General features: G+C 40.7%; 8 protein-coding genes across 13 annotated transcripts in view; 5 read left to right on the plus strand and 3 right to left on the minus strand.

Moving 5' to 3' along the window:
- The first annotated feature begins 38812 nt into the window (after positions 1-38812).
- On the plus strand, positions 38813-41645 carry nr2c2ap (nuclear receptor 2C2-associated protein). 2 transcript variants are annotated; one of them, XM_088349174.1, is made up of 4 exons: positions 38813-39091; positions 39173-39278; positions 39887-40014; positions 40095-40233. In XM_088349174.1, exons 1-3 carry the CDS (start codon positions 38948-38950, stop codon positions 39988-39990), a joined length of 354 nt encoding a protein of 117 aa, XP_088205300.1. In that variant the 5' UTR covers positions 38813-38947; the 3' UTR covers positions 39991-40014; positions 40095-40233. The 2 variants fall into 2 exon arrangements, with proteins under 2 accessions (XP_088205300.1, XP_088205299.1); XM_088349173.1 differs by having other exon boundaries at positions 38823-39091; positions 39887-39954; positions 40093-41645.
- Positions 41646-44454: 2809 nt separating this feature from the next.
- Positions 44455-55174, plus strand: borcs8 (BLOC-1 related complex subunit 8). 2 transcript variants are annotated; one of them, XM_088349176.1, is made up of 5 exons: positions 44455-44610; positions 44746-44858; positions 47235-47299; positions 47385-47495; positions 54644-55174. In XM_088349176.1, the coding sequence occupies exons 1-5, from the start codon at positions 44574-44576 to the stop codon at positions 54705-54707; spliced, it is 390 nt and encodes a 129-aa protein (XP_088205302.1). In that variant the 5' UTR covers positions 44455-44573; the 3' UTR covers positions 54708-55174. The 2 variants fall into 2 exon arrangements, with proteins under 2 accessions (XP_088205302.1, XP_088205301.1); XM_088349175.1 differs by lacking the exon at positions 54644-55174 and adding an exon at positions 47629-47715.
- On the minus strand, positions 51342-59019 carry tmem221 (transmembrane protein 221). Its single transcript, XM_088349177.1, has 3 exons — positions 58706-59019; positions 55760-55845; positions 51342-52022 (listed from the first exon to the last, which is right to left on the minus strand). The coding sequence occupies exons 1-3, from the start codon at positions 58996-58998 to the stop codon at positions 51484-51486; spliced, it is 918 nt and encodes a 305-aa protein (XP_088205303.1). The 5' UTR covers positions 58999-59019; the 3' UTR covers positions 51342-51483.
- On the plus strand, positions 58625-88581 carry mef2b (myocyte enhancer factor 2b). 4 transcript variants are annotated; one of them, XM_088349169.1, is made up of 12 exons: positions 58625-58842; positions 62200-62271; positions 62349-62391; positions 65087-65205; positions 65285-65310; positions 75580-75638; positions 77796-77999; positions 78085-78207; positions 80785-80938; positions 83383-83622; positions 83697-83808; positions 86226-88581. In XM_088349169.1, the coding sequence occupies exons 6-12, from the start codon at positions 75585-75587 to the stop codon at positions 86512-86514; spliced, it is 1176 nt and encodes a 391-aa protein (XP_088205295.1). In that variant the 5' UTR covers positions 58625-58842; positions 62200-62271; positions 62349-62391; positions 65087-65205; positions 65285-65310; positions 75580-75584; the 3' UTR covers positions 86515-88581. The 4 variants fall into 4 exon arrangements, with proteins under 4 accessions (XP_088205295.1, XP_088205294.1, XP_088205298.1 ...); XM_088349168.1 differs by having other exon boundaries at positions 65087-65310; XM_088349172.1 differs by having other exon boundaries at positions 65087-65310; positions 83386-83622.
- Positions 88582-92647: 4066 nt separating this feature from the next.
- mrpl54 (mitochondrial ribosomal protein L54) lies at positions 92648-95750 on the minus strand. Its single transcript, XM_088349690.1, has 3 exons — positions 95570-95750; positions 95331-95484; positions 92648-92859 (listed from the first exon to the last, which is right to left on the minus strand). The coding sequence occupies exons 1-3, from the start codon at positions 95664-95666 to the stop codon at positions 92727-92729; spliced, it is 384 nt and encodes a 127-aa protein (XP_088205816.1). The 5' UTR covers positions 95667-95750; the 3' UTR covers positions 92648-92726.
- A 1870-nt stretch (positions 95751-97620) lies between these two features.
- On the plus strand, positions 97621-102376 carry fam32a (family with sequence similarity 32 member A). Its single transcript, XM_088349573.1, has 4 exons — positions 97621-97757; positions 100473-100617; positions 102076-102129; positions 102240-102376. Exons 1-4 carry the CDS (start codon positions 97684-97686, stop codon positions 102306-102308), a joined length of 342 nt encoding a protein of 113 aa, XP_088205699.1. The 5' UTR covers positions 97621-97683; the 3' UTR covers positions 102309-102376.
- A 3289-nt stretch (positions 102377-105665) lies between these two features.
- fh (fumarate hydratase) lies at positions 105666-112314 on the minus strand. Its single transcript, XM_088350222.1, has 3 exons — positions 111831-112314; positions 108574-108771; positions 105666-106654 (listed from the first exon to the last, which is right to left on the minus strand). The coding sequence occupies exons 1-3, from the start codon at positions 112248-112250 to the stop codon at positions 105785-105787; spliced, it is 1488 nt and encodes a 495-aa protein (XP_088206348.1). The 5' UTR covers positions 112251-112314; the 3' UTR covers positions 105666-105784.
- Positions 112315-119570: 7256 nt separating this feature from the next.
- Positions 119571-142800, plus strand: part of hdgfl2 (HDGF like 2) — a 26996-nt gene continuing 3766 nt past the window's right edge. Inside the window, exons 1-13 of the mRNA XM_088349306.1 lie at positions 119571-119849; positions 124172-124248; positions 127108-127249; positions 127509-127697; positions 130627-130746; positions 130821-130895; positions 134162-134348; positions 134422-134509; positions 136139-136427; positions 137287-137411; positions 138598-138665; positions 138744-138814; positions 142316-142417. Coding sequence (XP_088205432.1) covers positions 119778-119849; positions 124172-124248; positions 127108-127249; positions 127509-127697; positions 130627-130746; positions 130821-130895; positions 134162-134348; positions 134422-134509; positions 136139-136427; positions 137287-137411; positions 138598-138665; positions 138744-138814; positions 142316-142417 — 1605 coding nt within the window. The 5' untranslated portion in view covers positions 119571-119777. The remainder of the gene's footprint in view (positions 119850-124171; positions 124249-127107; positions 127250-127508; positions 127698-130626; positions 130747-130820; positions 130896-134161; positions 134349-134421; positions 134510-136138; positions 136428-137286; positions 137412-138597; positions 138666-138743; positions 138815-142315; positions 142418-142800) is intronic.

A 142800-nucleotide genomic window follows, 5' to 3' on the forward strand; every position in this document is an offset into this window, starting at 1 on the left:
AACACAGTTACTAACTCAGTTACCTTTGGGAATAAGTAGTGAGTAACTATAATGAATTCATTTTTTAAAGTAGCATGCCCAACACTGCCAGTCAAAGAGAATAAATGCCCAAATTCACATCCTTGGCCCTGAGTCTTAACTCCCCCAGTCTTGTGATATCACTGTTATCATTGTCAAAATACTGTCATTCTCCATTTTTTAGATACCTTTTTTGGGGATAATTTCTTAACATAATGGGTTTTCAGGCAAACATTGTCCATGCTCCTACGTGGACTTTCAAAGAAGACTGTGCTAACTAATTAGCCACTGATGGATGGATTAACTGCAATGGTTTAGGCAAGCAAATTAAGAAAGTGCGGGGGAGAGACAGATGATGAGGAAATTATTAAGTGAGATATCACCCGTTGGAATATGGCCGTCGGTAATGTGACAAATACATGCTTAAAAAGTGAAAGAACAAGATAAGAATGAATTATGGTGAAGGCATTTTATGGTAAAGCATCAAACATGACAAGAAAAGCAACGTAGAGCATGTAAAGTTAAGTCATGTTTATTTGGGACACCCTTAATCACAAGGAGTCTCAAAGGACTGCACAGACTATTGCAAACTACAGACTATAATGACACCATCCCCTGATCTAAATGTTTTATTGTATTGTATTGTATTTATTTATTCAGCCAGTATAAACCATAAACATTTTTGAAACTGCTGTGAACATTGACAAATGTCACATCACACAGAGTGACTCAGTTAAAAATTTAGGTGTCATATTTGACCCTGATCTATCCTTTGAAACGCATGTAAAGAAAATGACTAGAACCGCTTTCTTCCATCTTCGTAACATTGCTAAAATCCGTTCTATGCTGTCTCAGTCGGATGCGGAAATTATAATTCATGCGTTTGTTACCTCCCGTCTCGATTACTGTAATGCACTACTCTCCGGTCTCCCGAAGTCCAGAATCAAGTCTCTTCAGCTGGTACAAAATGCCGCAGCGAGGCTTTTAACTAGGACAAAAAAGTACGATAACATCACACCGATTTTGGCTAACCTGCATTGGCTCCCAGTTAGCCTTAGATGTGATTTCAAGGTTCTCTTAGTATTATACAAAATCATACATGGACTTGCTCCCTCTTATCTTTCAGATCTGATTTCCCCCTATGTCCCGGCCCGAAGCCTACGTTCTGAGAGTGCCGGTCTTCTGGTGATCCCAAGAGCCAAGAAGAAATCAGTAGATTCGAAAATGCTCTCTCTCTCTCTCTCTCTCTTCCAACCCTTTCTCTCTCTTTCACTCTCTGTGTCTTTTAACCTCTTTTGCTCTAACTTCCTTTTTTTCCTTTTCTCGCTTTCTCTCTTCATACCCTTTGCGCTTTCTTTTCTCTTTTTTCTCTTTTCTCTTTCTCTCTTCATACCCTTTCCACTTTCTTTTCTCTTCTCTTCTCTCCTTCTGTCTTTCTATTTCTCTTTGGATTTCTTTCTTCCTCTCCCTTTCTTTCCCCTCTCTCACAGCTTTTTATCTCTTTCGTTTCTCACGCTCTCTCCCTCTCTCTATTTCTTTGTCCCGCCCTCTCTCCTTTTCCCTCCCTCTTTCTCTTATTTCTTTATCTCTCTTTTTTTTTTATTTCTCTTTAATCGACTAGTTCGGCCCCAAACAGAATTTTTGTTCTATGGTGTGGCCCCCGAGTTCAAATGAGTTTGACACCCCTGCTCTAATCTATCTTGAGTTCAACACAAATGAATGACTTCAGGGTGGACGAAAAATCGAATGATTTTGATTAACTGGCTGTTGTGAAAATTTGCTGAATCGTGAAATTGGGGGAGATGGTCCTGATGAAAATATTTTCGTGAGCAAAAAAATTAGACGCAAGCGTTAAAAATAATTTTGCCTTTTTTGACAAACCCTGAATTTTATATTACAATCAGTTCTTGATTAAACTTTTTGAGAGGATTATGGAATGGAACTTTTTTGTTTGTTTTCTTGATGAAAACAGGGACAGGGACATACAGAAACGGACAAAGAACCAGAAAAAGACAGAGATAGAGATGTAGAGAGAAACAGACAGACTGAAATAAGCAGAAAAAGACAGAAAGAGAGATGTAGACAGACAGATGGATGGACGGACAGACATATTTGTAGAGAGACACAGACAGACACTGAAGTTACACAAACAGAGATAGACACAGAGAAACAGGGACAGGCATAGACGGACTGGGACATGGACAGACACAGACAAACATGGGCCAGATAGGGACACATTCAGTCAAAGACACGGGCAGACAGACAAAGAGTCAAACCGAGATAAACACATACAGACAGAGAGAAACAGAGACAGACAGAAACACACAGAGACACAGAATCAGACAGCGACAGACCGAGACAAAGACAGACAAAGGCAGATAGAGACAGACATACAGACACAGATTTTAATACAGTATGTAATGTATAGTAGAGATATATAATACGTTTTTTTTATTTAAAAAACAAACAAATTTATGAATAACAATTCCAAAAATGTCAGGACCAGAATGAAGGCTTGCCTATCGGGAGCTGTGGTTCGCAGACGGACTGACAATAGGTGACAGGAAGACAGGGATTTAAAAAGTGATCATGACAAAAAAATGCGCCTCTCACCCAGCCCAAAGTGACTTTCTTATTAAAAACTATGAAGATCTTTGGCATTTGGAACACTGTTGGTCACCCATAGAACTTTTCTACCCATCCAAAAGTAGCAAATTGGAGAAGAACAAAGGCCGAATCGGTGAAAGGGATTCGTTTTGCCGTCAGCATCCCGCCAACAATTCGGTCTTCCCTCTCTCTACACCAGGGGTGTCAAACTCATTTGAACTCGGGGGCCGGACTTGTAGATTAAAGAGAAAGAAAAAGAGATGAAGAAATAAGAGAAAGGGGGAGGGAAAAGGAGACAGGGCGGGACAAAGAAAGAACAAGGGAGAGAGGGAGAGAGCGTGAGAAACAAAAGATAAAAAGTCGTGAGAGAGGGGGGAAAGAAAGGGAGAGGAAGAAAGAAATCCAAAGAGAAACAGAAAGACAGCAGACAAGAAAGAAGGCAAGAAAGAAAGAAGGCAAGAAAGAAGGCAAGAAAGAAGGCAAGAAAGAAAGAAAGAAGGCAAGAAAGAAAGAAAGAGACAGAGTGAGAGAAAAGGGTTTGAAAAGAAAGAAAGAAAGAGAGAGAGACACAGAGAGTGAAAGAGACAGAGACAGAGTGGGAGAAAGAGAAAAAAGAGAGAGACACAGAGAGTGAAAGAGACAGAGTGGAAGAAAAGGGGTAGAAAAAAAGAAAGGAGGAAAAAGAAAGAGAGAGAGAGGAAGAGAGAAAGAGAGAGAGAGAAAGAGACAGAATGGGAGAAAAGGGGTGGACAAGAAAGGAAGAAAGAGAGAGACACAGAGAGTGAAAGAGACAGAGACAGAGTGGGAAAAAAGGGGTGGACAAGAAAGGAAGAAAGAGAGAGACACAGAGAGTGAAAGAGACAGAGAGGGAAAAAAGGGGTGGAAAAGAAAGAAAGAGAGAGAGTGAAAGAGACAGAGACAGAGTGGGAGAAAAGGGGTGGAAAAGAAAGAAAAAAGAGAGAGAGACACAGAGAGTGAAAGAGACAGAGCCAGAGTGGAAGAAAAGGGGTGGAAAAGAAAGAGAAAGAGAAAGAGAAAGAGAGAAAGGAACAGAGACAGAGTGGGAGAAAAGGGGTGGAAAAGGAAGAAAGGAGGAAAGGAAGAAAGAGAAAGAGAAAGAGAAAGAAAATTAAATACCAGTACAGTGTCTTTGTTCGAGGCACCTGGCTTTGGCAACATCAAGTGGACATATTTCAACCCGCAGCTTGTTTTTCTCCTGCGCTTCTCTGAGTGTTGTCTCGCGGGCCGGATTCAATCCCTTAGCGGGCCTGATCTGGCCCGCGGCCCGCCCGCTTGACACCCACTCTTCATTTGTGACTTACACCACCAATGGCGCTGGCGCAGGAATGAGGGCAGAAAAGTGATGAGAGAAGGAGGCATTATGGGATGTCTGCAGCCGCCATTAATGCACTTAATGCACTGCGAAAAGCAGAAAAAAGGACTTTGATGGATGGACGGCGCCTCCGTTACCTTCTTTTTCTTTTTTCTCGGTAAAATGGGCTCAGGCTATTGTCGTTAGGATTCTGTCAGCGGGAGATGACAGCTTAGCTCACAGGTGTCGAGCAGGCGGCCCGCGGGCCAGATCAGGCCCGCTAAGGGATTGAATCCGGCCAGCGAGACGACACTCAGAGAAGCGCAAGAGAAAAACGAGCTGCGGGTTGAATGATGTCAACGTGATGTTGCCAAAGCCAGGTTCCTCTCACAAAGACACTGTACTTGTATTTATTTCTATCTCTCTCTCTTTTCCACCCCCTTTCTCCTGTTCTGTGTCTTTCACTCTCTGTGTCTCGCTTTTTCCCTTTCTCTCCCTCTGTCTTTTTAACTTCTTTTTTTCCTTTTACTCTCTTTTCTCTTTGTGCTTTCTTTTCTCTCCTTCTGTCTTTCTATTTCTCTTTGAATTTCTTTCTTCCTCTCCCTTTCTTTTCCCCCTCTCTCATGACTTTTTATCTTTTATTTCTCTCTCTTTCTCTTCTCCACCCATTTCTCCCATTCTCCGTTTCTTTCACTCTCTGTGTTTCTCCGTTTCCCTTTCTTTGTTGCTCTTTGTGTCTTTCTCTCTCTCTCTCTCTCTCTGTCTTTTTAACTTATTTTGCTCTAACTTTTTTTCCTTTTTCTCTCTTTCTCTCTTCCTGTCCAAAACTTGTCATCACGTTACATTTTGCGGAGTTTCCGGCAATGCAAAAAATTGTTTCACTTTTGAATGAATTGACTGATGTATTATTGCAAAAATTGTAGGGCCGACAAACGTTGTTTGTTTTTACAACAATTCTTTCACAAGATATCCATTTCTTTTTATTTCCTGGTATATTTTGTCGCATAATATTAACATTTTTGGGGGCTTATTGAGTCGGTTGTAAGATACAGAACTGTACTTAATCACATTTTTTAGCCGAAGAACAATGTTGGCGAAAAGATTCACTTGATATCATTGGAAATTATTTGAATGCAACACAAACTTTTTCTTCTTTTCCGTGTTTTTTTCTACTTTTTAAAAAATTCCTTTAAAAAAAATCTCATTGTGTTTATTTTTTCCGAGCTGTTACTTTTTTCCTACGTTTCTTTCTTTTTTTTCTGGCTTTTTTCTAAATTTTTCCTTCTTTTTTCTCTTCCTTTTTGTTTTTTTTCTCAGCTTTTCACTACTTTTTCATTTTAGTATTTTTTTCTTTTTTGTTCTATTCCCCCCTTCTCTTGAGTCATGTTGTGCATCATTTTACATCATATTTGGTCATGTTGGGATGAAAGAAGCAAAAACAACCCGAAGAGCCGGTTCCTTTTCATGAGCCGAGCCGAAGAAGCCAGTTCTCGACCAACTCTACTAACTTTACTCAACTTCGTTCTACTCTGACTCGACTTCAAAATACCGCATTTAGGAAACAACGTCAGGGGAAGAACCCGTGCATTTTTACCTTCATGCACTGTAACTTTGACTTGAGTCGCTTCTTAATTAGTCATTTTGAGCCCTGATTTTTGTGCGCCGGCTAGATTTTCTTGTGCGCACAGAATGTTTAGAGAGCTTAGAGGGAACACAGAAGTATTTTCTATTTCAAACCATCCTCTGCTACTCTCACTCGGGTTTCCTGCGAGTCTTCCTTTAGCACATTTTTATATATTTCATATTTGCTCCTTTTTTATGAATCTTTCCGCGTCTCGAGGTTCTCTTCAGACGAACCGTCCTAATCTCACAGCAGATCACAGCGTCGTCCGCAAACATCATAGTCCTCCGAGACTCTTGTCTGACCTCATCTGTCAATCTGTCCATCAGTAGAGCAAACAAAAAGCGGCTCAGAGGATGTCTATCATGCCATCTCACCCTCATCTCGTCTGAATTGAATTTGAACTGGAATGCATTCCGAGTTACTGGAATGGGGTGTTCAAGTCAGGTCATTTTTATTTGTATAGCCCTTAATCACAAAGAGTCTCAAAGGGCTTCACAGGTTATTACACAGACTATTTTTTTCAGACTATTATCACACCATCCCCTGATCTGGAAACAACATGAGGGCAAGGAAAAACTGAAAAACCCCAACATGAGGAAAATGAAGAAACCTTGAGAAGGGATTACCAGACAGGAAAGGATATTGCAATCACAAATAATACAGAGATATTGTCCAAGAAAAGTATAGGTTATTCATATGCTATAGATCATTGTTTCTCTTAGGTGGGTTAGGACCCAAAAGATGGTCGTGGAATTTTGCCATGCTGTTTTGTATCTTCTCGTTCAGTCAATCGGCGCTGGGCCACAGGGTTGGGTAGGATTACTTTAACTTGATTACTTTCAATTACTTTTGGATTACTCCAATACCAGAAGAAAAGAGGTCGACAACAGGTATCAGACAGGAGACAGGGCAGGATATAGTCGGAGAGTACAAAAGTTTGCCTAGCTGGGAGCATAGGTTCACAGACGATCTTACGGGTGCTTTTCGGAAGACGGGAGTTTAAAAAGAGTCCAACAGCCAATCAGGGTTTGTGGCTACTTTAACTGGATTACTTTCAATTACTTTTGGATGACTCCAATACAAAATATGCTAATAAAAGGCAAAAGAAACCAAATATGAATAAAATGATGACTCACAACACGTGGTAAGCTTTCTCTCCTGGCTTTGATCTCTTTGATCTCCGGCCAAACTAACATCAAATGCCACAGAAACAAAATGAAAATCAATCCAGCTTGCCAACATCATTTTTGCCGTTCCATGTATTCCGTTACTCCCCAAGCCTGCACAAAATGTAGTCATTTTATTCATATTTAGTTTATTTCGTCTTTTATTAGCATATTTGCTATTGGAGTAATCCAAAAGTAATGGAAAGTAATCAAGTTAAAGTAACCCTACCCAACCCTGACGCTGGCCCAATTGTCTTTGAGAGAACTACATCTCAATTCATTGTGATTTTGTTTGTCTTATTTCCTTTTTCTGCTGACAGTAATAGGTCATGATGAAGTTAGTGATAAGGGGAAGCAAAGGAGAAAAACGGTGACATTGATCATGTCCGAGAATTTAACAATGGTGAAGCACAAAAATGGTGTAGAAGCACTGCTAGAAGGTAGAGTAAATGGTTTAAAAATGTTATATTTTGAGATTCTCCTACCTTGGCTGTAGACCTCTGAAGTTCATCCAGAGTGATCATGGGCCTCTTGGCTGCATCTCTGATTACTTTTCTCCTGTATGATCTGAAAGATTAGGTGGACGGCCCGATCTTGGTAGATTTCCAGTGGTCTGATACTCCTTTCATTTCAATATTATTGCTTGTACAGTGCTCTTTGGGATATTTAAAGCTCGGGAATTCCAAATCCAGCTTTAAACTTCTCCACAACAGTATCTCGGACCTGCCTGGTGTGTTCCTCGTTCTTGCGCTTGAAACAGACCTCTGAGACGATCACAGTGCAGGTGCATTTAAACAGAGACTTGATTACACACAGGTGGATTCTATTTATCATCGTGAGTCATTTAGATCACCATTGAATCATTCAGAGATCCTCACTGAACTTCTGGACAGAGTTTGCTGCACTGAAAGTAAAGGGGCTGAATCATTTTGCACGCCCAATTTTTCGTTTTTTAATTGTTAAAAAAGTTTAGAATATCCAATAAAGTGTGTTCCACTTCATGATGGTGTCCCACTTATTGTTGATGCTTCACAAGAAATTAGTTTTATATCGTGATGTTTGAAGTCTGAAATGTGGCAAAAGGTCACAAAGTTTAAAGGGGCCCAATAGTTTCGCAAGCCACAGAAATAAGACATACTTGGCTCAACAAAATCAATTATGTGCATTTACACATGGCTACGAAGGTCAAAATCCGACAAAAGAAAAAAAAACTAAATTCCAAAACTACATTAACCTTCTTTCAAATTAATATGTGGAATTTTTTAAATTTACCTTTAAATATGGACTGTACCAATGTAAATGTCAAGACCAGAACAGAGACAGGACCCACTTGCGTTGCGTTTCTAACAAGTTTTTATTGGAAGGAAGAGAAAGGGCTGCGCCCACAATCCAGTGTTCGCTGGACACGCGAAGCAAGTCGCTCTGGTAATCAGATTGCGGGTCGGTAGCCGGGACAGGAGAGCAAAAACATGGTCGGGGTCAGAGGCTAGTAGTAAGCCAGAAAAGCCAAAAAGACTTAGTCGGGGACAAAAAGAGGTCGGAAGCCAGGACAGGAGAGCAGACGTGGTCAGGATCAAAAACGGGTCGAAGCCGGGGACAGACGGGATCAAAAAACGGGACAGGTGGGAGTCAGGGTCGAAAAAGGCTTGCCTAGTGTTCACTGAGGTTCGCAGATGGACTGACAAAAGGGGACAGACCGGACTGGGTTCAAATACTGATCAGGAGCCAATCAGAACCCGCGGCAGTTGGCGCCAAAAGAGCGGGCACAGCTGAGTCAAATCATGATAGTATATTCAAATTACCTTTGTAAATTATATTTTAGACTCTAATGTAACTGTACCACCAACAGCCTGCTAGGAGGCATATAATTAAGCAAAATACCATTGAAGTCTATGGGTTGCCATGGACTATTATTGGGGATTGCAGTACCACCCGTGTCTTGCCAGGGGCCGTATAATTTAGGGGAAAAAGATATGTTTTACCTTAAGTTGGAAAGACCAGATCCACCATAACTTGAAAAAAACTCATATTTTCATGATTGACAAAATGAAGACACCTGGGGCAATCGTTTGGCACGCAGGAGCGCTCTCTGATTGGCTGGCGCTCTCCTCTTAAGCTGTCAGTGCCCAGAGGAGAGTGTCAGACTGTACTTGTGTCTCTCTGTGTGTTTTGCCAGATTACCAGTACCAAAGACTTCTCCTGCTTGATTCCTGCCTGCCTTCTGTTTTGATCTGTTTCTGCCCCACGTTTGCGACCTGCTCTCTCCTGTCCTGGCCATAGACCTGCCCGCTAAGCTGTACCGATTTTGCCTACCTGTCACGGAACTGCCATTCCGTCCGAAGCGGCTGATGATTGACAAATGTCCAAAGCAAGCTCTGACAACACATTCCAATAAAGATTCCTTTAAAACAAACGCAATTGGGTCCAAGATTCCGTCCTGGTTCATGACACATATATCGATAAATTAAATCAAATTGAGCAGCTATCAAGGAAAAACTGGGTAATTTGGCTTCGATAAACAGGAATAAGAGATGGAATAAACTGTAAATCAGGGACCACCAACCTTTTTGAAGCTAAAAGATACATTTTTGTTACTGATTAATGTGGAATTTGAGAAAAGTTTCCAAAAACTTACTTCCATGTTACTAATACCGTAAATTCCGGACTATAAGCCGCTACTTTTTTCCCTAACTTTCAACCCTGCGGCTTATTCAGTGATGCGGCCAATTTATGTCATTTTTTTAACGGCCGCTAGCGGCGCTCGAGTGTTGCTACCATTAACTGCCCTGTCAAAGCTATATTATTATTATTAAAGTTTTGAAAACTCTCTCGGTGTACCGTCTTTCTTTGTAAATATGTGTTAAGCATGTATAATATGTATTTGCAACTGTATATTTTTGTAATGTATTTATTTTAGACACTTATTCTGATAAGTTTTGCACGGGTGAATGAAAAAGGAGGGGCGGAACAAACGCAGGGTGCCGAGTTTAAGTAGGGACCGCTAAAGGTGAGGGACAGACAAGGAAAGAAGAGGGGGTAAAAAGTTGGTTAAGGGACAAGGAGTTGCGTGAGGAAATGTGTTCATCTGATATATTTTTCCCACCCTTACCTTTGGAAATATACACTTTTTTCCTTGGATTACTTTCAACGGGACCCGGACTCTGCAGGTCTGCATCAAACCTTAAGTATCGGTATTATTTTCCGTTCATTTTGCCGGCTGTGATTTTTGGACGATGGACTTTAATGAAGGACATTTGGTTTGAATCGCGGGACTTGAAGTCGGGTTTGGGTTAATTTTGTGTTTGTGTTACATGTTTAAATGTGGGCGCATGCGGCTTATATACAGGTGCGGCTTGTCTCATCTCATCTCATTAGCCGTACCGCTTATCCTCATTAGGGTCGCGGGGGGCTGGAGCCCATCCCAGCCATCTCCGGGCAGTGGGCAGGGGACACCCTGAACTGGTTGCCAGCCAATCGCAGAAAATACGGTAGTTCACGAGATTTCTCGTCCTCGGGAGTCAACCTCCGTGCTGAGATTTTTTTTTTTTAAATGCGAACAATGCAGCATCAAAAATACACCACTGCTTTGAAATGGTTAAGTCCTTCTGATGCCTAGCGCCGCTCTTGCCCCACTGCCACTGCCTGCTCCTTTTTTGCTCGGCTAGTGTCACTTGCAACAGTCTGTGAAGGCTTAAGTGTCTAACAGTGAAAGTATGTTAAAAAATGCAGACAACTCACTCGCTCATTCACACCTAGGGACAATTTGGACCGGCCAATTCACCTGAAATGCATGTTTTTGGAACGTGGGAGGAAACCCACGCAAGCACGGGGAGAACATACAAACTCCGCACAGGAAGTTTGGAGCTGGATTTGAACCCACGACAGGTTCCCATGACATGAACTGTGCCGCACAAGCGCTAACCACTGCGCGGCTTGTGTATGTACAAAATCGGTTTTCCTCTTAAAATGTGGTGGGTGCGGCTTATAATCAGGTGCGCTCTATAGTCCGGAATTTACGGTATGTTGTCACCGTATTGTAATTATTACTGCTGTAAACATTGATACTTTTCACAATATATCTTAGCATATAGCTCATAGTATTTACAATTTCCTTCAATATCATGTATGGAAGAATTAGGTAATAAATGGCTTTAGATTTATTTATCACCGTAAATGATTGGACCCAATACAGGAATTGCAACTCGGGGGGGGGGGGCTTTCAAACCTCATTCCTCTTGAGTCCAAGGAAAATTCCCAGTTGTCTGGAATGCGGCGTAATTGCGAGGATAATGAATGATTGGGTTCATTAGAAACTCCTTTTTCCGGCTTGGTTATGTTTATAGCAAGTTTGATGTTCTGGAGGAAAACGAATGAGCTCCCCGAAGAAAGCAGAAAGCCAAGAGAGACTTCTTCCTCCCCTGCGAGTCTTGACATTTATTCTCCAATGACATCATTAGAGTGGGAAAAGCTGGAGGCGACCATATGGACGCCGCGGCTGCTCACTTTTGCCCATCATTTGAATAAAGCGAAGTCTGTGTTGACAGAGTTTGTGTGCGTACTATAAACAGGGTTCCTACGCCATTTTCTTTCCAAATTCAAGCACTTTTCAAGCACTTTCAAGGCCATTTTTTTATATTTTTTCCAGTACCTTCTGTTAAGGAAAAAGACTATATTACAAATAATAATTTCCTTTGTATTGTCATTCTTTGTAACAATGTACACAGAACGAAATGTCGATACACCTGACCCGTTGTAGCGAGCCGATGCAGCCGCAGCCAACAGAGGGCGCCGCCATTTTACCAATTAGGTATGACTCAGCCGAGGCGCGAACCAGCGACCTCCCAGTCTCAAAGCGGGCACACTACCATCTAGGCTACTGAGCTGGTAAATGTGGCGTTTACCAAATTGTTCGAATTACCGTAAGTTCCGGACTATAGAGCGCACCTGATTATAAGCCGCACCCACCACATTTTAAGAGGAAAACCGATTTTGTACTTACACAAGCCGCACCTGTATATAAGCCGCACGCGCCCACTTTAAAAAATGGAACACGAACACAAAATTAACCCAGACCCGACTTTAAGTAACTGAATATCCTTCATTAAAGTATACAGTCCAGGAATCACAGCCAGCAAAATGAACGGAAAATGATACCGGTACTTAAGGCTTGATGTGGACCGGCAGAGTCCGGGTCCCGTTGAACGTAATCCAAAGAAAAAGGTGTATATTTCCAAAGGTAAGGGTGGGAAAAATATATACCCACTATTGTCCGCCGTGTCCACAAACACTCACCTTTACCGGTCCCCACTTCCCGTCAGCCCGCGTTTGTTACGCCCCTTTTTTTTCCTTCGCCCGTCCAAAACATATCAGATTAAGTGTCCAAAATAAATACAAATAAATACGTTACAAAAATGTACAGTTGCAAATACATATATACATGGTTACACATATTTACAAAGAAAGACGGTACACCGAGAGAGTTTTCAAAGCTTTAATAATAATAATATAACTTTCATCCCAAACCGTGACTGTGACAGGTAGCAACACGCTACTAGCAACACGCTCGCAACACAGTAAACGGGTCTGTTAAAAAAACATGCCGTACTTGTAAAAATCAGGGTAAACCGTCCTCATCTTCCTCCTTAGAACTGAAGCCATCAAAGGCGTCTTCCTCAGTGTCGGAAAGAAACAGTGTCATATAGACGTCGTCCTACGCTCCCATCCACTCCTGATTCTGTGCCCTCCTCTCCGTCACGCATCAGAGCGGCTTTTCGGAACCCGTTGGTGATGGTGGATTTTTTTTATGCTGCCCCACGCTGTCAAGATCCACTGGCAGACTTGCGAAATAGTTGCCTTTCGCATGCGGACAGTTTTAGTGAAAGATTTCTCGCCGCTAGTCAAGCCAAGAAGTTGCAGTCTTCCTCGGCGCATATATTCCGCCGGTCTAAATCTTACGCAGCAGTGTTAAACGTTTGGGGAAAAGTAGCGGCTTATAGTCCAGAATTTACGGTAGTTATCTGACTCTATTAACCAAACACAAACTTTATTCTCCTAACAATGCGTTCTTTTTTCTTGATTTTTGGGAAACATATTGACAAGAGACAGGGTTTTGCACACGGGACGGATTTATTTTCTTAATTCATTATTAAGTGAATTCCATCAAATTTAGTCAAGCTATTGTCGAATTAGTCTAATTAGTCTTGTCGAGCCCCCCTATCTTTTCGTCCCTGCTCCTGTCTGTCTGTCTTGTCTCTTCCGTGTTCCGTCCTTTTGACACGTCGGGGCATCGGCCCCTCCCATGGGGCGTGCTGACTCCTCCCCTAGGGCGGGCCAGGTGCCAACGTTACCTCCTCCTCGCTGAAAGACGCCACCATGTCTGAAGGACTCACAACAAGAAAGCTTATCAGAAACCTCATCTCCTTTTCCCGCGTCACCCCTTGTCCTCATTCTCGTTTTTATGTAAACATAATTCTTGTCTAGGCCACACTGACCCCAAGCCCTGAATCCCTGTGAAAAATCCCCACTGCATTCAGCAAAATTTCATTTGTATTATATTAAATCCCTTATAGTCAATTAAATAAAATAAAAAATCCTTCACTTCAAAGGAAGAAATCCAGCACCAATCACAAAGTTGCTAGCTTGCTGCTAGCACATAATTTGTGCTATTTTAAGCTGTTCCAGCTATTATCTTTGATATTTTTGTGTCAATAGGCTGTTATAAACTGACATGAATTCTGCCATTCTACTTCAACAATGAATGCACAGCTTGGCTACGTCACACTTTTTTCAAACACGGTTAGGTGTTGGGTAATAATTGAGTCCAATACCGATGCACACCAGCGCTCACTTTTCGTCACCTACAGGAAGTGACCAGACTCCTCGCTAGTGTAAGAAAGATTTGAAACCCCAAAGTGTTCGTTTGTAATCAAACGATTATTGATTTGCATTTGTGTTTCATGATTCATGCCAGTGAAATTTCACCTATCAATCAATCAGTCAGTCAATTGGAAAACTTTATTTTGAAAAGCATCAACAGGAAACTTGGACCGGTGACAGGACACACCTCCGGTGACTGATGAACCCATCGCCATTTAAAAGCCGAGGTGGGAACGTCTGCCCTCTCTCTTTCTTCACGCCTGCATCCAGGACAGAGACCCAGAGGGGACCCTGGCTGACCATTGCCCCCTTGGACAATGGGACAAAGAAGGCCAAAAGCCCCTCGGCAAAATAGCCACACGAGGCCAGTACGTGTTTCCTTACCTCCTTGGTTTTTGTCGTAGGGCTTTCGGTGAGATGATTTTGTCTCGCTAAAAGGTAACACTAGAAAAGGTTTCTGCAACATTTTTGGTGCTGTGTAATATTATCCTTCTGACATGCATTAAAATAAATCCCAATCATTGAAATGAGTTGATTATCTTAATATCAGGCTTATTGATCTGTACTTTCAGCCACTACAAAATCCCCCCTTCTCCTCTTTCACACAGAGAGTTTTCATGTCAACAATGTTCTGTGATTTTTTATTTTGTTTTCCTTGCCATGTAAACAAATTGTAGTCTGTTTAGAAACAAACCACATTGTATTATTTATCAGTGTGCGTATACTTTACCTTGGAAGTGTTGCGAGTAAAACGACCACTGAAGTGTGGGAGGGATAAAAAAATATTGGCTAACCATAGAAGGAAATTCAGGCAAAGACTTGTTTTGTATTTTTACAACTGCAGATGGAGAAGGACCGTCTCGCTGGCCACGCTCCTTCCGGCTTTCCCCAGCCTGCCTTTGTGTTTTATTGAAAACAAGAAGACATGGAAGAGTAGTGGTATGTTGTGACAAAAGGCGAAGGACAAAAGATAAAAGATCGAAGATCACCTGCCTCCCCCTGGAAAGTTACCAACACCTTCAAACAAAGACGGGGGAACTAAGAGACGCCAAAAGGGAACATCCAACTGATTAGAAATACACACCTGAAGCAAAAACGTTTAAGCCTACTTTACAGGAAACGATCAATCATTATCAATATCAATGAAATGCAAATCGATAACTAATCCGGCCGGGTACTTTTGTCTTAACTACTCGCCGAACTACAAATAAGACCTTGGAGACTGCGTATTCTCTTCTAACTATTTACTGGATGACAGGAAGATCGAAAACACAGATGTCGAGCCTTTTTCAGCACGACACGGAAGTATCTAAGATAGTTCCTACTCTTGGTGGTGGCGCGACACGGCCTTTTCCCTGTCCCTATGTAAGACTCAAAGGTCGTAACTGGTTCTAACTGATAATGTGTGCAAGACTGCTTTTAGATAGGAATACTCCAAAGCAAGGAAGGTCACAGCAACCTAGCGGGTCAGCTCAAGTCTTCTATCTAATATCTGAAACACCTATTTTAACAGTACTTCAAAGAGTACAATGCCAAATAAGACAAATCTAAAACTAACGCTATTGGATCCGAGAGTGCGTTTTGGTTCATGACAACCTGCCTCCCCCTGGAAAGTTACCAACACCTTCAAACAAAGACGGGGGGACTAAGAGATACTAAAAGGGAACATCAAACTGATTAGAAATACACACCTGGAGCAAATACGTTTAAGCCTACTTTACAGGAAACGATCAATCATTATCAATATCAACGAAATGCAAATCGATAACTAATCCGCCCGGGTTCTTTTGTCTTAACTACTCGCCGTACTACAAATAAGACCTTGGAGACTGCATATTCTCCTTTAACTATTTACTAAATGACAGACAGATCGAAAACGGGTCAGCTCAAGTCTTCTATCTAATATCTGAAACGCCTAATTCAACAGTACTGCAAAGAGTACAATGCCAAATAAGCCAAATCTAAAACTATATATACATGCCTGCTTTCTCGAGATATTTCTTTTAGTGTGCGCGTGCTCACCTCCAAACTCAATTACCGGCAAAGTTGCGCAGGAGTGTTTGCAATCCAAGTAATACATCAATGTCGCGCTGCAGCCATATCTACTAGTAGAATATGATTTTTTCATGTTCACTTCAAATAAGTTCCCAGCCAGGTAAAATGAAAACAAACTGCTCTCCCTGCTAGCCACGGCCCATTTAACAAGTGCTGAATGGGAACACTGATTGAAAAAAAAGGAGAGAGAAATACTGGGGCGGAATGCTCAACTGGGGAGAAGAAAAAAGTGCTCTCAGGATAGTTTACCAAAACTTGCGTTCATTTGTCATTCATAAAGTTGATCCTGTTCGGATTACGGGAAGAGGAAGTATATTTAAATACTATCCCTGCTTTGGAGTACACCTGCCTCCAATCCTGCTTCCCTGTTTTGTTTAGTTCTGTTGATAACAGAAATCTGACGCAGGACGGCAGGCATTGTTTGGAGAAGTTGTTTTGATAAGCGCTCTGCTGTTATGAGTTTTTCAGACATCGGGACGCTCTTGTCAGGCAGGATGTAATGAAAACTGAGATCACTTGCACTCGTTTCTTGGTTTTTATTGGAAGGAAGGAATGACAAGACGTGAATCTTCGATCCGTTGTTTGACGGATTGTCGAGACTTGACAGGCGGGTGAAGGCTTGGCGGGAATGGTTGCGGACAGGCGTAGTCGTCGTGTTGTTGGTTGGGGCTGGACAAGAAGATCGTAGCGTGGGACGGAAGCAGGTCGAGTTTACCGGGACTGGAGAGAAGATCGTAGCGTGGGACGGAAGCAGGTCTGATCGGAGGCAGGCAGGCAGAAACAGGTAAACAAGACGGCACAGGTAATCGGGAGAGTCATACGGGGTACAGAAGTAATCCTCCGAGGAAGAGGTCTCCGCGTAGCATGCTTAAAAAGGGAACATAAACCAATCAGGAAGCGCATTCCAGCGCGCCAGATGATTACCCCAGGTGGCTCCACTTGGGTAATCATGACAGCTCTTCTCCGAGATGGTGGGGCCACCTGGGGGCTTTTCTGGCATGCCCATTGGAGGACACACCAGTGTCACAATCACCTTGGTCTGGAACACCTGTGCTCAGGATTTGGCACCAACAGCCAGGACAGCTGATTGGCGCACCCTGTCCATTTAAATCCTCAGCTTCCGGAAACAAGCTGTCTGATTGTACTATGCTACCTGTTGCCATCTGCTCAGAAAGCCCGTACCTCCGACTCTTTGCCTGCCTCCTGTTTTTCTACTTGATCTCCGTTGCCGACCCGTTTCCGAATTTGCCTACGACCTGCCCTGCCCGTCTGATTCCTGATCACATTCCCGAACACGACGATGACGCCTGTCCGCGACCATTCCCGCCAAGCCTTCGCCCGCCTGTCAAGCTTCATCAATCCGTCAAACAACGGAGATAAGAATCACGCCTTGTCATTCCTTCCTTCCAATAAAAACCAAGAAACGAGTGCAAGCGATCTCAGTTTTCCTTCCGTCCCGCCTGACAACCAGCTTGCGGAAAAAACATGGGCCGAAGGAAGGCTTGACAGAGACTCAAGCGACACTAATTTGGCTAAATCTGCCATATATTCGATGGAGTTCACTTAGTTAAATTATTTAAGAAATGAAATCTGCCCCCGTGTGGAAATGCCGGTCTCTTGTCCATCTGTGCGGAGTTTGTATGTTCTCCCCGTGCTTGCGTGGGTTTCCTCCGGGCACTCCGGTTTCCTCCCACATTCCAAAGACATGCATTTCAGGTGGATTGTCCCTAGGTGTGAATGAGCGAGCGAGTTGTCTGCCCCTGTGTGCCCTGCGATTGGCTGGCAACCAGTTCAGGGTGTCCCTTGCCCACCGCCCGATGATTGCTGGGATAGGCTCCAGCACCCCCGCGACCCTACTGGGGATAAGCGATGCAGCTAATGAGATGAGATGAGATGAATATCGGTCTCCAGTTTCGTTCCCGTCTAGTTTGTCCTGTTTAATTTCGATATCCGGTTTTGATATCAATCCCGTCTGTCCGGTATCGACCACATCTGTCCGATATCTGCTCGTGCAATTGGTGTCGATCTCGTCGGCCTCTGGCTTCCTATCATTCCACGCCAGGGTGCTGCCTTATGTCTTCCGCCCGATAATCGCCGAATCACTGCCGTTTGGGTTAACATCCATCACTGCCCCGTCTCATCTCATCTCATCAGCCGTACCGCTTATCCTCATTAGGGTCGCGGGGGGGCTGGAGCCCATCCCAGCCATCTCCGGACAGTGGGCAGGGGACACCCTGAACTGGTTGCCAGCCAATCGCAGGGCACACAGGGACAGACAACTCATTCGCTCATTCACACCTAGGGACAATTTGGACCGGCCAATTCACCTGAAATGCATGTTTTTGGAACGTGGGAGGAAACCCACGCAAGCACGGGGAGAACATACAAACTCCGCACAGGAAGTCTGAAGCTGGATTTGAACCCACGACAGGTTCCCATGACATGAACTGTGCCGCACAAGCGCTAACCACTGCGCCGCCGTGCTGCATCATCACTGCCCCATTTCCCGTAAAATAAAAGCTCGTGTGAGAAACGTCACGCATTTGGGTTCTCCTCCTGTTTTTTTTCCACATCACAACCCTGTTTACGATTTACCCTGCTCCTCCATGCTACAAATGTAGCATGCATGTAAGCATCGATGCATAAACAACATACTCTTTAGCAGCGGGGCAAACACTTCACACCAGGTCATTATATAAAAAGGAAAATCCGCTAAATGGGGTGAAACATACTGCGAAGAGAGCCCCCGTGCACGTATGTGATTAAAACAATGTTGATTTGACACAAAGTGCCGAGAGCGTGTCTGGAGTTAACAAGGCGGCAGACACGGACAACCCCCACTATAGTACCGGACTACAAAGACCGTGACGGTCCCCCTGTGAATTATAAATGTGGCTCTGCCATTTTCGTCCATCTCTTTGCTTTTCACTTTTTTTTTTTCTTCATCCCCAAACTCAATCCCTCGTGGCTTTTTCCTTCTTTTCGCATGATTTGGGTTTGCCAGCCTTCCCGAGGCTTTGTCTCGTTTTCTTATCGTGTCTGTCTCCTCGTGTTAGATTCTACTGTGATCTGTTAGTGAAGTGCAGGGCCGAGTCTTCACGGGGCCCTAAACAAAATCAGATTTAGGGACCCTCTATTATTTCATATCAGATCAAAAAATTGCCACCAAAAGTGCTGTATAAAAACAGTCAGCATACAAGACAGTTAAATACCAACCTCCAGTATCCAATATCGATCCCGCCTGTCTCGTACTCTCCGGTATCTTGCTCCCGTCTCCAGTATCCGGTATCGATCCCGTCTGTCTCCTCCTGTCCGGTGTCTTGCTCCAGTATCCGATATCGATCTCGTCTGTCTCCTCCTGCCCGGTATCTTGCTCCAGTCTCCAGTATCCGATATCAATATCCACTATTTCCTCCAGTCCGGTATCTTGCTCCAGTCTCCAGTATCTGATATCAATATCCTCTATCTCCTCCTGTCCGGTATCTTGCTCCAGTCTCAAGTATCCGATATCGATCTCGTCTGTCTCCTCCCGTCCAGTATCTTGCTCCAGTCTCCAGTATCTGATATCAATATCCTCTATCTCCTCCTGTCCGGTATCTTGTTCCAGTCTCAAGTATCCGATATCGATCTGGTCTGTCTCCTCCTGTCCGGTATCTTGCTCCAGTTTCCAGTATCCGATGTCAATCTTGTCTGACTCCTCGTGTCTGGTATCTTGCTCCAATCTCCAGTATCCGATATCGATTTCGTCTGTCTCCTCCTGTCCAGTATCTTGCTCCAGTCTCCAGTATCCGATATCGATCCAGCCTGTCTCGTCCTGTCTGGTATCTTGCTGCAGTATCCGGTATCGATCCCGTCTGTCTCGTCCTGTCTGGTATCATGCTCCAGTATCCGGTATCGATCCCATCTGTCCCGTCTGGTATCTTCCATTTGTCCTGTATCGATCACATCTGTTCCGTCCGGCCTTGATGTCGTCTGCCTCTGACTTCTCCTTTGTCTCACTTCTTCCGCCAATGGCTGGCGTTTGTGTTCCCGCGCATGACTGCCCCATCCATCCATTATCTGCACCGCTTATCCTCAGTAGGGTCGCGGGGGGTGCTGGAGCCCATCCCAGCCATCTCCGGGCAGTGGGCAGGGGACACCCTGAACTGGTTGCCAGCCAGTCGCAGGGCACACAGGGACAGACAATTCGCTCGCTCATTCACACCTAGGGACAATTTCGACCGGCCAATTAACCTGACATGCGTGATTTTGGAATGTGGGAGGAAACCGGAGTGCCCGGAGGAAACCCACACAAACACAGGGAGAACATGCAAACTCCGCACAGGAAGGTTGGTATCTGGATTTGAACCCTTGACCTCAGAACTATACCGCACACGTGATAACCACTGCGCCGCCATGCTGCCCCATGACTGCCCCGTTCCTGTAAAATAAAGCTTGTGTGAAAACGTTACGCGTCCGGGTCCACTGTTTGACATGACTGTTTTGACATTTGGATAAGGTATTAGAGTTTTTTACGTATTCGCAGATGTAAAGATTATATTTCTATGTATTTTTTGTTTATTGTCAAGCTAATGTCATAATTGCCCTATTTGGAACACCTGCGGCAGCTTGATTGGCGCCAACAGCCCGGACAAGCTGATTGGTGGCCACACTCTTCTTAAGCCCCGGACTTCAGTCCAAACCTTGTCAGATCGTTGCGAGCTGTTGTTTTTCACTCAGTGAGCGTTCCCGTCCGACTTTGTCCCTGTTAAAACCTGTTTCCCGCCTGATTCCCGTTTTTCGACCCGTTTCCGAACCCGACTACGCCTGTTTTGCCTGCCGCCTGCCCACGACTACTATTACGAACTCGACATCGCCTCTGATCTCCAGCCCCGGTCAAACGACGAGCCATTCCCGCCTGGCTTCTTCCGACACGGAAGTGTCACCCCCGCCTTGCTCGATCCCGCTCTCTGCCAGTCTTCGGATCAAGCGATCAAGCAAGCCTTACTCCCACTCTCTTTCAATAAAATCTGAGAAACGCATGAAATTGAGTCCTGTGTCCGTTCTGGTCTGTGACAGCTAATTGAAATTTTTTTATTGTTTTATATTATAAAATATTCTGATGTAGGGCAGCACGGCGGCGCAGTGGTTAGCGCGTGTGCGGCACAGTTCTGAGGTCGTGGGAACCTCCTGTGTGGGTTCAAATCCAGCTACCGGCCGTACTGTGCGGAGTTTGTATGTTCTCCCCGTGCTTGTGTGGGTTTCCTCCCACATTCCAAAAACATGCATTTCAGGTGAATTGGCCGGTCCAAATTGTCCCTAAGTGTGACTGAGCGAGTGAGTCGTCTGTCCCCGTGTGCCCTGCGATTGGCTGGCAACCAGTTCGGGGTGTCCCCTGCCCACTGCCCGATGACGGCTGGGATGGGCTCCAGCACCCCCGCGACCCTACTGAGGATAAGCGGTGTAGCTAATGAGATGAGATGAATATTCCGATGTGTTATATCCGTCCGATACTTCAATTTGGAAATGCAAAATGTCCGTAAGAAATCCAATTCCTCGATTGATCGACAGACCCGGATTCTGCAACCTGCCCCTGTTTGAATCGGGAGGCGTTGTTGGGGTTTGTCAATCGCGGGGAACACAAAGAAGCCCCAGGCCCCATTTCCAAAAGGCAAATTGTCATTCCGAGCAGCGTTGCACCTGACTGCCGGAGTTCATCTCCCGCGCCTTGTTCTCAAGAGAGGGGGAGGGGGACGCTCCGCATCAGAAGCCCCCATGAAACGAAATGACAGGGAAATAGGATTGAAATGGAAAATCCACCCTGTTATGATTGTAATCCGAACCGGCCACTCCATATAGAATTAAACCTGAGATTCTGCAATATACTGTACGGGAGAGTCCCGGGATACCGCACGAATCTATTTTGTTGTAATCTCATTTTAACATATTCTGTACTTTTGGGCAGCACGGCGACGCAGTGGTTAGCGCGTGTGCGGCACAGTTCTGAAGTCATGAGATCGAACCTCCTGTGTGGAGTTTGCATGTTCTCCCCGTGCTTGCGTGGGTTTCCTCCAGGCACTCCGGTTTCCTCCCACATTCCAAAAACATGCATGTCAGGTGAATTAGCCGGTCCGAATTGTCCCAAGGTGTGACTGAGCGAGCGAGTTGTCTGTCCCTGTGTGCCCTGCGATTGGCTGGCAACCAGTTCAGGGTGTCCCCTGCCCACTGCCCGATGATACCTGGGATGGGCTCCAGCACCCTACTGAGGATAAGCGGTGCAGATAATGGATGGATGGATGGATGGATTCCAAACCCCGCAGTATCCAGTGTTCATTTTAGCTGTGAAAAGTGATGGGTCCCGGGGACTCGCATGCTCAAAAATCTATGGGTCCAAATCAATGTTCCCTCTAATTTTCCTTAGGGGTCTGAGCGTTCACACAAAGTCGATGAGCAACGCTTGAAACAACAGTGAGCACCCATAATCCCAAGTGTGGCAAGATAATTCATTATCAAACATGTCCAAAACTGGACATCAAGTGACATTTTGCTGAGTTTCCGGCAATGCAAAATGATTTTTCTCTTTTGAATGAATTGACTCATGTACTATTGCAAAGGTTGTACGGCCTACAAACGTCGTTTGTTCTTACAATTCTTTCACAAGATATCCATTTCTTTTTATTTCCTGATATATTTTGTCGCATAATGTTAACATTTTTGGGGGCTTATTGAGTCGGTTGTAAGATACAGAACTGTACTTAATCACATTTTTGAGTGGAAGTACAAAGTTGGCAACAAGATTCACTTGATATCATTGGAAATGATTCGAATGCAACACAAACTTTTTCTTCTTTTTTCCGTGTTTTTTTTTCTACTTTTTTTTTTAATTCCTTTTAAAAAAAAATCTCATTGTGTTTATTTTTTCCGAGCTGTTACTTTTTTCTTTTTGTTCTCTATTTACTTTTTTCCTACATTTCTTTCTTTTCTTTTTTTTTTTCTGGCTTTTTTTTCTAAATTATTCCTTCTTTTTTCCCTTTCCTTTTGTTTCTTTTTTCTTAGCTTTTCACTACTTTTTCATGTTGGTATTTTTTTCTTTTTTGTTCTATTCCCCCCTTCCTTTAAGTCATGTTGTGCATGATTTTACATAATATTTGGTCATGTTGGGATGAAAGAAGCAAAAACAACCCGTATGAGGGGGTGAGGGACAGACACAGATGGCCGGATCCAACTAGATGTTTGATCTTACTGTACACGCGGTCCAGTGTTTTTTCCCTAATTGCTCAGTCCACGTATTGAATGAATTTTGTTTCTGTCGCATTTGATGTTAGTTTTGCCGAAGATCAAAGAGATCAAAGCCAGGAGAGAAAGCTTACCACGTGTTGTGAGTCATCATTTTATTCATTTTTTTTTGGTTAGCATATTTGGTATTGGAGTCATCCAAAAGTCATTGAAAGTAATCCAGTTAAAGTAACCCTACCCAACCCTGCATGCAATGAATGTTATCAGTAGATTTTTAATAAACTTAAATTAAAAGTGTTGTTTTGTTATATATTCTGATGATCAATGCTTCATACTTTGCAACAACGGATTTTTTTTGCGATTCGTCGTCTTATTGTGTTTCAAGTTGTGAAAAATGGGGCAGAAACTGCTTTTACATAACAGAAGCTCATTATAATATTTCCTTGTTTTACAGTAAGGGAAATAAATCCCTTAAGTTGATTTTTTTTCCTCGGCTACTTCTCTAAGAGCATCCCTCATTTGGCCTCACGGTGCTATCATGTGCAGCTCCCGGCCTTCAAGAAGCAGACCAATTACTCCACTGTCGACGCAGATTAAAGAGGCAGCGTATCTGAGAGCTCACCACACCCGGTGTGCGGTCCGTCAAGAACGCCCGGACGGAAAACAAGGAACCTGACACTCGAGTACATCCGTCAGCTCCATTTGACCCTATCGACGGCGAGAGCCGACATAAAAGCCGGCTTCTTTTTTTAATTGTCTGAAAGCGTCGAGTTGCCGCCTGTCCAAATACAACAGGTGAAAATGAATCCACTGCGTACCTGTCAACCTGAGCGTTCACACAAAGTCGGTGAGCAACGCTTGAAACAACAGTGAGCAACCATAATCCCAAGTGTGGCAAGATAATGAATCATCAAACATGTCCAAAACATCAAGTTACATTTTGCGGAGTTTCCGGCAATGCAAAATGATTTTTCTCTTTTGAATGAATTGACTCATGTACTATTGCAAAGGTTCTACGGCCTACAAACGTCGTTTGTTCTTACAATTCTTTCACTTTTTATTTCCTGATATATTTTGTCACATAATAATAACATTTTTGGGGGCTTATTGAGTCGGTTGCAAGATACACAACTGTATTTGATCACATTTTTGAGTGGAAGTACAATGTTGGCAACAAGATTCACTTGATATCATTGGAAATGATTTGAATGCAGCACAAACTTTTTCTTCTTTTTTCCGTGTTTTTTTCCAACTTTTTTAAAAATTCTTTTAAAAAAAATCTCATTGTGTTTATTTTTTCCAAGCTGTTAATTTGTTCTTTTTTTTCTCTTTTTACTTTTTTCCAACATTTCTTTTTTTTCTTTTTTTCTGGCTTTTTTCTAGATTTTTCCTTCTTTTTTCTCTTCCTTTTGTTTCTTTTTTTCTCAGCTTTTCACTACTTTTTCATTTTGGTATTTTTTTCTTTATTGTTCTATTCCCCCCTTCTCTTGAGTCATTTTGTGCATCATTTTACATAATATTTGGTCATGTTGGGATGAAAGAAGCAAAAACAACCTGAAGAGCCGTTTAGGACCAGAAAGAGCCGGTTCCTTTTAGTGAGCCGAACCGAAGAAGCCGGTTCTCGACTAACTCTACTACTAACCAATAGTACATGAGTCAATTCATTCAAAAGAGAAAAATAATTTTGCATTGCCGGAAACTCAGCAAAATGTATCTTGATGTCAAGTTTTGGACATGTTTGATAATGACTTAGTTGCCAGACTTGGGATTGCCGTTGCTCACTGTTGTTTCAAGCGTTGCTCACCGAAAGAAGCAAAAACCAACCTGAAGAGCCGTTTAGGACCCGAAAGAGCCGGTTCCTTTTAGTGAGCCGAACCGAAGAAGCCGGTTCCCCGACTAACTCTACTAACTTTACTCAACTTCGTTCTCCTTCGACTCGACTTCAAAATACCGCATTTAGGACACAACGTCAGGGGAACCCGTGTATTTTGACCTTCATGCACTGTAACTTTGACTTGAGTCGCTTCTTAATTAGTAATTTTGAGCCCTGATTTTTGTGCGCTGGCTAGATTTTCTTGAGCGCAGAGAATGTGCAAGCAGTGCGCAATTGAACACTGATTGTGATTCCCCTTATAAAGCGCTTATAAGCCTAACAAACACGACTCCATTACGTACCTGTCAATAGTTTGTATGTTGAATTTATTCGTAAGTTGCTTCAGTGCCATATTTTGTATGTTTAAAGATTATACAAGTATGTTTAAAACTTGTATAAGTAACCTGTATTGTTTTGTACTCAAAAATAAACATTTCATCAAATAATATGCTCTATAAAGATAAATAGAGTTAAGTTTGACTTACTCTTGGAAGATGCGCTTCAAGAGTTAGGCGACTTCCCCCTCCGTGGTAAAAAGCGGCCGAAAAAAAGCGTTCCGACATTTTCTCAACCGCATCAAGCTTTCTTATTCCACTTTCATTTCAAAAGAAACGGCTCACCTCTTCTTTACACTTCACACCAACCATATCGAAGGGGTGCACAAGATATTAAAAAATGAAGTTTTTAGCGCGCTAGAGATACAATATAGTATGTTTACACAGGAACTGGGACTGGGACAGGAAGAGGAACCCAATTTTTTTCTTCAGGGTGAATGCTGGGTGAGCTCTCACAGCGCCACACTCCGGTAGAGGCTGAAAGACACACTACAGTAATGTCCTGTACTCGGAAAAAGGTGCACAATACAAAATCTAACTTACAGCAATGTCCGGATATTTTCGAGACCCCGAAAACAATGTTCGTATCGACCGTTTCTCGTAAGTCGAATGGTCGTAATTAGGGAGAGCGTCTGTACTGAATTTGAAACTCCTTTACGCGCTGCCGCCATCTCCTGGCGTGTGTTATCATTGCAGCTTCAGTCCCCTCGTTCATGATACGCATGCAAGTATGTGCATTTCTTAGATGTGCTTGAACAAACTCTTCTTTTTTTATTTTTCTCGGGATTTGGGTTGGCCCTTGGACTGAGACCTTTTCTTACTTTCACCATTTCCATGCTACACTAACAAATAGACCATTGCTAGTCCACAATGATGTTTTCATGTCAGAAAATCATTTCACGGAAGAATGACTCCGACTGTCAATCAAAGCTGGTGGGCTAGGCCTCTGCTTGATCCCTAAAATCAATTTATTTTCCTGGACATCACTCATGTCTGTCCTTTAGCTCCACCTCCTGTGGTCTGATTGACAGAATTATTGTCGGCCCGCCTCCTGTGGTTTGATTGACAGCAGGATGGATACTACCAGCATCTTACAACAGCATTCTGTCATCAATAGGGCATTGTGGACAAGGACGTTTTGAAATAAAATAGACTTTTTAAAGCAATGGTGTGAATTGCTTAGCACATCTTCGTCGTCAAAAAGATTTCATTTAGAAAAAAGGGTTTTTTTGAATCATAAAAAGAGAGGGAAAGAGAAAGACAAAAAGAGAGAGAGAGAAATAGAAAAACAAAAACAAAAACAAAGACAAAGACAAAAACAAAGACAAAGACAGAAACAAAGACAAAAACAGAGACAAAAACAAAGACAAAAACAAAGACAGAAACAAAGACAAAAACAAAGACAAAAACAAAGACAAAAACAAAGAGAAAGAGAAAGAGAAAGACAAAGAGAAAGACAAACACAAACACAAAAAGAAAGAGAAAGACAAAGAAAGAAAGAACAGAGAGATATAAGTAGAGAAAGAAATGGGTAGAAGTGAAAAAGAAAGAGAGATAGATAGAAAGAGAGAAGGAAAAGGGTGGAAGACGAAAGGACAGAAAGAGAGATAATCTCGAGAAATAGACAGGAAAATAGAGAAAGAAATAGACGAAAAAAGAAAGGGAGAGGAAGAAAGAGTGAGAGAGAAAAGAAAGAAAGGGACAGTGAAAGGGAGAAAAAGACAAGAAGCGACTCCTTGTGATTAAGGGCTGTACAATAAACATGACTAGACTAGAAGAGAGAGAGGGGGGGGGAGTGAGAGAGAGAGAGCAAGAGAGAGAGACAGAGAGAGAGACAGAGAGAGAGGGGGAAAGAGTGAGAGAGAGAGAGAGAGCAAGAGAGAGAGAGCAAGAGAGAGAGAGCAAGAGAGAGAGAGCAAGAGAGAGAGAGAGAGAGCGAGGGGGGGAACGAGTGAGAGAGAGAGAGCAAGAGAGAGAGACAGAGAGAGAGAGAGAGAGAGGGAAAGAGTGAGAGAGAGAGGGAAAGAGTGAGAGAGAGAGAGAGAGAGGGAAAGAGTGAGAGAGAGAGAGAGAGAGAGAGAGAGAGAGAGAGAGAGAGAGAGAGAGAAAAGAAGAAAGGGACAGTGAAAGGGAGAAAAAGACAAGAAGCGACTCCTTGTGATTAAGGGCTGTACAATAAACATGACTAGACTAGAAGAGAGAGAGAGAGAGGGGGGGGTGAGGAGAGAGAGAGCAAGAGAGAGAGACAGAGAGAGAGACAGAGAGAGAGAGGGAAAGAGTGAGAGAGAGAGAGAGAGCAAGAGAGAGAGAGCAAGAGAGAGAGAGCAAGAGAGAGAGAGCAAAGAGCGAGAGAGAGAGAGAGAGAGAGAGAGAGGAGAGAGAGAGATGAGAAGAGATGAGAGAGAGAGAGAGAGAAGAGAGAGAGAGAGACGAGAGAGAGAGAAAAGAAAGAAAGGGACAGTGAAAGGGAGAAAAAGACAAGAAGAGACTCCTTGTGATTAAGGCTGTACAAATAAACATGACTTGACTAGAAGAAGGAGAGAGAGAGAGAAAGAGAGAGAGAGAGAGAGAGAGAGAGAGAGAGAAACGGAGAGAGTTAAAGGGACTGAGAGAGAAAGAGAGAAGGAAACAAAGAGAAAGAGAGAAAGATAGAAAAAAAGAGAGAGGGAGAGAGAAAAATACAGCTGCTTTGTGAGTGGCGGCCCGGCTTTGGCGACATCCAGTGGACGTATTTCAAACTGCAAGTCAGTTTTCCCTCCTGCTTCTCACAGCGTTGTCTTGCAGGCCGGATAAAAACTCTCGGCGGGCCTCATCCGACCCGCGGGTTGCATTTTTGACACACTACCTTATCTCCTGTTAGTCCTTTATTTAACATGGCACTTTCGAATTTCCGTTTCGAGAACTTTGACAAATCGTGCCGTCGAATTGTCATTTTGTATGTTTTAATACCTGAGTCTAATTTGCGCTTCTGTCAATAGAGATTTAGAAGTCAAAAGGGATGTGCTGCAATAGAAGCTGTGTCAGAAATTCAGTTTTTAGGGGTCATAATCAGTGTTCCCTCTAAGCTGCACCCCTCGCGCATTCTCGGCGCACAAGAAAATCTAGCCAGCGCACAAAATCAGGGCTCAAAATTACCGTATTTTCCGCACTGTAAGGCGCACCGGGTTATAGGGCGCATCCCGAAAAAAATCGTTTTTGGTCCTATATATTCGACATACATAAGGTGCACCGGATACACCAGCTCAGTAGCCTAGATGGTAAGGCGCCCGCTTTGAGACTGGGAGGTCAGTGGTTCGCGCCCCGGCCGAGTCATTCCTAAGACTTAAAAAGTGGTCGGCGGCGCCCTCTGTTGGCTGCGGCTGCATCGGCTCGCTACAACGGGTCAGGTGCAATCGACATTTCGTTCTGTGTACATTGTTACACAGAATGACAATACAAGGAAATTATTATTATTATTATTATTATTATTATAAGGCGCTACAATGAGGGAACGTCGACAAAACAGTCAGATAGTTCAGTCCAACTTATTACCCCCTTAACATTCCCAAGCTTGCAAATACGTGTCGAGAACACGTGCGGATGCGGTGTCCGTACGATGTCACTCAAATGCATCGTTCCATCATTCGGAAGGTTCAAGTCTTGGGATTCAAGAAATGCCAACCATTCCTTACTTTCTATTTTCTTTTTCGCTCGCAACTTTACTGTGCATATGACAATAAACACTTGGAATTGAGTTGAATTAAAATAGACACTCCATTCCATCCATTATCTGCACCGCTTATCACAGAAACATCGAGTTCAGTCTGAAACAAGATACAGGGATAATATAAAACCCGGAGTAGCTCACCGAAGTCGTTGTGTCATAATAATGTGCAGGCAATGTCCTCTTATATCCGTGAGGTTAGTATATCCAGGAGAATACAATATTTACAAATACAGAATAGAAAAAAATGCTTTCTGTGTGCCGTCAGCCACATGCTATACGCATTCATCTTTTTCGGCCAATTGCAGGCTTTGTTTCGCCGTTTAAGCCAATGGCAGCCTGTAAATGATAAAAAGGATCCGCTCCTTGACCTCCGAATAACTTTAGCCAATAGTGATCGATTCAAATGATGATTGACACATCGGTTAGCCAATGAAACACCGTTAAATAAATCCCAGCATACACCGCAGACGACTTGGCGTTCGGGGGAAAATCGAGTCGGCGGTTGCAAGTTAGTTGTAAAACTTTGCAATTTTAAAATTGATCCATAAATAAGGCGCACTATATTATAAGGCGCATGGTCAGCTTTTGAAAAAAATAAAGGCTTTTAGGTGCGCCTTATAGTGCAGAAAATACGGTAATAATTAAGAAGCGACTTAAGTCAAAGTTACAGTGCATGAAGGTAAAAAATACACGGGTTCCCCTGACGTTGTGTCCTAAATGCGGTATTTTGAAGTCGAGTCGAAGTAGAACAAAGTTGAGTAAAGTTAGTAGAGTTTGTCGAGAACCGGCCTCACTAAAAGGAACCGGCTCTTTCGGGTCCTAAACGGCTCTTCAGGTTGTTTTCTTCTTTCCTCCCAACATGACCAAATATGATGTCAAATGATGCACAAAATGACTTAAAGGAAGGGGGGAATAGAACAAAAAAGAAAAAAATACCAAAATGAAAAAGTAATGAAAAGCTGAGAAAAAAAAGAAACAAAAGGAAGAGAAAAAAAGAAGGAACAATTTAGAAAAAAGCCAGAAAAAAAGAAAGAAAGAAATGTAGGAAAAAAGTAAATATTATATTAGACACAAGAGGAGAAGATTTGTCAAATGTATTTAATAGGGAAGATGAAGGGGTAGGGAATATAAGCATCTGCTTCTGACTACCCCTTTTCGAAAATGTTATGTAACATTATTTTGTTGCTGACTCGTTTTTGTCCTGTTTTTAGTTTAATGTTCGTATATATTCATTCATTCAAGTTCCTGTTGGGAAACATCTGCCCCTTTAAATACTAAATGCTCACCTGTTAGATACTAATACGCGGTAGGTAACATCTGCCCGGTGCAGCTGCTCATGGACAATGGCAAAAGAAGGATAAATTAAGGCTTTTAATTCCACGTTTGGCTAAACGGGTTATTGATGACACAACTAGTGACTTTAACTACCTGCCTCACAACGAATCACTCTAAAACAGGGGTGTCAAACTCATTTTAACTCGGGGGGGCCACACGATAGGACATACGTCCTCTCTGGGGCAGGACTAGTAGATTAGAGAGAAGGTAAAAGAGAGGGAAAGATATAAGAGAAAGAGAGGGAGGGAAAAAGATAGAGGGTGGGACAAAGAAAGAGAGAGATAAGAGAGATAGAGAAGGTGAGAAACAAAAAAGATAAAAAGAGAATCCGTGAGAGAGGGGGAAAGAAAGGGAGAGGAAGAAAGAAATCCAAAGAGAACTAGAAAGACAGAAGGAGAGAAAAGGAGAAAAGAAAGCGCGAAGGGTAGGAAGAGAGAAAGAGAAAAGAGAGAAAAGGAAGTTAGAGCAAAAGAAGTTAAAAAGACACAGAGAAAGAGACAAAGAGCAACAGAGGAAGAGAAAAAGAGAGACACAGAGAGTGAAAGAGACAGAGACAGAGAGCAAAAGAAGTTAAAAAGACACAGAGAAAGAGACAAAGAGCAACAGAGGAAGAGAAAAAGAGAGACACAGAGAGTGAAAGAGACAGAGACAGAGAATGGGAGACAAGGGGTGGGAGAGAGAGAGAGAGAGAGAGAGAGAGAGAGAGAGAGAGAAAGAGACAGAGAAAGAGAGAGAGAGAGAGAGAGAGACAGAGAGAGAGAAGAGAGAGAGACAGAGAGACAGAGAGAGACAGAGAGAGACAGAGAGAGAGAGAGAGAGAGAAGAGAGGAGAGAGAGAGAGAGAGAGAGAGAGGAGAGAGAGAGATGAGAGAGAGAGAGAGAGGAGAGAGAGAGAGAGAGAGAGAGGAGAGAGAGAAATACAATTACAGTGTCTTTGTTCGAGGCACCTGGGTTTGGCAACATCAAGTTGACATATTTCAACATGCAGCTTGTTTTTCTCTTGCACTTCTCTGAGTGTTGTCTCGTGGGCCGGATTCAATCCCTTAGCGGGCCTGATCTGGCCCGCAGGCCGCCTGATTGACACCTGTGCTCTAAAACGTAAAACTGCCAAACTAACATCGCCGTTTATCTCACGGATAATTAATTTTAAATGAAGATATCCAGGTGATGAGAGAAATCATACAATCATGAATATATACATGCAATGACACATTTCAATTTTACAACACAATAAATTATCAGGATCAGGATCCGGCTCGGCTCACTAGAAGGAACCGGCACTTTTGGGTCCTAAACGGCTCTTCAGGTCGTTTTTGCTTCTTTCATCCCTATATTACCAAATATGACGTAAAATTATGCACAAAATGACTTAAAGGAAGAGGGAATAGAAGAAAAAAGAAAAAAATACCAACATGAAAAAGTAGTGAAACGCTGAGAAAAAAAAGAAACAAAAGGAAGAGAAATAAAAGAAGGAAAAATTCAGAAAAAAAGCCAGAAAAAAAGAAAAGAATGAAACAAAGGAAAAAAGTAAATAGAGAACAAAAAGAAAAAAAGCAACAGCTCGGAAAAAAATAAACACAATGAGATTTTCTTAAAGGAATTTAAAAAAAATAATAGGAAAAAAAGCAGGGAAAAAGAAGAAAAAGTTGGTGTTGCATTCAAATCATTTCCAATTCAATCAAGTCAATGTTGTTGCCAACATTGTACTTCCACTTAAAAATGTGATTAAATACAGTTCTGTATCGTGCAAATAAGCCCCAAGACAAAAGATACCAGGAAAAAAAAATGAAAATCTCGTGAAAGAATTGTAAAAACAAATGACGTTTGTAGGCCGTACAACTTTTGCAATCGTACATGAGTCAATTCATTCAAAAGAGAAAAATCATTTTGCATTGCCGGAAACTCAGCAAAATGTAGCGTGATGTCGAGTTTTGGACATGTTTGATCATGATTTAGTTGCCACACTTGGGATTGCCGTTGCTCACTGTTGTTTCAAGCGTTGATCACCGACTGCCAAACAACATATAATTGATCACAAAATCTTTCAGGTTGGCTTCTTTTTCTTTTGGTTTGAACAAATGTATTGACACTAATAACAGAAAACAATGTGCGGCACAGTTCATGTCATGGGAACCTGTCGTGGGTTCAAATCCAGCTCCAGACTTCCTGTGCGGAGTTTGTATGTTCTCCCCGTGTTGCGTGGGTTTCCTCCGGGCACTCCGGTTTCCTCCCACGTTCCAAAAACATGCATTTCAGGTGAATTGGCCGGTCTAAATTGTCCCTAGGTGTGAATGAGCGAGAGAGTGAGTTGTCTGTCCCCGTGTGCCCTGCGATTGGCTGGCAACCAGTTCAGGGTGTCCCCTGCCCACTGCCTGGAGATGGCTGGGATGGGCTCCAGCCCCCCGCGACCCTAATGAGGATAAGCGGTACGGCTAATGAGATGAGAAATGAGAATCTTGACAATCTCAACAGCAATTAAGCACATTCACGATATTATATTTCAATATGACGTTTAACAGCAAACACAATGTGAGGTTTGAACGACCCTTCTCGAAAACCTTAATAAATGAAAAATAATAATAACAATAAAAACTCTGTTTGACCCACACAACACCCCCCCCCCCCCCCTCCCGGATGACAACAAAGTCAGTTAGTTCTTTGTTCCTTTGTGTCTTTGTTTCCTTATCCCTCACTGTAAATGTGGAACTGGAGTCGTCCAATTTCGTTGTCACAGCATATCCCATAATAATAATAATAATAATAATTTCCTTGTATTGTCATTCTGTGTAACAATGTACACAGAACGAAATGTCGATTGCACCTGACCCGTTGTAGCGAGCCGATGCAGCCGCAGCCAACAGAGGGCGCCGCCGACCACTTTTTAAGTCTTAGGAATGACTCGGCCGGGGCGCGAACCACCGACCTCCATGTTGTAACAATGACAATAAAGGCATATTCTATTCTATTCTATTCTAATAGCAACCAAGCATATTCACAATTTCGTTATATAACATCTTTGTTAGTGTCAATAGATCCGTCCAGGCCAAAGTCGATTGTTTTTGGTCTGAACAAATCCACCGACGCCAACAGCAGCAAAACAAACACGACAATCTCAACAGCCATCAAGCATATTCACAATTTTCGTTATATCTGACAATAGGACGTGACGATATGACGTTTTAACATTTTTTCCTGACATTTTCAACATCAATTAAACAATTTCAGAGTTATTATCTTTTAACAAGGTAGCACGCTTTCCCACGAATCAAAACCCCTCCCCCACGACGAGCGAATACATTACAAGCGATTGTGCTTCGCAATAAAGGCGGCGGTGCGTATTGAGCAAACGTGCTGCTTTTTAATGATTGAATTCAAGAATCGCGCTCAAACTGGAGCGGAAAATTTCAACATGGAGCTGAGCAAAAGCGAGAAAAAAAAACATCCCGTGGTAATTTCTGCAACAGCCTGGCAGATGCGCTTCCCTTTTTTTTCCCTCGCTTCTCTCGGTTTCCTGCTTTTCCCGCTCCGTGATTGGCTCATTTACAACCATCGGGATGCATGGCGTCCCTCTAATTCTCCCGCACTTTAGAGCATATGCCATCTGTGTCTTTAGGCCTCTCCGCTCGTTTTTAATCATTAGACAGATTGCCGAAATCGAATTTAAATATGTGTAGTTGCGTTCCAAACAGCAATCCTGAAAGTGAACATGTTTTTAATGGTCTTTTGTACTGCTTTTTAGAACATTGCTGGAATCAGTAAATGTGGTGTGTGAGGGGATGCTAATTATGACGGCAAAGGGTTTGGTTAACCCCTTGACGGCGGGACGTCAGACTGTAAAGACGTGTCTTCACTATGTCACCAGCAGGGTTGGGTAGGGTTACTTTAACTGGATTACTTTCAGTGACTTTTGGATGACTCCAAGACCAAATATGCTAATAAAAGACAAAAAAAAACGAAATAGGAATAAAATGACTGAATTTTGTGCAGGCTTGGGGAGTAACGGAACACATGGAACGGCAAAAATGATGTTGGCAAGCTGTTTGGATTTATTTTCGGAGTTCAAAGAGATCAAAGCCAGGAGAGAAAGCTTACCACGTGTTGTGAGTCACTATTTTATTCATCTCATCTCATCAGCCGTACCGCTTATCCTCATTAGGGTCGCGGGGGGGCTGGAGCCCATCCCAGCCATCTCCGGGCAGTGGGCAGGGGACACCCTGAACTGGTTGCCAGCCAATCGCAGGGCACACAGGGACAGACAACTCATTTGCTCATTCACACCTAAGGACAATTTGGACCGGCCAATTCACCTGAAATGCATTTTATTCATATTTACAGTAAATTCTGGACTATAAGCCGCTACTTTTTTCCCTAACTTTGAACCCTGCGGCTTATTCAGTGATGCGGCCAATTTATGTCATTTTTCTAAGGGCCGCTAGCGGCGCTCGAGTGTTGCTACCATTAACTGCCCTGTCAAAGCTATATTCTTATTATTAAAGCTTTGAAAACTCTCTCGGTGTACCGTCTTTCTTTGTAAATATGTGTAACCCATGTATAATGTGTATTTGCAACTGTATTTTTTTGTAATGTATTTATTTGTATTTATTTTAGACACTTATTCCGAAGAAGAGGGGGTAAAAAGTTGGTTAAAGAAAAAGGAGTTGCGTGAGTAAATGTTTTCATCTGATATATTTTTCCCACCCTTACCTTTGGAAATATACACTTTTTTCCTTGGATTACTTTCAACGGGACCCGGACTCTGCAGGGGTGCATCAAACCTTAAGTACCGGTATCATTTTCCGTTCATTTCGCCGGCTGTGATTTTTGGACTGTGGACTTTAATGAAGGACATTTAGTTTCAATCGCGGGACTTGAAGTCGGGTTTGGGTTAATGTTGTGTTTGTGTTACATTTTTATACAGGTGCGGCTTGTGTATGTACAAAATCGTTTTTTTCCTCTTAAAATGTGGTGGGTGCGGTTTATAATCAGGTGCGCGCTATAGTCCGGAATTTACGGGTAGTTTTTTTTTTTTAAAGTAACCCTACCCAACCCTGCAAATGCTAAATCTATCGCACCATGCTCATCCTGGAAGGGGGATTACCACTTGTGAAGCCCCTTTTCAAGGTTTCTTATTTTCCTCGTGCTGAGGTTTCTTATTTTTCCTCGCCCACATGTTGGTTTCAGATCAGGGGATGTTGTCATTGTAAACTGTGCAGTGTTTTGAGACATATTGTGATTAAGTGCTATACAACTAAATGTGACTTGACTATTATATATTTTACTTCACACAGTTATAGCACGGGGCTCTCTTCTTATAGCTGAAACTGTCAGGACCAGAACATGAAACAGGACCCAATTGCGTAATGTTTACCACAAGTTTTAATGAAGGACAGAGGAAGGGCTGCGCCCACGATCCGGTGTTTACTGGACGCGGGATACAAGTCGCTCTCGGACTCAGACTGTGATCCGCACACGGAAGTGGATCTTCCGTAGCGAGCGGTGTCAGGGACGAAAAACTGGTCGGGAGCCGGGACTGGGAGAGCAAAGCGTGGTCGGGTCGAAAACGAGTCGTAATCCAGGACGGGACAGTAGACGTAGCCGGGATCAAAAATGGGTCGTAAACCGGGACGGGAGATCAGACTCGGTCGGGATCAAAACAGGTCGTAGCCGGAGACAAACGGGAGCAAAAATGGGACAGGCAGGAGTCAGGGTCGAAAAAGGCTTGCCTTGTCCAAACAGAGGTTTGCAGACGGACCGACAACAAGGGATTGACAGGACTGGGTTTGAATAGGAACAGGGAGCCAATCAGAGCCCGCAGCAGTTGTCGCCAAATGAGCGGGTGCAGGTGATTCATGACAGAAACGGTTGCCTGGCAACCAACAAAGTCTTAATTTCCTCTTTTAAAAAAAGAAAAAGAAGAAACGATTGTATCGAGAGGGGTGCGAATGCAAGCTGATCTCGGGAATTATTCCGGCCGTAAAGACAAACCTGAGCTGGCTGAAGCAAGGGGATGTATTAATGCAAGCTCATCACGAGGCAACATTTAATTAATAAGTAAGATGGCAGCCTCCCACACACTAGTGCGCACATAGCACTAATGACATTAGTGCTGCTCTAAATCAAACAGAATGCTTGACTACTTGACACGGAAGCAAAAATATAGTCTTATATCGGCTGCTTTATTATAACAGTGTTCTGGTTTGCCCGCGTCCCTGCGTCCTGGACGCATTATTTTTGCTGGGGACGCATTGTGTCAAATCAACATGCGTCCCCGGGACGCATCTTTTTCGACACAAAATTGTCATTATTACCCGAGATCATTTTTTTTAAACAAAGATTTACCGCACTCCAAACTTTTCGTCAGGCGGATCCGCCATTGTTGTTTTGGTCTCGCGGTTCGAGTTTCCGACTGCACGCCGATCTCGGCCAACGAGATCTCGTTGCTTCGAGATGACGTCATTGTTGTGATGGTTGTCGTCGAGGGGAGGTGAAGGGTAAGTATGCCTCCGAAAAAACTGTAAGTATCAGGTGAAAATCAACACAAAATTGGTCATTTCTTCAGTGTCGGTAATAAGTCGAAACATAATGCAGAAAGTGATAACAACGGCAATAATTCCGGCACTGAAAAGCCGCGGAGGATTTCTTAGGAAGATCGCGGAGGCAAGGAAAACACATGTGTTGAAGCGAAGGATTCGACGAAAAAAAATAAACAAGAATACTAGCAAGAAAATGACTTTTTTTGCCAAAATTATATTCCAGGTGACGCTATGAGGAGGATGATAATGGATTGGACCTTGAGAAGGCATCATAAAGGTGGCGGGACAGCAAACCACAAAGAATATATGAACTGAAAAATCTGAAGTGATAACTGCTTTGTAGTACCAATTAACTGTGTCATGTCCTGCATGGTCGCCATGACACCCAGCTGGTCCCGCCCCTTGGCACCGGCTGACACAGATTGACTTAATTGCGTGTGGGATTCTTAAGGGCTCGTTTTGGGACTGCCCGTTGCCATACCATTGTTTTGTCTGACTCGAGGAAAAACCTGTTCATGCCCGTTTGTTCTGAGTTACTGCCTTTCTTTCTTGAAGACCTGTTTGTGCCCGTTTGTTCTGGGTGATTGCCTGTAAGCCTGTTTTTGTTTTGTCTTTGGTCCCTGCGTGTTGGACAACTTTTATTTTCTAAATAAAAGTGACTGATCGTCTACACAAAAATGAGTTCACCCTTCCTGCCTCTCGGTCCGCTCCCTGACAAACTGTGATGATTAAAACTGCATGAATATATAGACTGATATTTCAGCCATATCATTTTGTATAATGCACAATATTTTTGTGAACTAAAAAATCTTTTTTGTTCTTTTTCTCTTCTCTCATTCTTTTTCATTATTTATTTCCCTTCACCTCTCTATGTTTGTCTCTCTCTCTCACTTTTTTCTACTTTTCTTACATTCTCTTTATTTTCTGTCTCTTGTTTTCTCAATTTCTCTCTCTCCTTCTCACTCTTGCTTTTTCTATTTATCTGTCTTCCTCTCTCTTCTTTTTTACTCTCCATCTTTCTCCTCCTTCCTCTCACTCTCTACCTTTATTCTTTTCTCTCTTTTTTCTCATTCTCTTTCTCCCTGTTTATCACAGTCACTCTTTTCCTGTCTTTCTCTCTTTCTTTCATTCTTTTTATTTCTTTCTTTCTTTATATCTCTCTCCTCCAGCTCAGTAGCCTAGATGGTAAGGCGCCCGCTTTGAGACTGGGAGGTCGGTGGTTCGCGCCCCGGCCGAGTCATTCCTAAGACTTAAAAAGTGGTCGGCGGCGCCCTCTGTTGGCTGCGGCTGCATCGGCTCGCTACAACGGGTCAGGTGCAATCGACATTTCGTTCTGTGTACATTGTTACACAGAATGACAATACAAGGAAATTATTATTATTATTATTATTATTATTATTTTCTCTCTCTCTCTCTCTTTTTCCCTGTTTCTATCTTTGTCTCTCTTTTTTGTCTCTCTCCTATTTTTCCTCTCTTTCTTCCTCAATTGTGCTCCTTCTATTTCTCTTTCCCGTTTTATTCCCCACTTTCTATCTATTGTGTTCTCTTTATTGTACTCTATTTCTCTCCTCCTCCTTATTTGTCTCTCTTCACTTCTCTCTCTTTCTCCCATGTTCTCTCTCTTTCTCTCTTTATCTCTCTCTCTCTCTCTCTTTACTACTCTTTGTTTTTCCTATTTCTTTCTTTCCCTTTAATCAAATAGTCTTCCCCCCGTAAGATTTTTTGTAGCATGTGGCACCCAGCTAAAATGAGTATGGCACCCTTGCAACATAGTGGCAAATAATACACACTGTCTCTTTAAGAAAAATATTGAAATTACATCAGTACGTGTTTTGAGAAAGTACGGAGTAGAAAAAAACTGTAGTTTTCACTATAGTAAAAGTCAGGTCGTTAAATACTCAAGGAGAAGTACTTATACTACAGAAATATAAAGTAACACAACCGTCATAACATGATTCATTTCCCGATTGGTTCAAACGCTTCAAGTTTCTATTTTATTTTTTAGTGTTTTCCCCCATCTTCAATCGTCCAAACAAGTAAACTTATTAACTGATTTTATTGACGTTATTTGATTATTTTTAAAACAAGAAACGCGAGTTTTTACCTGGTTTTAGGTGGCGCGTGACACCCATCTAGCGGAAGGTAGTAGTAACGGCTGTGACTGTCGTAAAATGGAGGCGAGGGTGATGGGGTGTAGCGACACTGCATTGCTTTACGGCAACGCGTGCCACAACAAACATGGCTGCTACGTTAATATGCCCCGATACACAATACAGGTGAGAAGATTCGAATATGTTTGTAAAGCGTGATAAAGGGAACATAATTGAAATCGGGTTTGTTTATAGGGTGAGCTCAGTTCTTAACAAGGATGTGATACAGTTTGGGAAGAAGTTTATGTTTGACGGCAACGAGGAAACATGCTGGAACTCCGATCAGGCAAGCGTCCTTCTGGATCTCTGTTGGTCATATTTCTTAATCAGTTCAGTAGAAGTTTGTTTACATTTTGTTTTCTTTCAGGGGAACTGTCAGTGGTTGATTTTAGATTTCCCACAGTCGGTGAGAGTGTCTGAGGTTAAAATTCAGTTCCAGGGAGGCTTTTCGGCCAAAACATGCAAACTATTAGGTAAATAGTCATTTTTAAGATTGGATTGTAATATAAATGAATTTTGTTCTTTTCTAATTATTGTCTGAATTATTGTTCCTTTATTTTTGGTTTATGCATCCCCAGGGTTGGGTAGGGTTACTTTAACTGGATTACTTTCAATTACTTTTGGATTACTCCAATAGCAAATATGCTAATAAAAGACAAAAGAAACTAAATATAAATAAAATTATGACTCACAACACGTGGTAAGCTTTCTCTCCTGGCTTTGATCTCCGGAAAAACTAACATAAAATGCGACAGAAACAAAATGAAAAAAAATCCAAACAGCTTGCCAACTACATTTTTGCCGTTCCATGTATTTCGTTACTCCCCAAGCCTGCACAAAATGGAGTCATTTTATTCATATTTAGTTTCTTTTGTCTTTTATTAGCATATTATGGTATTGGAGTAATCTAAAAGTAATTGAAAGTAATCCAGTTAAAGTAACCCTACCCAACCCTGTGCATCACAAACGGATGGCATGGGGATAATGCAAACTGATTTTTCAATTTGTATTTTACACCCACGCTGACTGAAATTGTTTACGTCACGTTTGTCCCAACCCGTTTTCCTCTTTTCTGCTGCAGGTTCTTCACGAGATGGGGATTTCAAAGTGATCAGTCATTTTTATCCTGAGGATACCAACTGTCTTCAGATATCCTCCCAGACTGTGCACAGCGTTACTATATAAAGCACTCCATAATATTGTTCCTGAGTACGTCTGTTATCACGATTGATTTACTGGTTTCATGTCGAAAATCTAAACATCGCCTTGCCTTAACTGCACACCCACAGCTTTCCCATCAAGGAGGCGGCAACCGTGCAAAGAGTCAAAATAACATTTGAGAACAGCGCTGACTTTTTCGGGAGGATTATTGTTTATACTTTGGACCTCATAGGAGAGAAAGCAACTTGAACCAGACCTTGATTATACAAATATATGCACTGTATATACTTGAAATATGCAAGGGATGAGAGATTCTGGATGTCCGTGCTGCCACTGCAAAAATGGATGAATGATGCTTTTTGTCACCATGAGGAGCATTTATGAACTATGTAACTGGCAAATTCACTTTCAGAAGGACATGACATTTGAGGTTTCCTGATAACAATTCAGATGTACCGTACCTCCAATCCACTTACAGCTAATTAAGGTATTATTCGTGGCTAGCTGTATGTTTCCAGGTAGTATGAACAACATCTATGCTTCATCCAATTTAGTCATTTGCTGTCTATTCAAACCATCTCATCGAAGTCTGTTTTTGTCTAATACCAGTGTCTGAAACACATGAGAAAAGGTTAGCGGACACCAGGGCAGACAACTCTGAAAAGTTGCCTGCCCAAGCCATAATATTGCCTGCCCCATTTTTCACAACTTGAAACACAATAAGATGACTCATCGCAAAAAAAAAACATTGTTGCAAAGTATTAGGGATTGATAATCAGAAGATAAATACAGACCAACACTTCAAAATTAGGTTTATTATGAAATTTACTTATCACATTCATTGCATGCATATGATATCGCTGTTTTCCATCAGTATGTACCTGTATTGACTCATCTTCATTCATGCAGTGTTTGCGTTGCGTCATCTGCTACAAGCCACGTGAACTCCTCTTTCCACGATGCTCTTAAAGTACGTTAACGTTTTGTAGCGTCATCAATTTTGTTAGCTTCTTTTGAATCTTTCTTCTGGGGCTAAGGTTTTGGCTAGATTCCTAACCACTTCTCCATTTTTCTTGTGTTCTCTGTCTACTTTGGAAAATGATGTGCAAATGCACAACATTATTACGCTCGGGAAAGTCCAGAAGCACAAAGTTATTCGATGCAGGCTTCTTATTGGCTGCCGAGTATGTAAATTGCCAAACAAACTGAAATCCCGAAATTTCCAAACCGAACAAAGATTTTGAAATCGGAATAAAGCAAACGTTTTTCTTGAAAAAGTTGTCGGCCACCCGGGCGGAGACATTTTGTAAGTTGTACGCCCGACGTAAAAGATGCATGCCCCGGGCGTCTGGGCAGACGTTATTTTAGACACTGCTCCTACTGTCAACTGGATATGTGATAACTGTGCCTATATCCAAATCTACCATCTTCGTGGACTTTGCCTTGCAATAATCCCTGAAATACAGTTCAAATTGTTATAAATGGGTATTCTGAGACCCCCAAAACCTGTCATGGCATGACGTGTAAATTCTGTGAAAAAAAAAAGTATTTCTATTTCATTGGTATGCTGGCCTAAACAGTCTCCGAATAGGGTGCTCAAACACCATTTGATCTAAAAAACACATTAAAATGTTATAACTGTCTCAAAAACATCATCTAAGCATGTTATCTAGGTGAAAGACCCAGATTACTGTTTTTATATGCGAGGGCCACAGCCAGGGCCAACGCAATGTAGCCAGAATTGGATTCTATGTTGAAGTCTGCCCCTTTGGTTACAAAAAAAAACAAAATAATGATCAATTCGTACATAAAATCGGCACATTTATCAAAAACAGAAACAAATGTCAAGCGTGAAAAAGTTTTTTACGTGTGACCTTCTTGAATTGTGTATATCCATGGGGAAAATGTTTTGAGAATGGGTAGGTTTTTGTGCAGACGAAAAGTCGAACCGCGAGACCAAAACAACAATGGCGGATCTGCCTGACGAAAAGTTTGGAGTGCAGAAAATCTTTGTTTAAAAAAAGTATCGGGTAATAATGACAATTTTGTGTCAAAAACGTTGCGTCCCGGGGCACACATTGATTTGAGACGGTGCGTCCCCAGCAAAAATGATGCGTCTAGGTCGCAGGGACGCGGGCAAACGAGAACACTGACATGATATCAGAACAGCTCCTCAATGAAGTCCAAAAATCCTCCAAAACTGGCCAGCATCAACATAGTTTTGCGGTCCCTTGCCTTTATTCTTAGGTCGCGCGAACCTAGCACATGAATCACAGAAGCCCCAGTGAGTGATTGTCCGGATAAGATGACTTTTTCCTGTCTCCATGACCTTTTACAAGAGCAGGTCCACTACTGTTTTCTCTCCAAATGCCACCGCCCACATAAGAGTAGTAAAGCCTCGTTCGTCCTGTTTGCTCAGCAGTGAGACGTCTGCAAAATAAGCCCATTTTAGGACTAAGGCTAAAAGCCGATGATTTAGTGAGTTACTGCCGACAAGCAGGGTTGGGTAGGGTTACTTTAACTTGATTACTTTCAATTACTTTTGGATTACTCCTATACCAAATATGCTAATAAAAGACAAAAGAAACTAAATATGAATAAAATGATGACTCACAACACGTGGTAAGCTTTCTCTCCTGGCTTTGATCTCCGGCAAAACTAACATAAAATGTGACAGAAACAAAATGAAAATAAATCCAAACAGCTTGCCAACATCATTTTTGCCGTTCCATGTATTCCGTTACTCCCCAAGCCTGCACAAAATTTAGTCATTTTATTCATATTTAGTTTATTTTGTCTTTTATTAGCATATTTGGTATCGGAGTCATCCAAAAGTAATTGAAAGTAATCAAGTTAAAGTAACCCTACCCAACCCTGCCTACAAGCCTTTTTCTAAAACACTTTTTCCCTCAATTATTGAGAAAGGGGGAATTCCTATAGAATTCGGTCTGTAAACTGACTTTTTTCCCAAGCTTTCAACCCTGCGGCTTATGCAATGATGTGGCTGATTATGCATTTTATTCTAACGGCCAGCAGGGGCGGCAGAACAGTCAAGTTAAAGTGAGACAGGTGGAATAGATGGGCCGAGGAAGACGCGAGTTTAATGTAACTTTGTGCACGAATAAAAATAGCATGAACAAACCCTCCTCATGGAAATCGAAAGGGGAGAGCTAACTTCCGTGTCGGGAATCGTTTTCCGAGTCTGTTTATTTATAAACAGAAAGTGTTGAAAAAAACGGCCGACAAGAAGCAACGTCCAATGAGGCAGAAATGTTTTAGGCGGATTTTTTTTTATCTGTTCGTATTATTGTGCGTTTTTAGTTGGATTCTCTGGATTGTCCTTTTTTATTGTTTTTTTTCCGTTGCAAACGAAGCAGGCGGTTTGATGTGACTGTGCGCATGCGTCTGCCGCTTCGGATTTCATGTAGTAGTTATGTAGTAAAAGGAAGTCCGTCTCTTTTTAGAGAAACGGCTTTTTCAGCTCAACTCATTAAAGAGAGCCGGCTCTCTAACTGCTCACCTGCTTTGATGCATTATATTACGAATGATTATGTTGTATAAAGAAGTTGAGAAAAAAAGGAAGTATAAATGGAGAAACTGAAAAAAGACAGGTCTGTGGTTATCCCTTTAATCAGTATATTACCAACAATAATTTAATGCAGAAAATGAATTCATAATTTGAATAAGAAAATGTATTATTCTACTTAATTATATTTGAATGTATTTTGTCCTTCTACGGTGAACGTCCGAGCGACTTCATTTTTTAACCTTTTTTATAATAAACCTCATTCATGTCGAGCAACTCCGTGTCTCACAACAAAATGTTCATTAACAATATATATGATATAACGAAACACATGTACAATATAACATGTTAAACGACATAAATAAACACGTTTGGAATAAAAAATATGGTGTAAGATTATTTTGCATTTTGTAAGGGAAAATACAACATTTTGTAAGGTCATGGAGCTCTGGAGCTTGACAAGTATGAGATAATCAGGGTTGGGTAGGGTTACTCTAACTTGATTACTTTCAATTACTTTTGGATTACTCCAATACCAAATATGCTAATAAAAGACAAAAGAAACTAAATATGAATAAAATGATGACTCACAACACGTGGCAAGCTTTCTCTCCTGGCTTTGATCTCCGGCAAAACTAACATAAAATGCAACAGAAACGAAATGAAAATAAATCCAAACAGCTTGCCAACATCATTTTTGCCGTTCCAGGTATTCCGTTACTCTCCAAGCCCGCACAAAATTTAGTCATTTTATTCATATTTAGTTTCTTTTGTCTTTTATTAGCACATTTTGTACTGGAGTAATCCAAAAGTAATTGAAAGTAATCAAGTTAAAGTAACCCTACCCAACCTTGGAGATAATGTATGGGTGGATTTTGTGTTGTCATATGAGACAGCGATTATGTTGGAGGAAATGCGGAACCTTTGCTTGCTATATTTCATTCCCACCCGGGGTATTTTCACATTGCACACCGCAATAAAAACACAGAAATAGCTTCTTTCTCAACCATATCAAAAGTTGCGCTGTATTCTAAATCGTTTCTTTTACTGGATGTGAGGTTTTTTTGTTTTGTTTTTAAAAATGGAAGACCAAGATATGCAGCTGAAAGTCAGACGAGGTAAGTTTCATATATTTGTTGAGCCTATTTACTCGATTAGCAATAACGTTCATTTTGGGGAGCTAGCTTAGCTTGAATTAGCCACATTTCTAGTGTTGTGAATTTCAATTTCTCATTTTATCTTTCTATATACAGTGAGTGACAAGTTCACGGAGAGTATGTACGTCCTGGCGAACGAGCCATCTGTGGCTCTGTATAGACTGCAGGAGCACGTTAGGAGGTCCTTGCCAGAGCTGGTGCAGCACAAGGTAAATGATGATGCCCTCAAAGATCCTTAATGTCAATTGCGTTTTCTTCCTTTTACAACTAATTGCTAAAGATAATGTATGACACAGTGTCTTCTGTGTATTGCACCCTTGTATTGTGACTACTATTAATTCATACTTGTCAACCTCTAGGGCTCCATGCCCTTACAAACTGTCGTATTTTCCCTTCAAAATACAAGTCAAGTCATTTTTATTTGTATAGCCCTTAATCACAAAGAGTCTCAAAGGGCTGCACAGGTTATTACACAGACTATTTTTAAAACTATTATTACATCAGCCCCTGATCTGGAACCAACATGAGGGCAAGGAAAAACTCAAAAACCTCAACATGAGAAAATTAAGAAACCTTGAGAAGGGACCGCACATGTAGCATCCCTCTTTCAGGATTACCAGACAGCAAAGGATGTTGCAATCACAAATAATACAGAGATATTGTCCACGAAAAGTATAGGTTATTCATATGCTATAGAGTAGACGTGTGTTTTAAGCTTAGATTTAAACATTTCCACTGAGGTTGCAGATCGGATCTCAGGGGGGAGAGGATTCCACAGCACCGGTGCCCGAATGGAGAACGCTCTCACCATTTTTTTCAAACGTGTTTATTTATGTAGTTTAACTTGTTATATTGTACATGTGTTTCTGTATATCATATATATTGTTAATTAACATTTTGTTTTGGATAGATTGAGAAATGAAATTGTGAGAGCCAGAACTGGAGTAGTAGTGGAACGGAGCAAGCGTGTGGATAAGAGAGTAGTCTGTTGGTTTGGACACATGGAGAGGATGGATGAGGAGCGAATGTTGAAGAGGATCTACAGAGCAGAAGTCAATGGAAGGAGACCAAGAGGAAGGCCGCGATTGACGTGGATGGATGGTGTTATGAGTGCTCTGCAGGAAAGAGGTCTAAATCTAGTGGAAGCTCGAGCTCTTGTTGGTAATAGGAATGAGTGGAGAGGTGTTGTGAAAGGATAGTGGGATGTTTGGACGCGTTCTAAGGGATGGTCAGGGCACCTGTATGATGCGGCAGGGGTAAACCAATGAAAGCTGTTGAACAGAAGCGTGTTGTGTCACCCTGACCTGTTTTCTTGTGTCCTGTTTCATCTGGAGGGACGAAAGCATGACCAACCTAGGTTCCTAACTTGTTTGGGTGTTTAGGCATTTGGGTTGGCTTGGGTCCAAAAATGTTTGTGTGTTTTTTTTCTATTGTTTTCCCCTTTTTTAATTTTCTTTGTTATTGTATGTGTTTGTCTTGTTGTCCGTCACCCCTCTTGAGGGATATGACCATGGTAGATGGATAACATTTTGTTGTGAGATACTGAGTTGCTCGACATGAATGAGGTTTATTATAAAAAAAAGTTCAAAAATTAAGTAGCTTGGATGTTCACTGTAGAAGGAAAGTACATGCAAATGTAATTAAGTAGAATTTACTTATTCAAATTATGAATTTTTGGGCAGCACGGCGGCGCAGTGGTTAGCGCTTGTGCGGCACAGTTCATGTCATGGGAACCTGTCGTGGGTTCAAATCCAGCTCCAGACTTCCTGTGCGGAGTTTGTATGTTCTCCCCGTGCTTGCGTGGGTTTCCTCCGGGCACTCCGGTTTCCTCCCACGTTCCAAAAAACATGCATTTCAGGTGAATTGGTCGGTCCGAATTGTCCCTAGGTGTGAATGAGCGCATGAGTTGTCTGTCCCTGTGTGCCCTGCGATTGGCTGGCAACCAGTTCAGGGTGTCCCCTGCCCACTGCCCGGAGATGGCTGGGATGGGCTCCAGCCCCCCCCGCGACCCTAATGAGGATAAGCGGTACGGCTAATGAGATGAGATGAGAAATTATGAATTCATTTTCTGCATTAAATTATTGTTGGTAATATAATGATTAAAGGGATAACCACAAACCTGTCTTTTTTTCAGTTTCTCCTTTTATACTTACTTCCTTATTTTCTCAACTTTTTTATACAACATAATAATTCGTAATATAATGCCTCAAAGCAAGTGAGCCGTTTGAGACCCAGCTCTCTTTAATGAGTTGAGCCGAAAAAGCCGGTTCTCTAAAAAGAGACTGACTTCCTTTCGCTACACAACTACCACAGAATGATGCATGATGGGAAATCCCCAAGCGGCAGAGGCATGCGCACAGTAGCATCAAACCGCTCGCTTTGTTTGCAACGAAAAAAACCGATACCGAGATAGAGGCAACCGCGGCGAACTCGTTTGCCTTGATTGATTTGCTGTTTCTTGATAGTTGGTGTATACCCATCATTGACAAATTTGCGTTTTTAGTCAGGGATTCTAGCCAGTAGTGAGTTAAGGGAATATGTCATATTGGTAAGCAAAAACTCAATTTCCATCATTTCTTCCTTAGACGGATATGCAGAGCTGGGAAGAGCAGAGTCAAGGAGCCATCTACTCAGTAGAATATGCATGCAGGTTTTTAATCACAATGCATGGATATTATTCTATGTTTCTTGCTTATCTTCATTCCAACACTTCCGATGATCTGTTGTTTCTGCAGTGCAGTAAGAAGCATGGCTAACAGCGGTATGTATTTCAAAAACATCGACAGCCTCCTGCGGCAAGCCATCAGCATGAAGGAGCAGCTCAGCAACTCTCAACAAGGGCGCAGGTATGTCACCAGTAAGGATGTGGGTTCCACCATTTTTTAGTTTATCGCCCAATCATTTCTTCCTTTTTTTCTGTTTTTGGATCACATTTTCCCTGAATTGTGTTTATTGTTCCCTTCATTTGATTGCATTAAGTTTGCATGATGCCAACCCTTCACCCAGTCCCATTGTTGCCTCTCCACAAGCATCATCCACCTCATCTTCATGACAGCTATATCCAAGGTCAGTGGTTCCTCCTAGTTGCTCGCAAGTGAAACACAGTTGGGTTTTTTTTAGCTATTTATTTCAGTTTGGTGAAATCATTCGATGTCCTAGAACAAAGATGGCAGAGTTTACACATGTTTGGTAAATACTAAAATACAACATCCATGACCCACAGTTGGGAAATCCCAACCATTCGTCACCAACTTGATGCCCATGGTCACCAGGTTGCCCACTAAAAACTCCTGATTAGCGTCATCAATTTTGGCATTGCTGGGTCTTTGTGATTTTCTTGGAAATGGTATTGTAATTCTAACTGGCATTGGATGTCAATGACATGATCAGTCTCTTGAAATGGATGATAAATTCTTCCTAAATTATTTTGAAGATAAGCCTATAAATCAGTCCTCATAGAAGGCAAATGTTTTCGTGGTTGAGTTTATTTTAAAGCCCCAATGTGTAATATTTGACCACTAAATGGCACTGGCAGCACGGCGGAGCAGTGGTCAGCGCGTGTGCGGCACAGTTCTGTGATCAAGAGATCCAACCTCCTGTTTGGAGTTTGCATGTTCTCCCCGAGCTTGGGTGGGTATCCTCCGGGCACTCCGGTTTCCTCCCACATTCCAAAAACATGCATGTCAGGTTAATTGGCCAGTCCAAATTGCCCCTGTGAACGAGCGAGCAAATGGTTGTCCCTGTGTGCCCTGCGACTGGCTGGCAACCAGTTCAGAGTGTCCCCTGCCCACTGCCTGAAGATAGCTGGGAAGGGCTCCGGCAACCCCACGACCCTACTGAGGATAAGCGGTGCAGATAATGGATGGATGGATAAATGGCACTGTGTTCTCTGGTACGAGCGAGGACCAGAGATACACGGCAGTGTGGCGGCAGAATGCCGGAAGAACATGGCGCTGATCTAAGAAGTGATTCCATGGTGAAAAGAAATACAAATTTCTGAACCTATGATTATTTTTTTTTAAATAGAATAATAAACATGACACTTCATGCCCATTATTCTAATTATATTTTTCTTCACCGGATAAAAACTTTTGTGTGCTACTAAGGGGCACCTTAACACCTCTTCTAATGATTCCAATGTGGTAACAACATGATACTAACATGGTAACAACATAGTAATAACAAGCTGTTGTTATAGAAATGCATATTAAACTGGTAGCTCTCCTGGCTTTAAATTGTTGATGAGCCCTGTCATAAACTTGAATATCAAACAATAATTTTCTCATGCATTTCCTTACTGAATTCATGCCAACCTTTTGACATTAAAAAGTGGTAGAGTATATCGCCCACTCTATTTTCATGCGCGAAACACAATCCGTCCCCTGAATATTTATGAAAGAAAAAAAAGCAATTGCTTGTTCGAAACTGGATATGCCAAGCTTTCACCAAAACTGAAATCTATCGTGATCGTTGGAGTAGTTTATTTATGCACAAAGACTTGGTATTTAAAATAAAGCAAACGTAGATTTAAAATACTAGTCTTGAGTCAAGATTTGTTGTTTTTGTTTGAATTTGAAAAAGTGGTTGAATTAAGAAAAAAAGCGGTAGGAGTTTTTAAGGGGTGCAAAGTAGTAGTCTCACACGTGAAGCAGCAAGATGAGAACTACTTTTTGTTACTAATTAGCGCTAAGGGCACAAAGATTGATATGAAAATAGTTGTTTATTTTTGTTTTCTCATGTTTGGAATAAAGTTTCATTCAAAATAGCAACTTAGCTAGATAGCTTACTAAATAGCTAAACATTAGCTTGATCATTAGCTAGAAAGGTAGACATGCAAAACTAAAATTGAGTTGGCTAGCTAGCTAAAAGGGTAAAAAGCCAACTTAACAACCAGATAGCGAGAAGATAGAGAGCTAGCTAAAAAAAGGCCAAAATTTACCTTGATAATTAGCTAAAAAGATGAAATGTCAGCTCGTCAACAAAAAATGTAAAATGCTTGCCAAATAGCTAAAAAGGCAGGAAGATGGCTAGCTACAAAGCTAAAAAGGTAGCCAGATAGCTAGCTAATAAAAACCTTTACATTTATTTTGCTCATTCACGTTATAAAACCCCAAAATTGGAATTTAGTTTGTTGCATTTCCTGTGAAATAAATAAACAAAAAGATGAATAAATTGTTCAATACATGAATAGATTCTCGTTCTAATTTTTTAATTACCATAATTGCTTAAAAATAGTTATCAATACATGAAACCCATAAACTGGAATTTATTTATTTGAATTTCTAAAATATCCACATTACTATTTTGTTACCAGGTTAATTTTTTAAAATGGGGTGAATAGACTTAGTCAACCAATGAAAAATAATTTTACTAGAAATGACCCAGAACTAGTGAACGTTTTTCAGAACAGGTCCGCGGGCACCTCAACTGCCCTCAGAAGGCACCTGGTACCCCCGGGCACCACCCTGGAAACTCTTGACATAAAACATTAGTGTTGGCAGGTATGAGCCCGTTTAGTTGATTTTCTGTTGTACAAATGGAAACTAGGACACGAGTTGATTACTTTTGCAGCCTGTGACTATATATTCCAGGCAAAAACATAAAAAGAAAAATATATGCATTTGTGGATAAGCAAATTATAAATAAATTCCAGTGTCACAGCTTATGTACCGTATTTTCCGCACTATCAGGCGCACCGGGTTATAGGGCGCACCCCCAAAAAATAGTTTTTGGTCCTATATTTTCCATACATAAGGCGCACCGGATTATAAGGCGCTACAATGGGAATGTGGACAAAACAGTCAGATAGTTCAGTCCAACTTATTACCCCCTTAATATTCCCAAAGCTTGCAAAAAAGAAAATACGTGTCTCTGACATGTACGGAAACAGTGTCTGTACGATGTCACTCAAATGCATCGTTCCATCATTCGGAAGGTTAAAGTCTTGGGATTCAAGAAATGCCAAACATTTCTTAGTTTCCATTTTATCTTTTGCCGGCAACTGTGTGGACAGCAAAATTAAGAATTTTATTGTGCAGGGAAACGGGGTTCTTTACTGTGCATATGACAATAAACACTTTTAATTGAATTGGGTTTAAAATTAGACTCATCACAAAAACATCAAGATCGTTCCAAAACAAGATACCGGGAAAATATAAAGCCGCATAGCTCACCTAAGTTCTCTTGCAGCCATCACGTTCAATAATGATACGTAACCATGGTCTTCTTACAACCGTGAGTGTAGTAAATCCAGGAGAGTCAAATATTTACAAATACAGAATAGTAAAAAATGTTTTCTCTATGACGTAGTGCAACCCGACCTGTGATTCACGTTCATCTTTTTCGGCCAATTGCAGGCTCTGTTTCGCCCCTTTAGCCTATGCGAGCCTGTAAATGATAAAAAGGATCCGCCCCCTTTACCTCCGAATAACTTTAGCCAATAGTGACTGATTCAAATGATGATTGACACAATGGTTAGGAAATGAAACGCCGGTATATAAATCCCAGCATACACCGCGGACGACTTCGCCTTCGGGGGAAAATCGAGTCGGCGGCTGCTTGCCTTAGTTGCAAGACTTTGCGACTTAATATTGATCCATATATAAGGCGCACTGTATTATAAGGCGCATAGTCAGCTTTTGAAAAAAATAAGGCTTTTAGGTGCGCCTTATAGTGCGTAAAATACAGTATCTTTAGAGCACAATGTAATACAAATAATACACAGTAAATTATCACCAATGGATTGATTTTACGATCAGTGAAAGGGGATATATGTTTCCATTGGCTTCTTTCTGGGATAAAATAAAATATTGAAACTTTCTTCATCAGTTCCTGTCACACAAGTGTGGAGTCTTTTGCCGAAACCCCCGACTTGCGCGCCAGGACACTCCTCATCTCGTTGTTGACGCCATTCCAGGGTTTCGCTTTAAGTAACATCGAATCAGAAGACAAGCTTCTGTGCGAGGGAGAACAGCTTCCACCTCTACTGTAGCCGTCCATGTTGCCCAACTGGCTTTGTGGCTCGTCCCCAACGGAGGAATACTCCTCCTGCAAGGGCGTCTGGTGTCTGGGACTGCCAGAAGGTGTTAGTGACATGTGATGCTGGAGATGCGACTGTCTTCGTGGCACTCGCAGTTTGTCCACGCCGATTTTTAGCTCGCAAGGCCAAGACACGGGACTGTCCTCGCTGCTCCTGTGCTCATTGCGGAAGAGATTTTCGAGGCGGTTCTCGCGGCCGCGTTTAGCCACTTGGGAAGCCTTGACGAGAGAGTGGATCACCAAGACCAAAAGGATCAAAATCCCAGAGGCCAGGATGCTAGCGCTGGCGATTCCCGTCTCCGCCTCAAATATGAGGAGCATAAAAATAGACATAGCTGAAAGAAATGAGAAAAGGGAGTTGAAATCTTGACACCTGGCGTAAAAATGTGAACAATTTTCTGATCAGGGATGGGGAACATATGGCTCGCGAGGAAGGTGGGGCTGTTTTCATAAATAAATTCACTTAACGCATTTAGGCCATGAGCAATGTTCCCTCTAATTTTCCTTACGGGTCTGAACGTTCACACAAAGTCGGTGAGCAACGCTTGTAACAACAGTGAGCAACAGCAATCCCAAGTGTGGCAACTAAGTCATTTTTATACATCAAGTTACATTTTGCTGAGTTTCCGGCAATGCAAAAAAAAAATCACTTTTGAATGAATTGACTCATGTATTATTGCAAAGGTTGTACGGCCTTCAAACATCATTTGTTTTACAACAATTCTTTCACAAGATTTCCATTTCTTTTTTTCCTGGTATCTTTTGTCGCATAATACTAACATTTTTGGGGGCTTATTTAGTCGGTTTCACAATACAGAACTGTATTTAATCACATTTTTTTAGTGGAAGTACAATGTTGGCAACTAGATTGACTTGGTATAATTGGAAATTGCTTGAATGCAACACAAACCTTTTCTTCGTTTTCCCTGTTTTTTTTCAATTTCTTTAAAAAATCTCATTGTGTTTATTTTTCCTCGCTGTAAGATTTGTCTTTTTGTTCTATATTTACTTTTTTCTTTTGTTTCTTTCTTTTCTTTTTTCTGGCTTTTTTTCTGAATGTTTCCTTCTTTTTTCTAATCCTTTTGTTTCTTTTTTCTCAGCTTTTCACTACTTTTTCATTTTGGTATTTTTTTTCTTTTTTTGTTCTATTGGTCCTTTAAGTCATTTTGAGCACATTTTACATCATATTTGGTCGTGTAGGGATTAAAGAAGCAAAAACAACCCGAAGAGCCGCTTGGGACCCGAAAGAGCCGGTTCTTTTTAGTGAGCCGAGCCGAAGAAGCCGGTTCTTGAAAAACTCTACTGACTTTACTCAACTTCGTTCTCCTCAACCCGTGTATTTTGACCTTCATGCACTGTAACTTTGACTTAATTTGCTTCTTAATTAGCAATTTTGAGCCCTGATTTTTGTGAGCTTGGCTAGATTTTCTTGTGCGCGGAAAAGTTCTGGGTAGTGCGCAATTGCGCACACACGCAGTTTACAAGGAACATTGCGCTGGATAGATTTTCTTGTGCGCTGAGAATGTGAGGGGTGCGCAATTGCGCACGCGCGCAGCTTAGAGGGAACAATGGCCATGAGTGCAACACTGTCTTTAAACCACTAGCGGAAGGAGCGCTTGAGCACTCTTCTAACTCTTAAGGCTGGTAAGACAAAATGTTATTAGGATTGTTTTCATATTTCTTAGCCAATTAAATGCATCAATATATACATGTGAGTGTGAGCTCTGCCTTCTACCATTTCCAAGTTAATTTATGAAGCGCATAGTTTGAGCAAGTTAAATGATCAACAATACAAATAATTGTAGATTTCAAATATGCTGAAGATTCAGATCTATAAAACGGAATGGAGGACTAATTATGACAACTCTGTTCCCAAGGTTAGACCTATGATTATGTCTTATCCTGAAGGTAAAAGCATCCATGTACTTCTCGTTTGCAATATATTTGTGACACCTTTTCAAAAGAACTCTGCTCGCACCTTGTTTTGAAACCACGACAAAAATGGTGGTCAAAATGAACCTCAACAATCTTAAAAGATTGCAAGAGGGAGACAGATTTTAAGGGGTATATTTATATTGATATTGGACACAGGCTTTGGCATTATTATTATTTCAAAGGTTTTATCAAACATCACCCAGTAAATAAAATGTGCTGAAGAATTAGATTTTGCCTGTCATGTCATGTCATGTTTTTTTGTATAGCCCTTAATCACAAGAAGTCTCAAAGGGCTGCACAGACCGTGGACTATTATTACACCATCCCCTGATCTAAAACCCACATGAGGGCAAGAAGTTTTATCTCGTTATTATTTATTTCATGAATAGTGCAAATAAGCCCAGCACAATAATGACTTCCACCTTCTTTGTTTCAAAAAATTCACATTGGAATGGATGGAACGACGGTGTCCCTTTTTGGACAATTCCTAAACGTACTAATTCACCATCTACCATAATAAAATCTGTTAAAGTGAAGTTATGAATGTAATTAAAACATCCAAGGCAATGTATTGATAAAATAATAATCGTATCGATTGGAAGGACATTCTCAAGTACAGAACATTACGCAAATTTCTCACTTCTTTGGCTTTCTAACAAGTTTAGCAATTTCAAACACCCTCACCTGATTCTCAGTGTATCAGATATCAAAGACCGCGGCCATAGAGGCATGATCTGGTGGAGCATCACTGGTCCATTTTTATTTCCTCTAAATAGTGTAATCCATACCCAAAGTCGCTGCCATGTTTGTCTTTTTGCTTGCTGTGGCACTGGTTTTTATTTGCAATTGACAACAGTGCCATGTACTGGTCAAATATTACACAGTGGGGCTTCAAAACGATAACAATGCAGGTCAAAAAAGTTCCCAAACCCAGACTTAGATTAATGGATTAAAATTGTACTGTGCTCCAAACTAAAAGCTTTCAGTTTATTTGTCTTCTAACGCATTTTTTTATGTGCAGAAAAAGGACAATGGATCCAGGTATGACGAGGGATGCTGGAGAGAAGCACAACTCTGGAATCTGACCACTCCTCCTGGTTTTCCGTCATTTTTGCATTGGATCGAAATGCAACGTAAAAGGTCCTAATCCCCTTCACTCCCTAGCACATTTCCCCAAGGCACAAGCCGCTCAGTGGGACCGAGTGACCCAGCGCTGCCAGGTTCGGCTTTCAAAAAAACTCAAGTTATGGACACTGCTCAAAGGGGGCATTGTTCCCCGAAGGTGGATGGATCAAAACTGTGACTCCATTTCGCTTAGAGAAAACTTCCCCGCAGATATTTTGGAAACTGTCTTGAAAGGATGTATCCCAATTGTTTTAATCCTAATTTGTTGCGTAGGATTAACACAATGTATCAAATAATCAAGCTCAGCGATTAGGAAATGTATACAGTGGGACCTCGCTACTTCGCGGTTCCACGTTCGCGGGTTCAGAGCTTTGTGGGTCTAAAAAATAATAATAATAAAATAAAATAATTATCATTTTTATTATTATTATTATTATTATTTATTTTTTTTTAAGCATTTTTGAAGGGGCGTCGCTACTTTGCAGATTTTCACTTTTCGCGGGTGGTTTTGGTCCCCATTAACCGCGATAACCGAGGGATTATTGTATTGTGATTATCTGTTTTAGGCAGCACGACAGAGCAGTGGTTAGCGCGCGTGCGGCACAGTTCTGAGGTCATGAGATAGAACCTCCTGTATGGAGTTTGCATGTTCTCCCCATGCTTGCGTGGGTTTTCTCCGGGCACTCCAGTTTTCTCCCACATTCCAAAAAGCATTTATGTCAGGTTAATTGGCCCTAGGTGTAAATGAGCGAGTGAGTTGTCCGTCTTAGAGTGTTGGCAATCAGTTCAGGGTGTCTCCTGCCCACTGCTTGAAGACAGCTGGGATGGGCTCCAGCACCCCCGCGACCCTACTGAGGATGAGCGGTGCAGATAATGGATGAATGATTGACTGGATGCTCCAAACGGAGTTTCTTCGCCCTTCGACAATTCCAATAAACATTCCGAATTTGAAATAATGGTGGTAACATGCGTGCGTGTGCAAGGGAAGTATTTCTTTGTTTTTTTTTAATACCTGCTAAATAGACTGCAACTCCCAGACAAAACAAGCCGATGGCCACGTGTCGCACAGCTCTACTGCCAAAGAGGAACCAGTCTGCTCTGCAGAGAATAATGCCATGCAGTGAATTACTTCTGCACTTAAAAAACAGTTTCTTCAGTGTACATCTACAGTATTCTTCACTTTCAAAGCTATTCCGACTGTTTCACACATTACCGAGGACGGGAGGGTCTAAACGCTCGACTCGTGAGTCGTGTGGGAAAAAATACTCAAGGGACTGTAAACCGATTATAGAATGTAAAGGATATTAACACATAGGGAGGCAAAAGCATTAAAATAGTCTTTATTGTCACTGATTAAACACGGTAGTTTACATTGTTTACAACTCGGTGAGACTTGAAGAAAAATTTAAAAATAAAGTTATTTGGATACAAAGCAGTGTCTGAAATAACGTCTGCCCGGATGCCCCGGGCGTACAACTTACAAAACGTCTCCGCCCGGGTGGCTGACAACTTTTTCAAAAAAGAAAAAAAAAATCTTTCGTTTTTATTTTTTTATTCTTTCTTTTTTTCAAATCAAACGTTTGCTTTATTCCGATTTCGAAATCTTAGTTCGGTTTGGATATTTCGGAATTTCGGTTCGTTTGGCAATTTGCACACTCGGCAGCCAATCAGAAGCCTGCATCAAATAATTTTGTGCTTCCGGACTCTCCCGAGCGTTATAAGGTTGTACATTTGCATATCATTTTCCAAAGTAGACGCACAGAGAACACAAGAAAAATGGAGAAGTGGTGAGGAATCAAGCCGAAACCTTAGCCCCAGAAGAAATATTCAAAAGAAGCTGCCAAAATGGATGACGCTACAAAACGTAAACGTTCATTAAAAGCATCGTGGAAAGAGTTCACGTGGCTTGTAGCAGACAACGGAATGCAAACATTGCATGAATGAAGATGAGTAAATACAGGTACATACTGATGGCAGATGGAAAACAGCCATGTCATATACATGCAATGAATATTATAAGTAGATTTATAACAAACTTAATTTTAAAGTGTTTTTCAGTTATATATTCTGATTATCAATCCTTAATACTTTGCAACAATGTTTTTTTTTCCGATGAGTCGTCTTATTGTGTTTCAAACTGTGAAAAATGGGGCAGGCAACTTTATGGCTGGGAAGGCTACTTTTCAGAGTCGTCTGCCCTGGTGTCCGGTTACTTTTTGTCATGTGTTTCAGACACTGATACAAAGGCAGTATTTACAAATTAAGGCTTGAAAAAAAATAGCTAACTAACATTAGCAGCAACATTGTGCACAAATAAATTATTAATATAAAATTTTCTATACATTAAGATATTTTTTGCAGTGGGATACTGCCAATTCTATTGTATATTGAAATATATTCAATGGAGAAAAGGAGTATACATCAGTAACTCTCATCTAATACCACTTTTCACAACTAAATGGCAGAAATGATCACTCTTCGTCTTTTTTGTGGTTTTATGCCCTCAGATGGGTTTTTTGTGCATGGGCGATTTAAAACCGGGATGAATGTATGTTATATAATATAATATAATTATACATATGTATATATATATTTCCAGATCTTTTATTATCATGACTTAAAATTCATATACAGTTAACCCCCGTTTATCATAGAGTAATGTCCCAAATAGAACCTGTGATAGTTGAAATCAGTGAAGTACAATGTAGAAATCTTGATTTGTGTACAACTATTATACAATTGAATAATATACACTGAAACCAAAGGACAAACCCTTTTTACATGGTCAAGTATTTGTTTAACACCGGGCTCAGTAACAGGCGGCTCATTAGCTCTTTGCCGCTCCCTAGTGGTTTTCTAGCACTATTATAAAAATGTTTGATAATGGAAAATGATCTGCTTTCCGTTTCCAGAGGAAAAGCATGACACAAACATTTTTAATGACTGGTAGCATCAGCTCAAAATTGACTTTTGGCTTTTCTTGTAGAAATGTAAAGAATACTAAATTAAAATAAACAGTTAAAAATGATGGGGAGATGTCAAGGCGAATATGACATTAACATACTGTACACAACTTAACTGCTGATCTAGATTTTACATATACTGTAGGATTATTTCTCTTGTATGTATATCTGATTTGTTATTCAAAATGCCTCGTTATAAAAATATGATTGCATAAGAATAATGCGAAAAGTGTTTGGGTTGTCAAGGGGACGGGAAGTCCTTTTTCCTCCTGTTATGTCAATTGTCCATCAAAGCTGTTGATTTTCAATTTATTATAACCTAGTATACGATGAACAGTGGAAAAAAATAAAAATATCAATTATTTCCATTGAATAGTAATACATACAGTATATATAATATATATTTACACAGTATGTGTTGCCTACTATAAGGCTTATCTAGAGCTTTTATTTTTGTGGCTCCAAACATGGTTTTTTTATGGACCAATATGGGATATTTCAAGAAATTGGGTTAAACATTCCATGTCAGTCTTTAGTTTTATTTTTCACAAATAACTACTTTATTGTCAAGTGATGATTGTAATCACCAAATGTGGATTGAATACAGAGATTGTTAAACCATTCCAAACGCAGAACACGATGCACGATGCAAACTAGTGAAGTAGTGGCACCGCGAAAAGTGAACCGCGTTATAGCGAGGGTTCACTTTATCGAGTGTTAAACAAAAATTTAATGTTACAAACACGGCACCGTTTTTTGACAAAAACGCAAAATTGTGTCATATATAACTACACTTTTTTAATGACAATGAACCAAAAAATACGTTTATATTAAAATTAATCTTTGAACGAAGGGGACCTATATTTTTAAACGCGCGTATGAATACAGCTTAATTGCTAGCAGGTGACGCGCTTCTTGTTAAAACTAGCCGGGTCTACTTTTTAGACAAAATTGTAATTGTACTGTTCATAAATTCACACTTTTTAAAGTTTTACCTTTCGGTGTCCGGTTCTCCTCGACACACCTCAGTGGAAAAGTAGCCATGTAGGAGACAACCCACCACCGAATTCAAGTTTAAGGTGAGCGACAAAGCCGAAAGAACCGTGGATATCGGCGAAAGAAAGGCCCGAAGGTGAGTTGGTACCACCGAGGCGCCGAATTCCCTCATGGCCTCTTGTTGGGGCTGAAGCTGGAAGATTAGAATGACCGATAAAACGGACATAAAAGCCGATAGAATCCCCATTAAAGACAACAAAACAACAGACCGCTGACTGTAATTTTGCGCCATCTTCTAATTAAATTTAAAAGCGAAAAAGTAGTTTTGGGGGGGGGTGTTGAAGTCATATAAAGTGCGCCTGCGTGATAAATGTGGGGTTTCCGAGGGTACGTGAACGCCCCCTTTGTTCCCTCTCAAATTCTTAACCATGTGATTTCAATCCAATCCCCAGATTACTTGTTTCATTGTCACAATGGCCCTTTCTTCTATTGTAATGAATATATTATATTTTATTATATAAGAATAATGGGGGAAGGGACTTTCCAAGGCAAGCGTAACACAGAAGTCAAGCTAATTTATTTGTATAGTCCCTAATCACAAGGAGTCTCAAAGGGCTGCACAGATTAATGCAAACTACAGACCTATGACACCATCCCGTGATCTAAAACCTACATGAGAGCAAGCGAAAACTCAAAGACCTCAAGTCATGTTTATGCGTGACACCCTCAATCACAAGAAGTCTCAAAGGGCTGCACAGACCACAGATTAGTGCAAATTACAGACCTATGACATCATCCCCTGATCTAAAACCTACATGAGAGCAAGGAAAAACTCAAAAGACCTCAAGTCATGTTTATGCGTGACACCCTCAATCACAAGAAATCTCAAAGGGCTGCACAGACTACAGATTATTGCAAACTACAGAATTTTATTACACATCCCCTGATCTAAAACAGACATGACGGCAAGGAAAAACTAGAAAACCTCAACATGAGTAAACTGAAGAACCTTTTGAGAAGGGACTGCACATGAGGTAATCCCCCTTCCAGGAAGACCAGGCTGCAACGGATGTTGCAATAACAAATGATACACAGATATTTTCAACAGGAAACATAAAAAGGGAAAATACCCTGTACAAAAAATACATTGCACAGTCAATATTAATTTTGTGACCTGCATGTGTTTCTCTTGTTTGTTGATTGTCTGATAGTTATTATTATATATTGTTTTACTTTATTTTCTAGAATAATTAATTTCATTTTTGTTTAGAATTAAAGTTGGTGTAAATGCCAATTATGATCGAACATAAATGGTAAATAGTCTGCATTTGTATAGCGCTTTTCAAGTCAAGCTATATGGGGCAGCTTTGAATTTCATTGAAACTAAGGCAAGCAGCCGCCGACTAGATTCTCCCCCCGAAGGCGAAGTAGTGCGGGGTGTATGCTGGGATTTATATACCGGCGTTTCATTTCCTAACCATTGTGTCAATCATCATTTGAATCAGTCACTATTGGCTAAAGTTTTTCGGGGGTTAAGGGGGCGGATCCTTTTTATCATTTACAGGCTTGCATAGGCTAAAGGGACAAAACAAAGCCTGAAATTGGCCGAAAAAGATGAATGTGAATAGCATGTTGGGTAGAACTACGGCAGAGAGTAAACAGGTTTTACCATTCTGTATTTGTAAATATTTTACTCTCCTGGATTTATTACACTCACGGATATGAGGACCATGGTTGCACATTATTATTGAACGCAACGACTTTGGTGAGCTAATCCGGCTATATATTTTCCCAGTATCTTGTTTCAGAGTGATATCGATGTTTCTGTGATGGGTCTTTTTTTTTAATTAAACTCAATTCCAAGTGTTTATTGTCATATGCACAGTAAAGTTGCGAGCGAAAAAGAAAATAGAAACTAAGGAATGGTTGGCATTTCTTGAATCCCAAGACTTTAACCTTCCGAATGATATTTTGGAACGATGCATTTGAGTGACATCGTATGGACACCGCATCCGCACGTGTCTACGACACGTATTTGCCTCTTTGCAAGCTTTGGGAATGTTAAGGGGGTAATAAGTTGGACTGAACTATCTGACTGTTTTGTCCACGTTCCCATTGTAGCGCCTTATAATCCGGTGCGCCTTATGTATGGAAGATATAGGACCAACAGCTATTTTTTGGGGGTGCGCCTTATAACCCGGTGCACCCTATAGTGCGGAAAATACGGTAATTCTATTGTATTCTATTAATTATCTGAGTGTAACTGCGGTGTAGCCGTCCCACCAAAGATCCACATTCAGGCTGGACTGGATGATGAGGCTTTTATTCCAGTTGCTGCAATGAGCGACACAACATACACACACCATGTGGTTAGCACCTCCGCTGGTTCTCAATATCGTTAGCAGCTCGCTGGAGACTGCCAACAATATCCGCCGTCCGGTCACAAAATCAGAAGCCAAACCTTAGCTCATACCAGCAGGTGGCACTGTTGGACTCGTCATTGCAGGACACTCACACATAAACTATACAAACATATTTTTAGCGGGAATTTCAACAAAACAAAAGTTATTATTACACCTGTTACATAAATTGTCCCAAGCCCCTCAGTGTACATTAGCCTCCTTCGGGTCCCTTTCCTCACATAGTCTGTGCCCTGCCTTATATCATTTATCTAATGTGTATAATATGTATATATATATATATATATATATATATATATTAATTTAATTTAAATTTGTGTTAACCGTTGTGAACGTGTCTGTGTTTGGAGTTCTGGGTTCTTCGGTGAGAGGGAGGGAATTTTATTTTCCTACATTGAATGTTTTCTGTACAGCACTTTGAGTTGCAATTTGTTGTCATGAAAAGTGCTTTAGAAATAGATTTTAATTTGACATAATTTTTCTTGGATTAAAAAAGATATGAAAGTAAGGTTTGTTGGTAAAATTAAATAATTAAAATGTTAAATCCACTGCAACTAAATTCAGTCCAACTGTTAAATGTTGTTTTTTTTGCAACATTTGTTGAACAATAAAGCAATTTCACTGTAAAATCCAAATTGTCCCTAGGAGTGACTGAGCGAGTGAGTTGTCTGTCCCCGTGTGCCCTGCGATTGGCTGGCAACCAGTTCAGGGTGTCCCCTGCCTACTGCCCGATGATTGCTGGGATGGGCTCCAGCACCCCCGCGACCCTACTGAGGATAAGCGGTGCAGCTAATGAGATGAATGATAAATGTCATTGGCTCTTTTTAAGGAGTGATTGCTGGAGTCGCCAAAGGCAAAAGTCTACATCCTTGGAAAATTATTGGTTGTTTCATAGTGGATCATTTTAAAATAAAACAATAGAATGAAGTTAAAGCAAAAATTAGACGGACGTCTTTCACACATTTGCGGCTCGTGCATATGTTACAAGGTCATGAAAGCATAACCAAGAGGTTTCAGGATAGCAACAGTAAGACATTGCAATCACCTTTGCAGTCTTATTTTTTTTTTTGCAGTGTTGAGACCAAAACACTGATGATACACACACACCTCAGCCGGTGACATCACTGCCTCCTAGCTTGCTACCAGTTAAGCACACAATCCCCTCAAGCTTAAAGTTGCTAACCATTGCATCAGTGAAGATTTTTTTTTTTTCTAATTTCAGATACCTTCGGGAATGATGGATGTGATTCACCTCAAATGTATGGGTATGTCATCCAACATTTGTTTTTATTTTTAGTTACGGCCTCAAAATAGACAATCGACAGGACTTGGCCAGTGACTCCGTGGATATGTATCCTGTCTACTTTCTATTGGACTGTTTTGGTTTGTATTTTTTAGGAAAAGTTGTCAAAATAAATGACATGGGACCTAAACATTTAGACTTTCGATTATTTATTTGGCGACCTCCTGTTGTCATACCAGTTGACTTCTAGTTCACAAAAGAGTTCAGTTTTTTGTCTTTCTATTCTTTATTTTGTCAACACATGCTTAGTATTTATTTCGTTTAAGGAAAACGAAGCACTAGAATTTTCAACAAGAATGAATGTTATGTGCCAGCACTATTCCATTAGATAAGACTGATGGCACTTATGCAAGTTTCCTGGGAGGACCCTGACAGATTGCAGAGAACGAGGAATTAAAGTCAAGTCATGTTTATTTGTGACGCACTTAATCACAAGGAATCTCAAGGGGCTCCACAGATGATCTCACACCACAGACTATTATGACACCATCCCCTGATCTAAAACATACACGAGGGCAAGGAAAAACTCAAAAACCTCAACATTAGGGAAATTGTTTCTTATTATTCTTCAGTTCTTCCTTACATAACATCTCATCTCATTAGCTACACCGCTTATCCTCAGTAGGGTCACGGAGGTGCTGGAGCCCATCCCAGCAATCATCGGGCAGTGGGCAGGGTACAATCGCAGGGCTCACAGGGACAGATAAGACTAGGGACAATTTGGACCGGCCAATTCACCTGAAATGCATGTTTTTGTAATGTGGGAGGAAACCGGAGTGCCCGGAGGAAACCCACACAAGCACGGGGAGAACATACAAACTCCGCACAGGAAGTCTGGAGCTGGATTTGAACCCACGCAGGAGGTTCCCAAGACATGAACCGTGCCGCACATGTGCTAACCACTGCGCCGCTGTGCTGCCTCTTACATAACATATTTTTTGTAAATATGGGGAAAAACATATCACACAAGTTGCATTACAGATAACTATCAATCTATCAAATTAAGTGTCTTGAAACTTTATCCATTTATAATATTTTGAAATAGCACTGATAATGTACAAACTTTATTTTAAACAGCTGCCTAGTCATATAGAAAAAAAGAATGTAAGATTGACGTTCGAGGGAGGCAAGATCGATAAGAATATAATGCCGAACAAAAATAAATGAAATGAAATGATCTGCATTTATATAGCGCTTTTTAAGTCAATGACTTCCCAAAGTGTGCTTCACATTTCCCAATAGCGGCCTTTCAGCCATGTAAGGCGCTAACCTGCTTATTGGGGGTATTGGGAGTTCAGTGTCTTACCCAAGGACACTTCGACATGTAACACGGACAAGCCGGGATTCGAACTGGGATCCCTTAATCCTAAAAGGATCGCTCTACCTCCTGAGCTTCTGCCGCCCCCAAATAAAAGATTGATGCTTTACCCTAAGTGGTGTGACATGACTGAATGATCCTGATTATTTAAAATGGCAACTCCCAATTTTAACCTGAAAAGCAAAGTTATTAGAAAAGGTAAGTGAAAATTGACGTTTTGTATTGTTAATTTGTTAACATTCATGTGTGAATTTTAGGTTATATTGCTGGGGAGGGGGGGTGTTTTCGAGGTAAGTTGTATCTTTTCAATTCGTGTTAATGAACACGCAATTTTTGAAATAAATTGTCATTCATTTATACATAAGATAGATGCACTTTACACTTTAAAGATCTCAGCTGGCCTAGATGTATACTGCACTGTACAGCATGGGTTGGACACCTGTGGCTCGTGAGCCATATATGGCTTTTTCATGAGGATTTATGGCTCTGAGACAAAATTGTACTCATGCAAACTTCATCTGTTGTGTTCCAAATCTGATGAAACGGAGTCAAGTTACACATAGTTTTGACAATTCTTTTGGTCCAGTATATAAAGAGCATATTTCTCACTACAGTTGAGGTGCACACCACTTTTGGTGTCTATACCCCATTTTGGCTGTACACCGCTAAAGAATCCTTTGTATGAATGCTCATTATAAATTTATGTTCGCTGTTGAGACACTTAATGATAAAATCCTACAGAAAAACTGTAATCAGGCGGAAACGCCAGCCAAGCACACAGAGCGGTAGGTGTGGGAGGAGCTATGCGCAAGTGCACTTCTTCTGCACAGGACCGTCCCCACCAAATGTAAATGCGTCAGTATCTTCGTTTGCAGTATTTTTGTGACATTTTTGCAAAAGAACTCTGCTTGCACCTTGTTTTGAAACCATTATTGATGAAAGAAGGAAAATGAGCCTCCTTTATCTTAAATACAGTAATTGCAGGGGGAGACAAGTTTAAATTAGTATTTTTGGTGATATGGGATGCAGGCTCTGACATTATTCTTTTCACGCAGTGAAATAAAATGCGCTGAATAATTGAATTTTTTGTCTGGAGAGCTGGTTTAGCGGTTTTGTTGAAATCTGTCGTAAAGTGTATGGTATGGCTCACTCTCAAAAGCAAAAATAAATCAAAATATTTTTGCTGTGATGGCTCTTTGGGTCAAAAAGGTTCCCAATCCCTGCCGTATAGTGTATCTGTTTTGCTCTGAAGTTTACCCTCTCCTGATGTAAACGACACTATAAACAAATATCAGCAAAAAACAAAAATGTATTTACCTGTCTTCGTTCTTTTTTACAGGGCGGTTCATTTATACGAAAATGATGAAAAGAAAGCCTGTATTGGATTGGCTTTGGTGTATCGTGACAAGTGAAGGAGGAGGGCGGATTGAGTCAGCCAGCTGTGCTCTTCTACATCAGGTTTACTTCTCTGTTAGCACTCTGACGCCATCACCCACTCTTCTTCTCGATCTGACATCTTCCACGTGTTCCTTGACAGCCCTCAGCACGTTTGAGCAGAGATTGGTAAGATTTCAGTATATTTATTTTGTGCTTTCAAACAACTTGTTGCTGGAAGCAGAGTCTTTATTAATAATAAGAGATGCTCGGCAACTCCAGGCTATTCCTGAACTGCCATTAGCCGGAGTTCAGCAGGTTAAATTGTGCGTGGGGATCTTTTTTTAAAACTTCCTTGAAATGGTGACGTCTTCTGTTTGCAGCGTGAATTGCATCCTGTCCAGACGGATACGGTGTGGATGGTTCAGGTTCTGTTGCCATGCTGACTCAATTAAAAATATCGAGGCAATTCAATTATGTCTTGGTAAAATTAGACAAATATTTCCTGGACATTACAAATCTTGGCAAAGGCCTCGCTGTTGAACCGATTGCCCCTAGTCCCACGTGCCTCGATGAACCAATTATTGATCAATATTGTTATCTTTGCATCAGCCTGATAAATGCAAAGAAAGGGATCAATTGACTTTCTTTAAAAAAGTGAGTCTCTTATGTAATGCTACTACAAACTAAAGGCACAATAATACACACTCAATGTCAGCTGTTTACTCATATTACACTGGCTGGTCAATTTGAGATTTTCTTACACCGTTTGAATCGCATGAAGTAGAAATATGCAATTTTTATTTAGGAATTTTCCTATTTTGTGTATTTAAAAAAGTTTTGAAAAATAGCAATAAATGTGTGCACTGTATTTGAAATAAACATGTCTTTACTGTGCACAAAAGAGCCACATTATCCACAGTTAAAACGTTTTGATTTTATTTGTAGATAACAATAGGCAAATATAGGTATGTATTGATAGATAGATCATCATCCAAAGGTTATAGATAGCTATGATAAAAATGAAATTAACACATAAGAGTGTATTTTCATGCTTATGTCAAGAGGCAGTTTAACAAAAAAGTTTAATCAAATAAGATTCTGCACAAATGAATTACTGACTGAGCTATGAATTGTAATGTAATGTTTATTGAAAGTATTGTTAGATACATTATGGCACAACATATTCTCAGTATGTGCATGGATCTTATATACAAAGAAGAGATTTTAGCATATATAAGCTTGTTTCAGTAATATTGATAAATAATGACAGATCCTGAAATGGTCTACAAACATTTATTTTAGATTGTTGGTTGTGTGCATCACTGCTTCCTGGATTTCAAAATAAAAGATGCATTTTTAAAAATCCATACATTTTCATAATTTCCTCAGTCCAACTATTTCCAAAACCAGTGAAATATCTGCTCCTATGTCACCTTATTTTTTATCAGGAAACTTTCAATTTCAAAAATGTCGCATTGGCTTGAGCATGAGATGACCATGTAATTTTTCCCCCTGTCCTGTTGCTACATATTGCTGCGTGCAGAAAAACATGGGCAAGTAAAACACAAACTCTGTTCCATTTCTTATATTAATAATGATTTCAAAGCAATTTTATACAGTGAATTAATCGAGGCTCATATTATCAAACTTGCATCAAATACGTTACCTAAATGACATCTATGAGCAATGTTAGAACGAAATGTCCAGGTTATGCATTAGCATCTGCAGAATAACTCTGATTTGGTTGCATATGATATTGAATTGTGTGTCTGTGCCATGCGTTAGCATTTGCAGAATAACAATTTGCTCTCAGTTGAAAATGAATTTCGTAGCTCATATTGTGGTCAGCAGGAAACCCAATTCCTATTTAACTACGAAATAAAATTCATGAAATGAAATGATCTGCATTTATATAGCACTTTTCAGGTCAATGACTTCCCAAAGCGCTTTACAATGTGCTCCACATTTCCCAATAGCGGCCTTGCAGCCATGTAAGGCGCTAACCTGCTTATTGGGGGTATCAGGGGTTCAGTGTATTACCCAAGGACACTTCGACATGTAACACGGACGAGCCGGGATTCGAACTGGGATCCCTTGATCCCAAGACGAGCGCTCTACCTCCTGAGCTACTGCCGCACCATGTGTTTATAGTGATGATTTATGCGTCTTATTAGCCCACCAAAAATTTGTTACAGGAGACAAGAAGTAAGTACTAAAATATGAAGTTGAATGCAGCAATTAGATTATTTGGTAGCATTATATCAGTTCATCACTAGGTGATGCAAAATTAAACCTGACACTTCAGCTTTATTTTATTTTATTTAACTTTTTGATCAAATCATTCCTTTTTGTGTGAAATATTCCAAAGTCATTATATTTGTTACACTTCTCCCCCAAAACACATCTGATTATCTCAGCACTTTATAAGGTAATATAGAGGGCACTTCTTTCCTAAATGCCCAAGATGCCTTTGTGCACAGCCCACGTCAGGGGTCATGAGAAACACTGGTGCCATATCCGCCACGACATCATCAGTAGCGGGGACACAATTCTAAAAATAGAAATAAAAGTGCATTATTTAACTGGGGGAAAACCAGGGGAAACTCCTCCAGACTAGACAGACAGGTCAGGGTTCAGATGTGTGCGACTTGGCGGAGTGCAGTTCAGGGTTTGTATTTTCTTGGTTTCTGATGTGGTCTTTGCGCATTCTTACTGTTATTGTGGGGTTCGTTTAGGCACCTGGAGTTCCTTTTTATGTATTTCAACTAGGGCTGCAATCGCATAATACCGCTTTTTTTTCAAGGGTTTATAGACAGCAAACCCTAACAAAGCTCCCCAGAAGAGGGCGCTCTTTACTTAAATTTCACCTCTTAATAATCTTGTAAAATTCACATAAAATCTCAATTCACAACTCACCTAAAGTAAATTGAATGCTGTTGTTGAACCTAAAGTTTTGTCCCAAACAGAAATAATTGCCGCAAGTGCTACAAACATGAACGAGCTAAGTTGGAACACACGGAAATAGAAGGCTTTTATTCCATACCTGTCAACCTCCAGGGCTCCATGCCCTTACAAACTGTCGTATTTTCCCTTACAAAATACAAAATAATCTTACACCATATTTTTTTTTCAAACGTGTTTATGTCGTTTAACATGTTATTTTGTACATGTGTTTCGTTATATCATATATATTGTTAATTAACATTTTGTTGTGAGATACTGAGTTGCTCGACATGAATGGGGTTTATTTTAGAAAAGTTAAAAAATGAAGTAGTTTGGACGTTCACTGTAGAAGGAAAAAATACATGCAAATAGAATTAATTAGAATTTTCTTATTCAAATTATGAATTCATTTTCTGCATTAAATTATTGTTGGTAATATACTGATTAGAGGGATAACCACAAACCTGTCTTTTTTTCATTTTCTCCTTTTATACTTCCTTTTTTTCTTAACTTCTTTATACAACATAATAATTCGTAATATAATGCATCAAAGCAAGTGAGCCGTTGGAGAGCCGGCTCTCTTTAATGAATTGAGCCAAAAAGCCGGTTCTCTAAAAAGAGACGGACGTCCTTTCACTACACAGCTCGACCTCGTTTGACTTGATTGATTTGCCGTTTCGTGATAGTCGATGTATACCGGATGGTACCCATAATTGACAAATTTGCGTTTTCCCGTACAGATTTTCTTGTACGTCGTACAGGTCTTAAAATGCATAATAAACGTACTTTGTACGGCAAAAACGTACAGGTTGACAGGTATGTTATTCTCGCCTGATTTTTTTTTTGCAATCACAAGCAAGAGAGTGTAGCATGGGCATCATAGCTGGAAAACAGCTAGGACAAATGCATGAAGCCATACCTGGTCCCGGGTCAAATTTTGGCAGCCACTCCAGCAGCTCCCGTGTTATTTTCGATTGTTCTCGATTGTTCTCAGCTCAGGGATGCTGCTGGAAATGTGAATTTCCCTTCGGGGATGAACAAAGTATCTATCTATCTATCTATCTATCTAAATTTGACCACGATCTGAGAATACTAAACAATAATACTTTGCACATTTTTCTAAGGATATGTCTTGGCGTTTCCAAAAGTGGTTATTTGGAGACTCTGAAAAGACCAATGAGTGACTGGTGACATAATACTGACACCTTTTTGCTATTTAACAGTCCGACAGGCACGCAGGTCAGTTTGTTTGTCACTAGGATTAACCCTTGGATGCATGAGTGGGATAAAAAAAAATACCCCATTGGTGTTAATTCTTGAAAATCTTTAAAAATGAAAAAGTTGTAATATCCCAAATATTCCTCAAAAAACATGTGTATGACATGATGCCATTAGTATTTTTTTCCTTACTCATTTTCCACCCTACTCGTGGAAGAGTGTAGGTCATGCATTCAGGGGTTGAGCACTCATAAAATAAAAACATGAAAAAACTAGCACAGAAAATGCACTTTCCTTTTAAAATCGAAATTGCAATACTGATATGAAAAATCGGAGTTACGTTTTTTTCCCAAAATTGTGCATCCCTAGTTTCAAGCGCCAGAGTTAATTAAACCGCAATGGTTGTAAAAGTACTTCATTTTAATAAAACACATAATTGATTCAAATAATTAGCAAAAACATGTACTCATAAACATTTTAAAGACTCGTAGACTTTATGACTTCAATGAATAAATGAAGAAAAATACTAAAAGTGTGTGAAATTGACGGCAACGCGCCGACACTGGTGGCTTAATATCATGGCGTTGTCATGTGAAGCATCACCACCCCCTACTGGTCGCACCCAAGAGATCAGCTCTATTTGGAAAACCAGCTTTTTTTGGCTTGACTCACTGAGAAGAGCCCATTTAAGAATAACATTATCTACATAATTATTTAGTACTTATTAATTTCATGTTTTGCTGGGAATCCCTGAAAAACGCATGAAATAAAATTATTATTTTCACAGATCTGCAAAAAAATGAACAGATTTAAAGTCGAACAACAACACAAAATCCCTGAGAATGTAAAAAAATAAAACATTAAAAATATTAACGCTCCAATGCTATTAATAATAAAATTCACAATAATTAACTATTTCCATATGTATTTTAATCAGTTTAGACCCTCTGATCCTCTGAAAAACTAAAGTATCAATAAAAATAAGTAAAAATAGTTACAAGGCTAGTTAAAATTAAGCACAGGTGGTCAATGAATATCCCCTCTTGAAAAAAAGAATAAAATACTTTTCTTTTATGAAATGAATGTGCTTACACTAAAAGTAATAATGCACTAACTAATGTTCTTGAAGCAGGCCACTTCTTTCAGCATTTTCCATCATTGTTTAAAGTTGGTTACTTGTTTCTGTATGCTACCCTGACAAATACAAACAATAAAAACGCTACTTCCTCTTCCCCAATTCCCTCTACCTAATGTGTTCCGCCCCGAACAGCTTTGCTGAGAACAATAAAAGCAGATAGGCGTTGCGAGAAAAAAAGCTGAAGGTCTCTTTAAACTTTGTTGGGCATTGCTAACAAATACTTTTATACTGTATTTTCAGGCGCACCCGATAACCTCTAAATTAGGCAGAAATTTGAATTTACGCCCTATAACCCCGGTGCGCCTTATGAACCGCAGAATAGGAATACGATTGGAAATGCATACAGTGATTATAGGTGTGCATTACTACACAGAGTGATACGGTATACTTCCATATTTAAGTCATTATTGATCAATCTATAATCACCACTGCCCCTAAACGCAATACATTGCATGCAACAGGATTCGGACCCGGGTCGTGGAGGTAAAGGGCGTCTACATACCACTTCTTCACCTGTGTTTCAACGCTGTGAAAGACGGAAACAAAGTATTTCAACAAATTACTATAAAAGCTCTTTTTACGTATGTCTACACATTAAACAGAGGGGTTATTTTTGTGCAGGTGAAGAATGGGAGAGACTATTGGAATGCACTATGCAAATGAATGTTTCTAGCACCTTAAAAATAGTTTGATGAGATAAGCTTTATTTTCTTTTCATATGTCATCTGTAACACTCGAGGTCTTAATGGTATAGTGTCGGTGACCGGGTTCTATTCCTGTTGCAAACAATATTTTGCGATTTTAATCATCAATATTCATGAACTGATTAATCATTGCATTAATATATCCTGTATGTATATTAAAGGGCCATTAGGAGCCATACTATTAAACGGCAGCTCTTACTCTAGTCTCAATATAATGCACCTTTAAAGTCCCGTGTGCCGCATGTAGGAAAATTATATGACAAAAGACTATTTTGGGGGGTATATAGAAAAGATTTAACTTTTTTAAAGACACCTCTAACAATACACCCAGTCTTCAAATAAATCAATAACAGTGGAAAATATGTCAGCCCCAAAAATACAGGCAGAATTTGTCAAATAGAGTATATCAAGCCATTTTGTATTTCATAGTAAACATGTTTTATTTTGAAAACAATTTTAATTACTATTACCCTCAAGGGGACAAAACAGTCTAAAGCAAGGATGTCCAAACTTTTCAGAAAGCGAGCCAGATTTGGTCAAGTGAAAATGTATGAGGGTCGACTATTCAGCCTTGCATTCTTTGAACAGTTTTTAATTCACAAATTCATCCTCAGTGAATAGTTTTCAGTGCCTGGCGTTCAGCAGCACGGCCTCGCAGCTCTCTTTTGAACCATTTTCATTTGACTCGCAGGGTCCGATAAAAAAGCGCAGCAGTGCCGTTGAAACAGCTTCCGTTTGCTTCCCCTTTTCACAGTGTTCGTTTACAATTAGGTTTTTGTAGCACGTTTGGGCTGGCAGTGCCTCTTGAAATTAGATTTTTTTAAAACAGTCACAGTGGCAAATTAGGATTTATTTCAGATTTGGGTGAAAAAACTACTCGAATTTTCTCTCAGTCAGTTTTCTTTTTTATTTCCACATGTTGTAAATGGGGTGGGCTTAAATTCTCACAGAAAGCCAAAGGCAAGGTGGCCAAATGATTTTATATTGCTTTCAACATTACTGGCGAGCCACATATTATTAATTTTATGACAGAGGCCAAGGCCAATAAAAATTTGACCACGGGCCGTAAATGGACATGCCTGGTCTAAAGTTAGCTTGGCCACTGCTCGACACGCAGTCTGACACCCACGCTGTCTGGCTCGACAGGCCGGTAGCATTACCCGATTGCGCTTCTAGTCCCCAAGAAACCCCAGTTAAAAATATACAACGGATGACTATTATTTTTTTAAGGTCACTGGCCACTAGCAAAAGGCTGGCAGTTGAAAACGCGTATGTTGGGCAGGCAGTTGTGTACCTGCACGAGCCACCCACTCTTCTCTCATGCCTTCTCAAGGCCTGATGAGAAATGAAGTGATGACATTGATTGCTATGCTCATGATGACTTATTTTATGGGGGGCTGGAAAATCTCAACAGAGAAATTTAAAAAGATGCCGTGGGTCTAAGTACTTCAGATATATATGTTTTTGTTTGACCCTTTAACGTTCTGGTTTGCCCGCGTCCCTGCGTCCTAGACGCATCATTTTTGCTGGGGACGCATCGTGTCAAATCAACGTGCGTCCCAGGGACGCAACTTTTTTGACACAAAATTGTCATTATTACCCGATTACTTTGTGTGTTTTTTTTAACAAAGATTTACCGCAATCCAAACTTTTCGTCAGGCAGATCCGCCATCGTTGTTTTGGTCTCGCGCCGGTCTGGGCAAACGAGATCTCGTTGCTTCGAGATGACGTCATTATTGTGGCGGTTGTCGGGTGAAAGAGAAGTATGCCTCCGAAAAAACGGTTGGTATTAGGTGCAAATCAACAAAAAATTGGTCATTTCTTCAGTGTCGGTAATAAGTTGAAACATAACACAGAAAGTGGAAACAACGGCAATAATTCCGGCACGAAAAAACGGCGGAGAAATTCTTCAGAAGACCGCGAAGGCAAGGAAAACACCCGTGTTTTGAAGCGAACGATTCGACGAAAGAAAATAAACAAAAGAATACTAGCAAGAAAGGGACTTTTCTGCCAAGATGGACTAAATTATACTCCTGGTGACGCTATGAGGAGGATGATAATGGATTGGTCTTTGAGAAGGCATTACAACTATGGCGGGACAGCAAACCATGAAGAATATATGAACTAAAAATTCTGAAGTGATAACTGCTTTTTATTACCAATTAACTGTGATGATTAAAACTGCATGAATATATAAATATTTCAGCAATATTGTATAGTGTACAATATTGTGAACTGAAAAATCTGAAGTGATAACTGCTTTGTATTGCCAATTAACTGTGATGATTAAAACTGAATGAAAATATAGATTAATATACTGTAATTATTTCAGCAATAATATTTTGTATAATGTACAATATTGTTGTGAACTGAAAAATCTTGAAGTGATATCTGATTTGTATTACCAATAAACTGTGATGATTAAAACTGAATGAATATATAGATTTATATTATATCTTTGTCGCCGAATTACAATTTCAACCGCGATAACACAAAATTTTGGGGACCCATAGATTTTTGAGCATGCGAGTCCTCGGGACCCATCACTTTTCACAGCTCAAATGAACACTGAACCACACGATGATGCAGACAGATTATACAAACTTGTTTCGCTCCATAATTTCCCTTTTAAAATAAACACACTTGTCAGATATTGAATATGGCCGTTGATAACCACCTCTCGACCAATTGCAAGCTTTTTACACGGTCCTTAGCTTGCCATAGCCTATGAATGCCTGTATTGAGAAAACGGACATGACAACTTTGGCCTCACAAATCTTTAGCCAAGAGTGATCGATTCAAATGTTGATTGGCACATTGGTTAGACACTTACATTTCCAACATAATTCTATGCAACTTTACAGGGTGTGTTCAAATCAGAACTTAAAATAAACGCGGGTAAATGCAACCTGGGATCCATTTTTACGTGCGCCTGTCATGCGCAATGATTTGACTTCTGGAAAGAGAAGTCAAACATTTACAACTCTTCTACAATGACTAAAAAAAGACAAAGTAAAATACACGGTTGCAAAGGTTTCAGGGTCTCCTAACGCCCACTTTGGATAGGTTTTGACATACTTTTAGGGAAAAAAAAAGTGTGATATACAATGTTTAGTTTTTCAGATTTTGATCGAATTTGACCTGCAACTGGGCTTCATTCTATTGTCCCATCTGTTTTCCAACTAAGATGCCCATGTTACACTCTTGAAGGCATGTGATAGTCAAAATTCAGGCGAGAATGAAAACCTTCTATTTCTCTGTGTTCCAACTCCATACTTGCCAAGTGCTACAGTTTTGCAGTAATGAGTACGGTTTTCTTTAACCCACTACGGTGATACGGTGCCATCACAGAAACCGGTTTTCCCCTTTAAAAAAAAAATCGTAAAAACATCCCACCGCAATATGGAGACAAAGTACCATTTCAAACAACGGCTATATCAGCACTGCCAGTCGTCTGATTGCATATGTGGGCAAGTCTATCGACCAAAGTGCTTGGCAGCCTGATGACTAGGAAAATGACGATGACATCATCTGGATACAAGTGCCACAGTGTGACCCATTCGAAAGAAGAGTTGAAAAAAATCAAAAATGATTAGGCTGTAGCTTGTATAACATGGAGAAGATTTGGATATCATTAATTTTGCTAAAGTGAATCAACCCACGCATGTTAATGGCGTTTCAGTGCCTTATTATCTGCTTTTTAGCGAATAAAAATCTTGCATGTTCAATTGACACTGGTGTGCCTTGCTTCACTTTGAGAAGTGACTGATTCAATGGAGCAGTGACACTTAGAAATGTGCCAGTGAAATTGTTTGCATGATATATTGAGATTTAGCCTTTAGTTTGTTTATTGCTTAAATATGTGCTGATGTCAGTTAAGTGAAATGGGGAATTTCTAAGATGAACAAAAAAAAAACTTTAAAAAGAGCGGCTTGTCTGCCATTACGGTACTCATTCACCATTAGATTTAGATGTTTCTTGTTGCTGGACAGTATTCGTTTGTTAATGTTTACCCAATAAATACATTAAATTAATAATTAGCCCTACAATTTTGTTGTGCAGTTTTATAATGACAATAAAGGGCATTAATTCATTTATTCAAGCAAAATGAGAGTGTTAAACTTCAGGTGGGATATAGTAATTTTGTACGGTAAATCAAAACCAATCAAGTTAGGTTCCAGCATCTTCACAACACTAATCGGTCTTTTATTGGAGACAAAGAATACATTTTTTAAAACACGACGAATATTTACTGTAGTGAAGTTCCGAAAATTTGTATTTCAATTGCTAACTATTAATTGATTTAAAAGGATGGTTTTGCCAATCAACGTGTTAATTGACTTCTTCCACCTCCATTGCTAACCATGTCCGGACCACTTTTGTATTCAACACTCTAACTAGTGGCATATTAGTACTAATATTTTATTACATTTTTTTGCATGTCTTGGACAGGAAATATGGGAAGAAAGAAAATACAAATTTCTCGCATTCTGGACCAGAGAAATCGGCAGGTGAGCTCTCAACTGATGATTGATTTTTAAAAGGAAATGTCCTACTTCCTCTAAAGTGGTCTAAGAAAGATTTCATAGAAATAATGTAGACAAGTGTTCATCTTAAATGAATCAGTTGATTTATGACACATCCGTCCTTTTTTTCTGTTCCTTTGTGGACAATCCTCACGATTGATACCGTGTCACTTTCGCAGCATGAGCTGGCCAAAATCACCCTTTCTCCTCCCAATTCCTCACTAATGTGAAAATTCAGGTTTGCTTTGAGCTTGGTTTCTCAAATAAAGTTAATTTGTCGGGCTTTAATACCTCCTTCTTGGTTACATTAACCAACAATTTTCCATCATTGACAGATATTTCTTTAAGGGTTGATGTGAAGAATTTAAGCAGTCTGTCATAAACCACAGCAGCAGTATCTCCTTAAAGGGATTATTAAAGACATTTTATTTTCAATAAGGCACACAACGTGTAGTATTCCTCTCCACAATCATGTAAATGAATGGCAAAATATTCCAGGCGCTGGGGGCCTTGACAAGTTTAGTCTTGTCAAGTTCTGTTTATTTGTATAGCCCTAATTACAAAGAGTCTCAAAGGGCTGCACAGACCACAGATTATTGCAAACCACAGACTACTATTACACCATCCCCTGATCTAAAACCTACATGAGGGCAAGGAAAACTCAAAAACCTCAACATGAGGAAAATGAAGAAACCTTGAGAAGGGACTGCACATGAGGTCATCCCCCTTCTAGGATGACCAGGCCAAAATGGATGTTGCAATATCAAATAATACACAGATATTTTCAAAATAAAATATAGGTTATTCTTATGCTTTAGAATAGAAGTGTGTTTTAAGCCTAGATTTAAACAGTTCTTAAAGTTGACTATTTGACCTCATCCCCTCGAGCTGTGTGGTCACTGTATGAAAACAGACACATGACAATGGTGGGTCCCATTGAAAAACAGACTGCGATTGTAGTATTCAGCGATCGAATTGCGCTCTTTTCTGCTTGGAGAAATTGGAACATTGCTTACAGTGTCGCTGAGGGACTTCCGACTGTTTTGTCTGAGTTGTGGGCTTTAATCCCTAAAGCTGCGTTGGGTAAGTTTACCTGGCGTTGTGTAAATAGGGCGTTTCTTTTTTGCCTTTGCCTCCTTTCGGGTAGGTGATAGTGACTTTTCCCTTGTTTTCCCCCGCGTATCTTGCAGTTGGTATAATATTGTCCAGATGGCTTCCCGTTAGTGTCCGGGCTCCTGAGGCCCAGCTGTGCCCATTGTTTTTTTCCCTGGCTGCGTTCGCGAGGTTGACATTTTTGTTGTTGTTGGCTCCCAGTTATCCTGGCTGCTTACTGCAGGTTATCGGTCGGCCAGCCTCCCATTTTTCTGCCGATCGGTGCCGCTTAGCCCTTTTTAGCATCAGGCTATCCTGCCGTGTTTACTTGGTATATGTTTGGCTAGGTTCGTCTTTGTTGCTGTGGCGTTGTGTCAGAGGTGTTGTGTGGGCAGGAAGACTTTTTCCACAAAAACTACCAAAACTTTGCCTAAAACACTCAATACCAATATGGTGACTGGCTTGTTAGGGTGCTAGTGTTCTTCATACGACGTAACCGCTCAGGAAGTCAAAGACTGTCTTCATAATGCATTATCTTGGCAAATAATTAGAATAAACCAATTGAATATATCGAGATGTTATACAAAAAACATTTACTATATTCACACATTTTGTATTTTTCATAATGCTGATATCCCTTTAAAATCTAGCATAGCACTTTAAAAGAGAGAGAGGCAGAGAGTTAAATGAAATGAAATAAAATGATTTGCATTTATATAGCGCTTTTCAAGTCAAGACTTCCCAAAGCGCTTTACAGTGTGCTTCACATTTCCCAATAGTGGCCGTGCAGCCATGTAAGGCGCCTACCTGCTTATTGGGGGCATTAGGGGTTCAGTGTCTTACCCAAGGACACTTCGACATGTAACACGGAGGAGCCGGGAAGAACAATGACAAGTATTTTTTTAACGGCAGCGTGAGAGAAGTCCAACTCAAGCATAATGATTGACATTTTAGGTCAGACCCCACCTGAAATCAGGTCTGATTCGGGTTTGGGCTTAAGATCTTACCTTTGAGTGAGAGGGAAAACCCTGACATGTATTTGCATGGCAGGTGACGTTCACCAAGCGCAAATTTGGCCTGATGAAAAAAGCGTACGAGTTGAGCGTGTTGTGCGACTGCGAGATCGCCCTCATCATCTTCAACAGTACAAACCGACTCTTCCAGTACGCCAGCACCGACATGGACAAGGTTCTGCTCAAGTACACAGAGTACAGCGAGCCGCACGAGAGTCGCACCAACACCGATATACTGGAGGTACACATTGGCCCACCTAGATGAACATTGATGGGTTTTTTTAGTCCGCCTCCCTCTTAGATGTCATCTTGGTATTTGATTTCAGACTCTGAGGAGGAAAGGCCTGGATTTGGACGAGCTCAACGGTGAGAAGAAAATGCAGGAGACCGGCCAGAAGGATGAATTCAGCAACGGGGTCAATGTGTCGGCTGGCCCCCAGTGGCTCTATGTCAGTACACCTGCACATACAATCAGAATGTACATTATTTTTTTCAGCGAATTAGTACTTTGGAAACTTTATGTTCAGATCAAATTCACTAAACTTACTCTTATTGATTACTCTTTCATGCTACTTGTATTATTCAATTGTAAAATTACTTGGGCTGTGTTTTGATGTAAATACTTTGTTTGAATTGAATTATTCAATATAGTCCAATATCGGATATAGTAATGGATCATCCTTTTTTCTCTAATTCAAGGAAATGCAAAAGATGTATTTAATTCATAATTAAAGCGAGTGGAGTAAGAACTTCAGGTAAATGATATGTTTATATGTTTTGTTAATACTCCTCTCAGAATTTTAACTAATTGAAATGAATATAAATTTGGGGAAAATTGTGAATTGACTTAAAGCCCCAACAATTAATACTTGACCACTAGATGGCACTCTGTTGTCTGGTATTAGCGAGGGCTAGTGATACACAGCACTGCTGGAAAACCATGGCGGGGCCCTTAGTGGGCATTCAGCGGTTTAAAAGAAATACAAAGTTTTTCATCTATGATATTAATTTTGATAACAATTAACATTGGTATGATGGTTCATGTATTTTTTGGCCTAGTATTCAAATCAATGTTTCTTTGTTTTTTACTGAATGGAAGTTTTTTGTGCCACATGGAGACACTTAGAGTTACACGCTGTCCCTTTGAAGTTATGTACTTGAAAACTTCTTACAGGAGTTTGTTTTTTAAATGGCAGACTGAGAAAAGGCTTCAAAAATTACTTTCTCCTTAATACAACTAGCAAAAAGTATAAACTCAACGGTCATGGGAAAGCCCTCATTTATTCCGTAGAAAAAACTTGAATCACAAACATGAGACAATCGTAAGGTCATTCATAAGTCCAACATATTGGCATTCAGAAACACTTATAAAAATTAAAAACCATTGCAATGGTCAGTAAATGTTACTTTTATAGACCAAGCACGGGGAAATAAAAATTTATTCACTCAACTCTGAGGAAAAATATATGGAATCCGTGCATTTTTAGGAAAATAAGAACACACCCGGTCAATTTCCTTTCCTTAATTGGGCACCTAGCTTGGGTGAAGTCTGCTCTATAGTCAGCAGTTGAAAACAGGAGTTATCAGAACTTGGAGGGCTCCTGGCCTAAGTGGATTGGCAAGAATCATGGCTCCTATTAGAGAGATGTCTCTTGAAACCAAAGACGGGATTGTCAAACATCTTGAAGAAGGTAACTCTATTGTATGGTTGCCAAAGATGTGGGCTGTTGACAGTCAGCTGGATCAAAGATTTGAACCAAGTACAAACAGCATGGGAAGGATGTTAAAGTCAAGCGTACTGGTAGGCCAAGGAAGACATTCAGGCATCAAGACAACCAACTAAAGGCTATATGTCTTGAAAACCGAAACTGCACAACAAGGCAAAAGAAGAGGAAGTTGGAGTCAATGTATATGACAAAACTGTGCAAAATCACCTAAAGGAAAGGGGATTTTCAAATAGGAAGGCTAAAAGGAAACCATCGTTGACGCTTGAACACAAAAGAACAAGAGTGCAATAGGCTAAGGAGAGGCAATCATGGACTGTGGATGACTAGATGAAGGTTATCTTCAGTGATGAGTCACGAACCTGCATTGGACAAGATGATGATGCTGGAACTTCTGTTTGGTCCCGTTCCGGTGAGATTTACAAAGAGGACTGCCTGAAGAAAACATCCAAATGACCATGACATTTTGGACAGCTTTCTCCTTCTTTCAATTGAAAATATGTTTGGGGATGTTGAACTGACATGCCACACAGCAAAAACTGTGAAAACATTCCTCGGAGAAAGACGCATCCAGTCCATGTCATGGCCTGTAAATAGCCCAGATCTCAACCCAATCGAAAACCAGTGGTGGGAATTGAAAACATTTGTCCACAGCAAGGTTCCGACCTGCAAAGACGATCTGGCAACTGCTACCAAAGACAGATGGCACCTGATTGATAAAAAATAGTGTTTGTCACTCAGAGACTGCAATATGTCATAAAAGCCAAAGGTGGTGTCAATAAATACTGTATTAGTAATATGTTTTGATTGCTATCTCTTTGTTTTTCATGATTCCATAAATATTTCCTGTTCTTGGTCTATAAAAGAAGCATTTACTGACCATCACAAAATATTTCTCATTCATTTCTTTGAGTGTTTCTGAATGCCAAGGAGTTGCAATTTTTTAATACAAAAACATTGATTTATCGTGAGTGGAAAAGTAAAGGATTACATAACAGTAGAACGATTTCAAAACTTTTTTTTTTTCAAACCTAGACTCAAGAATTTCTAATAAACGACAGAAACACCTACACATCTCAATCCTGTATTTATTTTTGCATTCTCTAACATTATTTTACATGATCTTGTCACGGTTCGTTTCACACTGTGTATGTTTTTCTGACTGCCATTGACATGCAACACTTTGAAAGACAAGTTAAACTAAGACATTGTGTTTTTTCTTTAACACATAAAACAGTTGCAATACATTCTGTCTACAGTAATGACTGATGGATGTGTATAAATGATGTTACTTTCCTCCAGACTCCATCCTTACGCTCCCAGGAAGCACAGTTTTTGGTGCCTGACAGCAGCTTCCCTGTTTCGTCTGGACACGGTCCGATTGCCCAAAGATCTTTTAAATGCGCCACTCCGTCTCCCGCAGCAGCTCAAGCGTCTTTCATGCCTCCACACTCGGGTACAAAAGAAGTATTTATCCATATATGTACAGTTCTAATCAGTTTTTGTATTAGACTGCTGTTTAATTGTACCGTATTTTCTCGACCATAGGGCGCACCTTGTTCAAAGGAAGCTGGTTCTAGTTCTGTATTTAACACATACATACGGCGCACCTGATTACAAAGTGTGGGTGCCCTCTGCTGTGGCCGCCTTACAACAAAGCAGAAAAGCATACAAGTTTGCGTATTTAGAAATACAGCGGGAGAAAAACTGAGTGTGGTTGTGGTTTATTTAAGTATTCCTAACAAAGTATTTTAATGCTGTTATATGGGTTGCTTTTGATTATATCCGCGTATGAACCCTTTATATCAGACCTGATGTCAGGGAGGAGAGTGGTGACTAGTAGGAAAGTTCTTAGTCTGTAGCATGAATGAGCGTTAGCCGCGGCTAACAGTAGCTCCTATGAAATTTGTTTTTACCATTTATATTTGTTTACTAAATCGGCGATCAGACTTCATCAGCGATTTTGTGCAACTTTGACTACACGTAGGGGCATCTAAGTATTGACATTTAATCATCAGTAGGTACTGGCCGGTCCAAATTGTCCCTAGGTGTGAATGAGCGAGCGAGTTGTCTGTCCCTGTGTGCCCTGCGATTGGCTGGCAACCAGTTCAGGCTGTCCCCTGCCCACTGCCCGATGATTGCTGGGATGGGCTCCAGCACCCCCGCGACCCTACTGAGGATAAGCAGTGCAGCTAATGAGATGAGATGAAGTACAGTAATGGTAAAAAAACTGCACCAAATTTGTAAAAAGAGCTGGTTCAAAACTGAGTTTGGTGCACCTTTTACCGGTAATCCTTATTGCCCAAGCGTCTACAAATCGCAAATTGAAGAGTAACCGTAAAACTGTGGGTCTGTCGATCATCCATTGCTCCCAGGCAACTCGCAGCCTCATTTTAAACGGCCGGTTCACCCTTTAGCAGTCTCATGCTTTTCTCAATTAGGTCCGCCTTACAACACACATGGGGCGTGCCGCACAATTTTAAGAAAATCAAAAACTTTAATGTGAGCCCTTTGGTCATGAGAATACGGTGATTGACTAATATCTCACAAGTTGTTCTCTCGCTTTGAAAAACTAGCGTGCATCTGAGAGTATGGTTGATTTACGTAAAAATTTTGTTTTTTTTCTTCTCCCTTTGTCCAAAAAAAAATCCACATTGGAAAATAATTGGACCCGTTTAGGACTTGGATTAGTTTAATCCAACTTTTAGGATATATTTTTGTAAAAAAAAAAAAAAAAAGACCTAAATTTGGACACAACTCAGTGTTAGGAGGTTTTACTTTAAATTAAATCGGTTACATTTTTTTTTCATAGTTTTTTGTATAACCCCTGTAATTTTTACTTTTCAAACAGAATCAAAATTTTGGGTGGCTGTCTTTAATGAGATGATCACCTGTGGGTCTGTCGATCATCCATTGCTCCCAGGCGACTCGCGGCAGTAGCTCAGGAGGTAGAGCGATCGTTTTAGGATTAAGGGATCCCAGTTCGAATCCCGGCTCGTTCGTGTTACATGTCGAAGTGTCCTTGGGTAAGACACTGAACCCCTAATACCCCCAATAAGCAGGTTAGCGCCTTACATGGCTGCAAGGCCGCTATTGGGAAATGTGGAGCACATTGTAAAGCGCTTTGGGAAGTCATTGACTTGAAAAGCGCTATATAAATGCAGATCATTTCATTTCATTTGGGGTTATATTCTAAAATGTGAACCAGTTTCAAGGTTTGTACGGATTGTTAAAACATATTAGGAGGTCTATTTTATAAAAGTTGGCCAGTTTTTAGTTTAATATGTTTTCATTAAAGATATATAAAAAACAGTAGGTTGGGACAGATTTACTCAACCAGTTGATTTAAAAACTTGTTTTACCCTAATTCGAGTGAATTTTCTTATACCAATCATTTTAGTGCAGTTCTTTGACTAAGTAATCTTATGACTTGTTCAACTAGTTACAATAATAGTTTATTATTAAATTTCAGGAAGCCACACTTAAGTTGTGATTTATGTAACATACTTACCCCGAAGAAATGAATAAAAATGAGTGTAGCGATTTTGCTAGCTCTAATTTCGAAAATCATTGGGATTGAAGCAAATTATTCTTTACTGCAATCAGTAATCTGCCTCGGTGTTGCTGGTGCTCCATCATAAATCTTTTTTTTTTCTGAAGGATGCTAGAATTTCTTAGACTGATAGAATTATATCATGTAGGTACTGGAGTTGTTTGAGCTCTGTAATGAATTACCCAAGAAAATGGAATCAATGAACCAGGCCGATTGAAATAGCACACACACAATTTATTAACACAAAATCAAGGATAGAAAATAAAGAGATCAATCTCAATAGGTGAAGGATAAATCACATGTATAATTTTATCACAGTTGATTATGTCATCTATTCTACTTCTCAGCAGGTATCGGCTTCTCCGTCTTCTCGCAAGTGAGCCAGGGACTCGAGTTGAATACGCCCCCTCCCGCATCCCTCCTGACCCCGCCTGGAGATGCAACCAATCAGGGAACCTGCACCGGTGCTAGTCCTGCCTTCAGCCGGGCAGTCCTGTACCCAACCGGCTTGCAAGGGGTCATGGGTAAAGCCGGGCTGCTGGGCCACACACTTACTGGTTACGGCATCACCCCCCCTGCGGCTTCTGGTAGCTTGTTTTTGATTCCCTTTTTTCCACCATCTAATTCATATAATATTTTTGTTCTTTTTATCTTTTTAAAGAGTACAACCAACCAAGTTTATATCACTCTGTGAGTCTGCAGCGAGGAGCAGTGAGCGCTTGGCAAACACCGCAGCCTTCACATCAGGTCCAAGGGCCTCATTTATGTCAAGGGTAAGAATTAAGGATGGACCTATTAGGACTTTTCAGGGTGATATCGATTATTAGGATTAGTAGACTTATTAGGAGGCTGATAACCGATATTTGGAGCGGATATTCATTTGCTGTAAAAGCTTAAAATTGGCATAAGGATTTTTGTATTAATGCTAAAAGAAACTAAGAATAGTTGTTATAAATTCAAATAAAGATTTCATAGCTCTCTGAAACCTTTTACAGTGAATTAGAATTTTAACACAACTAACATGACTCATCTCTCTCTTCAACCAAAAAATTAGCAGCTTCTCGTTTAAAAGTACTGTACATAAAAACGTATATAGCTTCATGATTGTTTTTTTTTTTTACAATAAAGTAATAAAAAAGGAATTCAACCTACATGAAATACTGTAGAATTTGGACTATTAGACTTGTTTCCCACCCAAGCTTTCAACCCTGCAGATTATGCAATGATTTATTTATGCATTTTTTTTCTAACAGCCATCAGGGGCGCCCAAGCAGTAAAGGTAAGAGTGAGACAGGTAGAATATATGTGTCGGAAGACGCAGGTTTAGTGTAACTTTGCGCTTTGTGCACGAATAAAATTAGCATGAACAGACCCTCATCATGGAACAGGTGTCAATTGAAAGGGGAGCGTGAACTACCATATTGGCAATCATTTTACGACTTTTTATTTGTAAACGGTAATAAAATGGCAAAATGAATGGATTACAAGAAGCAACATCCAACGAAGCAGACTTGTTAAAGGCGGATTCCTTTTTATCATTTGGCATTATTGTGTTTTGGAGTCTTACAAAGTTGGATTCTGTGGATTGTTCTGGTTGTAACTAAGCCATTTTCGCAGACATTAACATAAGTTAAAGACGGCCAGGGGACGTAATGGCGAGTTACCTGGGCTTTATCGTTTTGGGGCATATTGTTTCAGAGTGATAGCAGTGTCTGAAATAACATCTGCCCAGACGCCTATCTTCGTGCTTCCGGACTTTCCCGAGCGTTATAAGGTCGCGCATTTGCATATCATTTTCCAAAGTAGACGCACAGACAACACAAGAAAAATGGAGAAGTGGTTAAGAACAAGCCAAAACCTCAGAATGATTCAAAAGAAGCTAACAAAATTTGTGACGCTACAAAACGTAAATGTACATTAAAAGCATCATGGAAAGAGGAGTTCATGTGGCTTGTAGCAGACGACGCAACACAAACATTGCTGTTATATATTCTGATTATTAATCCTTAATACTTTGCAACGATGTTTTTTGTTTTTTTGCGATTACTCGTCTTACTGTGTTTCAAGTTGTGAAAAATGGGGCAGGCAACTTTATGTCTGCCCTGGTGTCCGGTAACTTTTTCTCATGAGTTTCAGACACTGCTGATAGTGATGTTTCTTTGATGAATATATTTTGAAATGGTCATCATATTTTGAATTCCAAGAGTTTAAGGTTTACGATGATATGTGCCATGACGTATTTCAGAAACTGGTGACATCGTATTTGTTTATCACTGTATGTTATTAAAACTATGTGTACCGTCCTTCTATGTACATATCTAATGTTTCAATGTAAGCACTTGCGTCTTATAGTCAAGTGCGGCTCATGTCTGTACAAAATGTTTTTTCTTTTAAAAATGTACTGGATGCAACCTTTATTCAGGTGCTCCTTTATAGTCCGAATTTTACGGGAACTTAAATAAAACCGTGCATCCAAGTTTCAATACACCTGGCGAATTGAAAAGTGTTGGCACTCCTGTTTTAGAGCCAGATTGACGAACTAATGTTATGGTAACAGATAATTACTCAGTCTTCCACTTTAGCCTGCTTTTTATGCTCGCTCTCTCTCAATCACAAACACTAATGTTATGATAAGAGCTAATACATCAGTCTTTACCTGAACGGGATTCCCTAACACAATTTAACTATACTTTTTACGCTATCTCTTAATCGCAGACTTTTTAAAATTCCAATATTACTTGATTCACTGGCATGTCGGGAATGAGTAATTAGCAGAGCTGCCGCTGTTAGCTCTGCTCTAATGTTATTTTTTCCTGGTTCAGTGGCTCTGCCTGCGGTCGCTTATCCAATCAGAAGGCGGGGTGGTTAGTGTGTGAGACTGAGGTCAGGAGAGAGCGAGAAAGGTTCTGCTGTATCTGAGCCTAATTATTCGGTCTGTGAAATGAATAGATATACCTTCAGATATACGTTCAGATATCCATCAAATATCGGTGCCAATAATCGGCCTGACAGTCAACATCTAATAAGAATGCATTCTAATTTCCTCTAAGAGTGCACAGTTTTGAGACATGTGTTAATACTTGTTTAAATAAAAAAAGGGACTTCCCACCACTAGGCCTTTGAAGTAGAAGTAAAACTCCATTATTGTTGAAGACCACAACCTGGTATCCACTGTTGTTGTCGTTCTCAGGTTGTCCACCGGGGTCTGCTCTTTCCCCACGCAGTCGTTTACCTCCACCTCGACACATCCTCCCTTTCTCAACGTGCACATCAAATCGGAACGCAGTTCTCCTGATCAGAACGCACCGTCTCCCGTCTCTTCCTCGTCTTGCGGCCTCTGGCGAGACCGCTCACCTGCAGGCAGGCCCGTCTCGGCCCACCGCAGCCCTCCAAAATCGGTGCCCAACACATACGTGCACAATCGAGAAGATGGAGAAATGTTGAAGCAGTCGCATGTTTGTGAGGAATGGCAAAGATAGCTATGCATTTACCGGACACTTTATTTTGTGCACAAGATTTTGACACGTGTTGGCAGAAATACAAAAACATTTAGTATAGATTCGATTGACGAAAAAGTGATATACTGTAGGGGTCATCTCCGTAGTGTGCACAAGTTCGGACTGGTCCTGAAATAGCTCATTGTGATTTTCTGGGAAATTGCTTTCTCACTGGCACTGACTAGTGGTTGACTGAGCTTGTTGTGACCCTACTACTGGTACTAAGAATTGATAAATCTGACAGAGCGCTAAGCCACGCCCCCCATAGTTATGGTATCACTATCTATCTACCCTGGTCATATCCCTCGAGAGGGGTGACTGACAGCAAGACAAACGCATACAAAAACGAATAAAATAAACAGAAAAAGCAAAAAAAAAAAAAAAAACACAGACATTTTTGGACCATGGCCAATCCAAATGCTCAAACACCCAAACAAGTTGAGCACCTCGTCACCTAAGTTAGTCATGCTTTCGTCCCTACAGATGAAACGGGACATGAGAAAGCTGCCATGTCACTCGGGTCTGGGTGACACGACACACTTTTCTGTTCAACAGCAGGGCCCTACAGCTTTCACTGGTTTACCCCTGCCGCATCATAGTGGGTTGCATGCAAGTAGGTTGTTGTGTGCAGATGACACTGCTTTGGTGGCCCATCCCTTAGAACGCGTCTAAACATCCCACTATCCTTTAGAACACCTCTCCACTCGTTCCTATCACCAACAAGAGCTATAGCTTCCACTTATGTTATGAAAAATACAATATATAATACAATTAATTCTTCTAATTTAAAATTGTCGTTTTATACCAATAAGTTGAATTGAAAACAATTGGCCTATGGTTATTAACCACTAATTGTTTGAAAGAAATGAAATGACAACATACCCGTCAACCTCCTCGGCTCCATGCCCATTCAAACTCGTATTTTCCCGTCCAAAATACAAAATAATCGTATACCATATTTTTTATTTTATTTTTTCAGAATGACGCATGATGGGAAATCCCCAGGCGGCAGACGCATGCGCACAGTAGCATCAAACCGCTCGCTTCGTTTGCAACGAAAAAAACGATACCGAGATAGAGGCTACCGCGGCGAACTCGCTTGACTTGATTGATTTGCCATTTTGTGATAGTCGGTGTATACCGGATGGTACCCATCATTGACAAATTTGCGTTTTTCCGTACAGATTTCCTTGTACGTCGTACTCGTCTTAAAATGCATAAAGAATGTACTTTGTACGACAAAACCGGACAGGTTGGCAGGTATGTGACAAACTCGATTTGACAGCTCTTGTATTTGGTGCCAATGCCCTTGTGTACCTAATGAATTGTCCGGTCTCCTCAGTCTGAGCTGGTCTCAAGGGAGTGAAAGGTACTGCGTTATATTTCCCCCACACCACCTTGTTGGACCCCATGATAACACATTTTGGATTGATTTGTTTGTCACTCAAGTATAATGAAGTAGTAATAAAAACCAGGCAATTATGTCAATAATGATGTGTGATATTTAGAACAGTGAGATAAAAAATGGTGTCCTTTGGGCTGCACAGACTACAGATTATTGCAAACTCCAGACTATTATGACACCATCCCCGGATCTAAAACCGACATGAGGGCAAGGAAAAACTCAAAAACATGTCAAGTCATGTTAGAATTGTATAGCCCTTAATCTCAAGGAGTCTTAAAGAGCTGTACAGACCAGATTATTGCAAACTACTATTATGAAAACATCCCCTGATCTAAAACCTACATGAGGGCAAGGAAAAACTCAAAAACCTCAACATGAGGAAAACGAAGACACTTTAAGAATGGATGTCTGAGTAAACGATGCCAATGAACTGAAGGATGTATGACAGATATCTTACACTATATTTGTTATGATGTAACACATGTTTTTAGGGCCCTGTGTTAGATTTTCCTCACTATAAACTATTCTTTCGCATGCCTGAAAACATACAAAATTTTAACTACCGTGTTCGCCGAAGATGTTCCTCTCATGTTTCTAAGATGCCTGTCTGCTATTGGCCGACATATAAAACGCTGGTTTTTAAAGATGCCGATATGTCATTGACTGAACTCTGTCCCATAATCCCTTTCTTGTTGTGCAGTTCAAAATCCAGCGTCACAAATTTGATTAAGCTATGGGTCCCAAAAGTTGAGGTGATGCCTAAGGGGGCAAAAACATGAAAACCATGGAAACTAAGCTAAAAAAATACAAGGGCCCATGCAGCAAAAGGCTTGCTACGGAATTTGATCGTAATCGAGCACTGATTGGGAGAATTTTTAATGAGGCGTTAAAGCTGAGTTTCCTGTGGACCCGTTCTGGCAATAGCTCACTAGTGATGGGTCATTGTGATTTTCTAGTAAAATTATTTTGAGGTGGTCAACAGTCAATTTAACCCTACCCCCTACTTCTCATTTTACTTCTTTCTCACTCTATCCCTTTCTCCCTCTTGTTCTCCCGTTGCTTTTTCTCTTCCTTCTCACCCTCTTTTTATCTTTCTTTTTTTCACCCTGAAGGATTTTATACATTTGACTATAAAGGATTTTATACGATTGAATACAAGTTACAATTATTGAGTGTAATGCTGTAGTTATTTAATGACTGTGCCTTTTTTCAATGAGCAGTGAAAGTTCAAGGCACCCTGGTAGGAAATATTGTTTACAGGAATGGCGGGAACGGGACGTAAGGCTGATAAGATAATCAGCACATCCGACGACGCGGAAAGGCCCTGATAACGGAGGACGGCAGGCATTGTTTTGTGAAACGCTCGGTGCTGTTTTGAGTTTTCCAGACATCGCGGCGAGGTGGTAGAGCTCACCTTGGGCTTCATTGGCACGCCCATGGGAGGAGCCGGCACACCATCTTGCAGACGTGGGTCGAGAGGAGAAGGCTAGAGGACTTCAGAAAGGCTTCCCAGAGACTCCGACGACACTAATTCGGCTGTATTCGATGGAGTACACTTAAATTGTTAATGAAATTAAATCTGCCCCCGTGTGAAAATGCTGGCTTTTTTTGTTCATCTTTTCCATCAAGATCGAGCGCGCATTGTTGGGTTAAATAAGTCTGATAACTAATTCGACCAATTTGGAAAACAATACATTTTAATATTTAATTCCCGACAACCCTTACCCTCTCCTTCCCCTTTTTCTCTCTTTCCTACCCTTTCTTTTTCTTACCCTCTCTACTTTCAATAACTAAACTGGTAATAACATAGTCAAGTCATTTTTATTTATATAGCCCTTAATCACGAAGAGTCTCAAGGGGCTTCACGGGTTATTACACAGACTATTTTTTCAGACCATTATGACAGCACCCCCTGATCTGGAACCAACATGAGGGCAAGGAAAAACTCAAAACCTCAACATGAGGAAAATGAAGAAACCTTGAGAAGGGACCGCACTTGTGGTATCCCCCTTTCAGGATTACCAGGCAAAGGATGTTGCAATCACAAATAATATAGAGATATTGTCCACGAAAAGTATGGGTAACAACGTAATAGTACAAGAAAAATATTTTAGAAACGCAAATCGAACTGGGTGGCCTTTGTGCTCACAGGTAACAAAGTTGCTCTCAGCTTAAGAAGTTGAAGCCCCCGACATTAAAGCAATTTAGTATTATACGGGAATGACAAATGTAAAAGCAGATCATATTTAGTTAATTGTGTATTTCTCTGTGTTCTATGTTACAAATAATCCTGATGAGCTTGACTTATATTACAACTCGTTTTTACTATTTTTGAACCGAGAGACATATGTGTGACGTCATTGATACTTCCTGCGCACGTGCGAACTTTGAACCGTAGACGTATGTGTGACGTCATTGACACTTCCTGCGCATGCGCACACTTTTGAACAAAACCCGTCTGCGGTGTGGGAACGATGTGAGACTTTCCTAGTCTGCCCACTGCGCAGTGATTAAAATTGTAAAACTACATTTGCCTCTCTTGCTGATCACTTCAGTTTTAACCTATTACGAAAATATTATCCCTAACACAATCCTTGTTGATATTTTTCAATCAGTTTTAATATCAATCTATCATCTCCTCTCCCCTTTGAATTCCAACTAGCTCTACACCACCAGCTTAAGTCAATTTATTCGAGCAGAAGTTGCTGCAATGAAGATTTCAGCCCAAAGATGGCGTCAGCTTGTAGAATATGATTGAAGTTGCATAGATTTATTTCATTTTGGGTGATTTTTTTTTGGGTCATGGTTAACTGTGGCAGAAGAGAACTACGATTTTAAACACACAATTTCAATACAAAGGAAACTAATAATGATTACATTTTTTTTCTGGATGGTGTAGTCAAGTGCAACTGAAAACGAGTGCTAAAAAGCACATGGAAGAATACAAACCATGTCGGCAGAGTGACCGAACCGTACCTATTTTGGTTTTACTCCCGAGCCTTTTTGAGGTTTTTGGCGAACAATGACATTGGGGTGAGGTTCGTGTCGTTTTTTGACATTTCTACTTTCCTAAATACTTTTAGGAATTTGCTAAGACTGATACGATCCCAAAACTGTATGTAACCTCCCACATTTGTGTAAATATTGTGTAAATTATAAACTTCTATCCTCATTGTTAAATGTGATACTGGAGTACCACGTCCAATTTCGTTGTCACAATATGTTCAACCCGTTTTGTAACAATGACAATAAAGGTATATTCTATTCTACCAAAAGAATAACATACCGTATTTTCCGCACTATAAGGCGCACCGGGTTATAGGGCGCACCCCCAAAAAATAGTTTTTGGTCCTATATCTTCCATACATAAGGCGCACCGGATTATAAGGCGCTACAATGGGAACGTCGAAAAAACAGTCAGATGGTTCAGTCCAACTGATTACCCCCTTAACATTCCCAAAGCTTGCAAAGAAGCAAATACGTGTCGTAGACACGTGCGGATGCGGTGTCCGTACGATGTCACTCAAATGCATCGTTTCAAATATCATTCGGGGGGTTAAAGTCTTGTGATTCAAGAAATGCCAACCATTCCTTACTTTCTATTTTCTTTTTCGCTCGCAACTTTACTGTGCATATGACAATAAACACTTGGAATTGAGTTGAAATCACTCAACTCATCACAGCAACATCAAGATCGTTCTAAAACAAGATACCGGGAAAATATAAAGCCGCATAGCTCACCTAAGTTCTCTTGCAGCCATCACGTTCAATAATGATACGCAATCATGGTCTTCTTACAACCGTGAGTGTAGTAAATCCAGGAGAGTCAAATGACAAATACAGACTAATGAAACATGTTTCTTTATGGCGTAGTTTAGCAAGCTTGCTACTCAGTCATCTTTTTCGGCCAATCGCAGGGTTTGTTTCGGCCCTCTAGCCTATCCGAGGCTCCGAATAACTTCAGCCAATAGCAATCGATTTAACGGATGATTGACACATCTTTTTCGGCCAATTGCAGGGTTTGTTTTGACCCTCTAGCCCAGACCTGGGCGCACCGGTCCTGGAGGGCCGTATGTTCTGCATGATTTTTGAGGTTTCTCTGATCCAATACAGGTCATTCCAATCACCAGTATCGTTACGAGCACTTGCTAGCTTGCTAACGAGGTTATAATTTGTATCACCTGAGTTAAAGAAGAGCAAACTTCAAAATCTGGCAGGACATATGGCCCTCCAGGACCGGAGTGCCCAGGTCTGCTCTAGCCTATCCGAGGCTCCAAATAACTTCAGCCAATGGTGATCGATTTAATTGATGATTGACACATCTTTTTCGGCCAATTGCAGGGTTTGTTTCGGCCCTCTAGCCTATCTGAGGCTCCGAATAACTTTAGCCAATAGTGATCGATTCAAATGATGATTGACACATTGGTTAGCCAATGAAACGCCGGTATATAAATCCCAGCATACACCGCGGACGACTCCACGTTTGCTGTTGCGTAAGTTGCGAGACCTAGCGACCTAATATTGAGCCATATATAAGGCGCACTGTATTATAAGGCGCATGGTCAGCTTTTGAAAAAAATCAAGACTTTTAGGTGCGCCTTATAGTGCGGAAAATACGGTAATATCCTTTTTACCTACCACAGAATGAAATAAGACTATTTTGCGCGGTCTACTGTATATTGAAACCAAAGCATAAGACCATAAAACAAATGGATGTATGTTTTTTTAATGAAAGGTGAAACTCATAAAGCAATATAGAAACACATGTACACTCCGACCCAGTCGTGATCTAGAACTTCTTCCCTTTATGCAATCTGTTATGACGCCAAATGTTTTCCTTTCGGAGTCTTTTCCAGTATTCGAAACTGTCCTCTTCCAGCTCTTGAAGTTTGTAAGGGGGACCCAGGTTTAACTCGAAGAGCCTGTGGGGGGGGACGGAACCACATGTTGCATAACCACTGATTGATAGTGGCAATGTGTACGCTGGAGATCAAAATTAGACAACTTGTAAAAAAATGGAATCATTTTGAAGTAATACCATCTGTTCTATATCACGGTACTACAACACTTTACTCACAAAATGATTACCGGTAAAAAGTAAAAGGGGCGGCTCCTCCGTGTTACATGTCGAAGTGTCCTTGGGTAAGACACTGAACCCCTAATGCCCCCTATAAGCAGGTTAGCGCCTTACATGGCTGCACGGCCGCTATTGGGGAGTGTGAAGCACACTGTAAAGCGCTTTGGGAAGTCTTGACTTGAAAAGCGCTATATAAAGGCAGATCATTTCATTTCAAAAGCAAAATACTTTTTTTGCAAAAAAATATATACTGATCAATGACTTTGGCATGGAAAAAATTAAGGTTACAAGAATCAGCAATTAGTAGGAAGTGTAAAGGGTACATCTGCGGCCAAAGGATAAGCACTTGTCTTTCACGCTGCTCTGGTGTGATTTTGGCCCATTCTTCTTCCAGCCTTCTCCACAGTTCAATGATTGTGGGTTTCTTGATCTTAACTTTGTCACCAAAGATATTAAGAGGTTTTCTATTGGGTTTGGATCAGGACTCTGGGCAGGCCATGTCATTAATTCAATGTTTTTACCTTCCAGTATATTCTTTACCTGTTTTGCCATGTGACATGGAGCAGTGTCCTGCATGAAGACTGCAGGCTGATTGGGCGATGAATGCTCACAAGCAGGGTTGGGTAGGGTTACTAACTGGATTACTCTAAATTACTTTTGGATTACTCCAATACCAAATATGCTAATAAAAGACAAAAAAAAACTAAATATGAATAAAATGACAAAATTTTGTGCAGGCGTGGGGAGTAACGGAATACATGGAACGGCAAAAATGATGTTGGCAAGCTGTTTGGATTTATTTGTATTTTGTTTCTGTTGCATTTGATGTTCGTTTTGCCGGATATCAAAGCCAGGAGAGAATGCTTACCACGTGTTGTGAGTCATCATTTTATTCATATTGAGTTATTTTTGTCTTTTATTAGCATATTTGCTATTGGAGTCACCCAAAAGTCATTGAAAGTAATCAAGTTAAAGTAACTCTACCCAACCCTGCTCACAAGGAACCATCTACTGTTGAAGAAGTTTCTGCTACACATTTGAAATTACTAAGCCATGTAGCTGTACAAAAGGCCTAACTCCTGCCTCAAAAAACATTCCCCAAACCATGACACTTCCTCCTCCACCTTTCACTGAGTTTTTTTTTACACACTTTGGGTTTATTCTTTCTCCGATGTGTCGCCAAATAAAATGCTCCCCATCAGACCCAAACAAATGTAATTGTCTTTCTTCACTGAAGTGAACTCTGGTCCAGTTCTCCTCTGTTCACACAGCTTGCTCCTCAACAAATTTAGCCCTGATGACGTAGAAACGCTCTGTTGTTTCGGTTAATTACAGACATCGCGGCGCTCTTCTCCGAGATGGTGGAGCCCAGGGGGCTTATTGGCACGCTTATGGGAGGAGCCGGCACACCATCTTGCGGAGAGTGGTGGGCCGAGAGGAAAAGGCTGGAAGACTTCAGAAAAGGCTTCCCAGAAACTCCAACGACACTAATTCGGCCATTTTTGATGGAGTACACTTATATTGCTAGTAAAATTAAATCTGCCTCGTGTGAAAATGTCAACTTTTCTTTTCCTTCAAGAAACGAGCGCGCAGTTAGGTGAATGTAGGTTGTCTTTGGTTAATGGAGTCAGATAACTAATTGGAACAATTTGTGAAACGATATATTATGATATTTAAAACCTAGCAAGACACAACCAAATGTCCTTAAACTGTTGAGCAGTGAAGATGGCATTTTGTTCAGAATTATTCAATTGTATGTAAATTATTCTCGAATTTTCATCTCCAGCATATACGACATAATGACTTGGATTAGCGCGAGTGAAGACAATTCCAATCAGATTCACAATCATTCTGGGGGCGGCAGTAGCTCAGGAGGTAGAGCGCTCGTCTTGGGATCAAGGGATCCCAGTTCGAATCCCGACTCGTCTGTGTTACATGTCGAAGTGTCCTTGGGTAAGACACTGAACCCCTAATACCCCCAATAAGCAGGTTAGCGCCTTACATGGAAGCAAGGCCGCTATTGGGAAATGTGGAGCACATTGTAAAGCGCTTTGGGAAGTCATTGACTTGAAAAGCGCTATATAAATGCAGATCATTTCATTTCACATTCTAATGTGCATCAAAATAGAAGAGGATTACAGTGGGACCTCGCTGCTTTGAGGTTCCACGTTTACGGGTTCAGAGCTTCGCGCGTCTAAAAAATAATAATAATAAACTAAAATAATATATTTTTTTAAATCTACTTTCACTTTTCGCGGGTGGTTTTGGTCCCCCTTAACCGCGATAACCGAGGGATTACTGTACTACGGTTTTTACCATTCTGGATATTCCTCCACTGGTTTGAGTTTGGGGTCTTCTCCTTGTTTGTAGATGTTGGCCCCGACTGCATAAGTAGTGAGTCTGACTGGATCTTTGCACACTTCTGGTCCTTTATATTCCTCTTTAACCATTCCCTTTCCTTTTTTTACAGCTGCAGGAGCGAAATTGGCGTTATTGGATAAGCAGTTAAACAGAACGAAAATGCACTTTTTACGAAAAAAAGCATTTCTACTCACCCACTTTTTTCGCATATCCACACGCCTGCAAGTTGTTGAATGGGTTGTTTTTGCGAATGGATAAAAGTGAGACTCTAAATAACGTTTGGCTGGACATTTTTTCCGAATAAGTTGCTTACTCGTCCATTAGCTAACCATGCTAGGATATGACATTCAGACATCTACTTCCGGGGAAGCCTCCTAGTACTACACTGCCGCCTGTGGTTGAAACTGGGTATTACATGGTACTTTGAGTATTTTTTTGATGCAATTTTTTAAATTTAAAAATAATTTCGCCCCAAAATTACACATATTAAAAATATCTTCTCCATTGTGTCAATGACGTAAACGTAATAATAATAATAGTGTAATTATTTACGGAAACGCTATTTTGGACTGTAGCTAAAAGTATGATCAGGGTTGGGTAGGGTTACTTTAACTTGAATACTTTCAATTACTTTTGGATTACTCCAAGACCAAATATGCTTATAAAAGACAAAAGAAACTAAATATGAATAAAATGACTCAATTTTGTGCAGGCTTGGGGAGTAACGGAACACATGGAACGGCAAAAATGATGTTTGGATTGATTTTCATTTTGTTTCTGTGGCATTTTATGTTCGTTTTGCCGGAGATCAAAGAGATCAAAGCCAGGAGAGAAAGCTTACCACGTGTTGAGAGTCATCATTTGATTCATATTTAGTTTCTCATCTCACCTCATCTCATTAGCTGTACCGCTTATCCTTATTAGGGTCGCGGGGGGCTGGAGCCCATCCCAGCCATCTCCGGGCAGTGGGCAGGGGACACCCTGAACTGGTTGCCAGCCAATCGCAGGGCACACGGGGACAGACAACTCACTCGCTCAGTCACACCTAGGGACAATTTGGACCGGCCAATTTCTTTTGTCTTTTTTTAGCATATTTGGTATTGGAGTAATCCAAAAGTAATTGAAAGTAATCAAGTTAAAGTAACCCTATCCACCCCTGAGTATGATTGTTCGAGAACGAAAAAAATAATATATAAAAAATATAATGATATTATCTCTGTCAACCTTAGCCAATTGCTTCCCAAGCACCCACTTACTCACATCAATACAATAAAAACAAAAATAATCTGTTTAAAAATATTTATCATAGCATATTTCTTCGTTTTTACCCTTAATATACAATTTAATATATAATATAAAACTATAATGTTTTACTACAAAATTACGAAGATTAAAATATATTTTCTATTGAGTTTAATGACGTAAACGTAACCTAATATCATTATTATTCATGTAAAAACCTGTTCAGGCATTTTGGACTGTAATTTAGTTCATTATTATTTCTCCATTCTATTTTTTTATCTGATCTTTATTAGCGAACGAAAAAATTGTATAATAAATAAAACAATTTTTCCTTCAATTATTTGTTTTCACATTTTTATTTTAAAATTTACTGATTATAGTTTTAACAACGAGAGGAGACTCAAAGACTACTCTTTAGGTTTCTCAAAGGCAGAACAGTTACCGTAAGCAGTATCAATTTCTACAGTATTCCTTTCGGATTTTTTTTCACCGTATATTCCGGTATACAAGGCACACTAGATTATGAAGCGCACTTTCAAATTTATGGCCACTTTGGGGTTTTGAGGTGTGCTTTAGAGTCCAGGAAATACGGGTATTTTGCCTCACCACTCTATAAAAGTATTAATAATTTACTTCATACAATTACAGAAAAACAACTCTCAGATTTTCAAAATAAATATTGTTAATATTTATCTAAATATATACAGATATATTTCTTTTTTTTTTTTTAATGATTTACTCTTGAAAATCTTAATCTTCGTTGAGGATAATAACGTAAAAAGTAATATAGCCTAATAATGTAATTATTCATGTAAAAGGCTACTCGTGTTTTTGGGGGACTGTAATTTACACAGATAAAATTCAGTTTATTATAATTTGACCATTTTATTTTGTTATTCTCACCATAAAAATGTATTTATTAACGAACCTAAAGAGAAAATGTATCAGATTTGTTTTATTCGCCGTCCCGGAAGTTCCACCTCCCATACAAGGATGACGCTGTGCTAGTCAAACATAGCTTTGTGATTTTCATCAATACCAACGAAGAAGAACTATTTAGGTAAACATGTCGGACTACGAACACGTCCAGAAAAGTGCCCTGAAAATCAAGGGTGTTGGGGTTGTTTCTTCTGGAAAAAAGTAAGTAAATGACGATTATTATTTACTTAACAAGTACTTTTCCGGATAATTTGTGTATCAGTGTGTTGAACTGGTGTTTTCAGTTCACACCGCCGTCGTAACGTCCGACTGTTAGCATACATGCTAACAATAATCCCTTTCGGTAGCTTAGTTTTTGCATGTTCTCACGCGAAAATGTACATAAAGATAGTAAAACTTTACAAAAATAAGATTTTAATAATGTATTTACTATACCAAAACAAAAACAGTTGAGCGTGTTTTGATATGACATAAGTGCCTTTGTTTTTTAACGTTGTATTTGTAAATCTGTATTATTATTTTACTAAATTATCAGACTCATATTTATCTCCATTAGCTTTTAATTGGCCAAATTCTATACAGGTAATGAAAAACAATACACCCTAGATAATTTAATCTGTTCTGAAGTGAGGATCGCAAGGTGAAATTTTCGTATAACAGTGATAAAACCCCATTTCGAGTCTAGTCATGTTTATTTGTCTCATTAGCTACACCGCTTATCCTCAGTAGGGTCGCGGGGGTGCTGGAGCCCATCCCAGCTATCATCGGGCAGTGGGCAGGGGACGCCCTTATTTGTGACGCCCTTAATCACAAGGATTCTCAGAGAGCTTCACAGAACACAGACTATTGCAAACTACAGACTATAACCATGTCCACCATACCTTCTGTTGCACAATATTATTCAAATAAAGTCAGAAAGTGCAACAAATAAGTAACATAACACATTAAATCGTTCTATGGCCATTCGCATGTAGTTTTTAAACCCCAGTTTAACCTTAGTAACAAACTAGTATAGGCTGTACCTATATGTAATATACGTGTGTATGATTATTAAGATTAGAAATAAACATGCCAAGGAAAGCATAAATGTTACTCACCTTCGGTGTGACATAATTGGAGCTGGTACAATGGAGTTAGTGGGTGGATTAAAATGAAAACTGATCTAAAAACCTCCACTTGTGAGGATCTCATGCCCTTAATCGCCTTATCCTTAATAATTGTCCCGTTTGTCGATTGGTTGCAGCATTATTCCTTAGCAAAGGTAACGTTTGCCGTTTTCGCATTCCTTGATCATCTCAAGCTTCCATTCCATGGTTATCATGATTTTGCTTCTCCTTTTAGCATCCATGCAAGCTTTGCAACCCAAAACAAACAAGTACAGTAAAAAAACTGATTTGTATTGTGCTAACTCGTTTTTAGGGAAGAGTTCAGCCAATAGCAGGATCTGAAATTACTTTAACCATTTTACAGATGTCTGAAACACAGTCATAAACAACGCAGATTTTGTAAGTTTTTCGCCATGCAAAAATGACCAACAGTGGTTAAAAAAAATATCGAATTCCACATCCTAATGTAAAAATATCTTAAGCTAGAGATGCTGTAACCTGGGGTCTACTGCACATTTATAATTTGTGTAAAGTAAACGAGATGTAGGTGACAATTTTTATGGCGTACCAAATCCTTGTTACCTATTTTATTCATAAGAATATATTCCCACGATAAGCAAGTACCGTAAATTCCGGACTATAAGCCTCTACTTTTTTCCCAAACGTTTAACCTTGCGGCTTATTCAGTGATGCGGCCAATTTATGTCATTTTTCTAACGGCCGCCAGCGGCGCTCGAGTACGGAAGGTAAGATTTAGACCGCTGGAATATATGCGCCGAGGAAGACTGCAACTTCTTAGCTTGTGCACAAATTAAATTAGCATAAACTTACCCTCATCATGCAAATTGCAATAAGAAAGGCACATGACGCCGCTTTCAAGCTAAAAGCAATCGAGCAATCCGATAAAGAAGGAAACAGAGTTATTGCACGTAAACTTTACTTTGCGAGCGTGTTGCTAGCGTGTTTTGGAATATGTTTTGGAATAAGGGAGCGTGGGACGACGTCTATATGATAAAGTTTCTTTCCGATACTGAGGAAGATGACTTTGATGGCATCAGTTATAAGGAGGAAGAAGAGGACTGTTTACCGTGGTTTTTTTTTAAAGTACGGTATATTTTTTTAACATACCCGTTTACTGTTTTGCGAGCGTGTTGCTAGTAGCGTGTTGCTACCTGTCACAGTCACGTTTGGGATGAAAGTTGGGGTTGGGTGGCGCTCCGCCCTGCTTTATTCCTGGACCCTGGCTATTTCAGCTGAAAATGAAAATCTCCATTCTGATCCCTGGATATGTTTTCCACGGGCGAATCAAAAAGAAGGGGCGAAAACAACGGGGGCTGACGGGAAGTGGAGTAAAGGTGAGACGTGTTTGTGGATGCAGCGGACAATAGTGAATATATATTTTTCCCACCCTTACTTTTGGAAATATAGACTTTTTTTCCTTGGATTACTTTCAACGGGACCCGGACTCTGCAGGTCTGCATCAAACCTTAAGTACCGGTATCATTTTCCGTTCATTTAGCTGGTTTTTTGGACTGTGTACATTATATTCAGTTACAATCGCGGGACACAAAGTCGGGTTTGGGTTACTTTTGTGACTGTGTTACATGTTTTAATGTGGGCGCATGCGGCTTATATACAGGTGCGGCTTGTGTAAGTATTAAAGCAGTTTTCTTCTTAAAATGTGGTGGGTGCAGCTTATAATCAGGTGCGCACTATAGTCCGGAATTTACGGTAGTCACTGTTGCGCAATCAATTCGAGACATTATAATCAGTTTGAATCAGAATTACAGCATTGATGAATTTGTTCCAGGAAGAAGAAGAAGGACAAGGAGAGCAAGCATCGCATGGAACAGATGGCGACGAATGAGAACGATGAAGAAGTGAAAGCCAAACGGGCCTACATGGACAAAAGGACGCCGGCGCAAATGGCTTTTGATAAGATGCAAGAGAAAAGGGTTTGTGGATTTTGTAGTCCTGTAATTGAAATAGGGCTGCAACTAACGATTATTTTAATAATCGAGGAATCGGTCGATTGTTTTTTTTTTTTTCATAAAACACATTTTTAATTTCGTCCTATATTCAAATATTGAAGTTTTTGAAGGATAGAAAAAAAGGCCACAGCACAACAGAATATTCTGTAATATAAAACAAATAGAAACATGCTATACATCTGCAAATGTTGAATATACTTTTTTTCCTACCATTTTATCTAAAGATCATATTATATCAGAATTCATCATACAAAACAAAGATGAAGAAAGTGTAATGAATTACAATTTTATCGATAGCAAATATTTTTTCCGCCCAAAAATTTGAAAAATGTAAACCCAGGATGGCATGGCGGATGAGTGGTTAGCGTGTCTGCGGCAGAGTTCTGAGATCACGGGATCAAATCCTGTTACCAACCTTCCTGTGTGGAGTTTGCATGTTCTCCCTGTGCTTGCATGGGTTTCCCCTGGGCAGTCCAATATCCTCCCACATTCCAAAAACATGCAGGTCAGGTGAATTGGCCGGTCCAAATTGTCCCTTGGCGTGAATGAGTGAGTTGTCTGTGTCCCCTGCCCACTGCCCGAAGATAGCTGAGATGGGCTCCAGCACCCCCGCAACCCTACTGAGAAGAAGCGGTGCCGATAATGGATGGATGGAAACCCACCTTTAAAACTGTTGGGAACCAATTCATTTTTTGGGTGAAATCTTTGAATATGATGACCACTTCCAAAGTGCAAATAATATACTCTATGCTTCAAAGGCTGCCCCTGTGTTGAGATAAGTGTCCTTGGGCAAGACACTGAATCCCTAATGCCCCCAATAAGCATGGCTGACGCCGCTATCGGTGTGTAAGTGTGTGTTTGAATGGGTAATTGTGAAGCACATTGTAAAGCGCTTTGGGAGGTCTTCATTGACTTGAAAAGCGCTATAGAAATGCAGACCATTTACCATTTATATATTAAATATATTTCTTTTTATGTATTTTGATATATTTTCTTTTTTTTCTCTTTCTGCAGCACTTTGTAGTGTTTGACTGTTTAATGCCAATTTTGTTTTTAATGATGCAATGTTGAATAAGAAATGGAATTAAATAAAAGTAACATAGTATTATGAAAACGGTGGACCAAAGTGGTACTACAACTTTACAAGGAGATTCAATGCACTTATTTGCATTGATCAACGTGCTTATTGGCCCATAGATGGCGCAACACGATGCATCGACGTGGTAATTTGTCGCCAACGTTTTTAATCATCGATTTTATCGATTCGTTGTTGCAGCCCTAAAGCGAGGCAATTGAGCATCATAAAGAAAAAGACCCGAGCAACATGAATTTCAAGTAGAATTCATGTTGTATTTCAAGATTAAACTTGCAAGTTCCCACTCTCTATATCTTATCTAATGGAATTTAATTCTTTCCCAATAGCAAATGGAGAGAATTCTGAACAAGGCCTCCAAAACACACAAACATCGAGTGGAGGTAGGTCCTTGCATACAACTCACCCATCATAGATTTTTCCTCTACTATGATTTTGAAGACTACATACAAAACATGATTTTTATTTTTATTTTTTATTTTTTTTTGTGCAGGATTTCAATCGCCACCTCGACAACCTGACCGAACATTATGATATTCCTAAAGTCAGCTGGACCAAATAACCCATTTTTTTCTTTTCCTGTCCCTTTTTTCGTATTTACAATTAAAGTTGCCGATTATAAACACGTGATTCGGTTTTCCCGTGAACGTCACTCGCGTCTCGTGCTTTCGGTGTAATGAGAAACATGTGCTGGTCTCGGTTTGGAATCTGAAAATATGAAGACGTTTCTTTCATTGTTTTTTTTTTTAAATGTATATGATTTATTTTCGATTTAAGATAAGCCTGTTTGAAAATGTAATCTTTGTTTTGTTTAGCTGCAACCTGCATTTTATTTTCATCTATAAAAAAAAGGATGGACTTTTTGTCAAGTCCTAAGAAAAAAATATTTCTATGTCTTACACAAAAGAATTTTGGGGTGGGGAAGTAGTCATGTAGTCATTTAATATTTATATCAATCAGTGCAGAAAATTGATTAAATGGATGGTATTTATGGTATGTAGAATAGAATAGAATAGACCTTTATTGTCATTGTTACCAGGGTTGGGTAGGGTTACTTTAACTTGATTACTTTCAATGACTTTTGGATTACTCCAATACCAAATATGCTAATAAAAGACAAAAGAAACTAAATAGGAATAAAATGATGACTCACAACACGTGGTAAGCTTTCTCTCCTGGCTTTGATCTCCGGGAAAACGAACATAAAATGCGACAGAAACAAAATGAAAATAAATCCAAACAGCTTGCCAACATCATTTTTGCCGTTCCATGTATTCCGTTACTCCCCAAGCCTGCACAAAATTTAGTCATTTTATTCCTATTTAGTTTCTTTTGTCTTTTATTAGCATAGTATTAGTTTCAGGAGCGAGCAGCAGCAAGTCAACTGCAGGAGAGAGAGAGTTGGGAAAGGTGAGAGGAGAGAGAGTGGGAAAGGTGAGATGGCACAACATTCATTTGGACAGGTAACTTAAAATTAGTTTTACCTGGTTATATCAGTATCAGAAATTATTTTCCCCCCATTTTATTAACACTCCACTTATTGAAACATGAATATTTTGTTTGTTTGTACATGATTCAATTGTTTGTTTGTTTGTACATGATTCAAATTGAATCTTTTCTTCCGGCGCCGTCACGAATGGCAGCCACTCCAGCAGCTCCCGTGTTATTTTCGATTGTTCTCGATTGTTCTCAGCTCAGGGATGCTGCTGGAAATGTGAATTTCCCTTCGGGGATGAACAAAGTATCTATCTATCTATCTATCTATATTTGGTATCGGAGTCATCCAAAAGTAATTGAAAGTAATCCAGTTAAAGTAACCCTACCCAACCCTCATTGTTACAAAATGGGTTGAACATATTGTGACAACGAAATTGGACGTGGCACTCCAGTTTCACATTCTGTAATATAAAACAAGAACAAATAGAAACATATTCTATACACATTCAAATGTATGTATAGTACCAAGTTTTCTTCAAATTAGAAGTAATCTCACAATATTTTTACTCACATTTCTTCTTTTAAATGTTCTTTTAAATGTTTAAACATATCTTTTTCTACCAGAATATATTTTGATTAATATTGAATTGCCTTTTTTCCACCCAAAATATTTTTCATAACTTTTTGAGTTGCATTTTTCTTCCCACAATTATTTTTCAATTCCCAATTATATTTTTAACAAATTATAGGATTGTTTTTTTCTTCCAAATTATATTTTTAACATGTTTAGATTGCTTTTCTTTTAGTTTCCCCTATTTGAAATTTCAAAATAACCCGTTTTGACAAACAACTTGAAATCTAGAAAACCAGTACAGACGCTCCCCTACTTACATTCGAGTTACGTATAAAGGCTCATACGAAAAAAAAAATTCAGGATGACGAAAAATATCCGGACATTGCTGTAAGTTAGATTTTGTATCGTGTGCACGTTTTTCCGAGTACAGGACTGTACTGTAGTACTCCTTTTCGCCACTTCCAGGCGTGTGGCGCTGTGAGGGGTCACCCAGCATCCACCCCGAAGAAGAAATCCGGCTTCCTCTTCCTAGTTCGTGTTTAAACATACTATACTGTATCTGCAGCGCACTTCTCTACAAGAACTTTGACATTTTTATTGTTTAATATCTCGTGCATCCATTCAATATGGTTGGTGTAAAGTTTAAAGATGTGAGCCTTTTTTTTTTCAATTAGTGTGGAATAAGAAAGCTTGATGCTGTTGGGAATTAATATCAAAAGATTAACAAGAAAGCCGAATTTTTCACATGGGAGCAGATTAGTGTCTGAAGTCCTTTAGCTCTCTTCTTATTGGCCCACGTCTCCCCGCAAGATGTGGTGCCGGCTCCTCCCATGGGCGTGCCAATGAAGCCCCCTGGGCTTCACCACCTGGCTGCGATGTATGGAATGCTCAAAACAACACCGAGCGTTTCTACGTCATCAGGGCCCCTCTGCGTCTGGATGTGCTGATTATCTCATCAGTGCTTCGTCCTGTTCCTGTAAACAACATTTTCTACTTGGGTACCCTGACCTCGCACCACAGCCCAGCCAGTGAATATCTTGCATTAAACTCAATACAACGGAGAGCTTTTCTCAAAACAATGCCTGCCGTCCTCCGTCAGAGTCCTGTTATCAACAGAAATAGACAAAATATTCTGCATTCGGAACAGCGTGACCTGTCATTGAACTAAAGCCTACTCTGTGAAAATCGTTATTGCACTCAATAAAGGTAACTTGTATTCAATCGTATAAAATCCTTTTGTGACAAATGTCTAAAATCTTGCGGTTGAGAAAATGATGGGATCGCTTTTTCGAAGTGACTTTTTACCACGGAGAAGGAAGCCGCCTCACTCTTGAAGCCCATCTTCCAAAAGTAAGTAAACTTCACTTTATTTAATCTTTATAGAGCATATTATTTTATGAAATGAAATTAAGTAGAATATTACATTTTCTGCATTAAGTTATTGTTGGTAATATACTGATCAAAAGGGATCACCACAAACCTGTCTTTTTTCATTTTCACCTTTTATACTTCATTTTTTTTCTTAACTTTTTTATACAACACAATTATTCGTAATATAATGCATCAAAGCAAGTGAGCCGTTGGAGAGCCGGCTCTTTTTAATGAGTTGAGCCAAAAAAGCCGGTTCTCTAAAAAAAACGGATTTTCATTACACAACTCGAACTGGAGACAGGCATGCGGACGAAAACTCGAACCGCGAGACCAAAACAACAATGGCGGATCTGCCTCACGTAAAGTTTGGAGTGCGGTAAATCTTACAAATGATAATGGAAATTCTCTGGACGCACGTTGATTTGACACGATGCGTCCCCAGCAAAAATATTCCGTCTAGGACGCGGGCAAACCAGAACCCTGCATGGGGAGATTTTTTTAAAACAATATTCGTGGTGCATTAAAGAAAACTGCAAGTTGAATTGTTCAGTTCTTGCTTTTTAATTTCATCTTTTCATTTATGACGGCACGTGATGACAAATCCCTCTCATTCCAGGCATTGAAAAGAAGCGTCCCCTACGCTCTCCGGACGGGATTCATTTGGGTCCGAGCATCTCCTCCGGCTTAACCCAACGATCGAACTCCTCCTCGGTGAGGTAGCCCAACTCCACGGCCACCGCCTTCAGCGTGGAACCCTTCTTGTGCGCCGTCTTGGCGATGGCGGCGGCTTTATCGTAGCCGATGTGCGGGTTGAGCGCCGTCACCAGCATCAGCGACTCGTTCATCAACTTGTCGATCCTCTCCCGGTTGGCGCGGATGCCCGCCACGCAGTTGGCGCTGAAGGAGACGGCGGCGTCGCCTAGCAACCGCGCCGAATTCAACACGTTTTTCGCCATCATGGGTTTAAAAACGTTGAGCTCGAAGTGCCCGTTGCTGCCGCCGATCGTCACCGCCACGTGGTTGCCCATCACTTGCGCCGCCACCATCGTCATGGCCTCGCACTGGGTGGGGTTGACCTTCCCGGGCATGATGCTGCTGCCCGGCTCGTTTTCCGGCAGGACCAGCTCGCCCAGACCGGAACGGGGACCCGAACCCAAAAATCGCACGTCGTTGGCGATCTTCATCACGCTGACCGCCACCGTGTTGAGGGCGCCGCTCAGCTCCACCAGGGCGTCGTGCGCCGCCAGGGCTTCGAATTTGTTGGGCGCCGTCACGAAGGGCAAGCCGGTCAGGGAGGAGACGGCGGAGGCCACCTTTTCGGCAAAGCCGATGCGGGTGTTGAGGCCCGTGCCCACCGCCGTGCCGCCGGCCGCCAGTTCGTAGATGCGCGGCATGGCCGCCTTCACCCGCTCCAGGCTGTACTTGACTTGCTGCACGTAGCCGCTGAATTCTTGGCCCAACGACAGCGGCACGGCGTCCTGGGTGTGGGTACGCCCGATCTTGATGATGTCCTTGAACTCTTCAGCCTGGCCAGAAGGGGGACAGGGATGGGATTTTCACGACTATACAGTAATCCCTTGGTTATCGCGGTTAATGGGGACCGAGACCACCCGCAAAAAGTGAAAATCTGCGAAGTAGCGACGCCCCTTCAAAAATGCTTAGAAAAAAATATATATCGTTTTTTAAAATTTATTATTATTATTATTATTATTTAGACACGGTTTATGGGGACCAAAACCACCCGCAAAAAGCGAAAATCTGCGAAGTAGCGACGCCCCTTCAAAAAAAACCCGTATTATTATTTTTAAATTATTTTATTTTATTATTATTTTTAATTTTTATTATTTTTTAGACCCGGTTAATGGGGACCAAAACCACCTGCGAAAAGTGAAAATCTGATGTAGTGACGCACCTTCAAAAATGCTTAAAAAAAAAATATATATTTTAATTTATTTTATTTTATTATTATTGTTTTTTAGACCCGGTTAACGGGGACCAAAACCACCCGCAAAAAGCGAAAATCTGCTAAGTAGCGACGCCCCTTCAAAAAAAAACGTATTATTATTATTATTTTTAAATTATTTTATTTTATTATTATTTTTAATTTTTATTATTATTTTTTAGACCCGGTTAACGGGGACCAAAACCACCCGCAAAAAGTGAAAATCTGTGAAATAGCGACGCCCCTTCAAAAATGCTTAGAAAAAAATATATATATCATTTATTTTTTATTTTTATTTTATTATTGTTTTTTTTTTTTTAGACCCGGTTAATGGGGACCAAAACCACCTGCGAAAAGTGAAAATCTGCAAAGTAGCGACGCCCCTTCAAAAATGCTTAAAAAAATAAATAAAAATATAGATGTTTTTAAAATTATTCTTTTAGACCCGCAAAGCTCTGAACCCGTCTCTCTCTCTCTCACCCCTTTTCTCCCACTCTGTCTCTTTCACTCCCTGTGTCTTAACCTCTTTTGCTCTAACTTCCGTTTTTCCTTTTCTCTCTTCCTACCCTTCACGCTTTCTTTTCTCTTTTCTCTCCTTCTGTCTTTCCATTTCTCTTTGGATTTCTTTCTTCCTCTCCCTTTCTTTCCCCCTCTCTCACAAATTTTTATCTCTTTTGTTTCTCTCTCTCTCTCTTTTCAGCCCCCTTTCTCCCACTCTGTCTCTTTCAATCTCTTTGTGTCTCTTTTTCTCTTCCGTGAGACAACACTCAGAGAAGTGCAAGAGAAAAACAAGCTGCAGGTTAAAATATTTCAACTTGATGTTGCCAAAGCCAGGTGCCTCGAACAAAGACACTGTACTTGTATTTCTCTCTCTCTCTCTCTCCCTTTGTTGCTCTTTGTCTCTTTCTCTCTCTGTGTCTTTTAACCTCTTTTGCTCCAACTTCCTTTTTTCCTTTTCTCTCTTTTCTCTTTCTCTCTTCATACCCTCTGCGCTTTCGTTTCTCTTTTCTCTCCTTCTGTCTTTCTATTTTTCTTTGGATTTCTTTCTTCCTCTCCCTTTCTTTTCCCCCTCTCTCACAACTTTTTATCTTGTTTCTCACGCTCTCTCCCTCGCTCTTTTTCTTTCCTTTGTTGCTCTTTGTCTCTTTCTCTTTCTCGTGTTTTTTAACCTCTTTTGCTCTAACTTCCGTTTTTCCTTTTCTCTCTTCATACCCTTTGCGCTTTCTTTTCTCTCCTTCTGTCTTTCCATTTCTCTTTGGATTTCTTTCTTCCTCTCCCTTTCTTTCCCCCTCTCTCACAAATTTGTATCTCTTTTGTTTCTCTCTCTGTCTCTCTTTTTCTTTCTTTATCCCCCCCCCCCCTCTTTCTCTTAATTCTTTCTCTTTCTCTTGAATCTACTAGTCCGGCCCCCGACAGAATGTTTGTTCTATCTTGTGCCCCCCGACCCCCCGAGTTCAAATGAGTTTGACACCCCTGATTTAGGTATTGATCCATCTTTCTCACCTTAGCCGCCAGCGCGTCGTGCAAAGTCTGCAGGCCCGGGATGAGAACCTGGTGGACCTCGGTTGCCGCGGCGATGTGCATGGCCGTGGGGAAGGTATCGTTGGAGCTTTGGCTCTTGTTGACGTGGTCGTTGGGATGGACCGGATCCTTAGAACCCAGTTGCCCTCCCAGAATCTCGATAGCTCGGTTACTGATCACCTGTCGGCGGGGGAGGGGGGACATCGATTAGTCTGTTATTTTTCTATTTTATGTATTTGACTATAAGGGATTTAATATAATACAAATTACATTTGTTGAATGCAGTATGGATTTTTCACAGGGAAGGCTCAAAAGAATGATGTTTACAGAAAACGGTGTTCATTTTAGCTGTGAAAAGTGATGGGTCCCGGGGCCTCGCATGCTCAAAAATCTATGGGTCCCAACAGAGATCTATGGCTCCCCAAAATGTAGTCTTATCGAGGTTGAAATTGTAAATCGGTGACAAATATATAATATAAATCTATATATTCATTCCGTTTTAATCATCACAATTTATTGGTAAAACAAGTCAGTTATCGCGATCAATATTGCACATTATTCAAAATAATATTGCGGAAATAATTATTAGGGTGGTCTTTATTTTTCGACTTTTAAAATTTCATGCTCTGACCCCTTGAATATGTTCCAATATATACAAAACGTAATTAGGCAAAGTTTCATCAAAATCAAAGGATATTTAGAGGTCGCTCAAGGCCTCTGAAATTTTGGTATGAAAAATAAGGATTTTTCGCACATTATATCAGACCTAGTGTACAAAGTTACTTGTAACTTTTCTTGTGTTACAATTATAAGCAATGGACTGAAATTGGATGTTCTAAAACGCCGTACACATAGGGTTAAGATTTCCGTTTTTTCTCGAAAATTGCCAAAATTTTACCATTTTGGGAAATTTCAAAGTCGTTGAGCTACCTCTAAATATTATCCAAATTGTTCAAAATTGCACACAGTGTGTTTTTATCGATATAAGAACATATGCGGGGGGTCAGAGCCCAATATTTCCCCCAAAAAAATTTCGACCCCCATTAAGGACCACCCTAATAATTATATGAATCTATATTTTCATTCTGTTTTAATCATCAGAGTTAATCAGTAATACAAAGCAGTTATCACTTCAGATTTTTCAGTTCATATATTCTTCGTGGTTTGCTGTCCCGCCACCTTTATGATGCCTTCTCAAGGTCCAATCCATTATCATCCTCCTCATAGCGTAACCAGGAATATAATTGAGTCCATTTTGGCAGAAAAGTCCTTTTCTTGCTAGTATTCCTTTGTTTATTTTCTTTCGTCGAATCGTTCGCTTCAAAACACGAGTGTTTTCCTTGCCTTCGCGGTTTTCTGAAGAATTTCTCCGCCGTTTTTTCGTGCCGGAATGATTGCCGTTGTTACCACTTTCTGTATTATGTTTCGACTTATTACCGACACTGAAGAAATGACCAATTTTTTGTTGATTTGCACCTAATACCAACTGTTTTTTCGGAGGAATACTTCTTTCACTCGACAACCGCCACAACAATGACGTCATCTCGAATCAACGAGATCTCGTTGGCCGAGATCAGTGCGAGACCAAAACAACAATGGCGGATCTGCTTGACGAAAAGTTTGGAATGTGGTAAATCTTTGTTGAAAAAAAATGTAATCGGGCAATAATGACAATTTTGTGTCAAAAAAAGTTGCGTCCTGGGGACGCACGTTGATTTGAGACTATGCCTCCCCAGCAAAAAGGATGCGTCTAGGACGCAGGGACGCGGGCAAATCAGAACACTGGAAAAACAACAAGAACGGTGATAAGGGCTGACGCGGGAAAAGGAGACAAGTGTTCTGATAAGCTTTGTTAGTGTGAATCCTTTAGACATGGCGGCGCCTTTCGGCAAGGAGGTGGCGACTCGGTGGAGGCCCCGTGAGGAGTCTGCCACGTGGAGAGTTCCTGGCCCGCCCATGGCAACATCAGGTGGACATATTTCAACCTGCCGCTTGTTTTTCTCTTGCGCTTCTCTGAGTGTTGTCTCGCGGGCCGGATTCAATCCCTTAGCGGGCCTGATCCGGCCCGCGGGCCGCCTGTTTGATGAGTTAAGGGATCCAACCACAAAGGATATAACTGTCTGAAATCAATAAATGACATTTTTAAGTATTGTATTAATTGTACAAATACCACAAAAATACGACCAAAATATAATTGACATTTTTATTGAAATATTACTACAGTAATACTCTAATACAAAATGTATACTACATAATATGATACCACTAAAATACAACTACATAATATTACAATCAGGGTTGGGTAGGGTTACTTTAACTGGATTACTTTCAATGACTTTTGGATTACTCCAATACCAAATATGCTAATAAAAGACAAAAGAAACTAAATAGGAATAAAATGACTGAATTTTGTGCAGGCTTGGGGAGTAACGGAATACATGGAACGGAAAAAAGCTGTTTGGATTGATTTTCATTTTGTTTCTGTGGCATTTTATGTTAGTTTTGCCGGAGATCAAAGCCAGGAGAGAAAGCTTACCATGTGTTGTGAGTCATCATTTTATTCATATTTAGTTTATTTTGTCTTTTATTAGCATATTTGGTATTGGAGTCATCCAAAAGTCATTGAAAGTAATCCAGTTAAAGTAACCCTACCCAACTCTGGATGTCATCCGCTCCGCTGTTGCTAAACTACAACACAACACCCCTATGCCATCCTTTTAATATGTTAATAAACAACAAAAGGATACTGCTGGAAGTGTGAATTTCCCCACGGGGATGAATAAAGTATCCAGGGTTGCGTAGGGTTACTTTAACTGGATTACTTTCAATGACTTTTGGATGACTCCAATACCAAATATGCTAATAAAAGACAAAAGAAACTCAATAGGAATAAAATTACAAAATTTTGTGCAGGCTTGGGGAGTAACGGCAAAAATGATGTTGGCAAGCCGTTTGGATTTATTTTCATTTTGTTTCTGTCCCATTTTATGTTCGTTTTGCCGGAGATCAAAGAGATCAAAGCCAGGAGGGAAAGCTTACCACGTGTTGTGAGTCATCATTTGATTCCTATTTAGTTTCTTTTATTAGCATATTTGGTATTGGAGTAATCCAAAGGTCATTGAAAGTAATCCAGTTAAAGTAACCCTACCCAACAAATTGTGCAAATAGTTTACGGTTTCTTTTGTGAATTCATGTTTTAATTTTGTGCAGCGTCTTCCTAAAAACCACCACAAACCCACCTCATTGACGTTCATATTAGTCTGAGTCCCGGAACCGGTCTGCCACACCACCAGAGGGAAATGATCGTTCAGTTTCCCGGCCGCTACCTCCTCCGCCGCTTGGCAGATGGCATCGGCGATTTTCGGATCCAGGCCGTAGTCCTTGTTCACCTGCGCCGCAGCTTTCTTCAAGATCCCGAAAGCATGGATGAGCTGCAGCGGCATTCGCTCCGAAGGTCCCCCGATCCTGAAGTTGAGAGTCGATCGGACCGTCTGGGCGCCGTAGTACTTGTCAGCCGGGACCTTGAGCTCGCCGAACGTGTCCTGCTCGATGCGGAAGTCCGAGCTAGCCATCCTGCACGGCTTATTGTCGGATAAGAGAGTCGGGAGAGTCCGCAAGTTGCAGTTTAGCTGCTGGACGCGGCGAAAAGAGCGAAACATGGCTGCACGGTGGAGGTGAAGGAGGAGGAGGTCACGCCAGGGACGCTTCCTTCAGCATGGGTGCTTGTCATTGGGTCAAACTGAAACGAGGTCCTTTCAACCAATCGGGTGTCGGTATCGGTTGACGTTTCCGGCATTGTGGCCAATCGGAGGGTGAGGTTTGTAGCGAGCTGTGAAGCTATTCTTGACGCGTGTCTACTGTTTCCGGTTCCGGGCGAAAAGGAAACATCATTAAAACAATAAACGTCGTTCGTGTTTTTTTTTTAAAGGGACAGTGTGTATTACAGGGCTCCATGCCCTTACAAACTGTCGTATTTTCCCTTACAAAATACAAAAACATCTTACACCATATATTTCTTTTTTCAAACGTGTTTATTGATGTAGTTTAACATGTTATATTGTACATGTGTTTCGTTATATCATATATATTGTAAAATTATGTCTATATATATATATATATATATATATATATATGTAACGGGTGTAGTAATAACTTTTGTTTGATTGAAATTCCTGCTGAAATATGTGTATCGTTTTTGGTAAATGTCCTGCAATGATGAGTCCAACAGTGCCATCTGCTGGTATGGGGTGGGGTTTGGTTTTGGCTTCTGACATGTGACCGGGAGGCGGGGTTTGTTGGCAGTCTTACCAGAGAGAACTGCAATGGTAAGACACATCTTTTGGTGCTCCACAAAAGAAGTTAATTTTAAACATTATAACCCCAGCTGACAAATCTCTCAACATGTACAGTAATGTGATTGATATTGTCAAGCTGTTTAGGTTTATTTTCGTTTTGTTTCTGTTTTACTAAATTATGAATTCCCCTTGTAGAGATCAAAGAGATCAAAGCCAGCAGAAAAGCTAATGTTGTGACTCATCCATTTGCAGGTAACTTGTACCTGTTTTGATACTCATTATTTCTATTTTCTCATTTACATTAAAAAAGGATGATGTTGGTTAAAATTCAGACGAAATAAAAATATGTTGAATCCATTATAAACGTTAAAAATCCACTATACGATCTCTTGTTAAAAGTATCTTGTTAAAATGTAAAGATATAAAAATGTATTGTGATATTCTAAAATCTATTTTATGTAAATTGAAAAGAAAGCTCTTTGATATGCTTTGTTGGGCAGTCTTACCAGAGAGAACTGCAATGAGATCAAAGAGATCAAAGCCAGCAGAAAAGCTAATGTTGTGACTCATCCATTTAATAATAATAATTTCCTTGTATTGTCATTCTGTGTAACAATGTACACAGAACGAAATGTCGATTACACCTGACCCGTTGTAGCGAGCCGATGCAGCCGCAGCCAACAGAGGGCGCCGCCGACCACTTTTTAAGTCTTAGGAATGACTCGGCCGGGGCGCGAACCACCGACCTCCCAGTCTCAAAGCGGGCGCCTTACCATCTAGGCTACTGAGCTGGTTTGCAGAAACTGTAATAATAAAAACCTCATCATCCAATCCAGCGTGAATGTGGATCTTTGGTGGGACACGTACACCGCGGTTACATATATATATATGTATATATATATATATATATATATATATATATATATATATACAGTATATATATATATATATATATATATATATGTATAAATTCAAAGTAACAAAGCGCTTTTGACCAACAGTAACGATAAAGGCGTCGTAACGACGGAAAAAGATTACCCCGTTACTTAAAAAATAGCGACGTTATTCCCAACACTGAGTATAAACATGTTTATTGATGTAGTTTAACATGTTATATTGTACATGTGTTTCGTCATATCATATATATTGTAACATTATATATATATATATATATATATATATATGTATATGATACATTTTGTTGTGGGATACTGAGTTGCTGGACATGAATGAGGTTTATTATAAGAAAAGTTAAAAAATGAAGTAGTTTGGACATTCACTGTGGAAGGAAAAAAAAAATGCATATATAATGAAGTAGAATACAGTAATCCCTCGGTTATCGCGGTTAATGGGGACCAAAACCACCCGCGAAAAGTGAAAATCCACAAAGTAGCGACACCCCTTCAAAAATGCTTGATTTTTTTTAATTTATTTTTTATTATTATTATTATTATTTGTTTTGGAAACATGCATTTCAGGTGAATTGGCCGGTCCAAATTGTCCCTAGGTGTGAATGAGCGAATGAGTTGTCTGTCCCCGTGTGCCCTGCGATTGGCTGGCAACCAGTTCAGGGTGTCCCCTGCCCACTGCCCGAAGATGGCTGGGATGGGCTCCAGCCCCCCCGCGACCCTAATGAGGATAAGCGGTACGGCTAATGAGATGAGATGAGATTATTATTTGTTAGACCCGGTTAATGGGGACCAAAACCATCCGCGAAAAGGGAAAATCTGCGAAGTAGCGACGCCCCTTCAGAAATGCTTTAAAAAAAAAAATATATATATATATATACATATATATATATATATATATATATATATATATATATATATATATAATTTATTTGATTTTATTATTATTATTTTTTTAGACCCGCGAAACTCTGAACCCGCGAACGTGGAACTGCGAGGTAGCGAGGTCCCACTGTATTACATATTCTTATTTAAATCGTTAATTCATTTTCAGTATTCAATTATTGTTGGTAATATACTGATTAAAGGGATAACTACAAACCTGTTTTTTTTTTTTTTCATTTTCACCTTTTATACTTCATTTTTTTCTTAACTTCTTTATACAACATCATATTTCGTACTACAATGCATCAAAGCAAGTGAGCCGTTTGAGAGCCGGCTCTCTTGAATGAGTTGAGCCGAAAAAGCCGGTTCTCTACAAAGAGACGGATTTCCTTTTACTACACAACTACCACATGAAATCCGATCTTGAATGATGCATGATGGGAAATCCCCAGGCGGCAGACGCACGCGCACAGTAGCATCAAAGCGCTCGCTTCGTTTGCAACGAAAAAAACGATGCCGAGATAGAGGCTACCGCGGCGTACTCGTTTGAGTGATTTAGGATCTGGTATTGTGCCCGGAGGGAGGGATGGGCGTCACCAGGCTGTACTTGACCAAAACACACCGCAGGAAATGGTGTCCCCACGACCCTAGTGGCTAAGGGATCCATATCACCCACCCACCCATTAGTAAAGTGTTGGAATTATATACATATATTTATCCTACAGTTGACATTAATATGTTCTAAGTGTTCTCAGCCCTTTTTGTATGGTTTTCAGCCGTAAGCTGTTCTTCAAGGCCATGAGTTGTTTTTTGTTCAGTCCGTCTCACATTCCAGTGGGTGCACCCTGACCTGGAATATGCAATAACTCAAGTTGTTTTTAAGAAGAAAGGAGGACAGAGGCCACCTGTCATCATCGGGTGGAAAGCAGGCCGTGCGAAAGAAGAGTAATTAACTCCCCGTAGCAACAGTGCGAACCTTAAGAAGGGAGGGATCGGAAATTTCTTCAGAGTGAGTGAGAGAGTGAGGAGGAGATTTGTAACAGCCCGGTCTCCGCTGCTCTCATTATAATGATTCATAAAATAACCAATTCTCAATGACTGATTCTCTATGTCTTCTTTTATTTCAGAGCGTTTTATTAAAAATGTTGGGGACTTAAACCTAACATAATGTCACCTGTCGCTGCCTGTCAATGTGAAGGTCCGGCTCATAAAACTGGAAAACAACGGCGGCCATGTGATGAAGGTGCTGTATCTGAGTAAGATCAGAAGACTTCCCCTGCCGTGGAAACCATGGGATCTGTTTCACGTCGAGGAGCAAACCCCTACCCAAAGAAAAAACAGCCGGGAAGGGAACAGGCACCAGCAGGCTGTACTTGCCCACGACACACCACAGGAAGTGGTTAAGGGATCTGTGAACCGTGAGCAGTAAACCAAAACTTTACTATCATATGAAAATGCATGTTTAATATACTCGTTAATAGTATAAATATGTTTTTTTTTTTATCTATTTTACAAAACATCTGCCTCACCTAAAGGGAACTGACAAATTATCTGTCATCTTGCTGCTACGGGTACCAGAAAACCTTGCGAGAGGTTGGGCAAAAATACTAGAAGGAAAATATTGGTGTTTGGTCATTTTGAGTCTTCGTAGTTTGTATTCTTCCTTGTGATTTGTAGCAGTCAATTTTGGTTGCACTACAGAACAAAGCGAGTGGTCAAATGATACCGGTGGGGGGCTTTGAGGGCCTGCAAGCCCTTTTCTGCTGGCCTAAAATAGATCTGGATAATGTGATGTTGATTATTTTTTTGTCCTTCAATATTTATTACATAATTCCAATTATTTTTTATCAGTGTCCTATCATCCGGTTGTGCTACTTCCAGCTGTGTGCTTTCATATTTAATCATTTAACCAATCACATGTCGGTATTATTTGTTGCTAGGCTCAGATATCTACCTGGAGGCCTTCACAAAAAATCCTGAAGGTCGTGTCCTGTAATATCAGTCATGAGAAAGCTGTTGGTTTAACCAATCAGAATCTAAATTGGCGCCTGAAAGCCCTCTAGAGGGCCTTAAGAAACATCACTAGATTTACAGATTATGATTGGCTAAAGGACGGTAAGCCACCAAAGCAATCGTGCCAACAGCCGTTAAATTGTTGTGTTGATTTAATAGCGAAAGGTCGGACAACTACGAAGCGGTCCACCTTTTCGCAAGCGGCAAGTGGTTTTGTTTGCCACTTTCAGCCTAGACGTAAGGTAAGCCTGTGCCTGATCAAATCCAAAGTTTGGGCTGGATTCGTACGTTGAAGTCAGGGCGAGCTTCTCTCTAGCTGCTTTTTTCTATTTTATTATCCATCCGTCGTTGTTCATTGTTCCTGTTTATACAGGCTTTTTAAACTTGTGTTTAGTTACAAAAGACAGGCTTTACATGTTGCGCGGTGCAGGGCTATTCGCACCCTCCCAAGCAAGTACGTGTTGCTGGCTCCCCATGAGGACCACCTTCAGCGGCGGCGGTGGGGCCCAAATCAACCCCCACCCCTCCAGAAATAATGATAGGAAATTTCACTTCAAAGAGCAGGCTGTAGCTGAAGGCCCAAGTCTAAACTCCACGGCTTGCCACTGAATAATACACACTGTCCCTTTAAGGAACTGTATTAAACAAGCATGGAACCAGATAACAGACAAACACTGGTTAGTAATCAGATGGGAGACCGCCTGGGAATGCCGTCGTTCGGTCATTTGGCGTAATTTCTTAAATAATAAACTAAATGAATTCCATCGAATTAGCCGAATTAGTGTCGCTCTTCGTCAAGCCTCTCTCTCGATTGTCCCTCGATCTTCCAAAGTTCTTCTGCCCACGTCTTTTCACAAGCTGCCGTGCCGGCTCCTCCCATGGACGTGCTGACTCCTCCCATGGGCGTGTCGACTCCTCCCGTGGGCGGGCCAGAGACTCCCCGCGTGGACTCCACCTCGTCTCCTCGATGTCTGGACCCCGAGCGATTATCAAATCAGTGCCTGGCCTTCTGCGTCTTGGCCTTCTCCATCAGAGTCCTGTTATCAACAGAACTAAACAAAACATTCGCATTCGGAACGGCGTGACCTGTCATTGAACTTAAGCCTTCTCGGTGAAAAATCTTCATTGCATTCAATAAATGTAACTTGTATAAAATCCTTAATAGTAAAATGTATAAAATCCTTCAACAAGTTAAGACTTTTTGTTTAATGTTATAATGCAAAATTTAGAATTATTATTATTTGTAAATCGGACTGTGCCGAACAAGACATGAACCTATAAATTGAGCAGCACAGTGGAGCAGCGCTTAGCGCGTGTGCGGCACAGTTCTGAGGTCATGGGTTCAAATCCAGCTACCGGACTTCCTGTGCGGAGTTTGCATGTACTCCCCGTGCTTGTGTGGGTTTCCTCCGGGCACTCCGGTTTCCTCCCACATTCCAAAAAAACAGCTTCTCTATCTTTCTTTCTCTCTCTGCCTCATCTGCTCTTCTCTCTCTTGCTCTATGTCTCTCTCCCTCTTTCTCCATCTCTCTCTCTCTCTCTCTGTCTTTCTTGTTTTCTATTGTTCTATTTGTTTCTCTCTATTTTTGCCTCCCTGCCATCTCTCTCTCTCTATCTCTTTCTCTCTCTGTTTCTTTTTCTTGTTCTCTTTTCTTTTATTTGCCCCTCTCTCTCTCTCCCTCTCTCTCTCTGCCTCCTCTGTTCTTTTTTCTCTTGCTCTATGTCTCTCTCCCTCTTGCTCCCTCTCTCTCTCTTTATCTTTCTCTCTGTCTTTCTTGTTTTCTATTGTTCTATTTGTTTCTCTCTAGTTTTGCCACCCTGCCATCCATCTCTCTATTTCTTTCTCTCTCTGTTTCTTTTTCTTGTTCTCTTTTCTTCTATTTGCCCCTCTCTCTCTCTCTCTCTCTGCCTCCTCTGTTCTTCTCTCTCTTGCTTTATGTCGCGCTCCCTCTTTCTCCCCCCTCTCTCTCTCTCTATGTCTTTCTTGTTTTCTATTGTTCTATTTGTTTCTCTCTATTTTTGCCTCCCTGCCATCTATCTCTCTCTAGCTCTTTCTGTTTCTTTTTCTTGTTCTCTTTTCTTTTATTTGCCCCTCTCTCTCTCTCTCTCTGCCTCCTCTGTTCTTTTCTCTCTTGCTCTATGTCTCTCTCCCCCTTTCTCCCTATCTCTCTCTTTATCTCTCTCTCTGTCTTTCTTGTTTTCTATTGTTCTATTTGTTTCTCTCTATTTTTGCCACCCTGCCATTCATCTCTCTCTATCACTTTCTCTCTCTGTTTCTTTTTCTTGTTCTCTTTTCTTCTATTTGCCCCTCTCTCTCTCTCTCTCTGCCTCCTCTGTTCTTCTCTCTCTTGCTCTATGTCTCGCTCCCTCTTTCTCCCCCCCCCTCTCTCTGTCTTTCTTGTTTTCTATTGTTCTATTTGTTTCTCTCTATTTTTGCCTCCCAGCCATTTATCTCTCTCTATCTCTTTCTCTCTCTGTTTCTTTTTCTTGTTCTCTTTTCTTCTATTTGCCCCTCTCTCTCTTCCTCTCTCTTTCCTTCTATTGTTTACCCCTCACTGGCCAAATTGCTCTCTTTTTGTCTTTCTCCATAATTTTCCCTCTCTCTTAGTCTCTTATTTTCTCTATATCTCCCTCTCTAATTCTCTAATTCAGGTGAATTGGCAGGTCCAAATTGTCCCTAGGTGTGAATGGGCGAGCAAATTGTCTGTCCCTGTGTCTGCCCACTGCCCGAACGTTGCTGGGACGGGCTCCAGCACCCCCGCGACCCTACTGGGGATAAGCGGTGCAGATAATGAATGGACGGATCGCAGTATTAAAAAAAAGAGTGCGTTTCACTTCCAAACCGGAAGTCTTTTATTCTGAAGGCGCCATCAGAACACCGAGCGGAAGTCCCGGTCGTCTTCTCGTCTTGTTTGCTCTCGCGGTAACGCTTAGCTTCGTTCACCATTAGCCTCCATTAGCTAACGCCGTCGTTTTCCAGTTTTCTTCCTCCACTCGGCCCCCCGTCAACCGGGTAAGACGCACCGAAGGCCGAGCGGCTTATATTCCCACGTTTGCTAGCAGGGCCGCCGAGGGGAGCGGGAGCATGCCGCACAACTTTCAGCCCGGAGATCTGGTCTTCGCTAAAATGAAAGGCTACCCCCATTGGCCGGCCAGGGTAAGTAAGCTAGCTGGAGGAGGAGACGGAGGAGGAGGGGAACACATCCTCGCAACCCTCGCGCTTTCCTATTTCTAGATCCATTTCAGTTATCGTACATGCACGACGTGATATCGGTCTCGTCTTCCACGGGGCCATCACCACCATAAACGAGCGTTAGAAACGTTTACCAAATTTTTCGAATGAGTTATCGGACTCCCTTAACCAAACACAAACTTCATTCTCCTAACAATGCATGCTCGTTTCTGAATTTAGGGGAAATAGTGACAAGAGACCGGGATTTCCACACGGGGGCAGATTTATTTTCTTAAAGAAATTTACTGAGTGTTTTCCATCGAATTTAGCCGAATTATTGTCGAATTAGTCTAACTAGGGCGCCGCGGTGGTTATTCAGATATACTTTATTGTCATTCTTGTACACGTGTATACAGAACGAAATGTCGATACATCTGACCCGCACAGTTGTCTTGAATGTTCAGATATAAATAAATGTTGTACTGAGTTAAATTATTGAAGTACTAATAATATGCTAAATAATTTATAGCTATGTATAGTATTATACAGTAGTGCAAAGAGTGCAAGAGGAGCAGCTAACCAGATGTGCAAAATGGGCAGTCGGGTAAACAAGTCATTATACAATAACAATAACGTTAGCACGTGTGCAGCACAGTTCTGAGGTCATGGGTTCAAATCCAGCTACCAACCTTCCTGTGTGGAGTTTGCATGTTCTCCCCGTGCTTGCGTGGGTTTCCTCCGGGCACTCCGGTTTCCTCCATTTCAAAAACATGCATGTCAGGTTAATTGGCCGATCAGAATTGTCCCTAGGTGAGAATGAGCGAGGGAATTGTTTGTCTCTGTGTGCCCTGCGACTGGCTGGCAACCAGTTCAGGGTGTCCCCTGCCCACTGCCCGGAGATGGCTGGGATGGGCTCCAGCACCCCCGCGACCCTACTGAGGATAAGCGGTGCAGATAATGGATGGATAGTCTTATTAGTCTTCTTCGAGCCGCCCTCTCATTCTCGATCCATCTTCTGTCTTCTGCCCACGTCTTTTCACAAGCTGGGGTGTTGGCTCCTCCCCCATGGGCGGGCCAGAAACTCCCCACGTGGCCTCCACCTAGTCGCCACTTCGTCTGACTGGTGCGTGACGAAGGCCCCTCCCATGGGGCCGGTCAGTTGCCAGCTTCACCACCTCCTCGCCGAAAGGCGCCGCCACGTCTAAAAAACTCACAACAAGAAAGCTTATCAGATCAACTTCTCCAAACAATGTCTCCTTTCCCGTGTCACATGCTCCTTCGGCGTCCGCCCCTTGTCCCCGTTCTCGCTGTTTTTCCAAGCCTTCCCTGTGAAAAATCCCCACCGCATTCAAAAAAATTTAACTTGTAGAAAATTGTATAAAATCCTTTATTGTCAAATAAATAAAATATGAAGTCCTTCAATATATACTGTATATATTTTGCTGCAGTTGAATGTTATTGCAGCTAAATAATATTCCACTTATTTTAAATCCACTATTACAACGATGTCAAACATAGCTCGGGGACACACTGTAGGGCAGGGGTGTCAAACTCATTTTAACTCGGGGGGCACACCATAGAACAAACATTCTGTCGGGGGCCGGACTAGTAGATTAAAGAAAAAGAGATAAAGAAAAAAGAGAAAGAGGGAAGGAAAAGGAGAGAGGGCGGGACAAAGAAAGAAAAAGAGAGAGAGGGAGAGAGCGTGAGAAACAAGAGATAAAAGTTGTGAGAGAGGGGGAAAAGAAAGGGAGAGGAAGAAAGAAAACCAAAGAGAAATAGAAAGACAGAAGGAGAGAAAAGAAAGCACGAAAGGTAGGAAGAGAGAGAAAGAGAAAAAAGGAAGTTAGAGCAAAATAAGTTAAAAAGACACAGAGAAAGAAACAAAGAGCAACAAAAAAAGAGAAAGAGAGTGAAAGAAACAGAGAGATGGGAGAAAAGGGGTGGAGAAAAGAGAGAGAGGGACAGAGCGTGAGAAACAAAAGAGATAAAAGTTGAGAGAGGGGGAAAAGAAAGGGAGAGGAAGAAAGAAAACCAAAGAGAAATAGAAAGGCAGAAGGAGAGAAAATAAAGCACGAAAGGTAGGAAGAGAGAGAAAGAGAAAAAAGGAAGTTAGAGCAAAATAAGTTAAAAAGACACAGAGAAAGAAACAAAGAGCAACAAAAAAAGAGAGAGTGAAAGAGACAGAGAGATGGGAGAAAAGGGGTGGAGAAAAAAGAGAGAGGGAGAGAAACAAAAGAGATAAAAGTTGTGAGAGAGGGGGAAAAGAAAGGGAGAGGAAGAAAGAAATCCAAAGAGAAATAGAAAGACAGAAGGAGAGAAAAGAGAAAAGAAAGCGCGAAAGTTAGGAAGAGAGAAAGAGAAAAAAGGAAGTTAGAGCAAAAGAAGTTAAAAAGACACAGAGAAAGAAACAAAGAGCAACAAAAAAAGAGAGAGTAAACGAGACAGAGAGATGGGAGAAAAGGGGTGGAGAAAAGAGAGAGAAAGAGAAAGAAAGAGAGAGAAAGAGAAATACATAAATACAATATTTACATATTTTAACCTGCAGCTTGTTTTTCTCCTGCGCGTCTCTGAGTGTTGTCTCACGGGCCGGATTCAATCCCTTAGCGGGCCTGATTTGGCCCGCGGGCCGCCTGATTGACGGCCCGGGCTGTAGGGGGTAAAAATCTCACCGGGGTTGGACGAGTGGATTTAAGAGAAACGGAGAGAAGGGGATCGAGAGAGAGATCATGAAAGAAAGATAAGAACAAAGAGTAAAGGATAGACAAGGAGAGGGACAAGAAAGAGAGAAAACGGCAAAAAGAAGCAAAGAAAACAGAGGAGACGAAGAGTAAATGAAAGAGAGCAAAAAAGAAAAGGAAAGCGAGGGACAAAAAAGAGAAGAGAAACCCAATGAAAGAGAAAGCGAGACATAAAGAAAATGAAAGGAAAAATAAGAAATATTGAAAGGGATAGAGAAGCAGAAAAAAAGAGAGAGTGATGGAGATGGAGAGAGGGAGAGAAGGAAAGAGAAACAGAAAAAAGAGAGTGATAAATGGAGATGGATAAATGGAGAGAGGGAGGGAAAAAGAGAGACAGAAAAAAAGTGGTAGAGATGGATACATGGAGAGAGGGAGAGAAAGAAACGGAAAGAAACAGAAAAAAAAGAGATAGTGAGAGATGAGAGAGGGAGAGAAAAAAAGACAAACAGAAAAAAGTGATAGAGGTGGATACATGGAGAGAGGGAGAGAAAGAAACGGAAAGAAACAGAAAAAAGAGATAGAGATGAGAGAGGGAGAGAAGGAAAGAGAAACAGAAAAAAGTGATAGAAATGGATACATGGAGAGAAAGAAACGGAAATAAACAGAAAAAAGAGATAGTGATAGAGATGAGAGAGGGAGAGAAAAAAAGAGAAACAGAAAAGAGTGATAAATGGAGATGGATGAATGGAGAGAGGGTGAGAAAGAAAGAAAAACAGAAAACAGATAGTGATAGATATGGATAAATGGAGAGAAAGAGAGAGCAACAAAAAAGAGTGATAGTTATGAATAAATGGAGAGAAAGAGAGAGAAACCGAAAAAAGCGATAGTGATAGAGATGGATAAAGGGAGAGAAAGAGAAACAGAAAAAAGAAAGTGAGAAATAGAGATAGATAAATGGAGAAAAGGAGGGGAAGAAATAGAGAAAGAAAAGAGACAGAGAAAGATAAAAAAAAAAGAGGGAGATAGAGAACAAGAGAAGAAATAAAGAGACAGAGAAAGAAAGAGTAAGACAGAGATAAAGACAGACGGAGAGAAATACATACAGCTCTGATTGCTTTGTGAGTGGTGCCTGGCTTTGGGGACATCCAGTGGACACATTTCAAACAGCCAGTCATTTTTCTCCTGTGCTCCTCTCATTGATGTCTAGCGGGCCTGGTTGGAACCCTTGGCAGGTCTAACCTGGCCCGTGGGCCGCATGCTTCGCACCCTTCCACCATTCTTTCCGATCGTACTATAATTATAACCGGGACCCGTTTCGAAGCACTAGGTTGTTAATATCTTTGACCTAATTATCCTTAAAGTCTTTTATCTTCTGTTTTCTCCTTTAAGTCTTTATTCCACGCTCTCCCCTGGGGTGCCATGTCCAATCTCAACGCATACAAAGTTGACTACGGTTATCGATGAAGGGCAAGCATATCAATATCATTCATTTTTTTCTCGTATAGTTTCCCGTCCTTGTCTACCGCATTGATTTCCACGAGGAAGTAACCAGTCATTTAGACTGGGCAGGGAGCAGCCGATGATTTCCCGGGTGGTGCTGATGACTCTCTGTCCTGTATCCTTTAGATCGAAGATGTTGCCGATGGTGCCGTGAAGCCTCCGCCGAATAAAATTCCCATTTTCTTCTTCGGAACTCATGAAACGTAAGTGCAAGGCTTTTCATTTTGGGCCGTTAACTAACGATTCTTTTCGTAATCGATGAATCCGATTTTTAATTTCTGTCCGGTTTATTTAAATTTTGAAAACACGCGTTTAAATGAAGTGAATAATGGTCGCTAGATGGCGTGTGAGCATGATAAAGGAGCAGTAAGGAAAAGAAAAGAAAGAAATGGAGGGAGGCAAACTCTTGAGCAGGCTTCCTGGCATTTCCCAGCACCAAAGCGAAGGCCATCTAGATTACTAGTTAGCGGGTCCCAAGGGGATACAAATGTAAGCGCTTCTTCGGACTTCCCAGCACCAAAGCGAAGGTCATCTTGATTACTAGTTAGCAGGTCCCAAGGAGATACAGATTTAAGACCTTCCTTGGACTTCCCACCACCAAAGCGAAGGTCATCTTGATTACTAGTTAGCAGGTCCCAAGGGGATACAAATGTAAGCGCTTCCCCGGACTTCCCAGCACCAAAGCAAAGGCCATCTAGATTAATAGTAAGCGGGTCCCGAGGAGATACAAATTTAAGACCTTCCTTGGACTTCCCAGCACCAAAGCGAAGGTCATCTTGATTACTAGTTAGCAGGTCCCAAGGAGATACAGATTTAAGACCTTCCTTGGACTTCCCAGCACCAAAGCGAAGGCCATCTTGATTAGTAGTTAGCAGGTCCCAAGGGGATACAAATGTAAGCGCTTCCCCGGACTTCCCAGCACCAAAGCAAAGGCCATCTAGATTAATAGTTAGCGGGTCCTAAGGGGATACAAATGTAAGCGCTTGCTCGGACTTCCCAGCACCAAAGCGAAGGCCATCTTGATTACCGTAAATTCCGGACTATAGAGCGCACCTGATTATAAGCCGCACCCACCACATTTTAGGTGGACAACCGCTTTTGAACTTACACAAGGCGCACCTGTATATAAGCCGCATGCGCCCACCTTTATCTGGTTATATCAGTATCAGAACTTATTTTCCCCCAATTTTATTAACACTCCACTTATTGAAACATGAATATTTTGTTTGTTTGTTTGTACATGATTCAATTGTTTGTTTGTTTGTACATGATTCAAATTGAATCTTTTCTTCCGGCGCCGTCACGAATGGCAGCCACTCCAGCAGCTCCCGTGTTATTTTTGATTGTTCTCGATTGTTCTCAGCTCAGGGATGCTGCTGGAAATGTGAATTTCCCTTCGGGGATGAACAAAGTATCTATCTATCTATCTATCTATCTATCTTAAAACATGTAACACAAACTCAAATTTAACCCAAACCCGACTTTGAGTCCCGCGATTGTAACTGAATATAAAGTACACAGTCCAATAACCACTGCGGGCAGAATGAAAGGGAAATGATACCGGCACTTAACATTTGATGCAGACCTGCAGAGTCCAGGTCCCGTTGAAAATAATCCAAGGAAAAAAAATGTATATTTCCAAAGGTAAGGGTGGAAAAAATATATATCCACTATTGTCTGCTGCGTCCAAAAACACGTCTCACCTTTACTCCATTTCCAGTCAGCCCCCGTTTTTGCCCCTTCTTTTTGATTCGCCCATATCAGAATAAGTCTCTAAAATAAATACATTACAAAAATATACAGTTGCAAATACATATTATACATGGTTACACATATTTACAAAGAAAGACGGTACGCCGAGAGAGTTTTCAAAGCTTTAATAATAATATTATAACTTTCATCCCAAACCGTGCCTGTGAAGGGTAGCAAAACGCTACTAGCAACACGCTCGCAACACAGTAAACGGCTCTGTTAAAAAAAACATACGGTACTTGTAGAAATCACGTCCTCATCTTCCTCCTTATAACTGACGTCATCAAAGTCGTCTTCCCCAGTACGGGAACGAGACTTTGTCATATAGACGTCATCCCACGCTCCCTTATTCAAAAACACGCTAGCAACACGCTCGTAAAGTAAAGTTTACGTGCAGTTGCTCTGTTTCCTTCTTTATCGGACTGCTCGATTGCTTTTAGCTTGAAAGCTGCGTCATGTGCATTTTTTTTGCAATTTGCATGGTGAGGATGTGTCTACGCTAATTTAATTTGTGCACAAGCTAAGAAATTGCAGTCTTCTTCGGCGCATATATTCCAGCGGTCTAAATCTTACCTTTTGTACTCGAGCGCCGCTGGCAGCTATTAGAAAAATTACATCAATCGGCCGCATCACTGAATAAGCCGCAGGGTTGAACGTTTGGGAAAAAAGTAGCGGCTTATAGTCCGGAATTTACGGTAGTTAGCAGGGAGATAAGGAGATACAAATGTAATCCCTTCCCTGGACTTCCCAGCACCAAAGCGAAGGTCATCTTGATTACTAGTTAGCTGGTCCCAAGGGGATACAAATGTAAGCGCTTCCTCGGACTTCCCAGCACGAAAGCGAAGGCCATCTTGATTACTAGTTAGCGTGTCCCAAGGGGATACAAATGTAAGCGCTTCCTCGGACTTCCCAGCACGAAAGCGAAGGCCATCTTGATTACTAGTTAGCGTGTCCCAAGGGGATACAAATGTAAGCGCTTACTCGGACTTCCCAGCACCAAAGCGAAGGCCATCTTGATCACTAGTTAGCGGGTCCCAAGGGGATACAAATGTAAGCGCTTCCTCGGACTTCCCAGCACCAAAGCGAAGGTCATCTTGATTTAATAGTTAGCAGGCCCCAAGAAGGCAACAATTGTTGCAAGAATAAGCACCTGGATATAATGTTTGGCTTCCTTAAGCCACTTTTAAGGATAAAATCATTCAAAAGGCACGTTCAAACTTTAACCAAACTTTGATTTCCCTTACAATTGTGTATTTTTCTCACTGATTTCATATTTTATTTTTTTTCTACTTTTTACATTCGTTTCCTAGTGCGTTTCTGGCCGCCAAAGACCTTTTCGCTTATGAAAAGTACAGCGATCGCTACGGGAAACCCAACAAAAGGAAAGGTTTCAATGAAGGCTTATGGGAGATCCAGAATAATCCACATGCCTCCTACAGTGCTCCACCTGCGGTAAGTCGCCTGCCTTTAATAGTTAAACCATACATTAAATTGCGATCCCAATGTCGGAACTGTATTTTGAATTTGTCCCTTCTCGAGGTTACTTCATTTTCCTCATGTTGGGGTTTTTGAGTTTTTCCTATGGTCTCTATCCTACCCTGTGTATGGTTCTAATTGCACATATTAAGCTAACAGGGAGCTAATGCAGGCTAGCTAAAATCGGGGTCACGTGATCAAAGATTTTTAAACCTCGTGGTTCTTCTATCCAAAGCCCGCCAGCTCGTCGGACAGCGAGGGCAATGAGGCGGAGGGAGGAAGCGACGAAGACAAAGACGAAGAAGCTCCCGTTCCTAAAAAGGCCGAGTCGGCGAGCGAGGCGGATTCGGACTCGGACTCGGGGAGCGAAGTGAAAGTGAAGGCGCGAGGCGGCGGGGTGAAGAGGAAGCCGCCTGCAACCAAGGTATACCTCCATACAGGTTTCCGGCAGATCCTTGAAAAGTCTTGAAAGGCATTGAATTCGTGATTCTAGAAATAAGACTTTGATAAGCTTTATATTTGTTTGAAGTAACATTTATCAATTGCATACTGTTAGGAAATAAATATTAAAATGCATCGTTTACCAAATTATTCGAATGAGTTATCTGACTCCATTAACCAAACACAACCTATATTCACCTAACAATGCGTGCTCATTTCTTGATGGAAAAATGAACAAGAGACCGGCATTTCCACACGGGGCCAGATTTAATTTCTTAAACAATTCTATCATATACCAGCTCGGTAGCCTAGATGGTAGGGCACCCGCTCCGAGACTGGGAGGTCGCTGGTTCAAGCCTCGGCCGAGTCATACCTAAGACTTACAACATTGGTACTCATTGCCTCCCACCGTTCTGTCAACTTTGATCTTGGACCACGTAAGGCTTCGAGCTATTGCTCGGTTTGCATTTGTATAGCGCTTTTCAAGTCCCTAAGCGCTTTCTAATCTGCTTCACACTGACCCATTCACACACACTCACACACTGATAGCAGCGTCAGCCATGCAACTACCTGCTTATCTGGGGCATTAGGGATTCAGTGTCTTGCCCAAGGACACTTGGACATATAACACGGAGTAGCTGGGAATCGAACCTGCGATCTCTTGATCCCAAGACGAGCGCTCTACCGCCTATGTTTTTTGTAGACTTGATCTTGAATTCATTTCAAAAAGTCTCAAAGTCTTCAATTTATTTTGCCTTAAGCTGTAGGAACCCTGTGTATATGTCAGGGCTATATCAACCCGAACCCGCCCAAACCCGACGGATTAACTTAATTCGCTAAACAAGCCCGAAATAAACCCGAAGCTTTAATTTGCCGCCGAAGTAAACGCTTAGGACGCAGCTTGGGGTTTACTTGAGCTGAGTCTCTCAAATCAAGCGCAGTGCCTAAATGTCAAATTTGGCGCTTAAGTGCAGCAAACAAAAGTGAAACTGAACAAAATGGCACCAAATCAATTACTGAAGATACAAGCGGCAAATGGTGAAGGATTTGCCCAAAAAGCAGAAAGTTTGTAAAGCTGGTAAGCTATTGGCAAGAAGAAAATGATGTCTGACGTCAGGGAGGTGGAGGGAGGAAGCCGTGCGTCTTTTACCTTAACACAGAGGAGTCAAACTTCTTTGGATTTAGTGATTTGGAGTTAAACTGATTGCTTGGTAAGAATGTCCTTTATCTAACTAATTACTGGAGTAAAAGTGCATGCTGTGTAGATCCTCCAAAAAGGATATATTTTTTTTTTTTTTAAAGTGAGAGAGAAGCCTAACCGGCTCGACATAATGATTGACAGATCTTACCTCTACCCCGGATAAAAGAAAAAAAATTCCCCTGGGTCTGTAAGGTTGTGAACAATGTTCCCTGTAATTTTCCTTACGGGTCTGAGCGTTCACACAAAGTCGGTGAGCAACGCTCGAAACAACAGTGAGCAACGGCAATCCCAAGTGTGGCAACTAAGTCATTATCGAACATGTCCAAAACTTGACATCATGTTACATTTTGCTGAGTTTCCGGCAATGCAAAATTATTTTTCTCTTTTGAATGAATTGACTCATGTATGATTGCAAAGGTTGTACGGCCGACAAACGTCATTTGTTTTTACAACAATTCTTTCAGAAGATTTCCATTTCTTTTTTTCCTGGTATCTTTTGTCGCATAATACTAACATTTTTCGAGGCTTATTGAGTCGGTTACAAGATACAGAACTGTACTTAAGCGCATTTTTTAGTGGAAGTACAATGTTGGCAACAAGATTCACTTGATATCATTTGAAATTATTCTTAATTTTCACGTTTTTTTTCTACTTTTTTTTTTAATTCCTTAAAAAAAAATCTCATTGTGTTTATTTTTTCCTTGCTGTTACTTTTTTCTTTTTTTTTCTCTTCCTTTTGTTTCTTTTTTTCCTCAGCTTTTCACTACTTTTTCATTTTGGTATTTTTTTTCTTTTTTGTTTTATTCCCCCCTTTCTTTAAGTCGTTTTGTGCATTAATTTACATAATATTTGGTCATGTTGGGATGAAAGAAGCAAAAACAACCTGAAGAGCCGTTTAGGACCCGAAAGAGCCGGTTCCTTTTAGTGAGCCGAAGGAGCCGCTTCTCGAAAAACTACTAACTTTACTCAACTTCGTTCTACTTCGACTCGACTTCAAAATACCGCATTTAGGACACAACGTCAGGGTAACCCGTGTATTTTTACCTTCATGAACTGTAACTTTTGACTTAAGTCACTTCTTAATAAGTAATTTTGAGCCCTGATTTTTGTGCGCTGGCTCAATTTTCTTGTGCGCTGAGAATGTGCGAGCAGTGCACAATTGCGCACGCGTGCAGCTTAGAGGGAACACTGGTTGGGACATCATTTATTTTCCTCGAAAACAAAATGACAGTATTGTGTATAATGTGCTTTTTTTCTTCTTTTTTTCCCCTAAAAATATTTAATACTGAGAAGCTGGGAATCAAACCTGCGACCTCTTGATCCCAAGACGAGCGCTTTACCTCCTGAGCCCATAAGATTCCCCTGTTTAGTAGCACTTGCGAGGATTATTTCAGTTTGGGACAAAACTTCAGTGCTCTTCCTTTCGAAAGAGACCAAAACGGTCCAGATTCTCCAAAAAGCTAAATTCACTTCTGTTAATTCTTGCATTGAGATTTTACGTTTAGTAAACAGCGCCCTCTTCTGGGAAGCTTTATTCAGGTTGCCGTCTCTAAATCCCTCGAAAAAAACCGCAGTGTTATGCGACGACACAATCGCACTACGTCACATCGCAATGTCGATTTCGGTTCATCGTGCGGCCCTCGTAGGAACCCTGATTATAGGCGGTGTTTTTTGTTGCATTTTCTGTTTTTTTCATCTTTTTGTCTTTTAGCGTCCGCCTCCGCCAAAAAAGACCCGCCGCTCATCCAGCGACAGAGACGAGGAAAGCGGCTCCCCGTCGGGGTCGGAAGCCACCCCTTCCGAGTCGGAGTCCGGCAAAAACAGCGACCAGGTGGTTAAGACAAAAGCATAGGACACAAAGAGAAGGAACGAAAACATAAAACAATTCGTTTTTATTTTTTACAGGATTTTACTCCAGAGAAGAAAGCAGTTGGGCGAGGTGGAAAGAAAGCACCGACGGCAGGAAAAGGAAAGAAAAAGGTACCAGTGAAAAGTGATGGGTCCCGGGGACTCGCATGCTCCAAAATCTATGGGTCCCAACAGAGATCTATGGCTCTCCAAAATTTAGTCTTATCCAGGTTGAAATCGTAAATCGGCTACAAATATATAATATAAATCTATATATCCATTTAGTTTTAATCCTCACAGTTTATTGGTAATACAAATCAGTTATCACTTTAGATTTTTCAGTTCACAAAAATATTGTACATTGTACAAAATAATATTGCTGAAATAGTAGTCTATATATTCGTGCAGTTTTAATCACTTCAGATTTTTCAGTTCATATATTCTTGGTGGTTTGCTGTCCCGCCACAGTTGTAATGCCTTCTCAAGGTCCAATCCATTATCATCCTCCTCATAGCGTCACCAGGAATATAATTAAGTCCATTTGGGCAGAAAAGTCCTTTTCTTGCTAGGAGTATTCTTTTGTTTATTTTCTTTCGTCGAATCGTTAGCTTGAACACATGTGTTTTCCTTGCCTCCGCGATCTTTCAAAGAATTTCCATACCTGTCGCGCTCCAGGGCTCCATGCCCTTACAAAATGTTGTATTTTCCCTTACAAAATGATCTTATACCATATTTTCTTCAAATGTGTTTATTGATGTAGTTTAACATGTTATATTGTACATGTGTTTCCTTATATCATATATATTGTTAATGAACATTTTGTTGTGAGATACTGAGTTGCTCGACATGAATGAGGATTATTATAAAAAAGGTTCAAAAATGAAGTAGCTTGGACATTCACCGTAGAAGGAAAAAAATACAATATAATTAAGTAGAATAATACATTTTCTTATTCAAATTATGAATTCATTTTCTGCATCAAATTATTGTTGGTAATATACTGATTAGAGGGATAACCACAAACCTGTCTTTTTTTCATTTTCTCCTTTTATACTTCCTTTTTTTTTCTTAACCTCTTTATACAACATAATTCGTAATATGAATCATCAAAGCAAGTGAGCCGTTGGAGAGCTGGCTCTCTTTAATAAGTTGAGCCAAAAAAGCCGGTTCTCTAAAAAAAAAAAAAGACGGACTTCCTTTCACTACACAACTGGAACTCATCTGACTTGATTGATTTGCCGTTTCGTGATAGTCGGTGTTTTTCCGTACGGATTTTTTTGTACGTCGTACACGTTTTAAAATGCATCATAAACGTACTCTGTACGGCAAAAACGTACAGGTTGAATTACTCCGCCGTTTTTTCGTGCCGGAATGATTGCCGTTGTTATCACTTTCTGCATTATGTTTCGACTTATTACTGACACTGAAGAAATTACCAGTTTTGTGTTGATTTTCACCTTCCCTCGACGACAACCACCACAACGATGACATGATCTCGTTGGCCGAGATCGGCGTGCAGACGCTAACTCGAATCGCGAGACCAAAACAACAATGGCGGATCTGCCTGACGAAAAGTTTGGAGTGCGATAAATCTTTGTTAGAAAAAAGTAATCGGGTAATAATGACAATTTTGTGTCAAAAAAGCTGCGTCCCGGGGACGCACGTTGATTTGAGACGATGCGTCCCCAGCATAAATGATGCGTCTTAGGAAGCAGGGACGCGGGCAAACCAGAACACTGCCTCTATCTATGGAAATCATTCGGGAGTAACACCGTAAACCTGAAAACTTTGTAAGCTGAGACGCATTTTGAATGGAAATGCGCTAATCCGTTCCGAGCCCCCCATGAATACAATACATTCTCGGGATGAATCCCGAAAAAGCATCTGAACATGAAACAAATACCTGTTGGAATTGGATCACGGCCCAATAACAGGGTTCCCAAAGATCCTTGAAAAGTCTTAAAAAGCATTGAATCCGTTACTCCGAAAACAAGGCCTTAAATAACCTAAATCCAAATTTTGAAAATCTTTAAAACTGTAAACACATTTGTTTTAACTAAAAATATTTAGATTAAACGTCATTTTTCATGCATCATCAAAAACATGCTTTATGGATGTAGTAGAAAATTATTACCTTATCTTCTTTGTTCCTTTATCTCCTTTGTTTTCTTTTATCCTCACTGTTAAATGTGAACCTGGAGTGCCACGTCCAATTTCGTTGTCACAATATGTTCAACCCATTTTGTAACAATGACAATAAAGGTCTATTCTATCTTGAAGAGTTTGGCATTAGTAGTTTTCGGCTAGTTTTGACTGAGGATCCACGATGCACTGCAAACATCCTTTTTTATTTATTGTATATGTTTTGAAAATGAAAAGTTTTCAACCGGACCAAAATGTAATTTAGAATAAATAAATAAACAAACGTTTGTATAAAAAATTGTCAACTAGGTCTTAAATTTGACTTCAAAAGCCATTAAAAAGTCTTTAAAAGGATTGAGCTTGCCTCAAGCCGTAGGAACTCTGAATGAACAAAAAACGTCTCTGCAGTTTGTTTCTTCTTTGTGCTTTGTAGCACTCGTTTTCACATGCATGATGAAATAAAGCGATTTCTAGCTTTCAAATATTACACAGAATCCCTATATGTATGTATCGATATCGATGATCTTTCTTGTGTTGCTAACAGGGGACAGTCATTAATCTATCCATCCATTATCCGCACCGCTTATCCTCAGTAGGGTCGCGGGGGTGCTGGAGCCCATCCCAGCTATCTTCGGGCAGTGGGCAGGGGAGACCAAGGGCACACAGGGACAGACAATTCGCCCGCTCATTCACACCTAGGGACAATTTCGACCGGCCAATTAACCTTACATGCATAGTTTTGGAATGTGGGAGGAAACCCACGCAAGCACGGGGAGAACATGCAAACTCCACAAAGGAGGTTCGATCTCATGACCTCAGAACTGTGACGCACACGCGCTAACCACTGCGCTGCCGTGCTGCCCAGTTATAAATCTAATTACCGGTAATTATTTTCATCGGCTGTTGTGAAGACTGAAAATTGAAAATGTGATATTTCGTAAAAGACAGGGCAAGATATTTGTAACAGTTATTATGGATCCCAAATAAAGATTTTTTTTCTCGATAATTCGCAGAAAGTTTTATCCAACTCAGATTAGCAGGGTTAACCTGGACCAAACAAAACTGGAAGCCTTTGGAGTCCGTACACTTGGGGGGAGCTGGACATTATTATACCAGTTGCAAGACACGTGGCGAAAAACACAAAGGAAAAGTCAGAATCACCTAACTAAACTAAGGCGAAGGCAAAAAAGAAACGCACGCTGTACAAGACAGTTTTTATGCATCCCAAATAAAGATTTCTTCTCGATAATTCGCAGAAAGATTCCTCCAACTCCGATTCCGACTCCGACTCGGGATCCAACAAGAAAGCGGCTGAAAGCGACTCCGAGGACGAGAAACCCCGCCCGGCCGTCTCCGGTTCCGAGTCTCAGTCGGGCTCCAAATCGGACTCTGATTCGGACCCTCCGCCGCAGAAGGCTCCGCCGGCTCGCAAAAAACCTGCGGGTAAGGTTGAAAGATTGTATGAATGGCGGATTTTGTTCCGTTTTCGACCGGTTTTCTTCGTTCCCGTCTGCAGAGAAACCCGCCGCCAAGCCGAGGGCACGGAAACCTAAAGCTCCGCCCCCGAAGCCAACGGCGGCGTCCTCGTCGTCGGACAGCGACAGGTCAGATTGCTTCGTGAATTTTTTTCAATCGCAAACGAGTTAGAGCGCTAAAGTTCAAGGGTAAACCATACGGAAACAAACTTAGCAGCTTGGATCCTTTGGTTTATTGGGGAAAGGGAGACCAAAATCGGAGAAAATAGGAACGTGTGTTTACGTACGTTTTTGTGTGAGTTGGGTCGCCCAAAGAGCTGGCTCTTCTCAGTGAGCTGAGTCGATAAATCCGGTTTTTCTAAATAGAGATGTCCTCTTGGGTGCGACCAGTAGGGGGTGATGCGATTCACATGACAAGCCCATAATCGTGTGACGTTTTGAGGTACGTTTTCGTGCGTTTGTACCTGCATTTTTGTGTGTTCTTACGTACATATTTGCGCGTGTTTCCGAACTATTTTTGTGTATTTTTAGGTACATTTTTGTTAGTTAGTTACATACATTTCTGTCCGTGCTTATGTACATTTGTCTTTTTTTTTTACATACATTTTCATGCCTGCGTTAATGTACGTTTTCGTGTGTTTACATGCGTTTTGTTAGTTAAGGTACGCTTTTGTGCGTTTTTTCATACATTTTTGTGTGTTTTTACGTACTTTTTTGTGCATGTTTACAGACGTTTTTGAGTGTGCTTGCATACATTTTTGCATAAGCTTTCCTGCATATGTTTTCATGCCTGTGTTTACATTTTCGTGTGTGATTACATATGTTTTGTTTTTTTAGGTACGTTTTTGTGTGTTCTAACATACATTTTTGTGCGTGTTTCCGAACTTTTTTTGTGTGTGTTTTGGTGAGTTTTTTTGTCGTTTTTGTGTATTTTCGGTACATTTTTGTGTGTTCTTACGTACATTTCTGTCCGTGCTTAAGTACATTCGTCTTTTTTTTTTTTTTTACATACATTTTCATGCCTGCATTTATGTACTTTTTTGTGTGTTTACATACGTTTTGTTAGTTGAGGTACGCTTTTGTGCGTTTTTCCATACATTTTTGTGTTTTTGCGTACTTTTTTGTGCATGTTTACGAACGTTTTTGTGTGTGCTTACCTACATTTTTGTCTTCCTACATATTTCCTGCGTACGTTTTCATGCCTGCGTTTACGTACATTTTCGTGTGTGTTTACATATGTTTTTTTAGATACATTTTTACATACATTTTTGTGCATTCTTACGTACATTTTTGTGCGTGTTTCCAAACGTTTTTGTGTGTGTTAACGTACATTTTTGTGTGTTTACGTGAGTTTTGTTTGGTATTTTTGTGTTTTTTTAACGTACATTTTTGTTTGTTCTTACGTGCATTGTTCTGCTTCAAAAAGATTGCTGATCCCTTATATCCATCCATCCATTATATGCAACGCTTATCCTCAGTAGGGTCGCGGGGGTGCTGGAGCCCAACCCAGCTGTCTTCGGGCAGTGGGCAGGGGACACCCTAAACTGGTTGGCAGCCAGTTGCAGGGCACACACAATCCACTCGTTCATTCACACCTAGGGACAATTTGGACCGGCCAATTAACCTAATGTGTTTTTTTGGAATGTGGGAGGAAACCAGAGTGGCCAGAGGAAACCCACACAAGCACGGGGAGAACATGCAAACTCCACACAGGAGGTTCGATCTCATGACCATCTTCTTCCCCCGTCTACTCTATAGCGACAGCGAGCCGGACCGCATCAGCGAGTGGAAGAAACGAGACGAGGAACGACGGCGAGAACTGGAGGAGCGACGGAAAAGGGAGGAAGCCGAGGAACTCCGCCGGCTTCGGGAACGCGAAAAGGAAGAGGAGGAGAAACGCAAAAAAGAGAAGGAGAACAAGAAGGACAGCAGCAGCAGCAGCAGCTCCGACGAAGGAGTTGACGATCATCCGCTCAAAAGGTCCAAGAAGCCCCCTCCGCCGCCCATCCCCGCACCCTCCGATTCCGACTCTTCGGGTCCTGCTGAGGTAAAAGGAGATTGCTGATGTTTAACTCAATATCGCATTTGTTTGTGTTAGGAATTAAAATATCAAAATGTACCGTTTACCAAATGATTCAAATGAGTTATCTGACTTCACCTAACAATGCGCGCTCGTTTCTTGATGGGAAAATATGGACAAGAGACCGGCATTTCCACACGGGGGCAGACTTCATTTCTTAAACAATTTGACTAAGTGAACTCCATCGAATATATGGCCGATTTGTGTCGCTCGAGTCTCCGCCAAGCCTCCTCTCTCGATCTTCTCGCTTCTTTCTCCCGGCCCACGTTTTTTTTCCCCCCGCAAGATGGTGTGCCGGCTCCTCCCATGGGCGTGCCAGGAAAGCCCCCTCGCCTCCATGTCTGAAATGGTCAAAACATCCCCGAGCGTTTCTACGTCACCAGGGCCGTCTGCGTGGAGAAGTGCTGATCATCTTATCAGCCCTTTGTCCACGTTCCCCGCTGTTCCTGTAAACATCATTCTTCACTAGGTTGCATTGACCTCGCCCCACAGCTCAGCCAGTGAATATCTTTTGCATTTAAATGTAATTTGTATTTGATCAAACAAAAATCTCTGTAGTCAAATGTATAAAATCCTTCATTTTTTAGATTTTATTGACTGTATTTTCTTGACTTAGAGCCTTAAATTGGCCAGAAATTTCAAGGTGTGTACGGGTGCTTGAAATCCTTGAAAATCCCTGAATTTTGATATTGTCTTTGCGAGGTGAATAAATGCTGTACCAGAGAAATTTGCACATTAGAAATACCCTTATTCTAGGAAGTCATCCCTAACAATTGTTCAAAACTTCCAAAATAATTGTATTACCTCTCTCTGAATCCGTCAAAAGGTAAAGAAACCAGCTAAGAAGTCAGACAACCAAAACAAAGGCCGACTAAAGAAGGAGAGAGAGAGGAAGGAGAAAGAGCAGAAACAGAAGAAAACCAAACAGTCAGAGGAAAAGTCCAGAGCCAGGTGAGTCAAACTTTTCCAAGTACATTTTTTTTTCTTCATGTATCTAAAAATATGTACAGCCCTAAGGTTTTGGTGGTGCTTATCAGTAAGTATCAAGCCTCTGGGAATGATTTCCTAGATGGGAGGAATGGCTTTGATCAAATCTTTCGCCACACATCAAGGAGCCCCCACTTCCTTGTGTTGCTTCCTCTATCCAGCGATTGAGAGTGTTTGAGCAGCCCCCCAGTGACCAAAATCTTTGGCTCACGTCGCCAGAAACATCAGGAGCTTAAAAGTTCTTGAGAAGTTCATGCATCTATTATGTTTTGCGATGACATTTTGTTATCTAAGTGCTCTTTTTTAGATATTGGAGGTATAACAAATCAATTTAAGCTGTTCTTGAAATGCAGCCATTTTTCTTGGAAACGAGTATTTTCAAGAAACTTAGCAATGATTAGCTGTTAAACAATGGTAAAAAAAATACATACTTTTATTCTAATAAAAGATTTTGGGGCGGCAGTAGCTCAGGAGGTAGAGTGCTCGTCTTGGGATCAAGAGATCCCAGTTCGAATCCCGGCTCGTCCGTGTTACATGTCGAAGTGTCCTTGGGTAAGACACTGAACCCCTAATACCTCCAATAAGCAGGTTAGCCCCTTACATGGCTGCAAGGCCGCTATTGGGAAATGTGGAGCACATTGTAAAGCGCTTTGGGAAGTCATTGACTTGAAAAGCATTTCATTTCAAGATAATTCAAGCTTTCTTTTGATATGTCCTACACCTTTAAAGCTACAGAACTTAATTTTCTGAGAACTTCAAAAATTAATCAACATTGCAAAAATTCCCATTTAAGAGCAACGTCTGGCATTTAATGAGTTAATAAGAGTAAACCAAGTCTCATCTCATCACACCGCTTATCCTCAGTAGGGTCGCGGGGGTGCTGGAGCCCATCCCAGCCATCATCGGGCAGTGGGCAGGGGACACCCTGAACTGGTTGCCAGCCAATCGCAGGGCACACAGGGACAGACAACTCACTCGCTCATTCACACCTAGGGACAATGTGGACCGGCCAATTCACCTAAAATGCATGTTTTTGGAATGTGGGAGGAAACCAGAGTGCCTGGAGGAAACCCACGCAAGCACGGGGAGAACATACAAACTCCGCACAGGAAGTCTGGAGCTGGATTTGATTCTTTTTCCTCTATTTTAGGTCTAAGCCAGAAAAACCTAGACACAAACCAGAGAGGCCTCCCCCGAGGAAAGTAGAAAAGAAAAAGGGTAAGGAAGAACAGGTTCACAGAAGTTTGTACTCCAACTTGGGAATTCGAACGTTTGTTTCTTTGTATCCCACTTCAGAAACGTCGCCAGAAGAAAAGCTTCAGAAACTCCACACGGACATCAAGTTTGCACTGAAAGTAGACAATCCCGTAAGTGTTCCCTTCACGATAATAATGAGTCGAATTATAAAAATGGAAATGATATATCGTACAGTGTTTTGGTGAAATGATCAGTAAGTATCAAGCCTCTGGGAATGATTTTTTGATGGCAAGAATGGCTTTGAACAGATCTTTGTCCACACATCAAGGAGCCCCCACTTCCTTGTGTGATTAGAGACATTTTAGGAGAACTTTTTGGCCTGGAGAGGGATGGGCGCCACCAGGCTGTACTTGCTTAAGACACACCACAGGAAAATGGCTAAGGGATCCAACCCAACCAGGCATATATTTATAAGGGTTTGGTCTCATTTTAAGCGCATCAGAACAAAAGTGCAATGAAAACTGGTGCAATGCCATTAGCAGTGACATATTTGGGTTCCCGCGGATCCTAAGCAGAGACTATTTTTGGGATGAATCATGAAAGAGCATCAGAACATGAAACAAATACCTGTTAAAATTGGATTACTGTTCAATAACAGGGTTCCCGCGGATCATGATTCTAAAAATAATCGTCATTAAAATGTCAAAACTTGAGATTGAATTAGGATAAAGAAAAGGACACACTCTTGAGTCAAAGATTAAGTTTTCTATCAGAGGCGCGTGCTTCCAAGATCAACTCAGGAAGGAATCGCACACCCCCAATGGCTAGAGAATCTCATCTCATTAGCTACACCGCTTATCCTCAGTAGGGTCGCGGGAGCCCATCCTAGCAATCATCGGGCAGTGGGCAGGGGACACCCTGAACTGGTTGCCGGCCAATCGCAGGGCACACAGGGACAGACAACTCACTCGTTCATTCACACCTAGGGACAATTTGGACCGGCCAATCCACCTGAAATGCATGTCTTTGGAATGTGGGAGGAAACCGGAGTGCCTGGAGGAAACCCACACAAGCGCGGGGAGAACATACAAACTCCGCACAGGAAGTCTGGAGCTGGATTTGAACCCACGCAGGAGGTTCCCAAGACATGAACTGTGCCGCACATGCGCTAACCACTGTGCCGCCGTGCTGCCTGGCTAGAGAATCATCTATTGAAAACACCGGCATAAAACCGCACATCTGATTGGCTTAAGCGAGATCACATGACTACATTAAACAAATCTGATTGGTTTGGACAGAAATCACATGTTTAAATGAAGTGAATAATGCTGGTCGCAAGATGGCGTAGGGAAGTGAAACTTTGTAACACAAAAGGTAACTAAATTTTACAAAGTTTTATTATTTAAAAGAATATAGAGCCATGTCACATTATTGGGTTCACAACCAAGTCAGGTTTTTTTGTACACCCCTTAATTACAAGAGGTCTGTATTCCTGATGTTAATAATAATAATAATTTTAAAAATTGCTCATCACAACTTGAAACACTACCAGAAATTGATGTTGTACACTGATTACATGGGTGTTTTTAGGAAACATAAATTAAAATATGAATAGATCTACAAAAAACAATATATAAAACAGAATTTTAACCTTTTAAATACTCGACCATTTTTTTTTCTAAAAATGCATTTTGACCAATCACAAGAGAAAAATAAACGCAATCTAATTTTAGGGTAGTCTCTATTTTAAATGGTGACATGATCCCAAAATATGTGACGTAAACTACTCGGAGGAGGGTGAAAAAGAGGGGTCCAAATGCATCTTATTCCTTACTGTAAAGTGAAAATGTCACAAGGCGGGGTACCCAGATCCCAAGGTTCTATCGTACTAGTAAATCCATACGATTTTTTTCATGTTTTTTCAGATTTTTGCTAAATATTTGAATACTATGAACCAATTACGAAGAATTTCATCATGTTTTTTTGCCTACTTGCAGATTTCTCTGCTCTTAAACATGCTCTGCCTTTAAGAGACAACTTTAAGAGGGAAAATGTCTCTATTTTGAATGGTGACATGATCCCGAAATACGTGACGTAAACAACTCTATCGTACCTGTAAACCCATACGATTTTTTTTAATGTTTATTCAGATTTTTGCCGAATATTTAAATACGATGGTATGAACCAGGGGTCAGCAACCTTTTCGGTGTGGAGTGCCACACAAATCTGTGTGCCACACCAAGATTAATGACTCGCACAACATTTTTTTTTTTTTATATCCAACTGAGCTGTCATTTTACACTAGTCCAAATACACAACATGGATAGACATTGAAATCGTAGAAGATAAATAGGTCATTTATCTATTACTATTCTTGTTCATAAATCAACTACATAATGAATGTGAGCAACGCGTGGAAAGTCCTGTAGACATCCATGACTTCAACTTTTGACCACAAGAATCAACCATTCTTCATCAACAATGAACTATAATCAAAAAACAAGTGACATATATAATATATTCTCCATCAATAAATGTTTTTTTGTGGTTTGCCACGCAGTGAGCAATGTGATATCTTGCTTCAGTGGTGGTGGTTGTAGCAGTGACGAACGTTTTCAGGGTCTGTGTTTGTTTGCCGTACCTGGACACAGCGCATTTTAATGTCTCTGCCTTGTCAGATTCATCCTTGAATTCATGTTCATGATTCGTTACGTATTGATGTTTAACCCTTGATGTGCGAGGTACAACGCTCTTGAGGTATAATGCACAAAACAGCACGGTCATTTTTGGCTCAAAGCCTCATTTTTCTGTTCACGCTGGCTGAAAAGAACGACATTTTTCCGCTGGAGGAGCCGTCATGATTCATTTGTTTATCGCGAGCCTGTTTCGTTGGCTGGGTTAAAACACGGATCTCTTCTCGGCGCCGCACAGACATTCGGTCACAAACCGAGCAGAGGAGGAGTGGCGCGATCGTAAAGCCTCTGAACAACACGGAACGCAACTGAAAATGTCTAAATTTCAAGTAAATGCGCTTAAAAAAAAAAATCATTATTATTTTGCCGTGCCGCTGCTAGCACACGTGTTATAGGTTGCCGACCCCTGGTATGAACCAATTACTAAGAATTTCATCAATCATCTGATGTTGTTTTGCCTATTTGCAGATTTCTCTGCTCTTAAACATGCTCTGCCTTTAAGAGACAACTTGAAGCAGAAAATGAATGCTTATTCTTTTACATTTATTAGGAAAAGTCCTATTACGATGATACATGTCAGGTTTTATTGTTCCAGTAGTATTTTATATTTTGTAAATTATATTCATATCTAGGGGATTTTCTTTATTTACATAACTGTTACATACATATAACAGAATAGACAAAAGGTTCTTTCACATTTCTACTTTTTTTTCACATTCCGACATTATTCTGTTACATTAAAATGTAAGAATTATCACGTATGAATATGATATGGTTCATGTTTTTTTTCTACTGTTCCAGTATGTAAAAGGAGTTTTCAGTAAACAAAAAAATTACCATATTTTAATGACGATTTTATAGCTCTGGAACTCGACTGAAAATGCAGTGATTCCAAAGATATGGATAATAGATTTAGTTAGTAGTGTGGAAAATACCGCATTGATCTATTTCCATAAAGTGCCCCTGTGTACCATGCAGGATATCGAGCGGTGTCTACAAGCCTTGGAAGAACTGGAAGCGATTCCCGTCACCAGTCAGATCCTCCACAAGAACGTCGACGTCATCGCCACGCTTAAAAAGGTTTGTAGCAGGGTTGGTATGGGCGCTTGAAATCCAGGAAAAAAAGCTTGAATTTTAATTTGCCCTTAGGTGTTGCTTGTGCTCCACCGTAAATCTTTTTTTTTTCTCTGAACAATGCTAGAACTTCCTACACTGATTAAAAAAAAAATAACATTATTACTTTGAGTTCTTTGAGTCCTGATATGAATTGCTAATCCCAAGAAAATTGATTCAATGAACCAGGCTGATATTAACACAGAGAATTAATGAATGAAAACAAAAGGGAGGGGTGTCTTGGGCGCCGGAGATTATGGGAGTTTTTGACCGCTGAAAATCTGGAAGTTACTAGCACAAGAAGAAAGTTTCCACTATAATGCTAATTGATTTGGGGAAATTCCCTTATA

Source organism: Urocampus carinirostris, chromosome 12 (assembly GCF_059441175.1).
Source record: "Urocampus carinirostris isolate Australia breed hairy pipefish chromosome 12, RoL_Ucar_1.0, whole genome shotgun sequence".
Taxonomy (NCBI): domain Eukaryota; kingdom Metazoa; phylum Chordata; class Actinopteri; order Syngnathiformes; family Syngnathidae; genus Urocampus; species Urocampus carinirostris.

Coding starts and splice junctions, on each gene's coding strand:
- nr2c2ap (XM_088349173.1), top strand. CDS start 38,948: ATGTTTGTAAAGCGTGATAAAGGGAACATAATTGAAATCGGGTTTGTT. Junction 39,279..39,886: donor CAAAACATGCAAACTATTAG/GTAAATAGTCAT, acceptor TTTCTGCTGCAG/GTTCTTCACGAGATGGGGAT. Junction 39,955..40,092: donor AGGATACCAACTGTCTTCAG/ATATCCTCCCAG, acceptor CTGCACACCCAC/AGCTTTCCCATCAAGGAGGC.
- borcs8 (XM_088349175.1), top strand. CDS start 44,574: ATGGAAGACCAAGATATGCAGCTGAAAGTCAGACGAG. Junction 44,611..44,745: donor GCAGCTGAAAGTCAGACGAG/GTAAGTTTCATA, acceptor TTCTATATACAG/TGAGTGACAAGTTCACGGAG. Junction 47,496..47,628: donor AACTCTCAACAAGGGCGCAG/GTATGTCACCAG, acceptor GATTGCATTAAG/TTTGCATGATGCCAACCCTT.
- tmem221 (XM_088349177.1), bottom strand. CDS start 58,998: ATGGCGCAAAATTACAGTCAGCGGTCTGTTGTTTTGTTGTCTTTAATG. Junction 55,846..58,705: donor GGAGAACCGGACACCGAAAG/GTAAAACTTTAA, acceptor TATTCTCTGCAG/AGCAGACTGGTTCCTCTTTG. Junction 52,023..55,759: donor AGTTGCAGTCTATTTAGCAG/GTATTAAAAAAA, acceptor CATTTCTTTCAG/CTATGTCTATTTTTATGCTC.
- mef2b (XM_088349168.1), top strand. CDS start 75,585: ATGGGAAGAAAGAAAATACAAATTTCTCGCATTCTGGACCAGAGAAAT. Junction 75,639..77,795: donor TGGACCAGAGAAATCGGCAG/GTGAGCTCTCAA, acceptor TTTGCATGGCAG/GTGACGTTCACCAAGCGCAA. Junction 78,000..78,084: donor CCAACACCGATATACTGGAG/GTACACATTGGC, acceptor ATTTGATTTCAG/ACTCTGAGGAGGAAAGGCCT.
- mrpl54 (XM_088349690.1), bottom strand. CDS start 95,666: ATGTCCAGCCAAACGTTATTTAGAGTCTCACTTTTATCCATTCGCAAA. Junction 95,485..95,569: donor TGGATATGCGAAAAAAGTGG/GTGAGTAGAAAT, acceptor TCGCTCCTGCAG/CTGTAAAAAAAGGAAAGGGA. Junction 92,860..95,330: donor GTGGAGGAATATCCAGAATG/GTAAAAACCGTA, acceptor CCCCCCCCACAG/GCTCTTCGAGTTAAACCTGG.
- fam32a (XM_088349573.1), top strand. CDS start 97,684: ATGTCGGACTACGAACACGTCCAGAAAAGTGCCCTGAAAATCAAGGGT. Junction 97,758..100,472: donor GTTGTTTCTTCTGGAAAAAA/GTAAGTAAATGA, acceptor AATTTGTTCCAG/GAAGAAGAAGAAGGACAAGG. Junction 100,618..102,075: donor ATAAGATGCAAGAGAAAAGG/GTTTGTGGATTT, acceptor CTTTCCCAATAG/CAAATGGAGAGAATTCTGAA.
- fh (XM_088350222.1), bottom strand. CDS start 112,250: ATGTTTCGCTCTTTTCGCCGCGTCCAGCAGCTAAACTGCAACTTGCGG. Junction 108,772..111,830: donor CTAATATGAACGTCAATGAG/GTGGGTTTGTGG, acceptor CCCCGCCGACAG/GTGATCAGTAACCGAGCTAT. Junction 106,655..108,573: donor ACGACGCGCTGGCGGCTAAG/GTGAGAAAGATG, acceptor CCTTCTGGCCAG/GCTGAAGAGTTCAAGGACAT.